The sequence below is a fragment of the Ursus maritimus genome, unplaced genomic scaffold (assembly GCF_017311325.1).
Source record: "Ursus maritimus isolate PB19 unplaced genomic scaffold, ASM1731132v1 scaffold_9, whole genome shotgun sequence".
NCBI classification, from domain to species: domain Eukaryota; kingdom Metazoa; phylum Chordata; class Mammalia; order Carnivora; family Ursidae; genus Ursus; species Ursus maritimus.
The window spans coordinates 64794472-64938650 of NW_024427107.1; the positions used below are offsets into that span (position 1 = coordinate 64794472).

A 144179-nucleotide genomic window follows, 5' to 3' on the forward strand; every position below is an offset into this window, starting at 1 on the left:
AGACATTTTTTCCTTTGCATTGGAGTGAAAAGAATATCCTTGAGTTCACGTGGACCAGTCTGACAACTGGAAATTCCAAGCGTTGCAGGCTCGCACCCTGGTGGTTTCTCCGCCAGGGAGGAAAGCGCTCCCTGCTAAGCCCACCTCATCCTGCCCCTTCTCACCAGGCCCCCTCCCTTCTGGTAAGTATCGGGTCCATTTCTAGCCTGTATAGACAAGTCCACACAATAGTCTAACCCAACAGCACTTCACAGACCAACAAAGTCACAGACGAATGGAGCTGGAAGAGTCCCCATGGGCCCACCAGACATAGCAGAGGAACAGCGGCTTACTAGTTAAGTGTGTTAGCCCCGGGAGCTGGGTGCTCACATTCAGATCCTAGCTTTGCCACCTTTTACCCTTGTGACCTTGAGTAAACTGTGCAGCTTCTCTGTTTCAGTTTCCTCTTAGGAACAATAGGGATGATAAAAACACTTCCCTCGTAGAGCTGGTGTGAGGATAACACAGTCCCTGGCTACACCTGTGACGGCAGGAGAAAGCTCATCATAAACCGAACGACGCAATGTACATGCGCGGCGTGATGCGATGACCTTTATTGCTCTTCCTGGCACCTCCGTGTTTAGTTAACCCTTACTTGTGTGGATTTTAGGAGACACCACTGTTAGACTGCTCAGCTCGGTGCGGCTCAGCATCTGCACTGTGCTGGGTCAGAGGGTCAGAGGGGGCTCACCTGCCTGGGGGCGAGGAGCTGAAGCCCCCAAGTCACTGTGCTGCTGGAGGTAAGCTGTCCCAGAAGCAGCCAGCATCAGAGAAGGGCTCTGATTGGAGTGGCAGGCAGTCAGAAACAGTGCAGGGATGGAGACAGGCTCTCTGAGAAAGTTATCGCCACCCCACACAGCAGGAGAGAAGCAACTGCCACCTCATCTTCCAGCCCCGTGTACAGCGGATGATCAGTGACTCATCGCAAAGGGAATGTTTCTTTATGAGGATGCAATACTTCTGCATTAGGCTGATTACAGATTGTTCCTTGTCAGCCTAACAAGTGTGATCGTAGAGAGTCTGGCGTGCAAATGCACAAAGGACTTTGGAGTCTGACCCACCTGCGCCCCAACCCAGGCTCTGCCAGTGACCAGCTCTGTGACCTTGGGAAAGCTGCTTGGCTTCTCTGGTTCTGTTACCTTGCCTACAAAATGGGGATAATAAATTTAACTCCACCGGGTTACTGCTGAGAGTCAGAAGACTTGGCATACGTGGAATGCTGTGCGCCTACGGCACCAGGCTCAGAAGAAGCAAACAAGACAATGACCATGTCTCCCTCTTCCTTCCTAAGAGAATCACTATGTCTAGGTGCACACAGGTAGACCATTCAATTGCTCATCAACCTATCCACCCCACTGCGTCTCAGGTGTATCAGAGTTCCCAGAATGGAACTGTAGTTGCTCAGAACATAAAATAAATAAAACTCCGGGGTGTCTTGTTCTATAACATTAACAGTTCTATTGCTTTCATCACCAAAGCTCTAACACTTTGAATTTACCGACTTAGTCATGAAAAGGATGTTCATTACTTAAAAACAAAACAAAACAAAAAAACCCAACACAGACCTAGGTATGCTGTCACAAGGTAGCAAGAGATACTTTACCTGGAGCTATTTCAATAATTTCCTAAATTTAGAAATCCGCACAAACTTCTTTGGCCCAAGTTATCACATTTTGTATTTATTTTCATGTCGATGTTCCCTACTCAGCTGGGACTATGGACCACTGATCTTTGTACAGTCACTGCTTAATTTAGTATTTAGCACATAGGCAGAGCTAAGAAAATCTTCTTTTAAGTGAGCTCTGAATTGAGCTGTTCTTCCCACTTAAACTTTTTTTTTTTTTTAGGTCAAATTCAATACTACTCTCTCTATGATGGTTTACTATGACTCAGGATAAACAGTGTCATGCCCTTTACGTACCAAAAATAAAGTATCTGTTCACATGAACAACTCGTTAATAAAAGATGCTCATCAGAGATGTCAAAAGACCTCAGATTTTTCTGAAGTCTCTTCCTTCCATCTCTCTTACATGTTTCAATATAACCTTTCATGGAATCTTACCGTCTAATAATTAAAAACAGAACTAACAACAAAAGAGCTGTTGCCGTTTATTGAATGCTTACCATGTGCCTGTGTGAAGTGCTTTACATGGATTATCTGAATTCTTGCCGTAGCTTCATTACAGGGTCAAGGAGAAGGCAAACTGGATGCACTGGCCAGTCACCCAAGGTCACCCAGCTAGCAAGCCAACTTTCAGACCCAGGACTTTGTGCCACTGCACCTATGTGCCTCCAGGCACGGCATTTGGGCTTCCTGGGATCTATTCCACAGACTTCGCTTCCCACCTCAGTTTTTCCCTTCTGTGCACCTTCTGCTTCAGCTGGAGGCACTCCTGTTAACATACCCACTCTGCATTTGCCCAGCTCCGCCTCGGCTTAGGAGAGCCTGCTTCCTGGAATGCCTTTCCCACCTTCTCTGCACAGCCTATCCCGTTACCCTTTAAGACCCAGGCCAACCCCTGTCTCTTCCAGAAAACTTTCCCTGATACCCTCTGCCCACCATCAGCACACACCCCCAGCAGTTATCTTCTCTCCCTTCTCTGAACTGCCAGAGCATTTTATTGGCACTTCCCGTGGGCGCCCCACACCTTATCCCTGGTGTTTTGGCTTTGTGTGCAGAGGTCCCAACTCTCTCTCCTGGACACTGCTCACTTTGGAGGCAGAATCCACGCTGGATCCAGGTCAGGTGACTGTGGTGGAAGCCCCTCCCCTTGCAGCCCCAGGACTGGGGAGCTTTGTGTGAGGAGCTAAGGCACACAGATTCCCTTCCTGGCTTCTCTCACGGCCCCCTCCCCCCGACTTAATTGATTTAATGGGACTTTGTGGGATTCATCGATGAAGCATGAAATGGACCCACATGCTGCCGGAGCCACCCAATTAATCGAAGAACTAGCGAAAAATGAAAATGCTGGATAAGATCAAAATAAATAATTGCCAAATTAGTCACCATCTGTGTCTTGTTGTCAACAAACAGAGACTAGTCCTCCTCTCACTCCTCCCTGCTCAGATTGTACAGTGAGGTCTCAGCTGAAAGGCATGAGTAAGGAACTGAGGGTGTTCTGGAGATAGGATGTGCCCCTGAACTTACTTTGGGGAAATTCCATCAACCCAGTTGGTGTTTATTAGGCACCTACTACATACGTGACACTCTGCTGAGCACTGGAGATATAATGGTGACAAAGACTTTTCTGTCTGTGAGCTGAACAGGTGAGTAGGCTCATAAACAGATGGGAAGAACAAAGACTGGCAGCTTCATCTTGGTCATGTGGCCCCGGGGAGATCCTGTCACTGTTTTCAGCCTCAGTGTCTTCACCTGTGAGATGGGCTGATGCCAGGCTGGAGAGGGGGAAGTGAGATGACATTGATGCAAAGAACTGGCTCACGCTGTGTGCTTCGTGATCGGTCACTCCCTTCCACCTCTCTCTCGGGAGCTGAGCCAGGGGTGTAATCCCTCCCTCAACACAATGAATGGAGGATTACATACACAGTTGAGGGAAACAAGTCCATGATGGAGACCTCACATAATTGCCTTCCGGAAGAAACACAGAGCTAAATGAGTTTTATTTTCTTCACAAATTTCCTGGTGAAATGCATCATTTCCCATGAGCCTCAGATGGCACCCCCTCCAAACTAAGATATCTTCGAAAGTACCTAAGATCCACATCTTCGTTTCTCCATCTCTATAGCAGAAGACATAATATTCACCTCCCAGGGTCCTTGTGAGAAAAAATGAGATAACTCATATATCTGTGCAATAAATGTTTACTGAGTGCCCGGGACGTGCCAGCACTGTTCACGCTTCTGGGGTCACAGCAGTGAACAGAACAGATTTTTAACAAAATCCCCGTCCCTCTAGTGGGCAAGACAAGGGAACAAATATCGACATAAATTATACAGTATGTCAGGTGCTGAGATGCATGCCAAGCATTTGGTACAAAGCATGACTTATAACAAGTGCTCAGGTTTATGGGGATGGAAAGAAGAGTAATTTACCAAAACAAGTCGGCTTCTTCAAGGTCAGGCTAAAAGATGTTGTGGTGAGCAGTAGAGGAGGATCTTAGCCCCCACAATTACTTAACCCTATGTCATCCTTTCGAAGAAAACATCCCTGGGCTTCTCAGTGCTTGGAAGAGTCAATGACATTTTTCCTGTATACTTGAGAACAGCAATGGAAATGATTTTCTCCCTCAGTCATCCCTGTTTCCAATTTACTTCCGTATTTGACTCAGTGGTCCAAAGTATCTCCAAGACTTTCCTGTATGAAAAATGAAATTATGTTGGCAAAATGGATATATTCCGTGGCATTTTGTTTCCTGAGGCAGAAAGAAATGATTCAACTTAGATGTTGGTCACTGTCCTTGGGACGAGATTCAGTGTAAACGCTCAGAGGCAGCTGACTGAAACCAGAACATCTACCCCTGGAACAAGGTAACAGACTTTAATTCTGCATCTGAAAAAGCCAAGAGTTGGCACACACATTTCCAATGAAAAAGTCTCACCGAGGGACATAAGGCTGCTTGACCACAAGCTCGAGTCATCAGATGAAAAGCATGAAGTGGACATGCTTTCCACCTCTACTCCCAATGATGAGCATCCCAGAAACAGTGGTGGGGTGACTTTGAGCAATAATGCAGCAAATCTCTGGGTTCCTGAGGGCTGAGACCACATTTTAATGCCCTTTGGAGCCCTAACAACTTCCAGAGTGTCAGGTTCATTATAGGCGTGCTGGTGACCACTCATTTGCCTCTCCTGATCGGTCCTACACCCTGCTCCACCCTGCTCCGCCCAGCTCTGGGCCCCGAGAGACTGACTTTCATGTTCTTAGTCAAAGTGCTCTCTTGCCATCTGACTTCTGGTTGAGTTTGATCAGTAGCGATATTAGGGTGTTTATTCCCTAATGCTCTCCTTGAGGGGTGGCTGGGGGTTTATGGTGTCCATTAGGGGCCATTTCTCCTGTCAGGGCACCTTATCCACATCTCTCTCTCTCTTTGGGTTCCAGTAACAGCTTCTTCGCCTTGCATTTCAGGCTTAGGAACAGTAAGAGCTCCCTACGGGTACTCAGCCCAAGCCGCTTGCACTATCCCTCCATCAATTTTCTTAAACACTATTCTAAATTTCAAAATCAACTCATTTATTAAAGGCTCCTTAAAATATCCAGTGGGAACTTGCCATTAGTTCCCTTCCAGGAGCCCAGCTGATAGAGAATGTGAATAATAAATGTTTGCAAAATGAATTAATTGGTTAATGGACTCAAATAGTATTATCCTGTTCACATATCCATATAGCATTATAATCCAGACCAAAGAACCAAAACCCATCTGATGATTAAAATTATCTGGAGAACTTTTAAAATAAATATTCTCAGGCTTATCTCAGAGAAATCTAGAGATTGAGTCTTGGAAATGTCTGTGTGTAGCTTTAGGGATCTCCAGGGGAATCTGATGATCAGATGGCATAAGAACCTCTGATCTAGATGGCTCCCTCAGAATCCCTGACCATCCTAGAACCAGACTCTCTTAAAGACTCTCACCACCTACACCGACACTGCTCATGGCTGGTTCCTAGAATAACTGGGTCCAGGAGAAAAAAGAACTTGTAATCCCTTATGATACTTCTCTCTTCGGTCAGGAGAGGGGAAGGGGGTGGAGAAGAGATAGGGAAGAATTTTCACCATGAGTAGTGACTGGTTATCCAAATAAATGCTGAAAGAAAAGGATTACTTTAGCTATTAGTTGAACAGTTCTTCTACCTAGAGAACCCCATTTCAAAGAATCACTAATAATAATCACTAAGAACATGATATTAGGAATCTGCTTATTTGAGTCCTGGCTCTACTGCACAACAACTATTTGTGGGCCAAACACACAGCCTTTCTGAGCCCCACTGTCCACATCTCTAATACTTATCTATCCATTCATTCATCTTCCAACCCATCACCCCACCCATCTACTTACTCATCCATCACCTAACCCACCCACTCATCCATTCATCCATCTACCTACCTTTCCAACAAACCATCCCTTCATCTATCCATTCACCCATCCAACCAAATCATCCAGCCATGGTCTACAATGTTTAATGGCATCGTTTGAACAGATTATCTTTATGAACCTTTACAACCTAGGAGTCTGTAATTCCATAAAAATCAATAGGCAAAGGATGATTATATACGAAATGAACTATAGCCTCAGCAAGCCCTCAAAAAACTCACATCTAGTAGAGGAGATCAAAAGATAAACATACACACAACTAGAGCAGAAGGCAGAAGATGAAAAGAGCCTCAGGGTGGTGTGAGCGGCAGCATAAAGGATGGGGCTGGTTGAAGGTAGAATGGTCTGATCCACACAGAGGAAGGTAGCCCTACCTGTTTCTGAAATATGTTGCATCAGTATTGTGGATTTGAGGGGCACCAAAAACCAGAATCTACCCCCTGCAATAGCCAGTGTCATGCTTCAAATTGCTACCCTCTTTTGCACAAGCGTATCTGCTTCTGAGTGGTCCCCATTAAAGGCACATATTGCCTGGGAAATACATCCATCAGTACCTATCTACAGGACTAGCAATCCCATCATCTGTAATTCCAGGATCTTTTTTCATAAACCTGAAATCTGGGCATGTGACAAGCACACATGGAGACAAATAAAATGTCTATTTGGAATCCGAGCTGCCTTGGAAAAGCTGCCTCGTATAGATGCTCTGGCCATAGATTGGCTGAGCCTGAGAGATCAGGAATTTGGTTTGGGGGAGCCTGAGGAATTTGGTTTTCACCTCCATCCTGAAGAACTGCTGGGCAAAGAGCATTCAGTAGAAAGCAAGGGGCACCGAAACAGTAGTAAGGAACAAAATCAAATGAGAACAGGAAGAGAGAAGAGGGAACTTGGGGAATAGTAGGCAATCCTGAGAAGTCCCCTTATCTCCACCCACAATGAACTTGAGTTCCTTCCCAATTTTTTTCCCACCTGGCTTTCAGTAAGGGAATCTGCCAGACCAGCGTGCACCTGAGGCAGGAGTTTGGGGGCCTGGGAGAAGGCTGGGACCCCTCAGTGCTTCCCGTTCTTACCCCTCGCTCTCCTTCTTCAGAGGAGCAGAGCTCCTGCCCAGGCAGTGGAGATTCCACACTCCTGGCAGGACCTCTGGGAAGTGGTTTCTCATTGGGGGGGATGTGGCCATTAGAGAGCATTTCCTGAGATGCAGCTATGCAAGGAGGGAAACTCTTGTTTCTGTGAGTTTCACTATTTTAGATACTTCTTATTAACTAAAGCCCATCTCTTGAGTCATTCTCCATTCTTACAAGTCAAATGCTGCTATTCACCCTTCTAGGGATCCTACAACACTTGAGTTTTACCTCTTACTTGGCGTTTAATTAACTTTCCATATGTTATTTTCTTATGTATATGAATCTCTCCCTCCCCCTCCAACCTTATTGCAAACAGAAAAGTAGGACCTCATCTATATGGTGTAGCTTTCATTGTTAAGACATCAGGCTTTACCTGGGACTGTATTAGATTATCATTAACATGTAGGTAATATAGAAAGCTATGCTGTTTTAAAGTTCTTCAAGATTCATAGGTCTATCTTATGGATATAAGACATAAGACCGAGTGGATCAGAAATACCTTAGTAAAAGGTAAATTTTGTTATTCTCCTCTTAAAGTCAAACTGCTGAAGTAAATAAACTAAATTAAACTAAAAGGGCCTCAGAAGTCATCCAGTTTAGTGCCCCCATTTTACAGACAAGATAATATCGTTTCAAATTCGTCACCCCTCCAGTTACCAAGCTGCAAATATAGTGATAGTTCTGGGCCCTTCTCTCCTAACCCTTGCCCTGACAAGATTCAGTCAATGGAGCCCAGGGCATACTCAGGGCATGACAGAACACCAGGTTCTCATCAAACCCAGGAGATGGTGGCAACTCTTCCATTCCCCTTGGCCCCTCCAGGGAGAAGACCCTCAACTCCTACAGACTTGCATTTTTTCCTCTTCTGCGTCCAAATCAGTCATTTTAAGAAAAGGGGAAAGGAAACCACTTGTCATTTCTGGGATTAGTCATACACACCAGTTCAGTGTCAAAGCAAATCACAAGCCCCCAGCTTAAGACTTCCTTTTTTGCAAGATGGATGGGAAGGGAGAGTTGATGAGTGTCCATCCTAGAAGAACTTAGCAGGAAAGTTATCAGGGAGAGAGAAGGGCTACCTACCCAAGATGTCATCTTGAAGCCCAGGGTGGCTGCTCTGAAAGGTTAAAACCAATGGCAGACACTTTGGGTGGGGCTGGCACAGGGGAGACTTGGGGAGATCAGGAATAATACTGCAGTAAATATGGCCAGAGTCCCATATGAAAGTCCAGTCCAGCCATGGGTGCTGAGATACACTAGCCTCAGTTCTAGAAGCAAATATTTTCAATTATGGCATTGTCACTGAGGAGTGAAAAGTGTCACACTTCTATTCTGTTCATAGAATGAAATCCAGGATGTATAATGAGAAAGACTCGACTTGCACAGTGTTTGCTCAACCTCCATTGTCTTATTAGGCTCTCATGACTGGGACTTAAGACAGGGATTATGATGCCCATTTAAGAGTGAGGACATTGAAGCACAGAAGGGTGTAGTGCCTTTCCCACTTTAAGCAGGTGGTTGGGGCAGATCAGGGACTCAGACCCAGGCCTTCTGTCTCCCTGGTTTAGGAATCTTTCTCTATACTGAGAAACAAGATATCACAAAGCCAGTGGGTCCTTCAGAGGACCAGAGGGGCCTCCATCTGACAGCACAGTACCCCAGCACAGCAACAGAAGCCCTGCAAACATACCCACACACATACACAATCTCAGCTGAGAAGAGGGGCTGTGGGGCTCTCTCCTGGTGGATGTCTCCCCTTGATGCCCCCTGGGGGTTACCTTTCTCCTATTCAGCTTCTTGTGACCACCCCAATATTATCCCCCTTTGCCTTAAAACTCAGGCCCAAGGTGACGAACAACTCTTTTCTTCTTTCCCCAAAGCGCAGCTGAGACAGCCAGACATTTCTGCATTGGGTGGTTATAAATAGTGACCAGAGAATTGTGACCCACAGTGAAAACAGTATCACAATTGCCACATTTCCAAAGGAGAAGTTTGGGACAGAGAGAGCTACAGACTCACCCCCACAAGTCCAAAGCCTCCTCCGAGGCACCTGATTTCCAGAAGCTTGTCTCCAGGTCGGTCAACAGTGCCCAACTGCTGATGTAATCAGTATCTGCACCTGTGAAGTGAGACCACCAACCCTGACCACTCTCCCTGTGAAAATCAAGGAAACGCTACCAGATGGGACACAACTGAGACATCTTCAAGTCTGATCAAATCTAGGGCTGTTTCTTTTTGTTGGTTTATGTTTATTTTTCTCCTTAATCATTGCTCTTGGACACAGTTCATCATATGGGTCAGGAGAGACATGTCCAGAACCTCAGAAGGGATCTTCCAGAAGAAAGAGAGCTTGATGGTTTCAAGGAGAGGCTGGCAGGGAGCAGGACTTCCTTCTCCTGCACTTGTAGCTCTCCTACCAAGGCAAATCATTTGATGTACTCCAAATTCAAGTTTAGGAAAGAAAAGGCCCACATCCACCTGTCAGGTTTGCCTGCCAGCAACAGATGGCAGCCTCAAGCCTCCTTCCCCTTCACTTGGGGGTGTGGGGTGAGTGGCAGGGGGTGCCCTGGCTGAGGAGGTCTTTCAAAGACCTCCAGAAGGTCTGCCCTTCAATGGGTTTACCTAAAAAGGGTCTTATCCCCTCTCTAGGTACATGCCTGCTAGAACCATGCTCTCCCTCCCTCATTGGCCCTCATCAACTCCAGATCCAGGTATGTGAGTCTCTGCAATGGGGACTCTCCCCCTGTGAACCCTCCTAGCACTTGGACCTCGAAAGGAACCCAGAATAGACAGAGTATGAGAGCTCAGTAAACATTTATTTGTTGGTTCTTTGAATGCATGAATGTGAGTCTAAAATCTTGTCGGGTCCTGATTTTACTGCCATGTATTTAACAGGTACTAGGAAAGAGTCAGTTGGGCAAGGTTTTCATTAAATCGTGGTAGCTACATGCTTAAAAATATCTATTGTGTACCAAGTGCTTTACAGACATTACTTCTGGAGACAATCATGAAAGGTAGATGCTCACATCCCCATTTCACAGACAATGAAAGTGGAACATGGGAGATTAAGTATCTCAATACTCAGTTACTGATTGATTGCAACTTTACCTCTGGCTCAATCTGGAAGACCAGCCCCCTTCTTTCTGGCCAACTGCCTGCCCACTAATGTGGCTCGCAGCCATTTTACTTCTGTATCCCACCCCACCTGTCATCACCATTCCAGAAAAAGCGTTTGAGGCACCTCAATGAGCAACAGGTCCTACAGATCTTTCTCTATCTAGGATTCTCTGTTTAACAAGATCATCTGCCTGGGGGTGAAAACCTATCACCACTATTTGCTCAACCAACAAGCAGCAATTCAACTTCACAATGTGCCAAGCACAGGTACTACGGAGAGATATTTACAAGACACCTTGGGCAGTTACTCTACAAAGGGCCTAGTTAAAGAGACAAAAATAACACACTTAACAAAAACTGATCTCATAAAAAGACAGCATTTAATTATTTGCCACATCACAAATTCTGTGGTACCTTCAATGCCTAGCCCACATCCTTGCACGTCCTCACTGCTGACAAAACATTCACTGACTATAGATTTGAGTATCAGAAATTGCTAGACGTTATCCACAGCCAAATCGGGGGAATAAAGACATCAAAGAAATGGGGTAAGTCCATTCTTTGACCAAAGAGCAAGGAAGTGATGAAAACAATCCTTGGAGGGTTTTTTTTTTTTTAATTAATATAGTTCTGAGGCAATTCTGAAAGAAGACTTCCCACTGAGTCTCGAGCACTTGATACATCACTAAAACAGGGGCTTCCATTCCCAGATTTATTTGAGAAGGAAATATTACCTAGATTCATAAACTTGGGGGTTCTTGTTTAAAATAATAAAATCATGCTATTTTATTACTGAATCAGGGTAATTTTTTTATTTTTTTTTTATTTTTTATTTATTTATTTTTTTTTTTTAAAGATTTTATTTATTTATTCGACAGAGATAAAGACAGCCAGCGAGAGAGGGAACACAAGCAGGGGGAGTGGGAGAGGAAGAAGCAGGCTCATAGCGGAGGAGCCTGATGTGGGGCCCGATCCCATAACACCGGAATCACGCCCTGAGCCAAAGGCAGCCGATTAACTGCTGTGCCACCCAGGCGCCCCCAGGGTAATTTTTTTAAAGATTTTTATTTATTTGAGAGAGAGAGAAAAATCACAGAAGGAGAGGGAGAAGCAGACTCCCTGCTGAGCAGAGAGCCTGATGCGGGGCTCAATCCCAGGACCCTGAGATCATGACCTGAGCAGATGCCTAACTGACTGAGCCACCCAGCTGTCCCCTGAATCAGGGTAATTTTTCACCTTTATACAGAAGAATCTGTGTAGAAAACAGGCTACATGTATTCAGAATGTATTCTTTCCGGGGCAGCTGGCTGACTCTTGATCTCGGGGTCGTGAGTTCAAGCCCCATGTTGGACGCGGAGTTTACTTAAAAAAAAAATGACAAATAGGTAAATAAATGAATGTTTTATATCTGTATCTGGGGGGAAATAAGACTGTTGATACCCAATAAGACAGACACGTGTAAGACACTGGTCACAGTGTGCTCCTCCAAGTTTGGAAATATTTTTTGAATGCGGCAAAGATTATTCTCTCCCCTCTCACTTGTAGAAATGACTGCTTCCATGTTAGTGGAGAGCTTTGGGGGGCTCGATGAGGCTTATTTGTGTGTGTGTGTGTGTGTTTGTTTAAAGAAGACTGCGTTCTGAAAGGTCTAAAAACCAAGGCCAGAATTGCCCATGCCCAGGCGCCTAACTGTCTCCGGAACCCCGCTCAAGTCCACGTCAGAACTCCCCCACTTAGGCCACTACTGGCATCATCTCAAGCACTTGCGGAGCTCCCGGTGCCCAACCCACAGCCCAGTGCAATTACATCAGAGTCTCTAGGGAGGGACCCAGGCACAGGCATGTTTTCAGGCTCCCCGGGCAACTGCCATGTGCATCCCAGGCTGAGACGCCCGCGGCGTCAGTTGTCCCCCTGACACCCAGGGTTGTGGCAGGGTGCTGGGCCATCAAGATTCAACAGCGGCCAGCATCACACCATCACCTGGTAGCGGGGGGGGGGGGGCAGGGGGTAGCATCCCAGGCTCTGCAGACGCCCCCCCTGCCCCGCATGTGAATCCCACCTCCGTTACAATTCTAGTTATGGGACCAAAGGCAGGAGCAGAATGATGACTATTTCTGTGCCTCCATTTCCTCCTCTGTAAAATGGGGATTAAACCTTCTTGGGGGTCACTGTGAGCATTAAACAAGGTGATGTGTATAAGGCACATGGTGAGCACTCGGTATCATGATTTTTGAGATCTCAGTGTTCCATCCCCGAGTTAAGGGGGGAGGAGGTCATGAAGTGAAGAGTGTCTGCTGACGAGGGAGGAATGAGCTCTTACTTCTCTTTCTTTTCTCTTCTCTCCAATAACCTGCACCTGAGCATTTGGGTTGGGGCACAGAAAAGCTTATATACCTTGTCCCAGCTGCAAACTGGTCTTTAAAGAATGCCTCAAGGGGCAGAGGGCAGAGGGCAGAGTCTCTAGGTGGTGGAGAAGGAGAAAGCCGCCCCTGGGAGATGTGCCCCGCGCCCTGGACTTCTAAGGAGCTTTTGTCATTCTCGAGGGGAGCTGGGGGCATCTGACGCTGGACCCTGAAGGGGGGAAGGCAGGGAGGGCATCTCTGACTTCGTGCCCTTTTATGTGCAGAAAGTCCCCATGAGCAGAGTTCAGGAACAGGAAGGACAGATTCTCATGACTCCAGCTTCCTTCTTTCTGAGAACCATAGATTCTGAATCACAGTAAAAGCTCTATGATTCAGATTTTATACTGAGATAAGAAAGGTCCCACTAACACAGTAATCTTTAAGCTTAAGCAGAAGTCCCTTATATTTGAACACACTTTAATTCCAGCTACTAGCCAACAAATCACAGGCCACTCCTCATTGGAAGAGGATCAGTCTGGTAAGCCCGATGCTTGGTGTGCTTTACTTCACAGCATGTCCGACTGAGGCTCATGGAAGAGAAGCAACCTGCCAGGGTCACTCAGCTTGCAAATGCTGGATTGCAAAGACTGGGGTTTCCCAGGGACTCCCAAACCTGAGCACGCATCAGGATTGACCAGCGGGCTTGTTAAACAGATTGCTCGACCCCATCTGCAGACTTTCTGACTCAAGAAGTTTGGCATAGGGCTCAGGAATGTGCATTTGTAACAAGTTCCCAGGGGGTGATGATGCTACGGATACTGATGCCAATGCTACTGGTCCGGGGAACCAGAGCTTGAGAACACCTGCTTTATGGCAACTGTGTCAGTTACTTAAACCTCAGCTATGAAGAAAAGGGAAGAGTCCTTAGGAAGAACTCTTTAAAAGGTTGTTAGGTTTCCCTACTCATCCACATACAGCCTTGTCAACACCATTGTTTATCAAGCAGATGTATTCTTCAGACACAGATTTCTGCTTGGTCCAAATCTAATCACACCCTCCAGGCAGCTAAGGGTGGAAGACCTAGGCCTCACTAACACCCTCCCCCCATACCCAGTGTGGGCGGCTTGGTTCCCTGAGGCCCTTCCTTGGGCCAGGTAAGGAAAAATCCAGGAAAAGGAGAATAAACCAGCTCACATTACAATTAGGGCACTCTCAACCTCTGCAAGAGAGCTTGGCAACCACTGAAGCTTGATTACAATTTGTGGCCATTAACACAAGCTGGGCCCCAGGTGAACTCAGAAAGCCCTTTCGCTGATGTTTGTCTGGTTTCCTAGCAACCCAAACGTGGAGGAACAGACGTAAAAACAAAAGGTTCTAGGAGGTCATCCCCCGCTGCCTGCCCCCACCAGATATTGGAAGAGATTTCTGCAGAATTCAAAGAGTTTTGCCTGCCAGCATGAGTAAGGTCTGTGATCCCAATCCACAGGCTGAACATAAAAGCAGAGACTAATTACCGCAGTGCCCATCACAATTAAAGCCAGACAAAGCACAGCTCTCAGTGTTGCAGCATAACTGTGAGCTGCTGGCAGAAAGACAGTGTGCAATAGTCAGAAATAAAAGCAGCATTTGAAAGTGTAAGGCTCTGAGAAATATATGTCATGGCATTTCTTAGAAGTGATTGCCACCTACCCAATAGTATGAACAGAGCTAAATGGCGAGAAATGCTCTCTATCCCAGGGAGATTTCTAGTCCATCAGATGACATTGGAAAGTGTGATGTTCGGAGAGAAAGAGTGTGGGCCTTGGAGTCAGTCCTGAGTTCAAGTCCCAGATTGGCCACTTATCAGCAGAATGGCCTGGGATATGTCACCTATCAGCAAGTTCCTTTGGCTCTACCACCAAAAAATGTCCCAAATCTGTTTCTCTCCTCTCCACTGCTGCCCACCACACACAAGCCACCCTCACCTCTAGTCTGGCTGACCGCACTTACCTACTAACCAGCCTCCCTGCTTCCACAGTCGCCTACGAACGGTTCATTCTCCACTCAACAGCTAAAATAATCTTTGAAATGTAATTGTAATAAAACATGCATAAGTTTTCCATCTTAACCATTTTTAAGTTGTGTTAAGAATATTTACATTGTTGTGCAACCAGTCTCTAGACTTTCATCTTGCAAAACTATAACCTCGTATCTGTGAAACAATTCCCCACTTGCCACTCCCCTAGTCCCTGGCAACCACCATTTTGCTTTCTTTCTCTATGGTTTGACTACTGTAGAAGCCTCATGTGAACGGTATCCTTAGTCTTTGTCTTTTTGTGATTGGCCTCTTATACTTAGTATAATGTAATCAAGGTCCATCCATGCGTAGCATGTGTCAGAATATTCTTCCCTTTTAAGGCTGAATAACATTCCATTGTATGCGTACACCACATTTTGTTTATTCTTTCATCTTTCAATGGAAATTCGCATTTCTTCTACCTCTTAGCTATTGTGAATAATGCTACTATGAACAGGGTATATAGATATCTCAAGATCCTGCTTTCAATTCTTTTGGGTACTTACCCAAAAGTGGCATTGCTGGATCATGTGATTTTTTAAAAAAGATTTTATTTATTTACTGAAAGAGAAAGAGAGAGCACACATGTATGTGCATGAGCAGGGTGAGGGACAGAGGGAGAGAGAGAGAATCCCAGGCAGACTCCTTGTGGAATACAGAGCCCGATGTAGGGCTGGATCCCAAAACCCTAAGACCATGACCTGGGCTGAAATCAAGAGTTGGATGCTTAACTGACTGAGCCACCCAGGCACCCTGATCACATGGTAACTCTATTTTTAATTTTTTAAGGAACTACCATACTGTTTTCCACAGTGGTTGCAGCATTTTATATTCACACCAACAGCATAGAATGATCTTTTAAGACCTCAGCACAATTGACATTTTAGTCCGGATATCTATTTGTTGTGTGTATATGTGAGGAGAAGGCTGCTTTTTGCCATGCAAAACCCTTAGCTGTATCTCTGGTCTCTACTCACTAGATGCCAGTTGCACCTGCTCTCCCAATTGTGACAACCAAAAATGTCTCCAGACATTGCCAAATGTTTCCTATGGACAAAATCACCCCTGGTTGAGGACCACTGAATTAGATCATGGCTCTCCCTAGCTTAAGCCCCTTTAAAGTCTTCCCATCACACTTAGGCTAAAATCTAAGTCCTCCCACGGCCAACAAAGTCCTCAAGACCTGCCCTGCCCACTTCTATAAGCTCATCTCCTCCCATCTCCCAGCTCAATGGGCCTCACCATGGTGACCATCCTTGGTCCCTTGAACACAACAGGTTTATTCTTGCCTCAGGGCCTTTGCACTTACTGTTCCCATAGCCTGTTGTTTCCAGGTCTCTATTGTTCACATCTCAACTCAAATGTCACCTCCTCAGGAAAGTGTTCTTCGACCATCCAGTCCAAGCAGCCACTCTCTGGAAAACCTCAACCACAGGATTTTGAGCCTTAAGACCCTGAGAAATATATGTCTGTAAGTCACGGCATTTTTTTTTTTACAAGACAATGCTGTAGTTGTTTTCTTCATTGCCTTTATCACCATCTAAAACCATTTTGTTCATTTTTTTTGTTTATAATCTGTAGGATAAAAATATAATCTATCAACCAAATTTGGACATTTTGAGAGTTAAAGGGCAAGCTAAAAATAATGAACAGGTGTTATGATCCCAGACTAAGCAGGGAGTTACGGTAGCCCTAATTACCCATCTTCTAGACTAGGACGTGATCTCCATGGGAACAGTTCTGTGAGAAATTCTGTTTTGTTCACAATTTGTGCCAAGCACCTACCACACACGGTAGGTGATTGGTAAATACTGCCGAATGAATGTCAAAACCTTCTGATCTCAATTACTTCAACTATGACAATGGGTGTGATAACTATGACAGCCTCAAGACTGGGGTGAGGAGTAAACGATATCACAAATGTGTCATCAGATTCTCAATAAAACGCTTACTTCCTTCTCTGCTATTTTCATAGAAAAGTAAGGCTTTAGAACTGAAGAGAACTTAGTCCCTGGAAGTCGAATTCCAGAACTGGAGGTGACAATCTCATCCAGTGTTTCTCAATCCTGTGGCTGAACATGAAAATGACCTAGTGTGTGTCTGAACACCAAAGCCCAAGCTCCACTTCAAGCCAAAAGAAATGAAAGCTCTGGAGGTTTGGCTCAGGCAGGTGGTGGTTTTTAAAGTTTCTTGGGGAATTCTGATGCACAGTGAGGGCTGAGGTCCCGGGTCAGGTCAACCCCACTAATTTCACAGATGAGGAATCAGGCTCTGGACAGAGACCTGCCCAAGGTTATACACTCTCCGTGGCAGGTCTCCTGGCTCCTAGTCAGTCCTCTGTCCACCCTGTCAAATGGCTTCCTACCAGACCCTTAGTTTTCCAGACCTGGAAAGATCCTGAAGATGTTCTATGGGAGGACCTACACTTGCTAATGAGCCCCAGTCATCTGCAGGATCGAAGAGCTGAGTTCAAGGCCAGTTAAGGTCCTCATCAGATAATCATGCCTACCTCAAAGCAATCAGCATGGGCACCAAGGTGGTCAGTCCCCATTTGCCTCTCCAGACACTCTTTGCCCTCGACACCTCCCCAGTGTCCAGGGACGCTGACCTTCAAGCACTGAGTTACCCTGGCTCCTGTGGCTTCTAATTCGACTCAGCCAATGGGTGGCACCAGCAGGAGATCAGCTGACCAGAGGAGAGCCTGAAAATGAAGCTAACCTCACTGGACTCCATGAGGATGACCTGAGCAGATGAATCCAGTGCCCCTAGATGACTACACTATGGTCACATGGTCAGAACATAATAAATATCCTTCCCTTCTGACACACAACAAGACATGGGTAAAATCTGTCTAGTGCTTAGAGGAAGAAACAGAGATTAGCCTATATTTAGAGCAAAGATTCATTTAGTTAAACAGAACAGCAAAAAACAAAAGTAAAAAGTCAGCATTGTTCTCCTTTCCCTGTGTTTGTTGTTCTTGTTAATTATACCTTCCTTCTCCAGTGCAGGGCCAACTTTGTTTTTCTTTTCCTAATCTGATTACTTTATAAACAACATTCAGAACTTTTTACAATCTCTTGTGGGGCTTTCAAAACTGTTCCTGTACTTAGAGAAACACTTTTTCCACTGTTCAGAATGTGATTTTCCTGGGCTAATGAACTGGAGCTGGACTCCAAGGAAAAGGAAGTGATGTGTTCCCAGCTTCCCAAACTTGACCACCAGCCTGGGGTAGCCATCAAAAGTGTGGTGGCCTCTTCTCAGAAGTGCCTGGAGCTATCTCAGACAATCCTGTTGGGATTTTCTGACCTGCAGTCTGCTCTGTGGGTCATACCCAAATCATGCTCCTTGGATACCCAGCAGGCCCCTGGTTTGACCTGAGCAGACAGATTTGACAAGGCCATAGCAGTAAGTGGAGTAGGAAGTAAACAGACTGGCCTGCTCTGGGGTCGACTCACTACTACTGTGCGTTGCTGGACATGTCACTGAAGTTCCTCATGCCTCAGTTTACTCATGTATACAGTTGGAATAGTAATCATGTTTACTGCAAGGATGAGTGGTAGATAGTAAACTCTGATTTGGGTTTCTGGCCCTGTGAGGAAGGAAGGGGATTTGTGGGGATTGGAAATAATGAATGTCAAGTTCTTGGCACATAGTAGGTGATCGATAAATAATTGTTATTACTTCATAGGGTTTTGTAGGTGTTCAGTATCATAATGTGTAAAAATAACCAGTTGATGACACATAGTAGGGGTTCAATAAATGGTACAATGTATTTGAAAGCAGGTCTAAGAATCTCTATAAAGAAAGCTCAAAAGTAACTCACTGTTTTGAGAATGAGTGGGATTATTCTAATACCTTTTTTACTCCTGGACAACATCCTCTGGGGCCAACTTCTCCTCATCAAAAAGATAAGCTGGGCCCCTGACAGATACAGTTAAGAGTGATGGCAATAACCCCTGTCATGAAAGTTAAATTTTTTCCTAGCTATAGAAAATGTGGAACTCCACTTTTCAAACCTTATTTTAAATGCCATTAGTTGAAAGTTGGAGTGCAAAGCTGGAAGCAAAGCTCTGTAGCCTTGATTTGCAGACTGTTGTAGTCTTTATATTTTTCCTTGTATTGATGTTACTTTCTGGAGCACAGCACTAAGAGGCAAGAGGTTGGGGGCTTAGGGCCCTACCATTAGCCAATCGTGTGACGTTGGGGCCCTGGTCTCTCATCTGTCAAGCAGGAGGGTTGGGTTAGATTGTAAATGTGTGGTTTCCATTTTCCCAAAAACGTTGATATGGTTGGATGTCAACCAATGGTTATATTACTGATAATGACATCCTTGAGTAAGTGAGGTGGGAGGGATGGAGGCTAAGTCTCCCCACAGAGCAAGGAAAGAGACTCCTTTCCCCTTGGTTGGCTGATAGTGTGTAGGGTATGGGGGAGGATTGGGGTTGTGGTGGCAGCAAATGGCTTTGAGGGAGTGATCACCTGGGGCAAATGCTGAAGACAGAGGTCAAATAAGATGAGCACAGATTGGCAATGGATTTAGTGATGTGGTGTCACTGGTGACCTTGACAAGAACCTTTCTGGTGAAGGGGTGGAGATAAAAGCCTACTGAAAGGGGACTGGAATGAGAGGAATTAAAGATGGTTAAACACCCTTTGGAGGAGTTTTGCTGTCAACCTAGAAAACGATTGCTCACAGTAAAATAGAGGAGCTACGTAAACACTTCGGAGAGTGCCTGTCGTGATGGAATGCTGAAATATGTTAGCCAGGATTGTGGTTCTCTGTTTTCTCATCTGACCCTCACCACATACCTGAGAGGTCCAGAGGTCAAGCTTTATCTAAGTTTGACATGAGAAAACTGAGGCAGATAAGTAGGGGAACTTAGTCAAGGTCTCACATTCAGTTCCTTGTTTTATCCACCCATGTCACACATGTCAGTTGAGTGCCTGGTGTATACTGGGAGGACACAGGTCACTAAAAAGTGGACCTAGGAGCCAGGTCTCCCAGTTAACAGATCTGTACTCTTTCCAGGATATTAGGGAAAGTTCTTAAAATGTTTAAACTTATTTTTACTACTAAATGTGTGAGTCACAAATCATCCAGGCAACTCAATACCTTGACCTCTCAAAGAACTACCACACAATTTAGTAATTCCACCTCTAGATACTTGCCCAAGGAAAATGAAAACACTAATTTGAAAAGATATGTGTACCTCTATATTAATTGCAGCATTATTTAGAATAGCCAAGATATGGAAGCAACCTCTGTCCACTGATAGATAGTTGGATAAAGAAGAGGTGATATATAAACTTACAATGGAATATTATTCAGGCATAAAAATGGATGACATCTTGCCATTTATGACAAAATAGATGGACCTAGAGGTTATTATGCTAAGTGAAATAAGTCAGACAGAGGAAGACAAATACTGTATGATTTCACTTAATAAATGGAATCTGAAAAAAAAAAACCCAGAAGAATAAACAAAACAAAACAGAAACAGACTCACTGATACAGAGGACAAACTGATGGTTGCCAGAGAAGAGAGAGGTAGGGAGATGGATAAAATAGATAAAATTAAGAGGTACAATCTTCCAGTTATAAATAAGACACAGGGATGTAATGTACACCATAAGGAATATAGTCAACAATATTGTAACAACTTTGTATGGTGACAGATGGTAACTAGATATCCTGGTGACCATTTCATAATGTACATAAATATTGAATCACTATATTGTACACCTGAAACTAATATAATATTGTATGTCAATTATTCTTCAATAAAAAAATAATAAAACTTAAAAAATAAAATGAAAAAAAAAAAGAGACTGACCACCTTTTTCATGGGAAGCCACCACAACCATGTCCATACTATGCTTTTTGGGCGCTAGAAACCCATCAAAATTGGCCTCTTGACAGAGACTCCAAAGAAAGAGGTTAATTAGTGATTATTTGCGGGGTTTTGTTTAGATACAAGAAAAGTTATCCCTTGGAAATGGAGCTAAAATTCTTAGGGCCTCAGCCATCTATCACTGTCAAACAGGCAGGATTTAAATCAATTGCTTAGCGCCGAGAAGTTTAAAGATCCGAGTGTAATCCATCTCTTTGCGCTTTATTACCAATGTTCCTTTTCTCAACCTCTTGAGTAATCTAATTTCTCCAACCAAGGAAATTGAATGTAGAATCAGAGAAGGGACACCAATTACTCCTCCTGCCTACTGCCACTGTCACCATGACACTGTCTGCAAGAAGAGGGAAACTGTTTCAAATGCAATCCTTGCTTACTGAGTCCAGGAAGCCTTAAAGCTTTCTTTACCGCCCATCCCCACCAAGGTCCCTTTTCTGACATGGAAGAGAACAGCCAGAGATGAGGATGGCCTGCCTGGCTACTGGCAAAACAGGCCCAGGCCCTGCCTTCCAGAACTTTCCACAGTAGCCCATAGCCCAGTGGTTAACTCTGTGGCTATGGAATGGGCCAAGCTACACGCTAAATCCCAGAGCTGACATCTACTTTTGGTTTGACTGTGGGTCCTGGGTCTCAATTAAAACCCACCTCAACAGGTTGTACAGATTCAAGGTAATATGTGGTGTATAAACCCTTAGCATAGTTCCAGCGTTCAATAATTCATGTAATAATTATTAATATTCTTGCTTTTACACAGATCACAAAAAAGGAGGACTAATCCAACAAACACCGTTTAATTATCTATCACTGGTTAAATATATATCACCTCAGTTTAACTTCCCACACTAGCCAGGGTAGGCAGGGTAGCCGGATGGTGCTGTCTTGGATGGGCAGCCCTCTGGGGCCAGCGGCCCTGTGAATTCAATATGGGCTCTCTAGTTCAGTGATACAGTCTGTCCCTCTGCCCTCTTCCATTTGTTTGCCTTGGTCTGATGGTCACAAGGTGCAGATGCCTTGCTACAGTATTTGTAAAGTCCTCAGACTCTGTCCCATCACATTCCTCCAGACGGGTCTGACTTAGATTCAAGGGCCCAGCCTGGAGGCCAAGGTATTATATTTCCTGGTGAGCCACTGCTGTGACTCTGGTTAGATTTCTGTCTGGCATACTTCAGTCCACCTTCTGGCAAACATTCACTCCTCCCTACAATGCTTCAGGTGCTCTATGGGGGAAACTGTGTCCCCCTAAAATGAGTATGTTGAAACGCTAAACCCCAGTACTTCAAAATGTGACTATATTTGGAGATAGGGTCTTGAAAGAGGTGATTCAGTTAAAATGAAGCTATTAGGGTGGGCCCTCATCCAATTCCGACTGGTGTCGGTATAAGAAGAGGAAATTTGGACACAGAAGGACCCCAGGGATGTAAGTGCACAGAGGAAAAGCCATGTGGGGCCCTGTGAGAAGGCTGTCGGCAAGCCAAGGAGAGAGGCTGCAGAAGAAATCAACCCTGTAGGTACCTTGAGCTCAGACTTCCAGCCTCTAGAACTGTGAGAAAATTAATTCCTGTTGCTTAAGCCGCTCTCCCCCGCAGTCTGTGGTACTTTGTTATAGCAGCTGGAACTGACTAATACACACCATTTGTATTTCTCAACAGGCAGATGCTTCTGCATCATATCACAAGTTAAAATAAACCCTGTGTACTCATTTTTATGGCGGCTTTGGGAAATTGTCTCCAACCAATGATATTCAAGCTGTCACTTGACAATGCAAAAGAGGGAAGAGCCACAGCACTTGAGAGCATACTTTTCTTACAGTCTATCATTCTTCCTGAAGAGACCCCCTGGCTCCCAAAGGTGAGGCTGGAGCAGACAGTTACTTCTTGTTCACATTTCAGCTTCTTCCCATGCTAGGATTCTTCCATACATTCAGTTTTAGGCACATCACTGGAATGTTCCTCTCATGAATATGCACTAAAGCACTCATAAAAGGAATTCACAGTTTCTAGTCCCAGTTCCTACACTGAGCAAAATGTTTCACATCTGAGGCACTTCCGTGGGGAGTTCCACAATATAGCTGTCACCTCCAAATACAAACTATATTTTAAGCTCCCTAGATGTGCCAGAGCCCCCCTATGCCACATATTGCATTGAACAACCTGGGGAGAGGGGACAATTGCATAGACTCTAATGCTAATAGCACATTCTACAGTTGTGCAGTGCACAGCCTATACAGCTGTATAAAGTGGCCCTGGAAGAAACTATGTCTCATAAAATTCATCTCCCTTCCAGCCTCATGCTGTGTGACTAAAATGCCCTTTATAAATATTATCAATTTGCTGACATTTCTAAGTGAAGTATTCTCCTCCAAAAAGAAAAAAGTCACCAAGGTAAGAAAAAGGCTCTGGTGAATATTAGATAAATACCACAGCTCCTTGGATCACACTGTGTCTTCTCTGGACAATGGGAATTACCCAACAGAGATAAAATGACCTGATACACAGTTATCTCTGGGAAGAGAAGAGACTTGGTGCTGCGTGAGGTTCTGATGTTCCTCCTTCAGTCCACATGTTTGAGCATTACCCTAAAATCACCTTCAGCCTTTCATTGTTTACACTTAATAATGACTTTGTTCTGGGGCGCCTGGGTGGCTCAGTCGGTTAAGCGTCTGCCTTAGGCTCAGGTCATGATCCAGGGATCCTGGGATTGAGCTCTGCATTAGACTTCTTGCTCAGTGGAGAGCCTGCTTCTCCCTCTCCCTCTCCTGCTCCCCCTGCTTGTGCTCTCTCACTCTGTCAAATAAATAAATAAAATCTTTAAAAACAAATAATGACTTTGTTCTCCTCTTATTTCTATTTTCATTAGGAACCTCTAAGTACATCCACACTTATTTATTGGTTGACTAATGGTTGCCTTGTTCCTTAGAGCCTGGCTCTTACCAGATGAGCTGGTAAGAATGCATTGACAGGGCTGTGAGCAGGTGAGGTCTCAGAGGGAAGCACACACCTCAGGCTTACCGGGCATGCACCACTTGGAGATTGAGACACAAGTAAGAATGTCTGCTTGTTGGTTAAGATGGCATGCACCTGCCAACTAAGCCCAGGTACCCACTTCGGCACGTCTCAACTGTCTTTCCCTACCCACCAAATACATGGACATCAAAACTGCAATCAGAGGTTTGCTAGATCAGTGGGGATGCCGAGTTGTGTAGACTGATCCGTGAGATAATACATCTACCCAGAAACAGGAATGGTGATGCCTCTGGGGCAGCAGACACTCTCCACCGGACAGTGTTTGAAAAGCACAGCGACTCCTGGCTCTTTGAGGATTTTCTTTGTTCTATTCTTCAGCCTTACTCTCCCCCTTGGTTCCCACAATTTTTCACCAAACCATAAATTACAAGTGAATGGGTATCTGCTATGTGGGTTCCAAAGACTCCTGCTTGGTCTCCTTAGGATCAGGTCACCTGATTACGGTTTCTTACTGTTCCAGACTCCTGGGTTTCTCATCAGTGGATACTTGCTTGGTTTACACCATGATTGGGTTTTCCTGATTTAACTCCCAAACAGAAACTTGTCACCTGTGTTCGCAGGGAAACATCAAACTCACTGGCCCTTTCAGGTCTCCTTCCTTCTTTTAAAGGACTGCTGAGAGGACGAGACGACCCACGACATCCTCCTCAGCACGAGGAGCACTCAGCAAGCATTGGATCCTTTCCCCGGGGGAGCGAAGCGTGTATCAGAGCTCTGCACACCCAATCACGCCATCATAGGGGAAGGGGGAGATGTGGATGCCCCCGAGAGAACTTCTGTTGAGTGATTGTGGGGATCCAAATTCTAACCCAATCCCGACCCCCAAATGGGATCCAAATGTGGGAACACCTTGAGGGAGACTGTGGGAGTGGCAGCCCTGCCATGGATGCGGATCTTCGGGGGTGGGGGGGGGGGAAGGCGGCACTTTGTGCCCTGACCAGTGTCCAACCAGATAGGGACAGTGACTGACTCTCCCAGCTGACAGTGAAGCTCTGGCCAGTTTCCTCTCTACGAGAACCTCTATGAGGAGAATTACAAGATACTTCCCTCAAGGGACATTTCACCCGTGTGTGTCTGGGGTCCAATATGGAGCCCCATCCTGCATCCTCAAATCTGCAATCACTTACCACAGACAAATGGGACAGCTGGAGAGACTGACTGATGCCCGTGGTTCTACATTTTCCATCCGCAGCCTGTAAGCTTGAAACATGGTCTTCATGGAGAAAGCGATGCCCCTCGCCTTTAGGAATGAAGATAGAGAGCTGGGGTCCAAGGGCCTTCCCAGCGACTATGTTGGCAAACACAGTTCTGTGTGGAGCACCTATTGCATACCGGGAACTAGGTGTGGTGTTATGTCTGTGTGATCTCAGGTCCCTACAACACCAGGGGGCAGGTGGGGGTAAGGAGCTGATCTGCTTAAGGATGACAGGTGGTAAGTGGCTAGACCAGAATTTGAACCCAGATCTGACAACCACTTTCGCTTGGCCAATCTGCCAAGCACCTGTAGGGAAAGACAGTAGCAGCACAAATGGTGTAAGATTTCCTAAACTTTGTAAACTGTGCTTGTTACTGGGCTCTGTCTGCTGTGTCTGTCCCCACTGTGATTAGTTAAGGAAAAAAACAAAACAAAATAAAAAACCTTCAAACAAGAGAAGCCCATCTGCTTGTCTTTAGCGTCAAGGAGAAGAGAAATCTCTCAGGATCAGTGGGGCCAGAAGTGGGGAAAGGCAACGTCTAAGGGGTGGGATTCTAGAACCTTTGGAAGACAAAATGGGAGAGTCTGGGCATCAGGCCAGAAGAAGCTGCACCCGAGGGGCTCAGTGGTAGAAAGACTCAGGCTGGCTCACACCTTCTCCCAAAAACAGAGAAATCCTGATGTGGAGAAAAGAGGGTCGAGGGCACTGATACTTGAGGGCCCTGTGGCCAATTCGTGGACTTTAGCATGACACACATGCAGGGTCATTGTCCTTTTTCAGAAAAAGTGATACTCTTTCAATTTTGACAATATTATTTATTTTTTAAAAGTCCCTTTGGTTGTTTTTATCCTGGAAACACCCGATCTGAGGCTGGGCCAAGGGAAACCACATTCAGGTGACCACTGGTCCTTTGGGTCACTTTAAGTTCTATTAGCCCAGAGCGTTTGGGGAGACAGGTCTGGCTCCTTATAATATATTGATCTCATAGGATAATTAGCTGTAACTGCCCCCCTTGGGTTAATCTTGGTGCCCTTGGTGTATGGACAACCTGACGCTATCAATGAGTCTGCTTCAATGGGATGGGTTCACAGCAGGGAAGAGCCCCTCTCTATGATGCCTCCAAATGGGGCCCATTAGTTAGGGGCAGCCAGCACCTGAACTCCAAGAAGGCACCACTTTCAAGATGCAGGGCCTCTCCTGCAAGTGCAGGAAGCCTTCCCTGATGGTTACCACCCATAATGGCCCCACCTTTCCACCCCCTGCCTTCCTCTCTCTCAGTCAGTATCTAACAGTTAAGGTGTAAGTGTGTCTGACTGTTCCAGAGGTATCTGCTTGACTTCTACTATAAATACTTCAAACTTCGGGAGGTGGATGAAAGTAGGGGGCTGTCTTGTGGTTGTCTCTATGCCCCACAGGCCAACCCCAGGATCCAGCTCACATTCACCAAATCTTAGCCAATTCTCTCAATTTCTGTGTGTCCTCAAAATGGCTTTCTGAAGACTCCTAGATGTAGGCCTGCTCCTGACATTCTTTTTCATGACTCCTGGTTTTCACTTATAGTATATGAACTCATAAAAATGAAGAGAGAGAAAGACAAAGACGAAGGAACAGTAACTACGGTAGGAGAATTAATCCTGGAATTAAAACTGGTTCCTTGGGAGCACTCCTCTCCTGCACATAATAATCTCATTTTGATTAACATTGCCCCATTAGGGAACAGGTACAGTTTGAGTGCAGTAATGGAGAGATCAAATTTGGAACAGTCACTAAGCTGTCAATGCTCTTTGAAATATGTTTTCGACTTTCATTTCTGTCTGAGCCTCCACTGTTCTTCCAGCTCCCTCTGTGCTCTGAGCCAAGCCTGTGTCTCTCCATAGGAGAGATAGCCTGTGGGATGGGAAGACAATGGGCTTTAGGGTTTGATGGAAATGCATCTGAATCCTACCTCCATGTCCTAGGAATTAAGACTTTCCTTGCAGCGCTTCTGCCACGATTAAGGGAGTTAATAAATGTACATGTGCCAGTGCACACAGCAGTTGCTCAATACGTGGAAATGGTTTGTTTCGATTCATATCATTGTAAACCCTGAACATACCTTGTCGTCACAGCTGCTTCTGCCCTGCATGCACACCTCTGCTGCTTGACATCCTACCCGTCATTTCAGTCCTAGGTTAACTGATACCTCTTCCAGGAAGTGGTCCCTGATTTCCAAATCAAATAAGATATCACACATGAAAATATGACCATGTTGTTCGTCTAGTCAAAAACCACAGGGTGATTCTCCATCGCCTGTGGGACAAAATCCAGCCATCTCTAATGAGAACAACAAGGCCCTATATGATTTAACCCTTGCTTCCAGTCCTTCCCCAAACTCCACCCTTGTTTCACATTCCAATCATGCACACCTGCTATGGCTTCCTGAATACAGCCAATCCCTCCTATTCCCCTACTGCTGGGGGCTGCACCATCAAACTCAGGTGGCTGAATCAACTTGCACTTGGATTTCTGGGACACAAGGCATGCAAGATGCAGGGTCCAGTCATAAAAGGACTCTGGGAAAGGTTCTTTCCTTTGGAGCACATGAAGAATCATGGCCAAGGTCCTTGAGGGTCTTTGCTTCTGCGTCTTGCAAATATAGCACTCTTGAGTTCATCTGAAGTCACCCTCATGATGACCGTGGAAGACGTGCTTGGGTCTCCATCTCCCAAACCAATCCATCTAGCCTGTCTGTCTGTCAGCAGCCTGGGGTCAAGGGAAAAGGCATCCCTCCCACAGGTAGATCAGAAATCCAGGGCTCTGTCATTGCTAGAGTACCGGGCAAGAGTGTGGCCCCCAGCAGAACCACATCTGGCTCAGACCAGACTTGTCATTTTCCAGTTCTGGGACGCTGGCTATGTCTCTGAACCCCCACTTCTTCATCTGGAGGAGGGGAATGGTCATAACATTCCAAACTGTTATGGGGAGGAGTGCCTGGCCTACAGCAGGTGTTCAATAAAATGTTTACTACAATTAGAATTTCTGAAAATAGTGGGCAACGTTTCCTCTGACATGGCCCTGGACCATAACAAGCATTTTGGGACTGGGTTTTATGCACTGCCTGAAGAGAATGATCCAACCACCTTGGATATATCTTTAGTTCAAACATTAAAAGGTCAAAGTTATGTCCTCCACTCTCATCCTTTCCCTCCAGAAGCCTCCCTGTGGAATATACTTTACCAAGTCTGTTAGGAGAGCCCCTGGAAGGAAGAATCTCTGTGTTCCAAGGAACATGTTCAAGAAGTCAACCTCTACAATTTTGATTCTTCAGAACTTTTTATATGATGTGTAGGTTATGGTATGGGAAGATCCAAGAACCTGGAGACAGAGGACCTGAGTTCTGTTCTAGGCCTGGCCCAGCTGTTAGCAGTTGAGCTGTGTGATTTTGGCTAAGTCACTTAGCCTCTCTGAGCTTCAGATTCCTCATCTGTACTACAAGAGTGTATACCTCACAAATAAGATAACGAGAGGGAAAGTGTTTTACAAACTACAAAGTATGTTCACGTGTAAGTTTCTTGGATTTATCTCTTTTCCTCTTGGCCTATTTTACTAGAGGTCAAAAATGTCTTATCTACAATTCCAAAATGCAAAAACATCTGAAAAACGATACCTTTTGTAACTCATTTGGCTGCAATACTTGACCTCAACTGATGTGAGTTATTTATAGACCTTATTTATCCTAGTCATGGTGAATATTCATATGTTTTACCATGGAAATAATGTATTTGAAAGTGCCATTCCAGTTACCCCTATGTGCGACAAGAATGCATGAGATATTCTGAAACACATCTGGACCCAAGAAGTTTGCTTAAAGAATTATGGATTTATATCCTAGGAATAGATCCTAAGCTGTCGTCATTCATGTACCATTTTCGTGACTTTTATCATATTCTTTTACCACCCGTATTATTATTTGCTTTATATATTTTAATGGACTCATTTTTTACTCATTTTTTTCAAATGAATCTTTTTTAAAAACACACAGTAAAACAAATACCTCATTATACATTAAAAATATTTTTCTATGCAATACCTCGATTCACCCTGCACATCACAGTGAACACACCCCACACTTCAGGCAACAGTGACCTCCAACCGGGACAACTATGTTAGCTCTTAAATAGAACACGAGTGATAAGGGCAACATCGCCAAGTTCAGACTCATCTTTGAGGCTCTCAATTATCATAAATATTCAGCAGTTCAATTCCATAGCTGCAGTCATGCTGTGAGCAGTGCTCTCAGTCACATCAGCTGTGAAGGTCTGTTGAGAAAAACCATGAACTAGCCAGTAGAAACAGATGACAGGTGAATCTCCTAACAGCTGAGGTGTGGGAAGTTCTCTCACAGATACTCTCATCGATTCTCATCTACACCAACAGCATCATTTAAAATAAAAACCGGGCTCACACGGGTTGAGAGCTTCCTCCAAGATCTCAGAGCCACAGGAAGAGCTGAGAATAAATTGAGGGGCCCGCTGCCAACCTAGGGTTTTCTGTGCCATATCGTAAGGTCTCTTGCCCACACCAAGTCAGTCCCAGCTGCTCATGGTGCTGCTCATGCCATTTTCTACGTCTGGGTAATATTCACAAAAGCTGCTGGGCTTTCATAAAACCAGCCTGCTCTCAGCCTCAAATAGTGCCCTCATGGCTTAGTTGTTATCCTTTGCCAGTTCATGAAAAGGCTCTGCAATGGTTGAATGGGTCTCACCAGGCTTTTAGGGGTTTTGAGAATCTTTAGAATGGACCAAGAAATATGTGACTGTCAGCGTTTTCTACAAAACTGGGGGAATAGAAGTTGGTGGAACTGGGGCAGTGCCCAGATAATCTGTTCCAAGGCCACATAAAACAGCATGATTAAGCCTTTTGGCAAGTGTGTTCCAGAAACCACAATTTCTAGAAGAATCAAGAATTTCCCAGATTAGCTAAACAAGTAAAGGAAAGTCAGAGGTGATTCTCTTTTATTCATTTCACCAGAATTAATTACTAATAGTTCCAACTTTCCTCTTTTTTCCCATGTGTAAGATCATGAAAAGAGAATTACACTGGGTGTCCGGAGCCTGGGTCCTAAGTTGTGCCTGTGCCCCAGGACCTGTCTACCATCCATAGACCACAGAAGTGGCCTGCAGTGTAATCTGGAAATCAAGGTGCTGTGGTCAAACAGACATATGTTTTCATCCTAGCTCTGCCCCTTTGGTCAAGTTCTTTAAATTTCTCTGAGTCCCTTCTTTCCTCATCTATGAAACTGACCTCAAAGATGTTAACGAGGATTAAGGATTAAATTGGATGTAAAACACTGAGCACAGCCCTGGTACAAAGTGAAAGGTAAATAAATGGTAGCTGTTGTTGCTGGTGTCAATTGGGATAATCTGGGCCTTCGAACTGAACTATATGAACAGGTATAATGAAAGGCTCTAGTTTTCAATGATTATAGATTTATTGCTCAGAACAGAATGACTGAGGAAGCATCATGCAGTTGACAGATAAGCTCATCACAATTCAATTTGCAAATGCATGAATTCTTCCAGCTTTGAGGAGCTATTCATAGTGCCTTGAAAGAAACAAAAAATCAACCAGCACAGCTTTAAATACGGCCAGTCATGGACTGTCAGTGGAAAAGGAAGTCAGGGCAAATGGGGATAAACATCATCAACAAATAATTATTATATTAGTCTGTGCCTTTGACTTTCAGGACAGAACATTTTACCCAGGTGTGTCCCTGATTTGAGTTTCACCAAGTTACTGTCCCTGGCTCTCCTTTCCTGGACGGAAACAGCCTAGAGTTAAGGAGCAAGAGGCCAGAGGAGACATGAGAAAACCATGCTAGTATTTTGTGAAATGGACTCAGCTGAACACCTGCATCAGGGTGACCTAGGTGTTAAAATGCACATCCCCCAGCCCCAAATGAATGAGACTCTCTGGGGTTGGGTGGGGGTAGAAAATACACATTTTTAACAAGCACTGTTGATGCAACCAAAACTTTGGGAACTACTGATTGTAGGCCATGTTACAATCATGCGACAAATGCCACACATTATTCATGTGCCGTCTCAGTAGGCAGAAACCCATGGCCCAGAAGCAGCAAAAAAACAAGCAAACAAACCATCCCAGGAATTGTATAGCCAAACAAACAGAGGTGAAAACAAAGTATAACAGTGGCCCAGGGCATGTGGGGTCAGCCTGCTTGGGGAGACACAGGGACAGGTGTCAAGAAGGTCTTCCCAAGTGCAAGCTCCACCTGCATATTTTTAGACAAAGTGCGTGCAGTATAGAGGTTACTGGGTAGACGCAGACAGGACGCACAAGCAGAACGAGTAACGTGGCGAAGCAGAGAGATGTGAGAGAGCCTCTGGCACATGTGAGGAGCCACAGTGATTCTTTCTGTGGCTGCAAGGCAGGGAATGAGATTTCGAGGGATAGCGGAAACTCTTCTTCTCAACTGTGCAACATTACAGATATGCTTGCCTTCCGCAGAGAAGAAAAGCCATTTGAAGTTTCTGGCATTAAAAAGCATAAACAAATCTCTAGGCTCTACTCTGACTTGATTTTTTTTCCCTTTTCCTAATTTTAAAGCACACTGGCATCCTACCCCAAATTTCAAGGATATGCTAAATATAGTCGGCTCTACCATAAGTTTCTTTCTTTGTCTTAAAGTCTCCGCTGTAACTAGCTTGGCCTCCTTGTGTGCTGCCATTTGGCTGTAAGCTCCTTAAGAGAAAAGATACCATGTCTTACTGTGTTTGGGATCCTCACTGCAATAGCCCTCCATCTTCACTGTCCTTTGGGGCTCTAAGTCCCTCTCCTAATTTAGCCCCAACCCACTGGATCACTCTCCTTGTTTGATCCCACATCCACTCCAAACCTAAATTCTTTCATTCCTTAGTCTGCAGAAAAAGGGGATCCTTTCTTTCCTGGGCCCCGAATTCACCCACACCCCACTCTAGTTTCAGGTCCAAATATGTGATGTGCATTCAGTTTGCACAGTGGCTGACTCAGGTCACCAGGCATGTGGTATTAGGCGCTTTGCTCAGTCTGTCACCACATCTTGATTGTCCTCTCCGTTGCTGGTTTTTCCTGGTTTGGAGAGTCACTGAATTTTAGGGCTGGAAAGAAACTCAAGTCTGTGGGCTCCAAACTGAATGCTATTTCCATTCTTCAACACTCCCAGATTTAGGACATCTGCCTTGTACGGACTCTGCAGCCCCGTCCACTGGATCCATTTACCTGTCCTCTCTCTTATCCTGATGTCTCCAAAAGGCCCTCAGCTTTCACTCTTTACAGCTCTACTCTCTACCATCATTTACCTCCGATTTGATTCAATCTAGAAGTTTCCTCTCCTCCCAAAGTTACACTCAAAAACATTAACATGGAAAATTGCAACCATGATCTTGCTCTGGAAGGTCCTACGTGCTGTCTTTATTAAAATGGTAAAAATTTTCAAGATGCCACATTCACATTTTATATTGTGTACCTATGCCCTCATCCCTAACAAAACTATTTTGAACCACCCATAAATTACTTTCGGAAGAGGAGAATTCTTTACTGCGAGGACCTAGATGTCATTATTGTCTTTCCTTGAGAGTACAATAGGACAGCTTCTGGTCCAGTGGGTGGGTGTGAAACTAAAATTAATTCCTTTGCGTCAAGGTGCTTTGTGAACTGCATCAGACTCAATACCTGTCAGGCACCACCATGGTCATAATTCCACTTGGTCCCTGATAGTACCAGGAGTGCTGAAAGTAGCCTGACCGCCCTGCACACCCAGAACTTCCCCTGGGTCTGAGGAGCAGGAGCTGCCATCTAGATTTCATTTCTACTTGCAATCTTCCAATGGGCAGAGCCACAATATTAAGGGAGTGCATGCATACTTCTTTTTTTTCTAACTCCTCCTTCTTTCCTGATGTTTCCATCCTTCCCCTCTATCATCCAATCTTCCTTTTGGGCTCTAACTACAAAATTTCCATTCCTCCAGCTCCATCCCAACCTAGTATTCTTTCATCTTTCACTGGCCGTACCATTTCTGCAGCATCCGGATGCTACCAATTTCAATATCTATTCTTTTTTCTTCAGCTTTGGTGTAATTTTGAGAAATAAACTCTTGAGAGCTGAGAGAGATGGGCTATTTTTATTTGAAGCAAAATCCATCACTGGAACTGCTATCTGAGGTAAAGAAAAAGACTTTGGAAAACAAGGCATTCAATTATTCCCATAGCAACAAGGGAATCATGCATTGCTGTATGGCCCAATAGATGTTTATGGAAATGCCAACACCTACAAAAGGATTATAAAGCAACAAGCATAGGAATTAGAGGCCAAGGATCTAGACAACAGAGAACCACCTCTGTCATTCACCGTATATGACCCTGAAGTTCTCAGAATTCAACTCCTTGCCTGTGAAATGGGGTAAGGAATACCTGTGTGTTCAACGTTGTTGTCTTAGCCAAATGGGATAATCTGTATGAAATTTCTTTGTCAACTAGAGAGCTCTAGATATATTACGATCACTCCATTTGGGCAGATAATGCTGAGGTTTTGAGGTGACAGCAACCAAAGATGGATGATCAAGTAAGGCGCACACACACCAGGCTTTCTGGACCATGCTCGAGGTGGGGGAAATTCAGACAAAAGCCATAGCAGGTGTGTGAACCTGCTTCCCACTGCATTTGAACAGCATTCAAGGACCCAGCACGGCCAAACTTCAGGCACTGGAAGAGAAACCTCAGTCTTTAGGCTGTGGGGCTTTTAAGTTGCATGGCAGAGAGAATACAGACCCCTCACATGGTGTGCTCAACAGCTAGAGTCCAAACCTGTGGTCCCAGCTACGGTGTGGCAGAACCTTGGCACTATCCTTATGTCATTACTTCAGCACTCATCAGTTGAAGAATCAGGCTGGGTTCTACCATAAGTTCGTTTGCTTGTCTTAAACTTTCAGCTGTAACTGGTTTCTATGGAGTTTTTCAGAGGCCAGCCTGTGAGGAATCAGTCCGGGATAAGGTAACCCTTACTTTTCAGTAGATTAATAAAAAAATACTCCTTTTTTCCCCCAATATGAGTTCTAAACCTTTTGAGTTTAGATAAAACTTTTTGAGTTGAAGATAAAAATAGCAGGCTTACTGGGGATAAAGGGTAGGGTGGAAATATGGGTGAGGTATACAGCAGCAACAATGAGCTTGCTAGTTCTTCACCCCAGAATTAGGCAGACCAGCTATCAAGTCACAAGCATCTTTTATAAACCATGGGCCTTTCTGGGCAGGAGCAAAATGTTTTTTTAATAAAATTACCAAGTGATCCATTTCTCTGCAGAGAAGCAGATCCCAAAGGAAACCCAGTAAGTAATGACAAATTCCCCCCAATCCAACCATCGTGAGTAAAATATGGTAGATACACACAGCCCAGGGGAGGGGAGGAGTCAAGCTAGTAATTGAGAAAGGCTAAAACTATTAAAATAGATAGCTCATAAAGAAATAAATGCCATGAGATGAAATATCTCCTCTTAATCAATTTTGAAGAATCCAGTGAACTGCAGTCAATCCTATTTCACAAGAGAAAGGAGGTGTGTCTGAAGTTTTCCACTAAATGGAAGTCCCATTTCCCCCCCATGGATGTTTAGTATAACTTAAGACAATAGCTATCCAAATGACAATGCCATTTTCATGCAAAGTCTCATTCCATCTTAAAATAAGTCTGTGAGGAATAATAATAGTGTCTAGTACTCAATTTGCAGATGAGCTAAATGACCAGGATCAAACAACTAGTGAACAGAAGACGTGGGACTTAGATTTAAACATTATTTCAGTGAAACTATAGGCATTTCGTAGGACCTCATCAGCTTTAAAGAACATGCAAGAAAACTATTGGGAGGCTCTAAATCATTGTACTTCAGCGCAGTTATTTTAAGGGTAGTAGTGCTGCAAATAACCTCAAAGCCATGTGTTTGATCTGCGTTACCTTTTGGTTGCTTAACTTCATCAAAGGTATGTCTGATGGACTGAGATTTCAATACTTAAAGCCACACAATAAAGGTCCAAAGAGAGAGAAAGTAGAATGTTTTCACTTTCCCATTATTCCTCAGCTCAAATATATTCAACAGATTCCTCTTAAAAAAAAAAATTTAACCACCAAATTGAAGACCGGAGAGACTCCTGAAAACTGCTATCTTCACAACCACCATTTACTGAGCACATTTTATAAGCCAAGCATTTCACAAGGCATTACAAATATATAATTTCAATCCTTACAGCTCCAAAGAGAGATATTATTGTGTCAATTTTATAAATGGGGACACTCTGAGACTTCAGGGAGGCTAGTCGTTGTGTGTGAGCTCCCCCAGCTAGGAACTGATTGGCTTAGAACTGCGGGTTTCTGGGCGACAAATACTAAAATACGGCTTCAGGAAAGTTAAGGACTTTGCAGCCGTGAAAGTAGATCTTCCGCTATGACCACTGCCAGGTCTATCAGCGGCACCCACTCCCCTGGAGGCTCAGAGGCTGAAGGCTTAAAAAGCACACTGCAAATGGGTGAGTAGTTTAAATCCACCCATGTCTTTTTAATGAGTTTACAACTCCCTTACCAAGCCTTCAGAGGTTCAAAATTAATACAGAGCTAATAAAAAACCCGGGCAGAAAGAGGGAAAACGCGTAATATGGAATCATGATAAATACCAAGGACCCAACGACACATTAGATACACAGCCTTTGCCTCAATGTTGAGGCATGACACAATAGATGTGAAACAATGTGCTAATGGTATTCACAGGGAGCCATGGAATCGTGAAAGATTTAACTCATTGATTTAAACCGAATTAATGTCTTGCCCTTTAAGATTGTTATAGCTCATTTATATTTTTCCTGAATTGGAAGGATGCAATATTTTTATTTAAAAGGTTACTGACATGAAGTCTTACTGCAGAGTAAAGATGAACCAATATGATGTGTCAAGCTTTGTTCCCCAATGTTGAATTATATAAAAACAAAAAACTATAATAAAATGCATTACGAGAACCTAACAGCATCACTGTGATCCATGTACGTCACTCGCTTAGATTTACAGAATTCTAGAGCAGAGTACCCAAAGGTCGTCCATCTTCCTGACGGCAGAAGATCCTCAAAAAAAGGACTTGGATTTCATGATTCTCTTGACCCACTTCCCTCATGATCTGGTTCATTACTGGGCACCAAACACATAATGGTAGAAGTGAGTGTAGAAAATATTTTTTTCTGAATTGCATTTTGAATTTCTAAATTTTGCAGAGACAAAGAGAAAAGCTGAATCTTAAATTAGTAAGTGAAACTATTTATTAGCCGTCCGAGTGGGAAGAATATTGCAGGAAGATATAATTATAAAACCTGAACGTAGCTGGGATCCAGCTTAGTGTTCAGCCTGTTTATAAAATATGCCAAATATCAGATGGCATGCAAAGGGTAATGTGTTAATAGCAGACAGACAAAACACTGGCTACAATTTCCAGGAAAGATTCAAGAATTTGGACTAAGCTTTTGGCAGAACCACTCAACAAAACACTTTTTCTCTCGAAATCCAACTGCTTAGAAATAGAAAGGACTTGAAGGAAATGAGGAAAGTTTATTTTAAGCACCTTAAGCATTGTTCTTTTTAAATCTTTCATTTTCTACACAGAGAAAAATAAATACAAAAAGGAGGATACCGACCACAGAACGTTTACTTTGTAAATTTAAAGCCCCTAAGTTATCCACCCTCTCTCCAATTGCCTGTAACAATGCAATCCTATAAAATTTGAAGAAAAAGAGCCTAGAATACGGAATCAGAAGAGTTGTATTTAAGTAAAGGTCTAGGGGCACCTGGGTCGCTCAGTCGGTTAAGGGTCTGCCTTCAGCTTCGGTCATGATCCCAGGGTCCTGGGATTGAGTCCCAGGTGTCCAGCTCCCTGCTCAGCGGGGAGTCTGCTTCTCCCTCTCCCTCTGCTTGTGCTGTCTTGCTCCCTCTTCCTCTCAAGTAAATAAATAAAATCTTTCTTAAAAAATTAAATAAATGTCTAGCTGCTTAAAGAGCTTTGCAACTGTTCTCATCTATAAAATTGGGGATCGTATTACCTTTCCTTCTTTGCCAAAAAAAAAAAAATGCTGTGATTATTAAGATATTCTGATGACTCATCAGTGGTTGCTATTTGCTTTTGCCTGCTCTGGAGATTATGGTTTTAAATGCTTTGCAATATATCTTTTCTACCCTACTACTGCAATGATGCCTTTCAACTTAAGCTTTTTTCCACTGACTTTTTATTTCTCTTAGCATCCAGGAAAAAAATCAAAACTTATTACACAGTGTGCAAAGGTCTGCGTTAGATGCAAAGAAAAACATGAAGATAAATAAGATCTGATTCCTACCTTCAAGGAACTTATAACAGAAAGGATACAGGTACGAAAAACATGCCTGCGTTAATAAGGCATTATCTGGAAGACTAGATCATTGCAATAATGGTCTCTAATGAATAATGCCTTCCTGTGTCCATGTCCCTTTACGGTATGACATGGCCATTTCCCACACTAAAAGGATAGAGTCAACTTCTCAATTCCCTTGAATTTGGGCTGGTTTTGTAACTTGTCTTGACCAAGGGAGGGTGGCAGGAGTTGCATGGCATAAAATCTGGAGTGTAGGCATTAGGAGACCTCATGGTTTCTACTCTTACTCTCTTGGAACCCAACTGTCATGTAAGGAAGATTTGGTTAGACTAAGAATTTGTAAGAAAACATGTGGTGAGAGAGATCCTAGTCTTCCATCCGTCTGTGCCCAAACCATCTTAAACCCTCCAGGTTCTGCCAACTCACCAGCTGACTGCAGCCATACAACTGAACCTAGGCAAGACCAGCAGTGAAATTGCCCAGACAGCACACAGAAATGTGAGAAATAGTAAATTATTGGTTTTACCTGTAAGTTTTAGAATAATGGATAACTGAGATATCTGATAAGTACTATAATGGACATGAAAAGTGATTTGGGAACAAAGAAGAGTTAGAAATTATTTCCTGCTCAGAGGATGTGGGGTGACAGTTAAAGACAACTTTATAACAACGAGTTTTAATGTTTTTCCTTTTTTTCTTTTTGTGGGCGGCTATTTTTAATACAACTTTATTGCAAATATTTATAAATTTGATGAGTCTTGGCATGTGTCATCACCATAATCAAGATAAAGAATGCATCCATCACCCACAAGTTTCCTAAGTGGTTGTACCATTTTACATCCCTACCAGCAGTGTTATTATGTACCAGCTGTCCCACAGCCTCATCAACCCTTGATATAGTATTTTTTTCAATTTTAGCCATTCTAGTGAGTGTGGTTTTAATTTGTATTTTCATGACTAATGACATTGAGCATCTTTTCATGTGCTAATATGCCATCTGTATATCAGGTATGGGTGTTTTACTAGATTTTGTCAATTTATTTTTTCATCTATTGAGATGACCATATAGAGAAGATATGTCCTTAAATATTCATAATTTTCTTTCTTCCTCCCATTCTCTACCTCCCCTCTTTCTGAGATTCCACCTACACATTTTTAAAGGCATTTCATTGTGCCCACATGCCTCCAAAGGTTGTTCCATTACTTTCTTCTTCCTATGCTTCAGTGTGTATTGTTTCCTATCGACCTATCTTGCAGGTCACTAATTCTGTCTTTTGTGTGCAAATCCACTGTTATATCTGTCTAATGTGTTGTTAATTCCAGATATTGTATGCAGTTATAGAATGTCCATTTTTTATTAATTTTATAGAATAACTTTATGATGAAAGCCTCTACCATTTTCCCCCCGTAACTTTCCTCAAACAAAAATAACATAGTTATCACTATATTGTACACCTGAAACTAATATAAACATCACATGTTAACTATACTGAAATTAAAATTAAAAAAAAAAAGAGGGGCCCCTGGGTGGTGCAGTTAAGCATCTGACTCTTGGTTTCAGCTCAGGTCATGATTTCGGTGTCTTGAGATCAAGCCTCACATAGGGCTCTGAGCTCAGCGAGGAGTCTGCTAAAGTTTCTCTCTCCCTCTCCCTCTGTCCTTCCCTGCGCTCTCTCTCTAAAATAAATAAATATTTTGTTTTAATTTTTAAAAAAGAAAGAAAAATAACGTATTTTAGAGTTCTTGTCAGCTAGCTCCATTATCTGGATTATCTGTGGGTCTGTTTCTTGTATCTCTTTTTTGCTTAGTTTTTGGTCATGTGGTCCTATCTTTTGGCATGTCTCAGAATCTTCAATTAATTTTCAGGTGTTATACATAAAAGTTTTACAGGCTTCTGGTGATATCTTCCTCCAGAGAGGTTCATCCTTCCTTTTGCTTGGACAATACAGTGCTCACCCTAATTCAGCTAGAAATCATGATAAATCAAGGCAGAGTTGCAAACCTTGGTGTAAGGTTTCTTCTACCTTTGCCCTGGCCTTCAGAATTTTCAAATGATAACCCAGGCTGTTCCCCATATCCCCTTCTTCTAGCACCTTCTGAATTTAATCTTTGTTTCATAAGGCTCTCTGCTTAATTTTGTCTTCTGTCCTAAATAGCTCTACAATTTTGCAAATTTTCTGAGAGGGAATTACATATGCTTGAGGCTTCTGTATATCTCTACCAAAAGCTCCCTTGGTTTCTGTCCCCTAGAAGCAAGACTTAAAATACACAAACCAAAATTATCAGCCTCCTGACTGCAAACAGAATGGACAAAAGCCCCTAAGCTAAAAGCAGCTTTAGAAGTCAACTCACTTCTAAAATGTTCACTCCTCTCTGGAGTCCCGGCTAGGAAGGTTTCCACTGCCTTCAAATAGATGAGCTGAGAGATGGTGGTGGTGGACTTAATAATTTCTAGCAACTAGTGATGGTTGATGGTTGTATTGCTTATTCTTTCCCTTTCTGAAGAGAAGTGGGTATTGCATCCTTGGTGTGTAGGGGCAGATACTTTTTTCATTTATAGGGTATCTGATACCAGTGATCCAGTTTAAAACTTTACACATACAGTATATTCCTGGAGTTGAATGCAGTCATTGTATGGAAACTCGAGCCCACTCCCCTATGGATGGGTGTTTTCCATACAGAGAAAAAGGTAGTAGCTAAAATGGTAGATTGTGATACACAGCTAGGCTTTCCCCAAAATGTCCTTCCCTTCTTTCAACTTTTGGCTATATATTCAGCCATACAGATGGGGAGATTTACAAGCATCTCTTTCAGGTCAGTGTTCACATGATGGAGGTCTGATACATAAGTAGATGTGTCATGTGGCAACGTAAAAGTTTGTTCAAGCCCTTTCCTTCCTAGTTCCTTCTTCCTGGACAGACTGCAGATGTGATAGCTGGAGCTGAAGCAGCCATTTAAGATCATGAAGTGACTACTGAAAACAAAAACTAATTACATGAATGAAGCAGAAGGATGGAAATCTGGGCTTTGCTACTTTGTGGAACATAACCCTTATACTAGCCCTGGACAACATACCACAACAATTTTATATGAGAGAGAAATAAATGTCCATCTTGTTTCAGCTACTGTTATTTTGGGGTTTTGTTACTTACAGCTAAACCTAAACTAATTAGGAAAGTTCAGGATGGCAGTTCTCGAAGTATGAAAGTGTGGTCTGCAGATTCCTAGGGAGTATGTGAGGTTAAAACTATTTTCATAATATACTAAAACCTTATTTACCTTTTTCACAGTGGTGATATGTTCACTGCTGGTGCAAAAGCCATGATGAGTAAAAGCACCAACATTAGAATGAATAAAGACATTAGTAATCACTGTATTATTCAATGCCATGCACTTGCAGCTGGGGGAGAGGGAGAAGAAAAGCTTCACTCAGTGTCCTTCAAAAAGCAGTAAAAATTATTTTAAATATTGACTGTTGAGTGTCTTTTTAATATTCTGTATGAAATGGCAAATGTGCACAAAGTACTTCTGGGGATACCAAAATATGACGGTTGTCTTGGAGAAAAGCAATTATGAGATTGTTTAGTGAGATAAACTTGGTTATTCAGATGTGCATATTTGGCAGATATTTCCTCAAACATGAATGAAGTGAACTGTCAGTTCAAGGAAAATTAATGGTATGTGTTCCCAATGATAAAATTTAAGCTTTCACGTGAAAACCACCATTTTGGGAAACATGTATCTGCCATCTGAATTTGAAAGCTTCCCAATACTTAAAAGGTGCTTTTTAAAATGATATCACTGGTCATATTATACATGATTTTTAAATTTTATGTGGGAAATGTATTAACATTGGGAAGATCTGCATAATTTGGTGAACCAATAATTTCCAAATGCTGAATGCATGGTGTTATAAAATCACGCAGTGACAAATGTTCAAAGTGTAAGGTAGAGCAACAGGTTTTTATGTAACCCAGTGCAAAATTTCACTAATATGGTTTTGAATTCTACAGTGCAATGAACCATGTAGAAATTATCCCTTGTACGGTGTTAGTGTCCAAGAATAAATCTACAGTCATATAAAAAGGTTATTAAAATATTCTTCCTTTTTCCAACTATATATTTGTGTGAGGCAAAATCTTCTTCATATACTTCAAACAAACAAATATCAAACAGATTGAATGAAGAAACAGATATGAGAATCCAGCTGTCTTCTCGCAAGCCAGGCTTTGAAGAGATCTGTCAAAAATGTAAAACAATGCTACTCTTCTCACTAAATTATACTTTTAGAAAATAATCTTCATAAAATGTGTTATCATTTATGTTAACATGAAATTGGTTTATTGTTATTTTTAAATAAATTGTAAATAGTTTTGTAATTTGTCAGTTTTAATTTCTAATGCAATAAATATGTTTATAACCTTCATAAACAAGCTCTTTGAGGACCTTAATATTTTTTTTCAGAGCTTTACAGCAGTCTTGAGACCAAAAAGTTTTAAAATCTTTGGTTTGTGATACTGAGAGAATTTGAGATACAATTACAAAGCTGTCCTCTGTGAAATAATGAGATCAGGAAAAGCACCAGCAAGCTCAGAGTTGGGTAAATAATGCCCTACTCAGAAAAAAGAGGAGTGCAGATAGGTTCTAGGAATTGTAGACTAATATACTTGATATTAATCCTCAGGGGAAAAATTAGAACAGATTAAACAGAAAGTAAAGTGGTCGCCACTGGCTCCCAACACAAGTTCACTAAGAATAAATCATGCCAAACCAAAAAATGTTTGTTTCCTTGATAACCAGTAGAACAGGAGATATATACATACCATATTTCCAATTAAGCATTTGACTATCTGTTACAAAACAATGGACGGGAGAACTGCCAGTAGAAGATGGACCATGAACGAATCTACCTGAAGCAAAATGTGGAAAGTTCAAAAATGATACAGAACATGACCCAGGGAAGTGTTTAGTACTGATACAGAATGGGCTGGGAGTCAAGTCAGAATTCAAGTTCCTGGAGAGAAGTGCACAGCGACGTGGGTGGCAAGGATTGACCCATTAAACAAATACCTACTGTACGCCCACCATGTTTCAGGCACTGTACAAAGCATTACAGATAGAAAACTGAACAAGCTGGATGAAACCTGTCCTTTGTGGCACTGACATTTGAAGTACAGTCAGATCTTTTCCTTCTTATGAAACGGGGGTATGAATTAGTATGGAAGAAAGAACAGTTAAAACTGTTAACCATAAAATGAACTAAAAATTAATTTAGATTTTTTTCTCCTCCCAGCTGGGGGTAAGGGAGAAAAAATGTTTGACCTATATACTTTAAAAACAGCAGCACAGGACATAATATACATTATAAAAACTGCATTTCCATTAGTCTGAGGTTGGGGAAAACAAGAGAAAATAAGGAAGAAAACAAATGCACTTGAGACAAAAGGTAAAGAGATGCAGAATAACCACTATTGTGCAGGAATGGTGATGGTAGGGTTGACAAGCAGGAGAGAAAAATTGTAATTCTAATTAAAGTACCCCCAGTTTTTTTTTTTTTCAACTAACTCTCTTGAACTCCATGTATATCTATCATCTGCATAACTATTTTATAATGGTAAAGCAGTACACAAATGTATAGCTTTCATATTAGCAAATACCAAATCTTTACTGAATTTCACAATTCTCACAGAAAATTCCTTTATCAAACGGTTTTTGAAGGTTCACCCCATCTCCCCTCAAAAGTAGTTTCTTTGACTTTAACTCTTCAGTCACCATTCTCACATTCTATTCCTGTAAACAAAAAGTTTGACTTGGACTTGTAGTTGTGGGGAAATCATGCAATCTCTCAGGTGCCTACTCTTTTTAATGGGTGTCAATAAAAAAATTGTTCAAATTTCTTTCATTCATAAACCTGTCAATGGCATTAACATATTTGATGTCATAAATTTTAATATAAAAACCAATACACAACACCCTGTGTCATACTGCTGTCAACGCAAGATCGGTAGACACTAAAAGTCCTGAAGCTTCAAAATTAAAATGTATGTCCTTGCTTTAAGTAGCACTCCATTTCTAAGTTAAAGAAGAAAAACTAATTTCAGTGTTCCAACTCATATACCAATAGCATTTATTGCTTTGGTAAAAACAAGTGATCTGTTAGATTTCATTATGAGCACAGAACAAACCCTAAATAATTTGCGGATGGGTTATCCACAGACTTTATGAATTCCCAGGTAGCTTCCCCAGGCTTCTGGGCCATTTCCCTCTACTGCTGTCAGTAAATATGCAGGGAGCATGAATTTTTCGTTTAATGCGAAACAAACGAAAAAAATCTTACAATACATTCGAAAGTGAAATATATCTCACATGTCTGAGATTTTCTTAACACGTATTGTTAACGTTCTCACTTCTTTCGGGTCTTCCCTGACCACTCTATAAAAATAAACCTTCACATATGACCACCAGTACTCTCCATGCCCCTTACTTTGTTTCATTTATCTCTAGAACTTATCACTGTCTGCAATAAAAAATATTTAAGCGCATATTTGCCCCACCGACACCCCCCACCCCAGAATAAACTTCATGAGAATGAGGATGTTCTGGCTGTTCCCTCAGTTCCTTGAGCAGTTCTTAGCACACGGTATGCACAGAATTTCTTAAATGAACCTGAGATTATAAGCACAATTCCCTTAGGTTATCGGTAAGAAAACAGCTCCACAAATCTGAAGGTAAAAGGGAACCTAAGCAGAGAAGAGACATTACAAAGTCCATACAACTGATGCCTATTACATAGTAACTAAGAGCACAGGCTTTAAACTTGGACAAAGTTGGATTCCAGTCCACTTATTAGTAGTGACCTCACAGGTCTAGTACTAACTCTCCATATAAAATTTATCCAGTATAAAATAGGGATAATAATAGCACCAACTTAATGTTGTTATTTAAAGTGGTTAAATGGGACAAAGTATGTAAAATACTTACACAGCAGCAAGTAAGTGCTTAATAAAAGGGAGCTAATATTATTATCATCATTATCACCATCATCATCTCACTCAGGTTCCACAGCCTAATATTTCCCAAAAAATTCCTGGTAAGACTGGCTATCTAGTTGCTCAGTCTACACAGCTGAGAAGTGGCAAATTAGACAGAGAATAGAGTTGCCAAAAGCGAGAGCAGTAAAAAGTTGGGAGGAAAATGGAAGTTTTCCTGAGGCACTACATTACAGCACAATAATAATGTCCATGGAGATGGTATTTAGCCACTAAGAAAAAGATGACATTATATTTAATACATTCTTTAAGATGGGAAGAAAATATAATTCTAAAATTAGGAAGATTTACTTCAAAATGGTTTACACAAAATTTTTGTGTGAAAGATAAACTTCCATTACCTTCAAAATTCACCTCCTACAGAAAAGGAGTAAATGAGGCGTTATTCTACAGAAGGCTTGGATATCTCTGCTGTAAAGACCCATCATTGTGATTTATGCCAATCTCTCTAGTGTTATTTTTGACATCCTATTAAAGATCAAACTGTCTCAAAATAGGATCATTCTTCTCTCATAATCTGTAATGGATCTCCAGTGTGGATTTCAGGGAGGTACTAAATAGCTCCATTTAACTGTCTCAGTGACATTGCTACAACCCTGTAAAAAATCTGCATTTATTTATTCTATTTCCTTTAGTGACAGAATAACCAGAGCCCTCTCTTAGAGATTAGGAAGAAAATAAAATTTCAAGATCAAAACCACATTCCAAATTTCTTAAAAGATATTTTTTTGTTCAATTCCTTTGTAAAAACATTGGTCACCGTTTAACATACAGTGGCAACAAAATGCACCCAATTCACATGCATCAACAAGTCAATAAATCATAATACATAGACAACATGAATTTCAAACAAACAGTACTAAAGTAGCTCATGTTGTATTTAACTATAGTTATGGTGCTTCCAATAAAGAAATTACTAATATGAGAAATAAGATTCCAGTTTCAATCTGAAATAAGGTTATCTGTGACAAGTACCATGAAGCAATGATTTTATGAAGTCATTATCTTAAAGGGAACCACTTTTCAGAAATCACTTTGTGCAAAGCACCAATACTCATGTAGAATAAGATGTTGAAAAGATGTGTACCTTAGGTTAAGGACGAAAGGGCTCCATTTTTTGAAAGTTAATTATTTGAATGATTCAAATATTTATTATGCCCCCAAATTAAAACATCTTTCAACATGTAGGTTATATATGCTATGTTTTGACCTTAAATAATTGTGCACATGTTCAGCTAAACTGAAAGGTTCTGAGGACTGGATTATTTTCAAGAGCAAAAAGTGAAAACCAAACATCAAAGCCCTTTCTAAACTCACAGGAAAGGATTCTGGATATGGGGTTTAATTAATAAGAAGAAAATTTAAGCACCACAATAAAATAGTTTTTAGAAAACAGAAAGGACTGGCAATATACAAGTTAGGAACAAATGCACTTAGACATCTAAAAAAAATTGTTTAAATAAGCACTCCAATCCTATTAGCTAAAATAATTTAAAAAATTCTTTTTGGTGTGTATGTAGTACTACGTGGAAGATAAAAACCACAATTCTGTTTGAGAAGTTCTATAATTCTAATTTGATCAAATGAGACTATTGTATTATTTGTACATAATAAGAATGTCATATATTTATTTTTATATTATATGATTTATTTTCTTCTTTTCTCTCAAAAATCTATGATTAAAGGATAGCTCTAAATTATTTTGAAGTGCACAGAGGGTAATTTATGACAAATTGCCTTGTGGGAAAAAAGAGCCCCTCTGAAAATAAGAGGTCAAAGTAAATATGTGCAAATGAAATTTTAAACTAAGGTAACTATAAATACAGCCATCTTAGAAGTTTCCCTTCTTTTGCATCTATTTAGCAACAAAAACAATTTCAGTGGCCCAAACAGTTATTTTAATTTCGGTTTTTTCTCCTCCATGATGTGCTTACTCTTACAACTAAGAGTAATTTTTTAGCATATACAACAGACCACATGCTAACAAACTTTAAGGGCTCATAAAATTAGACTTCATGACTCATATATAGTTGTACTATATATATCAGATGTGCAAGGCTGAAAATAAGCAATTTCAACCTAGAATATTATTTAAACATCACAAAAGAAGAAAAAAAGACCAAAAAAAAAATTTCTCCTCACGTAACTTCTGACTACTAGACTATTCATAGCAAAAAAGCAAAATATAAAATATTTAGTCTTCACCTCAAAGTAAGTTATCCAGAAATAAAACTCACTAAACAAGATAAGACATCAGGATTATGAGTATGGAGTACTCAGATTCATCAATTCAGATGAGAAGATGCTTTGGGGAAAAAGAAATCCATCCCAAACAATAGAATTTGTATCTCCTTAACCTTCCAAACCAGACTTCAACTTCATCACTTATACCATAAGCGTTCTCAGCAGTTCCTATTTTCTTTTTCTCTAAAAAAATTTTTTAGCCTCTTAATTTCCAAGTGTCATGTCAGACCCCTTATTTTACCCTAATTCTACAGTCCCCATTTATAAAAGACCCTAAAACAATCATTTTCTTCCCCTTTGGAGCAGAAGCTACCATGTAACGATTCAAAATTGAGAAATTAAAGATTAAAAAAATCAACTGAAAATAACACACTGATTAACATATACGGTTTTATGTAGTAGGGACACCACATTAATTACTCATTCTGATTAACCTCTGGCTCTTGAGACAGTGAGGTCAGAAAATTAAAATGAGTCAAAGATACTTAAAATACTTAAAGTGTGTGTCTATCTTGAATTGAGTAAGAGTTTAAAAAATGACAAAAATGATATGATTGTAAATGTTCAACGTAAAACAGTACAAAATTGATGTTGCCAAATAGAGTTAAAAAAAAACCTTTAACTTATATTAAACATTTTAAGTAATGTGGCAAAAATCTCAAGGCTGAGTTGTAACTAGAGAACAACAGCGACGACAGAAGATCCTTTCATGCATGCACACACATGAAGTAACAAATACGCAAACCCCAACTCAGTACAGTACGTCAATGACTGATACTTAAATGATATTTTGATATAGAAAGAAAGAGAAAAAGGTAAAATGTTGACTGCCATTGATGAAAAAGCATTTCAACAATTTACACAAAATGGATACTAAACATTTTTTAAAAAGATGTCCTAAGAAAACCAAGCCACAATAAGTTAGTGTTTTCCATAATACATGCTGAATTATTTGATCCCATATCTATACACTGTTATTGTCTTAATTCCTAAATGTTGTGACAGCATATTTAGTAATTGAGGTACATTAGTTTACATCTTTTTATAGATATTCTAAGAGGGTTAATTTTTCTTTTCCAGTTTTTCATCTTCTTCACCTCCTCCAAAGAAAAGCAAAGGAAACATTCCTAGAATGCAGCCAATAGTCACCCCAACAGCTTTGCCCTAAGGAAACAAAAGAAAACATTTTTTGAAAGTTATTTTATCCCTGAAAGAAGAATCCTTGCCTAAGTATCTACAATAAACAATTATTATGTATTATAAAATTCAATTGTAATTGCATTTCTTTTGATCACAGTAACTTAAATATAAAAATAAGCCACATAGGACAAAGGAGGCAAGAATATGCAATGGAGAAAAGATAGTCTCATAAACGGTGTTGGGAAAACTGAACAGCTACAGACAAAAGAATGAAACTGGACCACTTTCTTACACCATACACAATAATAAACTCAAAACGGATTAAAGATCTAAATATAAGACCTGAAACCATAAAAATCCTAAAAGAAAACATAGTAATCTCTTGGACATCAGCCTTAGCAACATTTTTCTGGATCTGTCTCCTCAGGCAAGAAAAAAAAAAAGCAAAAACACACAACTGAGACTACTTCAAACTGAAAAGCTTGAGCAAAGGAAACCATCAACAAATGACAAAGCAACCTACTAAATGGGAGAAAGTATCTATAAATGATATAACCAATAAGGGGTTAATATCTAAAATATATAATGAACTCATACAACTTAACACCAAAAAACAATCTGATCAAAAAATGGGCAGAGGACCTGAACAGACATTTCTCCAAAGAAGACATACAGACGGCCAATACATGAAAAGCTGCTCAACACTACTAATCATCAGGGAAATGCAAATCAAAACCACAATGAGGTATCACCTCACACCTGTCAGAATGACTAAAATCAAAAACACAAGAAACAAGAAGTGGAGAAAAAGGAACCCTCATGCACAGTTGGTAGGAATACAAACTGGTGCAGCAACGGTGGAAAATAGTATGGAGGTTCCTCAAAAGATTAAAAATAGAACTACCATATGATCCAGTAATCACACTACTGGGTATTTACCCGAAGAATACAAAAACACTAATTTGAAAGGATATAGGCACACTTATGTTTACTGCAGCATTATGTACAATAGCCAAACTATGGAAACAGCCCAAATGTTCACTGATAGACTGATGAATGGATAAAGACGTCGTGTGCGTGTGCACGTGCACACACACACACACACACACACACACAGGAATATTATTCAGCCATAAAAAAGAATGTAACAATATGAGGGATCTAGAGGGCACCAGGCTAAGTGAAATAAGTCAGAGGAAGACAAATACCGTAGGATTTAAATCATATGTGGAATTTAAGAAAAAACAAACAAAGGGGAAAAAAAAGAGAAACAAACCAAAAACAGACTCTCAACTACAGAGAACAAATAGATGGTTATCAGAAGGGAGATGAGCAGAATAGGTGAAGGGGATTAAGAGTACACTTATTTTCATGAGCACTGTGTAATATATAGAATTGTTCCATCGCTGTATTGCACACCTGAAACTAATTTAACACCGTACGTTAACCAGACTGAAATTAAAAAAAAAAAAGAAGAAGAAATAAGAAATGTTGGGGAGGATATGGAGAAAAGGGAACCCTTGTGCACTGCTGGTTGGAATGTAAATTGGTGTAGCCATTATGGAAAACAGAACGAAGGTTCCTTAAAAAATTAAAAATAAAAATACTATACGACCCAGTAATTCCACTTCTGGGTATCTACTCAAAGAAAATAAAACCACTAATTTGAAAAGATATATAAATAACCCAGTATTTAGTGCAGCGTTATTTACAATGGCCAGGATATGGAAGCAACCTAAAGGTCCATCAATAGATGAATAAAGAAGATGTAGTATATGTGTATGCGTGCACACACATACATATACACGTATGCAGGTATATATGTGTATGTATGTGTACCTATATGTATATGTGTGCACATGCATGTATACTACATATATACATTTGTATACTTGCATGTGTATATGTATACACATGTGTATGCGTGCGTACACACACACACACACACACACACACACACACACAGACAATGGAGTATTACTCAGCCATAAAAAGAGAATGAAATCTTGCCATCTGTGACAATGTAGATGGACCTAGAGGGTATTATGGTAAAAGAGATAAGTCAGACAGAAAAAGACAAATAACATATGATTTCACTTACATGTGGAATCTAAAAAACAAAACAAACAAAGTGGTGATATGGAAAACAAAGTGGTGCTTGCCAGAGAGGAGGAGATGGAGGGGATGGGTGAAATAGGTGAAGGGCAATAAGAGCACAAATTTCCAATTATAAATAAGTCATGAGAAAGAAAACTACAGCATAGGAAATATAGTCAAAAATGTTGTAATAACTTTGTATACTGAAGGATGGTGACTATACTTATTGTGATATTTTGTAATATATACAATTGTTAAATCACTATGTTGTACACCTGAAACTAATACAATATTGTATGTCAACTACACTGCAATTAAAAAAAAATAATAAGCTACAAAAAGGCTTTAGAACAAGTAATAAAGTTCAATGCAACTAGAAAAGTTTTTTTTCAAATTGCCATGAAATAACACCAAAGAAATATTCAAGTAGAAAAATACCTTCTAGAAATTGTACATACATTTTAACATCTGAAGATAGGGAAAAAAAACCTCACCAAATACTCTCAATATATTTGGATTTGCTCCCTTTTGTATATATTCCTTTTCAACATTTATCCCCATGTATACCTAATTATATGTAGGTCTAGTCATTATGTAAACATAGCTTTGTTTTCTGCCTCTATTCTCCCCCTACAGCCACACACGTTATAAAAGCTCTTTTTTCAAACTTTCATAAACTTAATAGAAAACTTCTAAATTCCACTGAATTGATGGCCTATAATCTGTATAAAGCTCTCTTTATTCCATTAAAAGTCACTGCTACTTTTTCACCAGTATATGTGATATTACAATAAACATTTCCGTGTATAGTTTTTCCCAATTTATTTAAAAATCAAATAATATGAATATTTGCGCATATTCATAGGGCAATGAATGCCATGCTGTCTATTCTAGACAAAAATGACTGCAAATACACACATATCAATTGAAAGACAGTAGACCTTTGAACAACACAGGTTTGAACTGCGTGGATCCACTTATATGTGGGTTTTTACAGTGCAGTATTATAAATGTATTTTCGTTTCCTCATGATTTTCTTAGCAACATCTTCTTTTCTCTAGTTTACTTTCTTGTAAGAATACTGTATATATTATGTATAACATACAAAATATGTGTTAATCGACTATGTATGTTATTGGTAAAGCTTCCAGTTAACAGTAAGCTATTAGTAGTTAAGTGTTTGGGAAGTCAAAAGTTGTATGTGGATTTTCAACTCATGGCGGGGATGGTGCCCCTACTCCCAGGTTGTTCAAGGGTCAACTGTATATGTACACGTATATGTATATGTATATACACATACCAATTTTAGTACAACCATACCTACACTATGAACACTTTTAAATTTTTAGTTTTGTAAATAATTTTTTAAATTTGCATTTCTAAGATGACCATCAAGGTTAAACCTTTTCAAGTAAGCTTTATTTCTTCACACAAACATTTATTGAGAAATCTGTGTGCCAAACTCTGTGCTAGACACCAGAGAGACAATGACTAATTAGATGCAGTCTCTCTCTTCCAGGAACTTCCAGTTAGTTATATAGAGAAAAGCAAATAAATAAAAAAGTTCCATCAAACATTACAGATGCTATGATAGTTAGCTACATAATCAACAGTCTTGGATAAAATGGTTTTTCCTATACATTGTCCATATATCTAATAAATTTCAAGATTAAACATTAGTGTTTCGACAACAGCTTGCATAAAAATTTTCCACTCTGTTATTTTTGGGGTTTTGGTCGTGGTGGTAGTGATGGTGGTGGTGGCATATCCATACTTTATATTAATAGTCAGATTTGTCATTTTCATCATGTCAAACTTCAAAAAGTACCACTCCTACAGAGTTTTAATAAGCAGAAATTTTCTTCATTCCAGATGCTGAAAAAGTTTATCCTACATCCTTATCTTGACCTTAAAGTTTGTATTCATTTATATTTATTTATATACACAGAGCGAGACTATTTTATTTTAGATTCCTGACTTTCCCGTATACATGAAATGTCCATTGCCACTTCTACTTCTTGGCCATTCTGTTAGAATGCTTGTTACTACTGTCCATGGAAACCAAGGCTTCCCTCCCCATTCATTTTAGGATCACCAGTTAATGAATCCCAACCCAATTATCTCAATGGGGCATAAAGTCAATATGGCAGAGAGGGAGGAAAGAAGCGGGATATCCTGATTCAGAACCTGAAACATCTTTCCATTGAAAAATCAGTTACTTAAATATTACCATCAGGTCTTATGACAGTCTAGGCCTTATAATTAACTACACTGGGGCTAACCTAAGAACTTGAGCACATCCATAATATGGTTCTGCAAGAAAATATTTTCTGAGTTTCAAACAGCTAAATTATAAACAAGCTTTTAAAATACAACCTATGTCAACAGGAACCGGCATGTGCATTTGCATATATTCCATTATAGGTAAATTTCAGAGTTAGCTTATGTCATGACTAGATTGTTAATCACTAACTTAAATTACTTCAGACTATTCGTTAATTGAATGTTATGGTACAGAGTAGATTTGATCCTAACATAAAAGAAGCAGAATCAACAACTAAGAAGTAGAATCACTTCATATGCTTGTGGAAGATTCATCAAAACACACACACACACACACACACACACACACACACACACTATATATAAATACTACCTTAGTAATTGAAGTACTTTTATAATAGGAGAGGGGAATGGACCTGCTTATAATACAGAAAGAAAACAGAATTATCAATTACATGAGAAGAAAGCCCAGGAAAATAATCTTCTCTTGATCCTGACTGTAGTGCTAAAATGTTAAGCCAAATTGCTAGAATGTTAGAATATCCTGATTCTTCAACAACTCTGGCAGATATTAGCCAGCTAATCTCACTTCAATTTACCTACAAATTGCAGGATATGGACACATATATACGATTTTTTACAAAGAAATAGATAAGTCTAAGGTGGAGCCTGAGATTTGCATTTCTAACAAGTTTCCAGGTACTGTTGGTCCTGCTGGCCCTGGCATTAAACTTTGAGAAGCACTGTCCTGTATAATCTCACTTTCTCCCATGGTTTTATCTATCACCTTTTTCAGTGAGGCCTGCAGACCCCCCTATTTAATCCTACAAGCTGTTTCCATCCCAGCATTCTCAACCTCTTTTACCCTGCTCTGCTTTTTTTCTTTAATTCCTATAACATTTGTGAACTTCTAGTACATTACAGCATTTTATTTATCAGATTTTTTATTGTCTTCTTTCCACTGCTAGAATGTAAGATCCACCAGAAAAAAAAGATCTTGTTTTATTAACCAATATATTCAAAATTCCTACATATGTACTGTGCATATAGTAGGTAAACAATGAATATTTGTTGAACGAATGATTGGTAATACTCATCATCTCTAATTCAGACCTCTTTAACTCTTGACTTTTAATCCAAATGCCTACTAGGTATCACCACTTCAATGTCCTATATGCATCTCAAATTCAACTTATTGAATTGAAAACAGAACTCATAACCTTCCCTTACTAACTTGTCCTTCCTCCTTTTCTTCTTGACTTTTTTGGTGGCATTGTGATCCATCCAGTTTCCTTCCTATTCAAAATTCTTCACTAGCACTCCATCACCTAGGTATGAGGTTCAAACTCATTGGTATAGCTTATACAATGTCTTTTCTGTCTGATCCATTCTTATTTCTCCAATGCCGTTTCCTACTGCTGCTTCAATCTTCAACTACTACATATTATAGTCCAGCGATACCTAATTTCTTGTATTTCTCTGAATATACCCTGTTTATCATGTCTTTCTACTTGTTAGTCAATATATTCAGAATTCTCTTGTTCACCTAGTAAACATCTCAATAACACAAAAATCAGCTTAGATCCAATACTCACCAAGAAATCATCCCACCAAAGAAATTTCTCCCCACAAAGTATTAATTCTCTTACTTGTGCTATTGCTATATTTAGTGCATAATTCTATAACTGCATATGTCACACTAAATTATAATTTGTTTACAGGTCTGGTTCTTCACCTAAACAATTCTTAAAAATAACTAATTTATATTCATTTTATGTCCTTCAGTCTCTAGACATGACAGATATTCCTTAACATTAACTGAATCATATAAAGAATATTCTAAAAATCAAGTACACCTACAAAAAACAGACAATAAAAAAATATTATTCTTCTGAAAACTGCCAAAGCTTAGACAATTTTTGTTAAAAACTCCACTAAATCAATTTAGTCTCAAATTTCTCAAAGGACTTGAACTCTACAGTATCTTGCTCTGGCTACCTCAATTCATTATCATAAACCATATAAAGTACTTACAAAATGTGTACTAACACGTGTTTGCCACATGTCCACTTGTTTTGGTGTAAGATCAGGAATTGACAGGCCTAATCTGGAAGCCAAAGCTTCAACGTAGCCTGCAAGTCTTTAAAAAAACACAAGGACAGAATATAAGTTTTTAAAGAGACACATGAATGTCCTCAGATAATACACTAACTGCTACAAAAAGAAACAAGATAATTTTACACCTGTAATTGGCACTCCAGAAATGGTGTAAATGTTTTTTACAATTTTCATTATTATGCATAAATATATACAGTTTAAAATATTTTAATATTAATATAGTCATACATAAACTAATTGACAATTACTTTCTTATTTTATTTTATTTATTTATTTTTATTTATTTTTTTGAGAGCAAGTGAGCGGGGGGTGGGGGGGTGGGAGAGGGGCCAAGGGAAAGGGAGAGACAATCTCAAGCAGGCTCCACACCCAGTGCAGAGCCCGACACATGGCTCAATCTCACAACCCTGAGATCATGACCTGAGCCGAAATCAAGAGTTACATGTTTGGGGCGCCTGGGTGGCTCAGTGGGTTAAGCGTTTGCCTTAGGCTGGGGTCATGATCCCAGGGTGCTGGGGTCATGATCCCAGGGTCCTGGGCTCCAGCTCCGCATTGGGCTTCCTGCTCGGTGGGGAGTATGCTTCTCTCACTCCCTCTGCTGCTCCCCCACCTTGTGCGTGCACTCTCTCTGTGTCAAATAAATACATAAAATCTTCAAAAAAAAAAAAAAAAAGTCAGATGCTTAACTGACTGAGCCATCCAGGCACCCCCTCTCTTATTTTAAGAGATAATTTCAAGGTATATAAAAAATTTTTGCAATAAAATTACAGTCATGCACTTACTCCAAATTCAAAGCAAAGCACGTTAACATATGATACTAGATTAGGGTGCCTGGGTGGCTCAGTTGGTTAAGCATCTGCCTTTGGTTCGGGTCATAATCCCAGGGTCCTGGGATTGAGCCCCGCGTCAGGCACTCTGCTCAGTGGGGAGTATGCTTCTCCCTTTCCCTCTGCCCCTTCTCCCGCTTGTGCTGTCTCTCTCTCACCCACTCTCTGTCAAATAAATAAGTAAAATCTTAAAAAAAAATGATATTAGATTGATATACTAAGAAAAACAGCCTAGAATTTTCAGGGCAATCTCAAGTGTTTATCAAGTCTAACTTCCCATCATTTATTGGATACAAACTCACTTTGTGAACTGTAAGAAAGTAAAGAAATTTGCCAGTTAAACTACGCATACATCAATTATAAGATGGATCCCAATATCAGATATATTGAGTTCTAAAAAAAACTGTGTACCTAAGAATCAATAAAATGTATTTGTTATTTAATGATATTTTTTAAAGGCAAAGTAGAAATAGTTTTTAAATATAAAGACTCCCAACAAAATCTTTGTCTTTAACCAAAAATAACTAATTAATGATGCAATCTAAAATTAAATGGCTTTAAAATCTATTAGATCACTTAGTTCTATTAAATATAAAAAGCTATCACATAGCTGTAATATTACCATTATTAACCTTAATGTTGGAAATGGAGAAATAAAATGTATAAGGGGTGATATCATTATAGATTTGTGTCAGGAATCTGAGAAATATAAAATTTCTGCACTGGCCCAGAAGCAAAGAAATTTTGCATTTTAACAGTAGCTTTGGCCCCAAACTCCAGTACAGACGTCTAATACGCAGGGTCAGATCACTTATGAAGCTGCCTTTTCTTAGGTTATAAGGCTAAATAAACTTCTGCTAGGCCCAAATCCAAATCTCAAAAATTACCACTCTCATGAACAATGGAAGGAAAAAACCGAGCCAAAGACTGGGCAAAAGAGAATATGTTTACCACAATAATTAATGCCAACTTAGTCTAACTTATACTTCCCAGGCTTCCTCAAGCTCAGGAGGCAGCGCAGGCCATGTGCTGCTTGGAAAAGAGAATGTAAAGTGAGAAAGAGAGAAAGGTGGCCTTTTCTAAGTAGACATCCTTGATTTGCTTCATCATTCCAGCCACATGGAATAAAGAGAGCAAAAACCGGCCAAACCCACGTATGCTCTGGCCATTATTCCTTTTGAAAGTTCCTCTCTCCAGAAAACATGCCCAGTCAGTATCCTCACATTTAAGCCATATCTCCTTCTTTGAGCTTAGTGGGAGAAGAGTGGGGTGAAATAATGATGGGGTTCTTGGTTTATTCCCGTCTCAACTTGGAAATGTCTATAAAATATATACGAATATTTCAGTAAATGGAAATTAAACTGCTTACATTACAGTCATTTTAGAAAAACTTTTTGCATGTATCAATCTCTTGAGAAGATTTTAAACACAAATTCTAGGTCCCTAAACCCAGAGACACAGTTCTGAGGTATAACCCAGGCACTTTTATTGATACACACCAAAGATTTAGTATTACTGATTAAGAAATATTAAATTTAAAACTTTAGTTTGAAAACACACACAATAAATGTCCCGTATTTCTTATCTTTCTCAATTAAAGAATGGAGAAGAGAAAGAGAGCAAGGTCAGTACACACATGCACAAATGAATAAATGAATGGACCTACCCAAGTCCAGCTAAATCTGACACAAGATTTCCCAAAGCAGCAGCTAAAAAATTGAGAAGTGAATAAGTGAATTGTTACATGGAAGTCAGAAAAATCATTACACTACATCGCTATATCATCAATAAAGCACTGATCTGGAAGACTAATCACAGTTTCTGAAACTACAACATCTATATCCAAAGTAACTCATTACATGGCTCTGAATCTCAAGATTTCAAAATAGAACACAAGTCTCTTGGAATTATACTGTTCTCCTTCCATCAGGTAGTAGGTTTTTTTCTGTTGTGGCAGCCAGTTTCCATTTTGGTTTCAATACCTATACAGTATTTTGTAGCTTTATCTTTCATTATATTTAAGGAAATTTGGATATTTAGAAGTTAAAGTAAAGCTTTATGCATAGTTCTGAAATTGAAGAAAATCACAGAGAAAAATGTCTCTTTCATGAACTCATCTACTTCATGCTTTCTACACAATAAACAAACACTGAACCATTCCTAAATTTCACCATCATGAAAAACAGAGTGGTAACTAGGGGAAAGAAGGTAACAGAACCAAATTAGATTTTCAATCTTATATTTCCTTGTTTGATTTTTCTACTCAACTTGAAAATAAATTAGTAGAAACAGGAGTAAAAAGGTAACATTGAATTAAGAGAAAAACTTATTTTAACATAGTCAGTACAGCAATGTTACTCATTAACTAACATAAAGTACCTAAAATTTCTCAGGAAAAAAGTGCTACATATACAAAATTAAGAATTTGAAGAACAGGATTAAGGAGACAAACTAACAGACATCTCAATGAGTAAACTTTTTAAAATAAATCATCCTCTTCTAAGTCTAACCTGCTAAAATGTTTTATAAATATATGGACAATGGAATAATATGACTTATTAAATACCTGCCATAGTTGAAATTCCCAAAATAATTCCAATAGACATCTCAATATGGGTTCCCTAAAAAATGATTACAAAGAAATTAATCCTAAAAATTAATGCTGAAGTAACTATAAAAAAACAGCAAAGTATTAATAAAAACAGATAAACTGGTTAAATCCACAGGTTATTACAGCAAAATTATAAAATAGGCAGAAATATTCATATAATGCAGTGAGGTACTTAGCTATTAAATATACACATTCATGCAGAAACATCAATATCATTTGATTCATTAAAATTAGGCTTTTGTAAAAAATAAAAATAGCAGCAAATGCAATTATAATACAAATAGCAATATAACCCATCATTAAAAATCTAGAATTTGTATTTTCCACAAAGACAGATTCTTTAAACCTCTTGGAACAAAAGACCAATTCACCTCACTTTTTAATTCTGAACAATACATCTATATTATTGTTATTTACTCTATCAAAAGAGTAAAAAAAAAAAAATGGACTAAACTAATTTCTAGGGACCCAAGAGATCAACGACTTCAAAAATTATAACACTGAGTTCGTTAACCATTAAGTAGTGAGACTATATGATTCATTTATGAGCAACAACAGCATTTTGCACAATAGATAGAGCCTCAGTAAAAAACAAGGTACTGAATTTACTGAGAGTTTCAGACTTTCCACATCCATCCCATTCCCCTGTAAACAAGAGGGACTCATATTCTACTTCCACTGTAAAGAGAAGGAACTGGAATGAAGAAGATTAAACATTTCTAATGGGTCATTAAACAGAATAAAGAAGAAATCCTATGATCTATTGTGCTAATTGAGTTCTAAAGCTAGGGCAATGCTGCCATAAGTAGACTTAATTTTCCTCCTAAATACTGATGCTTGAAAATTTCTAAATAAATTTTAAAATCTCAATGATACTTATGGAGGAAAAAAAAAAAGAACGTCCTATCTGGTATGCAGAAATATTGCATTACTCAATTATTTATAAAACTGAAGAGACACTGAGTTAAGTTTCCTCATTTTTCTCTCCCCTAGGCCTTTTGGTTCCATCCCTTTAAAATACAATTCTTGGGGCGCCTGGGTGGCTCAGTCAGGTAAGCGCCTGACTTCGGATCAGGTCGTGATCCCAGGGTCCTGGGATCGAGCCCCACATTGGGCTCTCTGCTCAGCAGGAAGCCTGGTTCTCCCTCTCCCTCTGCCTGCTGCTCTACCTGCTTGTGCGTGCTCTCTCTCTTCCTCTCTTTTTCAAAATAAATAAATTAAATTAAAAAAAATACAATTCTTGTTGGATATGGAGAGAACAGCCTGATGCATAAAAGTCTCCCAGGTATTTAAAAACACAAGGAAGGTTGTGAAAGAATCCCCAAAAAACAGATTTCAGAAGAAAAAAAGAACAGAACATGCATAAGGAATAAAGATGTGTGTCTTTACATATGGATGGGAAAAAAACACACACACAAAAAACCCCCACAGAAAACTGGAACACTTATATAGAACAAAGGACCTAACAGGTACAGTATATAAAAAATAAATATATCATCTTTAGCAGCAATGAATCATTAGGAATGCCCCAGGAAAAATCTATTTGCAATACATGTATAAAAAGTATTCAAGTGCTTAATCATTTAGTTGAATTTAAGAAACCTGAAGGACCTTCTAATAACATAAAACCTCCAAATAAAGTCAAAGACAGTTTGAGGACAACGGACTATCAGTCTTTCCTTTTTCCCATAGTCACATCAATTTTTATGTTGTACATCTAATACTAGTTATCTTCAATCTACATCTGGTTCATCACCTGAATACAATTAAACTACTCTAGAATTCTAACAAATTCTATTCTAATTAAATTGTAAGAAACGTAATCCAAAGAAACGTAAAAAAAAGTAATACAAAAAAGTAATACAAAAATAAAATAAAAAACTATGAAACCAAAGGCTGAGTATGAACAGCAGCCAACAATAAAGGTCAATCTATTACAGGAAGTTACATAGGAATTTGTTTTGATGACTACAACTAGGATAGCAACCAAGAGAGTACAACAGGAAACAGGAAAACATCAAATGTCTATGGCATGATAGAAAAGAAGAATCAACCATTTCCTTAACTTACTATCTTAAAACAGTCATAGCTGTCCCACAATGTTAGGAGGCAATCAGTGTTTTTAAAAAATTACAAGGTGAAAAACGTTCTTAAGATAATGATGACTACTTATTTTTCTATTCATAGACTTTAGAATTATATTATTTATGTATTTTAGTTTCAGCAGTCTATTTATTATAAAACCTCTTTGGGAAATTTCACTGTCCCTGAAGTATTTTGCAATTACCACTGAATAACAATTTTGCCACACATACACTGATCTTACTCAGGTACTGAAGCCAGTGGTTTAAACATTTATTTCAGTATCATGTACGTAAAAACTGGTATATGTCCTTGAAACTGGATTTCAACGTAAACTTCAAGAACAAGTATTACTAACTTGGGGTCAACCATCTCAGACCTGGAAAAACAGTTCGCTCTCAGTTATACTAACAGTGAGACACAGGCCCGAGTAACAGAAAACAGTAAAACAACATTACAATAATTTGGCTCTAGAGTGTTTGTGTTTCACTTTGTTGGTAGCTGTATTTAGATGCAGATTATCTGTTACTTTAGATATTTATTTCAAATAAATAATAACACCCTGTGAAATTCAGGATCTATGAAGCTACCCAGTTCCCCTATTCCGATCTCTCTTCAAAATCTCTATTTACCCTTCTTTATGCAAAATATATCATCTCAATACTTCCTTGCAGCAAGGACAGTCTTTTAGGATTTGACTATCTAAGGTCTGCCCTATTTAGGTGGAAAAAACAAATGAATATGAAGGTGGTAGTATGGATACCAGCTGTCAATTAAGACAAACTGAAATACTGAGTTGTGTAAAACCGAAAGAAATATTTGTCACAGAGAAACTTCAATTCAGACAGTTTACTTAAGAACACATCAAGTCTTATCTATAGCTTATAAATTCATCATAATGGGGTTTTCATTATAATTAGATATGATTTATTATTTAATAACTATTTAAATAATCTAACCAACTCAAATTTTAGTAATTTCACTAAAAGCAGTGTGGTTCTAAGTTGCTGAATATTCACAGATATATTCTCATATTCACAGATATATAAATTGGCCAATTTAATTCTTATACACATCTTAGGAAAATGTCATAAGCAGTCAAAGAACTAGCATACTGAAATTGTATTTCAGAGGCTCCTGCCAGGCTGCTTGGCTGAAGAACTACACCATGGGTGCTTCCACATTCAAGCTGTGCACGTGTCACCTGCTGTGACTACTTAGGCAGCAGGATACCTTCCTGCTATGTGCACACAGGTCAGGAGCCAGACTTTCTGGAGAGCTGAGCACCATTAACCTGCACATAAGATGAGACTATAAAATAGCAAAAAAAAATTCTTTTTAGATATTCTTTAAGCAAATTTTATAATGTACACAATGTAAATTATACTTTTACTCCCTGTTTTGAAACCAAATACTCTATTTATGTTCATCTGTAGTACATGTGACCTCCAAAACACCAAAAAACAACACAACAACAAAAAACCCTTGCTCTCATCTGACTTTTCTCACATTTAATAATCTTAAAATCATTTTTTTTTGAGCAGTCTCCTACACAACAGCTACCATTTACATCATTTTTTTCAAGTTAGAGTCAGTGAAGAGAAGTGGATAGAGCACTGGGCAGTTTTAGAAGACTTGCATTAAAATCCATGGACTCATCTCTGACTTTAGAAATTGGACCAATATTGGCATTCATTAACAAAAGGTGTCACTCAATGGTAGGAAAGGTAAAGAAGCCTTCTCAGAGACTAAACTTTTAAGGAACACACTCACATTAAAAAGACCACAGCAAAGGGGAACTTTTTTTAAACACTACAATGGAACTTTTTTTTAACACTACAATGGAACACTACAATGGAACAAAAAAGGAGATACACTCAGTATTCTCAACTAAAATTTAAAATACCTTTGGGTCAAATGGATAGACTACATCAAAACACCCTTTAAAACATTTCTGCATGAAAAAACTAAACAAGGAACTAACCAAATAACATATACGTGATATGAACTGTCAATAAAATTAAAGAACATCAGAAAATTTTATATACTTTTTCCTTTAATAAGAATGTTGAAACTAGAACAGAATAATATAGACCTAATAAATGTGTTTATTATTGTCAATACTTTACCAAAAGTCTTAATGATTAATACATATAAATGCCTTAAAACTGAATGATAGTCTAATTAACATGAAATATAGTAAAAAGTAGCCTTGTTCATTATGATGTTAATTAAAGTTTTATAGCTAGGATATGTAAATTATTAGGAAAATTTAGACCACATTAATTTCTTTATTAAGTCAAAATAGAAGGGGTGAAAGAAAGAACTTACTGCAACAATCATAATTGCATTATCCAAAAAGCCAAACCCTATGAAAGGTATCGCATTGTGGATGAATACTGAAAAACATCAAAAACAGAAAATATATTTTAGGATTTCTATAACTTTAAATGAGAAAACAGACCATATGATAAAAGTCTCCTAAACAGATTTGACAATCTTTGAAATTTGCTTTTCATTCCCCATAGCCAAAAGATTCTGCCCCTGCTATAAGTTTAACTACTTCCTAGAAGCTACACTGGGGAAACAAAACAAAATAAACATGTAACATGTAAAAATAACTGTGTTAGACCTCTGGGTTGTTTTCTTACTAGCTACACATACAAAGTACAAACAGTTAACGGCAGAACAAATAAGTAAATACATATTACGAGTACCATGTTTTACCTGTTTAATTGCTATTGATATCAATCCGTTTCTTATACCTAAAGACTGATATCATAAAATTAATATCCATATTAGAAATAATAAAAAATACCCTGAATCAAATTTCAGGGAAGCTACATATAGCGACCATAGTCACTTTTACTCACTAAACAATTTTTGGACAAATGTGAGAAAAATGTCATTATCTCATCTATGTTAGCCATCTATATGCAGTCTTCCCCCCCCAATATTGGTACCCCTGAAAGCTTTCACAAACTATTTTATTTAAATCTAAATGTAACTTGGCCTCCTCCTAACAAAGGCACGCCTTACCTTATCTATCTAATATAGAACCTGAATGACCTGACATAATAGAAGTGCAACTAGGAAGAACTAATACCTATATATTTTTTATACATTCAGCCTCATTTTTTTCATATTTGCATCTTCAGCACACTGCAGAATGCAAAGTGCATAGCAGATACTCAATGAACATTAGTTAATTAAGTTGAGGACCACTAACCTGGAAAGGAAGAGAATTCCATATTAAGAGAATTGAAGGCAGACTGTGAAACAGATTAAAAGCTGGGATAGTTAAAAGACTTTATTCTGATTCATCTATAAAATTGCCAAGATATAGCCAACATCAATTCAACCGATGACTTTTTAAATGGACATCAAACTTGTGAGTTCTATAAATATCCAAAAAATAGTTCCTTAAGCAAATTGGTTGTATGTGCTCAGTAACTTTAGAGCGCTTTTCCTTTTAATGCAGTTAAGTCCACAGAAAGCATAATTAAAATATAATCCAGAAGTTATGAAAGTTTGACATTACTATAGTGAGTTCTGCACCAACCCAGGAAAGGCTAATAAGTAGTAAACAAAACAACAAAACGCTCTATCCAAAACCACTGTTGAAGACTGAGATCATAGGAAAAGCGTGTATATATCCTAGATTGTTTCGGATTTCTTCTTGCTATCAAGTAAGGATGTTCAAGGTATAAAGTAACATCTTTTTAATTATAAAGAATATTATTTTTAAAAAGGTATTATTTTAAAAGCTATTAAAATGGTAAAAATCAAATAGCACATTAATGAAATGGGATTTTTCAATTAAAGAGTCTAGCCTTAGTTCTTTGATTTTGTCTAGTTGCTTAACCACTAGACATTCAAAATTTTATAATAAGCAATTCTGAAGTATAAAATATATGTTTTCATGCTTAGACCTAAATAAATGCATCCTATAAGTAAAAATTTATTGTCAACACCAAGGAAAAAATACAATTTTCAAATTGTTAAATAAACATGTACTGGACACTCCACGGGGCATGAGATACAAAGATAAGTAAGACTTGGTTACCAACCCTCAAGAAGTTTGGGTATGATAACATACCACACCAACAGTTAATTTCAATATAACCAAAAAACTGATGATAGTATTATACAGTGCTATGGACATGAATTTGCATGAACCTAGGCTAGGAGAATCAGGAAAAGTTACCAGGGGAAGAAAAGTCTTAAAGAATTCTTAAATGTTTTGGTATTTGGGAAAAGTAACTTATTTCTATATAACCTATATTCTACCTCTGAAAGAAAAAAGAACTGGCTAGTTAATAAGTTTTAAAAAATCATGTAAGTTTGCTCTCCAGTATGTAATGATCTCCTATTAATTTGTGATTTCTTCAATTTCCTTTGGGAAATACTACTCTATAACAGCAAATCACATCTAGTATTCAGCTTTTGCTTACAACCTACTCAAATTAACTGTACAGTTAAAACATTCTCTTCTTTTATTGTCTTTATAATAAGATCCCAAACTGTTTTACATTATGCCAGTGTTAGCCTTGACTATTTATTCCCATCTTAACAGACTAAAGAAAGCACACCAGCACCATTATAAGCTTCTTCTTCCTGGTGGTCTTAAATGAACTTAACTTTCTTCATCACCACAAACAGCAAGCTATAAGTATTTTCTCCACCAGAGAACAGTTCTACCTAGCCCAGACTTTCAACTTCTGAAATTACCCAATTTAAATCCAAACTAAAGTAAACATATCCTTTTTTCTGGGAATTAAGAAAACCTTACCATAAGTATAATTTTATTTCTAGATGGTAACACTGTTTAACAATGTTAGATACTGTTAACGATATTAGAAATTCCATACTATTGTAATATGTTGTAAACCAAGTTTATAAACTTTTTGTTTCAGCATGATAAATAAGATTACCCACTCTATCTGGAAAAATTAAATTTACTGACTCTTATATACCAACAGTAAATGATACAGTTATTTTATGTCTAAAAGACAGATGCACAGATATTTGACAATTATAGAACCATTACCATATCTCAGCTGTCCTGGGGTGGGTGGTGGAGCTTCCAACTTTTCTAAAGGGGAAAAAAAGGGTTTAGGTCAAGAATTAGTTACTATAGCATGCTTTCTTTTTTATTACAATAAAGAAAATACCAGCAGATTTACAAAGTGTGAGAATATCAAAGTTTATTCATAAATTTTTGTAGGTTGATGGACCAAAGTTATCCATACAGAAAATAATACTTGGTATGGATTAAATTACAAGGCTAGAAAACAAAACTGAACTTTAGTTACAAGTCTACCATGGAACCTATGACTCTGAGTAATCATTAGTCTTTTATTTTTGTGTTTTTTAAGTCCTTGCATCTATATGATGAGCCTGTTTACACTAACTACAGGAAAAAAAAAAAACCCTTTGAAATATAGCTACCCTTCTTTAATATGCAGTGATAGATGACTTAAGAATTATATATACACTGATAGCAGAAAAGAGAATATTCAAATAGACCTAGGTATCCTTTAAAAAACAGAAAATACCATTTTTAAAGCAATGTATTACAACAAAGACTTCACTGGATTGTGTTCTGTTCCTTAATCTCCCTTGATAATACACTGAATATTCTTAGTTTTAAAACCTATATACTATTGGATAATACAGAATATTCTGCACAATAAAATGACCAAAAAAGTAGGGTGCTATTCAAAATCATAAGTAACAATAAACTATTTATAATATATAGCATAATAAACACACAAAGTTTTCCCAAGTATAAATCAAAGTATCTTTAAGTGTCATCATTAAATCTAAAAATTAACAATTATTATAAAGAAGCAATGTATCTAATCTCATAACAATAACCATCTCACCATTAGCATAAATACAAGAGTAAGCTATGGTAAAATGGCAGAGAACATACTTTCTTTACCCTCATCCAGTCCAAAAGAATTAACTGACAGTCTATGGAGGAGAACCCATACCATGGACACACTGTTCTAAAGACTTAGTATAACCAGACTGTCCAAGGAAATACATTACAAACTGGATATATATTTTCTAAAATATTTATTTATAATCTAAAACAACATAAGAACTAAAGAATTTAGTTTTAGAAAAGTAAAAAGCAAATAAATCTCCACTGATAAGCTGGATATATAAAAAAGCAATATCGCCCATATTTGTGAATGGTATTTTACTAAAAACACATATAGTACCAAAATGGTTTTGCAGTAAGAAGTACACTAAAATGTTGAGTTTAATCTATTAACATATTATTCAGAAAGTTCTAAAAATGCAAGTTTGTTTTGTTTTCCCCTTTTTAAAGAAGAGTTATGAAATGAAGATATACTAATCTTTGCAGAATTTCACATCTGATTAAAATATGTTCTCTATTGACTAACACCATTACCTCAAAATCTATTTTGAAAGCACGCAAATGGTTTTCCAAATGTTAAGGAATATAGGATACCACTGTACTCCACAGAGTTTTCTGGTGAAGTAAACATGCAAAAGTGGTTACATACCAGAACTATTTGCTAGTTGCATTACTCTCATCATCACTACAGTTCTGACACTGTGAGGAGAAGTCCTTGTCAGTTGACTGGAACATCTTGAAATACCTAAAAATTCAACAAGCAGGACCTTCCCAATAGAATGAGAATATACAGAGTCCTTGCTTTTACTTCTTCAAATTCCCTACATATTCATATTGAGCAAAATATTTAAAATATTGTACAACTCCTAAGAAGAAAGGATAAGAGGTAGGCAAATGTATAAGGTGCAGCAAAGAGAAAACAACCAAGTGATATAACCAATATTCCTAATTTTCCTTTCCTATTACCCATAAGGACTAAAAAATTAAAAGTAATGAAAAAAACTTTTTTAAAGACTGAGAAAGAGAAAGATAAAGGAGACAGAGCAGGGAGGAAAACCATTGGCACAGAGATTAAAGTAAAATCAAAGCAGAGATTCTACCTCCTGCTTCACAAAGAGCTTATTGAGTAGCAAGAGGAAACATGAAAGGAACATTTCCTAGAAAGTGGAAATTACGCTGGAAATTATCCATCAAAAATTTTTTAAATCATAAATTGATCTTTCTGAGGACTCTAACACTGTAAATTACCTTCTTTACTATGTTAACTGAATCAAAACTATATATATCAGAAGTAAAAAATATTGGATGTACAATATACAACAGAACTCAATCTTGGAAATAAGCCCACACAATCTATATGGATTTTAGAAATCGATACAAAATTTTCTTTTGACTTATGTAAACTATCTGTATTTACACTGAAAATGTATTCTAACCTAATGCTTCATTAAGAAGACTTTGGAGTTAGAAAAACTAGTTCTTTCAGTTTGTGTGTGTGTGTGTGTGATATCACGCTTTCTTCTTTTTCTGAATATCTTTAAAAAATAAGAAAGTCATTAAGATTGTACTTCACCATACCATATTTTCCAATGATTTTAGCTTTAAAAAATCTGTTTCTATTTCTACTATTGGCTTAGTAACCTCCTACAACACCAATTCTCCATAGAATAACTATATACTATACACAAACATATAATAAATAAATAGTTACCTAAATGCACTAAACAATGACCAAAAACAGGTTGATTCTGGAAGGAATCAACACTTAGAAAAAGGAACTGCACTAAGTGAGTTACCTGCTTATTGCAGCTTTTGGCATGAGGGCAGACCTCAACCCACAATATATTTGGCAACTAAAACTCAAACAAAAAATCTTCAGTCTTTCGCCTGAAGAAGCAGTGGACAGGGTGCAAGGTAACCAAAGCCACTGGAAAGTGGAAGGGGAGTCCTGGAAAGGATAGAGTCAGAAAGGAGGAGTCCTAAATTCTGTATATACAGTCAGTTCAAAATATGGCTGACCTGTGAACCACACATTTGCAGTTAAAAAAAAAAAAAAGCTAGCTAGGGGTAAAATAACTGAAGATGTGATCTATACACCCAGAGACAGAGTTTGCAAGTATGAGCCTAACCATCAACTGCTTGCTAAAACAAGTAAAGAAAAATTGATACTTTTTAGAAGAATAAAACACAACCCAGAGTTGCTACAACATGGTAATTGCAGCACTAAGATATAATCCAAAATTATTTCACAAACAAAGAAACAGGAAAACATGACCCATTTTCAGGAGAAAAAAACAATAGACGGAGATCAATTCTGAAGTGACTCAAATGTTACAAGTAGCAGACAAGGACTTTAAAGTAGCAATTAAAATTATATTAAAAAATATAAATGAAAACATAACCAAACAGAAACTATAAAAAAGAATCAAACTCAAGTCCTAGAGCTGAAAAATAGATTATCTGAAATTTCTAAATTAATTGGGTAGGCTTAAAAGCTAAATGGAGGTTATAAACAAAGAGTGAACATGATGACAGATAAAAAAAAAACCCAATCTGAAGAACAGAAAATAAAAGGATTGAGAAATAATGAATGAGTCTCAGAAACCTGTGGCTAAATATCAATAAGTCAATACATGTATAACTGAAGTTCCAAAAAGACAGAAGAAAGAAAAGGTCCAAAAAATATTTAAATAAATAATGGCTAATAATTTCCCAAATTTGGTGGAAGACAAAATTTCAAAAGATTCAAGAAAGTTCAGTGACCCCCTGGTAGAATAAGCATGAAGAAAATCAATGATAAAGAAAAAGGAATCTTGAAAGCAGTTACAAAAAAATGACACATTAAATAAAGGAAAACAATGATTTATATATACTTCAAGAAGAAAAAAAAGCTGTCAACCCAGTATTCTATATCCAGAAAGATTATATCCTTCAAGAATGAAGGCAAACTGTATCTTAGATAAACTAAAACTATGAGAATATGTTGTCAGCCAACCTGCAACATAAGAAATGTGAAAGCAAATTCTTTAGACTGACGGGAAATACCAGTTGGGAAGAAGGATCTTCAGGAAAGAATGAAGAGTATCAGAAATGGTAAATATTAGGTAAATATGAAAAACTACTTTTTCCCTAGTAATTTAATTTAGGTAGACCTGACTGTCGAAAAGAAAAAATATATATAACTCTGTCTTTTGGAGTTTATAATATATGTAGATGTAACTCATATAACATCAAAGCATAAAGGATGAAGAAGGTTACAAATGGACCAATTTGGTAATTTGGTTGTAATATTTTTATAATGTCTATTATGTGATACAATATTAGCTCTAAGCAGTCTATTAAGAAGTAAGAATGCATATTTGTAATGCCTGGAGCAATCACACATACAGACAAAATGCAATGAGGATACAGATAAAAAGCCAATAAATAATGTGAAGGGAATTTAAAAAAAATATTAAATTAAGGTAAAACAATGCAGGAAATGAGAACAGAGGGACAAACAGGAAATAGTAAAATAGCAAACCTATATCCTACCACATCAGTAATTACATTCAATGTTAATGGACTAAACACTCCAAATTATAGTCAGAGATTGTCAAAACAGATAAAAAAGCAAGACCCAACTATAAGATATCCACAAGAATTACAATTTAGTAGGTTGAAAGTAAATGGATGGTAAAAGATATACTATACAAACACTAAGCTTATAAAGGCTGGAGCAGCTATATTATCAAATAAAGTAGACTTAAAGAATATTACCAGAACCAGGGACATTTCACAGTGATAAAAGAGTTAATTCATCAAAAGGCATAATAACAATTTGATTAGGCCTAATAACACAGCTTCAAAATGCACGATGCAAAATCTGACAGAATTAAAGGGCAAAATGAACAATTCTACAATCATACTTAGAAATGTAAAAGCCTTTTTCTCAGCAATTGACAGAACACTAGGAAAATATCAGTAAGATATAGATTATTTGAACAAGACCAATCATCCTGATCCAATTAATATTTAAATGACACTCAACAACTAGAGAATACATATTCTTTTCAAGTGGAGATGGGACATTCATCAAGATAGACCATAAGCTGATCCACAAAACATGTCAATAAATTTATTATTAAAATAATAAAGAATATGTTCTCTGACCAAAATGGAATCAATAACAATAAGATATCTAGAAAAAAATTGAAAATAAAATAACATCTTCTAAATACATGGGCCAATCAAAAAGAACAATTTCACAAAATTTGCTGCAACATGGACGGGACTGGAGGAGATAATGCTAAGTGAAATAAGTCAAGCAGAGAAAGACAATTATCATATGGTTTCACTCATTTATGGAACATAAGAAGTAGGAAGATCGGTAGGAGAAGAAAGGGAAGAAGGAAGGGGGGGTAAAAAGAAGGGGGAATGAAGCATGAGAGACTATGGACCCTGGGAAACAAACTGAGGGCTTTAGGGGGAGGGGGGTGGGGGATCAGGATAGGCTGGTGATGGGTATTAAGGAGGACACGTATTGCGTGGTGCACTGGGTGTTACACACAAGTAATGAATCATGGAACTTTACATCAAAAACTTGGGATGTACTGTATGGTGACTAACATAACATAATAAAAAATTATTATAAAAATAAATAAATAAATAAATAAATGGGCCAAAGAAGAAATCAAAAGGGAAATAAGAAAATACTTCAAACTGAATATGAGCAAAAATAAAACATATCAAAATTTATGGTATGCAGCTAAATGAATGCTTGAAGGGAAGTTTGAAGTACTTACATTAAACAGAAGAAAGGTCTAAGATAAATGGCCTATGGTTTTATAGTAAGAAGCTTTGAAAAAAAGAGCAAGTTAAATCAAGAGTAAGTAAATAAAAAGAAGGAAATAACAAAAGAGTTAAAATTAATTAATAGAAAACAATAAAGGAAATAGACAAAGGCAAAAGTTGTTTTTTTGAAAACAATAAACAAAATTAATAAACGCCTAGGTACACTGATCAAGAAAGAGAGAGAAAACACAAATTACTAATATCAGGAATGAAAGAGGGGACATCACTACAGATCCTACAGGAATTAAAAAGAGTATTATGAGTAACTTTATGCCAACAAATTCAACAACTTTGATGAAATGGACAAACTGTATGAAAAATACAATTTACCAAAACTGACATAAAATAAAACAAAAAATCTGAATAGCTCTATTAATAAAATTGAATTTGTCATCAAACACTTTTGCATAACACAAACACATAAAAATCCTCCAGGCCCAGATGGTTTCATTGCTGAATTTTATCAAATTCATAAAGAAAAAAAACCCACCAATCTTACACAAACTCACAAATTCTTTCAAAAAATAGAAGGAAATACTTCCCAACTTGTTTTATGAGGCCAGAATAATCCTAAAAATAAAACCTAATCAAGAAATGACAAAAAAAGAAAAAATTGCACACCAATATCCCTCATGAACACAGACACAAAAATCCTTAACTGAATGACAACTGTTCTGTTTTTCCGAAGTATAAGTGTATATCTGTAAGAGTGGCAAAAAATAACACCCAGACTTCCTTACATTTTTCTCTTTCTTAAATATTTCTCATTGTTTGAGGGAGAAGTTGCTCTTAGTAGAGTCCCATGTTTAGAAATATACGGGTTAGGGGGCGCCTGGGTGGCTCAGTCAAACATCTGACACTTTATTTCAGCTCAAGTCATGATCTCAGGGTCCTGAGATCAAGCCCTGCATTTGGGGCTTGAGATCGTCTCTCTCCCTCTCCCTCTGCTCCTCGCCTCCCTTAAAAAAAAAAGAAAAAGAAAAGAAACACACGGGTTAGGAAAATTACCAGCAAGCATTTATGAGATAATATTTACTTATAGGATTTTTTTCCTTTTGATTTCACATTTAAAAGTGTACTTGAGGGAGGATAAATAAGATAGTTGTTGCAAACCGCTAATTTAAAAAATGAAAATTATTTGAAGTGGAACTATCTCTTCCTCCATCCATCCTTGAGAATTTAAATATTCAATTATAATACGTAAACAAATCTCCTAATATAAAAATATCCTAGATATTCATTACAAATCTTAAAAATATAAGAAAAACATCTTGCATGTTTAAATATAAGATTTTTCAACACTTTCAACATTTTTTAAAAAAAATATTTCATTTATTTATTTGACGGAGAGAGAGACAGCCAACGAGAGGGAACACAAGCCGGGGGAGTGGGAGCGTTAGAAGCAGGCTCCCAGCAGAGGAGCCTGATGCGCAGCTCTATCCCAGTATGCTGGGATCACGCCCTGAGCCGAAGGCAGATGCTTAACAACTAAGCCACCAGGCGCCCCAGCACTTTCAACATTTTGTTTTGCTTCAGTAACCCAGGAAGATTCCAGAAAACAATTTAAAACATATAAAGCAATTTTACTTTTTTTAAATTAAATGAAACTCTTAACTTTTTAGACTGTACAAAGCATGAGGTATTTAGTTTTCTAATTAACTGAAGCAACCAGAGACCTGCTGTAGCCTGTAAAATACTGTTACTACCTAAGCAGTATTAAAATTTTTTAAAAAGGAATATTTCTTTGATGAATTAGAACTAAAATGCATCACAATCATCATTTTAATGCTCATTATTATCTATTTAGGAAATATAAAAATGAGGGCACTGTCACATAAAAAAGAAATCAGAAGAGAGTCAAAAGAAAACACAATTAAGGACTTTTTTCCTCCTATTTCAGGACTAAAGAAGTATTTAATCTAGCTGCTTTTTATATTTTGTTACATAAATATAAATATTTAAGTTGTATTCACTGTATTTACTTAAAGAAAGAGGAATGTTAGATTAGGAAGAGAACCGCAAAGGAAGAAATGAAAGATTTCAAATGCAGAGATATTTTTAAAAAGAGAGGGAGGGAGAGAGATTATTTTAAAGGGCTCCTCAGAGAAGGACACACAAGAAAGAGACTCCCTAGATCTGGGCGAATGAGTTGCTAGGACATGGGTTTTTTCAGTCCCTCTACTGTGATTCTTTGTTGATCAGCCATCTAGCTCAGACTCCGTTGAGCACAAAGATACTCCTAATGCACAGCACAGAGCTAAGCACTATGGGAAAAACAGATGAATAGAAAGCATCTCAGCTGTGCTAGAGGTTCTCAGGTTTGCTGTAGGACACAGGTCTAAAGGTTTCTGTATCCTGCCTAGGCCATGTTCTCAAGATTTGTTTCAAAATAAATTCCTGACAAATCATTTATCATTGTCTTTTTTTTTTTAACTTAAAATGGCATCTAGTAGATAAAATCGGCTAATTGCAGACTCTAATAAACTAATTTCCAGTTAACTTTTTTTTTCTTTTTCCTGTATTGGAAAGTAACCAATAATTTCTTACCGGTAAGATTCAGAAGAAGCTTTCCTAGGACATATATTTGGGACAGTAATCCTACAATCAAGCCTATATTACTGCAATGACGACCTCTAACCATAGGAGAACTACTATTACCATTTTAAAGCTCACGCTTGCTTTAATCCTGCAAAATTCTTACTAGGTTTTATCAAAACATCTTAGAATACTTCTTAACTAAAATGTAACTTATGCATTCAAATATTTTTATCAGTGCCACAAGTATACCAAAATTTACCCTTTATATTACTACTTAGAATAAAGTAGAAAATTCTTTTAAATTGAACATGTAAGTTTTAGAATAGAACCTCTGGAAATAGAACAGCGGTCTGCAACCTAGCCATACAATGCCTTGTGCCTCTGATTCTGCTTTTCAGTCAAAATCGATTGCTTTAATAGGAATTTACTGTAAACCTCTTAAACAAGCCATATTTATATATACACATAGATGCCTTATGTAATACATATACATAATTTACACATAAATATTTATTTATTCATATTTACATATATTAAAAAGATGAGGATATTGAGTTTGGTTTTCTTAACTTAAGAATTTTTAAGCAAAATTAGAAAATAGCATTTAAAATACTAAATTCCTCTGGCTTATCTAAAGGAAGAAGTTGTACTTTTCAACTATGAAGACCAGACATGTTTATTGTGGAAAGTTAGATTCAGAAGAACAAAAAAAGAGAATTCAACTACTTATAACTTACCAGAAGTAAACATTTTGATGTATTATCCTTCAATCTCTTTTCTATAGAGATGTATATATAAAATGGTATTCTGCCATTTTCATAAGGCAACTATCTGGTGAATATTTTCCCTCATCTTCAAATTTTTTAAGGTAATGATTTTATTGGCATTTTTTCATCATATGATGTACAACAGTTTAACTAATCCCCTATTACTAGATAGATAGATACTTATTCTTTATTCTTTTTCACTTTTACAAAGAAAATAAATATAAACTTGTACCTAAATCTTTTTATATTCCTCTGAAAGTTCCTTAGGGTAGATTCCTAAGTGGCAATACTAGGTCAAAAGGAAGGAAGGAAAGAAGGAAGGAATGGACATAAGGATTTTTAAAATTTTGCAAAATTTCTCTCAGAAAGAATATGCCAAATTAGTTTCCCATCTTGCTGCATTTTTATTTTTTCAATGTTATACTCTACTAAAACTATTTTCGTGTTTTCAGAATGTAGGTTAAATGTCATTAAAACAAATCCTTGGAAGAAATTTCTAAGCCCTAATCAGTTGTCAAATTATTTTAACTGGTAAAATATTCTAATAAAACAATTAGGTAGGACAGGTCTGAGAAGCTTATTTTATGATTTAACAAGTATTAATATTAATTAATTAATTAATTAATATTAATAAGCATTTCTAGAACACTCTTTAGTATAAGGTATGCCTGGTGTACTTCTTTTTTATTTATTTTAAAGATCTTTGAATTTATTTTAGAGAGAGAGAGAGAAAGAGCAAGAAGGAGAGGGAGAGAAAGAATCCTCAAGCAGACTCCCTGCTGAGCATGGAGCCCAACATGGTACTTGGTCCCAGGACCCTAAGATCATGCACTGAGTGGAAACCAAAAGTCAGCCACCTAACTGACAGAGCCACCCAGGAGCCCTGTATTTCCTTTTTAAGTAAGTCACTCTATTTAGAGATATATCTTAAATTGAAAATCAAAACATTTTGGTTGAAGAAATGTAAGTAGAACACATATAGTATCTAGATTTTAGTCTCTATTATAAAATTATAACACATGTTCGTAGTGGCGATGCTGGAAAACAAAACTAGGCTGGCCCCTTGACATACAGAATGAGTTCCATTATATTATTTAATAGAAACCATAATTCGTCATGTTCACAAACATTCCATCATTAAACTTAACCATATTTTACAAAGTATAAATACAAACTTGAAAAAAAAGGGAAAATCTGAAAACCAAAAAGAGGAGTCTTGTTTTCTATTACACTTTAAAGGCAATGATAATTCTAAATGTGGTAACTTATTTTAGTCTGTTACCATGGACATAAACATCAATATAAGATCACAAATCAAGGGAACAATTTAAAATCATTTATAATGTACTTAATAAGAAAAGTACCAAAGTGACTATACTCTGGGATGACATAAAAGGAACCGTTTAATGCACACATTATTCCTTTAATTATAAATAATAGTATAAGTGTCCAATTATCCAGTTTCTGATCTTTTGACACCTGTTATTTGCTCCAGACCCCACCCAGCATTTTCTCTAAGGAAGTACAGAAAGTAGACTTGGCAACACAAATCACACTTTGGCCTAATAAAGATTTATGATAAGAAAAGAGATGAAACTACTGTGTTTAAGCAACCACTTGGAGACTGCAGGTCTTAGTTACCCAATTCATGAACATTATGAATAACGGTTTAGACTTTTAATAAAATCAAAAGTTCTAAAGCGTAAGGTGAAATTTACAATAAATATATATAACACATTAAAGAATACAAACTCAAAATGCAAACAATGCCTTATACAAAATAATTTAAACAAGTCATGTTAAATAATCAAACATGCACCAAACAGGAAAAAGCTTATAAAAGGTTTAAAAAAAAAAAGCTACAAAGCAATATTTTTAAAAGAAACAAATTAGTATGACTAGTAATACACTTATAAAAACTCAAATTTGAAAAGTGAAAACACTCTATAGAAATAGCAAGGAACTTAACAACTTAGTAAGTTTAGTAAGTTTCAGTTAAGTCTTTTAGAATAAAAACTGTAATTGTAAAAGTCCTTTCTAGTAATTTTTAGAAATAAATGCCTTAAAAAAATGCATGCCTTAACTACGTAGTGCGCCCCCCCCCGCAAAAAAAAAAAAAAAGCATTTGAGTGTGATTTTTAATTTTATTTAGCATTTAGAAGTGTACTGCAACATGCACATTATGTAGAAAAGAAACTTCTACCTGGATCATATAATCCTATTACCTCATTAACCTCTGGGGAACATAACATGGGACCTGGGTCATCATTGCAACCTAGACTAGTATCTAGTTAACTTCAGGGCAACTAACCCATTCCTGGGTTCAGGCAGGCCAGTAACATAACAGCTGAGGACAGGAGTCGGCCAGCAGCAATGATGAGGAAGGTAATAGTACCCAGTCAATTTTCACATTTACTAACCTAATTAATGTAGTAACATGTTAATTGTTTAACTCTGGCTTAAAAAATAGTAAATACAGAAATACAATTATTTATTTCTCTTTTATCTGTCATTTCATAGAAGTTTTTTTTTTAATTTTTTATTTTTTATTTAAATTGAATTAGCCAAGGCACCTGGGTGGCTCAGTTGGTTAAGCGACTGCCTTCAGCTCAGGTCATGATCCTGGGACTCCAGGATCCAGTCCCGCACTGGGCTCTCTAGTCTGCTTCTTCCTCTGACCCTCCCCCCTCTTGTGCTCTCTCTCTCTTGCTCTCATTCTCTCTCTCTCAAATAAATAAAATCTTAAAAAATTAAAAATATATATATTGAATTAGTCAACATATAGTACATCATTAGTTTCAGACATAGTGTTCAATTATTTATCATTTGTGTATAACACCCAGTGCTCATCACATCACATGCTTTCCTTAATGTCCATCACCCAGTTACCCCATCCCTCCCACCTCCCCTCCAGCAACCCTAAGTTTGTTGCCTATAGTTAAAAACCACTCACAGGTTTTCTCCCTCTCTGATGACTTCCCATTCAGTTTTCCCTTCCTTACCCTATGATCCTCTGCACTATTTCCTATATTTGACATATGAGTGAAACCGTATGATAATTGTCTTTCTCTGTTTGACTTATTTCACTCAGCATAATACCCTCCAGTTCCATCCATGTCAATGTAAATGGTAAGTATTCATCCTTTCTGATGGCTGAGTAATATTCCATTGTGTATATGTGTGTGTGTGTGTGTGTGTGTGTGTGTGTGTGTGTGTATATATATACCATGTCTTCTTTATCCATTCATCTGTGGATGAACATCTCAGCTTTCCAGTTTGGCTATTGTGGACATTGCTGCTATGAACACTGGGGTGCATGTGCCCTTTAGGATCACTACATTTGTATCTTTGGGCTAAACGCCGAGTAGTGCAATTGCTGGGTTGTAGGGTAGCTCTATTTTTAGCTTCTTGAGGAACCTCCATGCTGTCTTCTAGAGTGGCTGTACCAGCTTGCATTCCCACCAACAGTGTAAGAGGGTTCCCCTTTCTCTGCATCCTTGCTGACATTTGGTGTTTCCTGTCTTGTTAATTTTAGCCATTCTAACTGGTGTGGGTGGTATCTCATTGTGGTTTTGATTTGTATTTCCCTGATGCCAAGTGATGTTCAGCATTTTTTCTTGTGTCTGTTGGCCATCTGTATGTCTTATCTGGAGAAATGTCTGTTTATGTCTTCTGCCCATTTATTGACTGGATTATTTGGGTTTTGGGTGTTGAGTTTGATAAATTCTTTATAGATCTTGGACACTAGCCCTTTATCTGATATGTCATTTGCAAATACCTTCTCCCACTCCATACATTGTCTTTTAGTTTTGTTGACTGTTTCCTTTGCTGTTTCCTTCTTGGCCAAGTCCCAATAGTTCATTTTTGCTTTTGTTTCCCTTGCTTTGGAGACATGTCTAACAAGAAGTTGCTGCAGCTGAGGTCAAAGAGGTTGCTGCCTGTGTTCTCCTCTAGGATTTTGATGGATTCTTTTTTTTTTTTTTTTAAGATTTTACTTATTTATTTGAGAGAGAGAGAGTGAGAAAGAGCCTGAGAGGGAAGAGGGTCAGAGGGAGAAGCAGACTCCCTGCTGAGCTGGGAGCCCAATGCGGGGCTCGATCCTGGGACTCCAGGATCATGACCTGAGCTGAAGGCAGGTGCTTAACCAACTGAGCCACCCAGGTGCCCCAATTTGATGGATTCTTATCTCACACTTAGGTCTTTCATTCATTTTAGTGTGTGGTGTAAGAAAATGGTCCAGTTACAGTCCTCTACATGTGGATGCCCAATTTTCCCAGCACTATTTATTGAAGAAACTGTCTTGTTTCCATTGGATATTCTTTTCTGCTTTGTCAAAGATTAGTTGACCATAGAGTTGAGGGTCCATTTCTGGATTCTCTATTCAGTTCCATTGCTCTGTGTGTCTGCTTTTGTGCCAGTACCATACTCTCTTGATGATTACAGCTTTGTAATACAGCTTGAAGTCCAGAATTATGATGCCACCAGCTTTGGTTTTCTTTTTCAACACATCTCTGGCTATTTGGGGTGTTTTCTGGTTCCATACAAATTTTAGGATTGTTTGTTTCTGCTCTGTGAAAAAAGTTGATGGCATTTTGATACAGATTGCTCTGAACGTATAGATTGCTCTGGGTAGCATAAACAGTTGAATAATATTTGTTCTTCCAATCCATGAACATGAAATGTTTTACCATTTCTTTGTGTCTTCCTCAATTTCTTTCATAAGTGTTCTGTAGTTTTTAGGGTACAGTCCTCTACCTCTTTGGTTAGGTTTAATCCTAGGTATCTTATGGGTTTTGGGTGCAATTGTAAATAGGATCGATTCCTTAATTTCTCTTTCTTTTGTCTCATTGTTAGTGTATAGAAGTGCAACTGATTTCTGTGCATTGATTTTATATCCTGCCATGTTGCTGAATTGCTGTATGAGTTCTAGCATTTCTGGGGTGGAGTCTTTTGGGTTTTCCATATAAAGTATCATGTCATCTGTGAAGAGTGACAGTTTGAATTCTTCTTTGCTAATCTGAATGCTTTTTATTTCTTTTTGTTGTCTGATTGCTGAGGCTCGGACTTCTAGTACTATGTTGAACAACAGTGCTGAGAGTGGGCATCCCTGTGGTGTTCCTGACCTTAGGGGAAAAGCTCTCAGTTTTTTCCCATTGAGAATGATATTTGCTGTGGGCTTCTCATAGATGGCTTTTATGATATTAAAGTATGTTCCCTCTATCCCTACACTGTGGAGAGTTTTAACAAGAAAGGATGCTGTAGTTTGTCAAATGCTTTTCTGCATCTATTGAAAGGATTGTATGGTTCTTGTTCTTTCTTTTATTAATGTGATATATCACGTTGATTGATTTGCGGATGTTGAACCATCCTCGCAGGCCAGGAATAAATCCCACTTGGTCGTAGTGAATCCTTTTAATGTACTGTTGGGTCCAGTGGCTAGTATCTTGGTGAGTATTTTGGCATCCATGTTCATGAAGGATATTGGTCTGTAATTCTCCTTTCTGATGGGGTCTTCGTCTGGGTTTGGGATTAAGGTACTGCTGGCCTTATTTAATGAGTTTGGAAGTTTTCCTTCCATTTCTATTTTTTAAAACAGCTTCAGGAGAATAGGTATTATTTCTTCTTTAAATGTTTGGTAGAATTCCCCTGGGAAGCCATCTGGACCTAAACTCTTGTTTTGGGGGAGGTTTTTGATTACCGTTTCAATTTCCTTGATGGCTATGGGTCTGTTCAGATTTTCTATTTCTTCTTGTTTGTTTTGGTAGTTTATAAATTTCCAGAAATACATCCATTTCTTCCAGATTGCCTAATTTGTTGGCATATAGCTGCTCATAATGTGTTCTTAAAATTGTTTGTATTTCCTTGGTGTTGGTCATGATCTCTCCTCTCTCATTCATGATTTTATTAATTTGGGTCCTTTCTCTTTTCTTTTTGATAAGTCTGGTTAGGGGTTTATCAACCTTATTAATTCTTTCAAAAAACCACCTTCTGATTTCATTGATCTGTTCTACTGTTCTTCTGGTTTCTATTTCATTGATTTCTGCTGTTGCCCTGTTGTGTGCACACAGGCTCGGCCCCTCCCAGGGGAGGCTCCCTCCCCCTGCTGTTAATCTTCTGATCTCTCCCCTTAGATTCACTTCTCTGCACCTCCTACCTTGCAAAAAGTGTTCACTTTTCTACTTGTATACAGAGTTCCAGAAATTCTTTCTTACATCTCAGGTTGAATTCATGGGTGTCCAGAATGATTTGATAGTTATCTAGCTAAATTCAAGGGACCAGATGATGAAACAAGGTCCTCTACTCTTCTACCATCTTGCCTCTTCCATTTCATAGAGTTTTTAAAGATAATCAAACATTCTATTTGTGGTTGCTTTTACATGCCTAACTTGTGTTCTTGAAAATTATATATACCACTTAATGCAAAGACTATATTCCCTCCTTTCCTTCATGCCAAAGGAAGACAGAAAAAGGAAATAATTACTATATATAACGATATTCCTTTTTGAAAAAGGCTAAGATAAAAACAATAGTACAAATTTTTTTAAAAAAGACTTCATTTATTTGACAGAGATAGAGATGGCATGAGCACAAGCAGGGGGAGCGGCAGAGGGAGAGGGAGAAGCAGGCTCCCCACTGAGCAGGGAACCCAAAATGGGGCTCAATCCCAGGACCCCAAGGTCATGACCTGAGCCAAAGGCAGATGCTTAACCAATGGAGCCACCCAGGTGCCCCAACAGTACAGCTTTTTAAAAATAATCAGATCATCTTACTTTTACTTATTACATAGAGATAATACTATGTAACTTTAAGAAACTTTAGAAAAATCATATAACTAGGTATATGATACATATGTATTATAGAGGGAAAGCTTAAAGAGAGCTAGAAAAATACAATAATTCATTTTGGAACACAATGAATGGTAGATATATCTGTGGGTATAGTTATATAGATCCTCAGACAACATTCATTTTAAAATAAAATTGCTTAATACTAGGAAGAAGAGAGATTTTTCAGTCAATGCATTATCTTTTTCCTTTCCAGTCATTCCTCAAATAAGAATTCTTTCACAGAATGTTAGAGCTGAAAGGATCCTTAGAAACCATCTTCCAGTAGCTTTCAACATGTAGTGTACCTCAACCCTTGCCCAGAAATGCAGGGTCGCTTTTGGATATGATAGTGACTGAAATGCTACTGGCTTTAGGGATGCTAAATACCTGTAATGCACAAGAGAGTCCTTCATAATAAAGAATTATCCAGCCCAAATGCCAGTAGTATACCCACTAAGAAATACTGACTTAATTCTCCACTTTGAAGATGCAGCCACTTAAGCCCAGAGATGTTAAGTAACTTACTCAAGGCTACACAGCTGGATGAAGAACCCAGGTTCTGATTCTCTTGTTCTACTCCTCTTTCAATGAATAAAATGTCAGTAGAAAAACACAGAAAACCAAGAATCAATTATATGTTAATACATAAAACATTGTCAAAACATTGGTCATACATTAATATCTGAAATTGAAGTAAAACTGCAATTAACTAAAATATTAATACCCTTTTCAAATTGCTTTTTCCAAAGAAATAATTTCAGATAAATCATTTTTTCAAAAATCCATCACAGTTAAAAGAAAGAGGAGGAGATCAACCGACTTATGGTTACCAAATAAAACATTTTTTGAATGGGAAATTACATGGTTTCTGATGGTTTCAGAACTTAATACCCTATAGTCTAGCACTAATCTCTTAATAACCCTGAAGAAATTTATCATAGCAAAAAGAGCACTGAACTAAAATCCAAAGGACTCGACAATAATCGTCACTCTGATGTATATGTAACTAGTTGACAAATCTTGAACATGTATGTCACAAACCTCTAGATCTATTCCATGTTACATAAAATGAGTTTAGGTCCTGTGATCCTTTCTAGATCTAAGATTCTTATTCTATATTTTTTCCTTATTGCATAACAAGTAGGGTTTAAAAAAAATACAGGGCTATCAACTAAATATTCACAAAAAAGCACCCTACAGTGAGCAGGGATAAAACTAAAGATTGAGTCTCAAAAGGTGGTCACTGACAGGTTGAGTTCTAATATTAATTTATTGTTCAGTACCTTACCTCCTACTGATATCTGTCATCATCTGTAGAATCATTATCATTCCTTTTCCCCTACATTGTCCTAAAAATGAAGATTAAGTAAACAATCTTCAGAATAATTCAAAACTTAAAACTTTATTCTTAAAAAGACATTTGCTTTGGGGTGCCTAGGAGGCTCAGTCGGTTAAACATCTGACTCTTGATTTCAGCTTAGGTCATGATCTCAGGATCGTGAGACTGAGTCCTTCATCGGATTCCACGCTAGGCACAGAGCCTGCTTAAGAGTCTCCCTCTCCCTTTCCCTCTGCCCCTCCCACCCCCACACTCTCTCTTGCTCTCTCTCCAACAACAAAAAAGACATTAGCATTAAACATTTCACATACACAGAGAAGAAAAGTTTTTAATTTTAAAATTACATCAGAACTGGTCAAATAGAATTTACTGTGGGATTTTTTACAGAAAATGTACTAATCTGTTAATGTGTGTATGTATGTATACACACTATGCCTCTACATTTCTCTTAAGTTCTTACAGACTGGTCTTTGCTCTTAACAGTATATATACATACTAAGAAAACTGAGTTGCATTTAACCTTTATTCTTACAAAATTTCAATTGTTCCGTAAAATATTTTTGATACCTTTTCATACATGTGTTATACTTCTTAGGCAATATATCTCTATTAAATAGCAATCAAAATAAATAAAATAGGGACAGATAGTTATTTTTCTCTTTCCTTCCCTTTATCTTTGTCTCTCTCTCATATACACACACATGCACATGCACATAACATAATTCCTCCAACTAGCACATGCAACACAAATTAGATATCAAGCTGTATGGAAACTAAATCTAAAAAAAAAATTCATGAATGACCTTAAAATACAATAAGGCTTTTAAAATATTCAAGAATATATTTTAAAAATGTATTTCCCTGAAGTTTAGTTACTTAAATACAGTTTCTCCTTGGAATATTCTGAAGATTTTCCTGTGTGTGGTCCTTTGCATCCTAAAGAAATGCATAATTTTTGTTGCTTCTTATGTCTCACTTCCTTGATTATTTCAACACATTTTTTTCTGAGAGAGACTGAGCACGTGGGGGTGAGGGGAGAGGCGCAGAAGATGAAGGAGAGAGAGAATCTTAAGAAGGCTCCACAACCAGCAGGGAGTCCAGCACAGGGCTTGATCTCATGACCCTGAGATCATGACCTGAACCAAAATCAAGAGTCAGATCCTTAACTGACTGAGCCATCCAGGTGCCCCATTTCAATAATTTCTAAAATATGTTATTTAAATATAATTAAATATAAGTGGTTTTGTGTCTTGTTAAGGTTATAAATTTAATCCTTCAGTTAATTAAACATGCAATTATTATTCCATCCACAAAGTCCAGGATTAGATAATAAAAATAAATACCCTGTAGACAGTCTAAAACACTGGTGCAAAAAACAAAGGTTATCATTATAACCAAACAGGCAAGAAGTTCTGTCAAATAGATGCTTTGCTCTTTGCAATAACATCTGACAATCAATCAATACTGTTAAGATTGTACTATACCAAATATACCAATAACATCTGACAATCAATCAATACTGTTAAGATTGTACTATACCAAAACTATCAGGGGTCTCTGCTGATGATACCTTCTTCGCTTGCTCCACAATGGCAATCTCAGGTTTGGGATATCTGCATGCTAAAAATATTGTAAAATCAAAATGTATTCAAGTGATGAAGTAAATAAAATATGTATAAATAAAAAATGTATGTGAAATTTTGAAGTGAAGCACTTTGCACAGTAGTGTGGAGTCATGAAAATGACAATGCAAGATGAAACCATAAAGTCTTAATACCAATGGGGTGAATTACAATCATTCTGTGACCTTTAAAATTTTTTTCAAAACAATAAAAATTCTCTTGCCAATAGTTATGAACATCAAGGGAAATTTAAAATAGTAAAACTAATGTATGATCACTTTTCATTTCTTTACTGCACTTTCATCTTTTTGTTCAATTCTCTTTTGATTACCCATTTTTTAAAAACATCTCATGGTTTATCACTATGAGACAAGAAGGCAATGCAAGCTACACATTTTGCTATCTATGTGTGAACTGACTGAACAACAGATTAAGTAGTGACCAATGACTGAGAGACTGAAACAGTGTAATGATTGGTCATGATCATGATGCATTTCTGTTACATACTGCTTTGTAGACGGCAAAGTTTGTATTTTATACAATTACTCACAGTTAATATACTGTAATAAATAAAATTTGAACTGTGTTGTTGGGAACTGCTGTTATGTAACTAATACATAGTCACTGAAATTGGTGTATTTGGGAACCATGCAAAGCAAGGAATGCCTATAATAATTAAAAAATGGATTATTTAATGAAATAGGCATAAATCCAGGGAAAAAATAGGTCATTAGAATTTCATATATATTATTTTTCTACATATATAAATTAATGGAAAATAAAAGAGAACAAGATTCTCTTCCTTAGAAGTTAAATGTTTTCCACTTAAATCACTTAATTTACTATCATTCAAATATCAGTGAAAGAATAGCTAATGTATAATGAAGCAAGATTCAGTAATTGAATCTTATGTCTAAAAGTAAAATAATTTTATCACAAATCATCTGGTAAAGCTTTTTAAAATGTGCATTCATTGCTGAAAAAAAGGTCCTCAAAGGTTACTAAAAACAAACAAAAACAACAAAAAACAAACAGAAAATAGTCCCTAATTTCAAGGATATACAAACATACAGAGATGATTAGAGAAGAAAAAAATACATATAAGTTCCAAAAGGGAAGAACTGTAGCCTTGAGAAGTGGGAGACAGCCTCCAGGAAGAGGTTTTGAGTCTGGCCTTAAAGTACTGCAAGGATTTAAATAAGTGAGGGGAAGAAGGTTTCCCTTTTCCTTCCCATACAATTCAGTCTCAAAGTCATAAGGTGGGAATCAGTGAGGTAGGCATCTGTGTGGGAGGCAGAACAGGGTCTCAGAGCTCAAGGGGGAGGGAGGAAGTATTCACATGGGGGGTCAGTCTGGCACAGCCTGTCAGAACCCAAATAGGGTGAGAAAGTCTTCCTCATGGTAGAAGAGAGGGGATGTGTTCAGGGTGTTAGTGCTAGAGGTAGGGGGAGAAGGGCATCTATATAGGAGTACATTGGCAATGGTGGTGATGGGATATCGGTGACATGTAGGAAGAGTGATCTAAATAATAAATATATTAAAGGTAATGAGAGTCAGGTATTTTTTCATCATAGAATAGAGTTAGAAATACAGGCACAGAGAAAACTAGAATGTACACTGTGGTGCTAGATCAGAATTGAAGAAATTGCTATGAACTCTCATAATATAGACAGAGCAACAAATATAAATGATATTTATTATGTATATAAATACATATATTCATATATTCACTAGCCCTGTCCACAGTGGGGGTGGAAATAGCAACATCCCAATAGCTAGAGCACATCTAATGCCCAGATCTTGGCTTCTAAATACCATTCTACCTATACTAGAGAAACCAGGGCTCCTTGTAACAATGGCTGATTCCAGAGCTAGGGCAGAAAAAGTCCAAGAGGAATCTGGAACATCTTAATGGTGCCAGAAAATAAGTAAAAAGGAAATGTTCAAAGAGTAATGGGAATATGTCAAAAAGACAAAGAAGTTAGCTTGAAGGGGTTCCCATTAATGAAATATGGAACAATTAGAGGATTAACAATGATTGTAATTAATTATAAACCATTAAATAGAAAAAGACTCCATAGGGGCGCCTGGGTGGTAGAGCGGTTAGGCGTCTGCCTTCGGCTCAGGGCGTGATCCCAGCGTTCTGGGATTGAGCCCCACATCAGGCTCCTCTGCTATGAGCCTGCTTCTTCCTCTCCCACTCCCCCTGCTTGTGTTCCCTCTCTCGCTGGCTGTCTCTATCTCTGTCGAATGAATAAATAAATAAAAACCTTTAAAAAAAAAAAAAAGAAAAAGACTCCATAAGTATATACTGATATAAATTAGTAATTGAACTGATAAGGGAATGGAATATTTTACAGACTGAAAAGTACCTCCCCACAAAATATTTATTAATTACCAAAAGGAAAATAACTTTATAGTAGGTAAGTCAGACAGATACTACCTTTGTCAAATGTTCAGAGAAAATGGTTACCCTGGAAATGGTTAACACGACCAGGGACAAATCAAAATCACGGGCAACTGATAGAATGAAAAAGAACATAACACCACTTCTATGATATTCCTGCCGAAGATGCAAAACTGGAATCTATTCATGAGGAAAGAGACAAAACAACATTGAAGTACATGCTACAAAATAACTGATGTGTAATCTCAAAAGTGCCAAGGTCATAAAATCCAAGTCTAAAACTGAGGAACTCTTCCAGATGGAAGGAAATTAAAGATATGTAACAACTAAATGCAACATGTGACTTTGGACTGGATCTTTTTGTTGTAAAGGAACATTATTTGGAGAACTGATGAAAATGAACTACTTCAAAATATTTAGATGGTAGTACATATTACATTGTGGCTATATAAGGCAATGTTCTCATTTGTAGGAAACACAAGCCGAAGTATTCCAGCTGTAGTGGACACTGCAATGCATAGTCAGTCCTTAACTGCTGGAAGTCCTGCCAAGAGACAGCTCTCAGTGGTCAGTCATCATAGGAGACAGCCTCAGCCAAAGAATGTTGCCTCACCCAAGGCTCTGCACCCTGTCCACGTCCAATAGCTCATTTTTACAGAGGTAGAGGCAGCTCACCTCTCACCCAGCTCAGAACAAAACTGAAGGGTCATCCCATCTGTAGAACTCTCTACAAGGTAAACTGAGGCTTCCACTGTGACTGCATCATTTTACTTGTACCTATGCCCAAACCTACTTCCTCCCCTTCCCTTTCAAAGGTGAGGATTTCAACAGCACTCCCCAATAAACTTCGTGCATGCTAATCTTCGTTTCAGAGACTGCTTCCCACAGAACTCAACCTATGACAGAGATGATATGGCATAACGTCAGCAACTTATTCTCAAATGACTCAGGGGAAAGAAAAAAAAAGCTCATTGTACTATACTTGAAACTGTGAGATTTGTTACATAAATATATGGAAAGAGATAAATCTGAGATTGTTTCAAATTTTATTTTTATTTTTTTTGAAGATTTATTTCTTTGAGAGAGAGAGAGTGCACGAGCAGGGGAGGGGCAGAGGAAGAGGGAGAGAAGCAGACTTCCACTGTGCGTGGAGCCCAATGTGGGGCTTGATCTCATGACCCTGAGAGATCATGACCTGACCAGAAATCAAGAGTTGGATGCTCAAATGACTGAGCCACTCAGGCACCCCATGTTTCAAAACTGTAAAAGCAATACAAAATTAAGTAGGGAAAACAGAGGAAGAACAACAGAATGAAGAAAAGCAAAAGAAAAAAAATAACACTAGGGGCACAGTACACTGAAGAAATGAGACTAACCAATGGACAGTATCTTAAAGGTATTCATGGAAAATGAAATAGATGAACAAAAAAGAATAGATCTATTACAGTATTTATAACACAAAAGTGATCATTGTAGAACTATAAAATCAGTGTTAATGATTTACAGTTTTGCTAGTATCTTTAAGAAGCCCCTTTAAGCAGAAAAAAAGCTAGGATAATGTTTTTAAACCATAAGATCTTTGTCACAAACAAATACAAAATTCTGCCAGCTCACAAAATGTGCCACATCTTACATTATTACTCTCACATGTTTGCCTGTTTTCTTTCATAATTCAAACATCCACATGACTTCAACTCTTTCCAACCTTAAAAACAAAAACACCTTCTATAACCTTGCTACTCAATGGACCTATAGCATTGAAATCACTGCAAACTTGTTAGAAATGCAGAATTTTAGGTCCCACTTCAAACCTATGGAAACAGAATCTGCATTTCAATAAGAGTTCCAGGTGACTTTACATATACATTAAGCTTTGTGAAGCAGGGCTCTAGTTTCCATTGTGGGATGTAGAAAGCTACAAAGAGCTTTGTTCTCACCATTAGGGTGAAACAAAGTCACACTAAATTCAAATGCATGACTTATTTTGAACCTATCACAGAACTCAAGTCACAGAGCAAACAAGAGGCAGGCACCTGCAAGGACAGAGGGGACATTAGCACTTGCTTAGTTGGGACAGATGCAACCAGATACCATAAGAAGAATATAGCCAGAACAGTAAGGAACAAGTGATGGAGGAGTAAGGGCTGGAGGGACAGTGTGAAGGTTCAAGGTATGCATAAACTGGAAGAATCCGCACCCTCTTGCAGGTTCTTTGGCCAGAAATCCCACCAGATGCAAAAAATGTGAGAGAGCCCTAATAAAGCGTTCGTTGTGGTGCAGACCTAGAGGAGGGGAAAGAGTCATGCAGAAGGAACATGAAGCTCTACCTAGATCCTTTTTCAATCTGTCCCACGAGTCAAAAGCCTTAAATTGTAAGAAGGGCAAAAATACTATTACCCTTGGGGCAGGTACAGTGACCAACTGTCCAGTTTGCCCAAGACTGTCTCAGTCTTAGCACTGAAATTCCACATCCCAGGAAAAAGTGTTCCCCCTATCTCTTAGGCATTTTAATTTGAAAAATAGTTTTCATCTTTTTGATTTCTATGGAAATTTTAATGGAACTGCAGAAAAAATAAAACAAAAGATTGTTGATGACTTGTAAAAATCCGTAACTTGTAAGAATGTAAAGTTCTGAGGAAATAAAATAGCTAAAGTTTTATGTAAAGATAATAAAACACAGAATTTCGGTTAAGATATATTACAACTGAAATGTGTTATAATGGTAAAAGCTGGTATTTTGTAGGTACTGGTTCTAAGAAAATACAGATAATATAAAAATTAAGCAAATCTATAAAAAAAGTTTCCATTAGTAAAGTTTGAAGGCATAACATCCAACACAGTTTTCAAACAATGCTTATTTTTTTTAAAAAAGATTTTATTCATTTATTTGAGAGAGAGAAAGAGAGGGAGAACACAGAGCGAGAGTGAGAGAGAGAAGCAGACTCCCAGCTGAGCACAGAGTGCCACGTGGGACTCAATCCCAGGATCCTGGGATCGTGACCTGAGCCAAAGCAGCCGCTTAACCGACTAAAGCCCCCCCAGGCGCCCTCAACTGCTTATTAATTTAATCTTATCTTGGTATATGTGAGTCATTTTTTTTGGTACCATCTGAAATTGGGCTTTTGTAAATTTGAATTCATATAGCATGAGAATAATGTCCCTGATGGACTAGAAGTCTATAGGACTGTAAGAAATGAGTATACTAGTAACATATATTTAAATTAAGTTCAGACTTCTGACCTATAAGAGATAATCTCAGATAAACTTAAGCTACTACACAACATGTCCTGCCCTCCATATCCAAAGTTCCCTTTAAGAGTTAAATCCTTCTTGGGGCACCTGCGTGACGCAGTCAGTTAGTTAAAAGTGTCCGACTCTTGGTTTCAACTCAGGTCTGATCTCAGGATCGTGGGATCAGCACGCATGGGGCTCTGCACTCAGTGTGGAGTCTGCTTGAGTTTCTCTCTCCCTCTCTCTCTGCATCCCCCTCTTCCCTCCCTCTCTCAAATAAATAAATCTTAAAAAAAAAAAAAAAGGAGTTGAATCCTTCCTTATTGATACTCCTTCTTCGGCCAACTAAAATCTGGCTTCTCCCCACAGAGTTCTTATAAGACCACTTCTGATAAAGACCTCAGTCTCTTTTATGTTTTTAAATCCAACAGACCTCCTCTTTTTCCCCACAGTCTTCCTCTTACTTGACCTATCTAAAGTATCATATTATTCCCTCTTTCTTGAAATACTCTCTTCTTCACTTTTCTTCTGGGATACACTATTCTTGATATTTTTCCTGTCTTTGTGAACATTCCTTCTTCGTCTACTCCTACTTCTGGTTCTTCTTCCTCTTCCCCTCCATTAAACTTTGGTGTTTTTCATAGTTCTCTCCTGGATCATCTTCTCTTTTCACTCTACTTAATCTTCCTCGCTAACTGTATGCGTAGGATTCCCAAATTTGCATCTTACCCTGGAGCTCCAGGGTTCATACAGCCAGTTAACTATTGGATATCTTTATATATGGTTATCTCACAAATACCCAATACCAAAGAAGCTAAAAATGAATGCACCTTCTCCATTCCAAAATCCGCTTGAGACCTTGCATGGTCCCTTCCATTGTAAAGAATATCACTATCTTGTCAATGGCTCAAACCAGAAATAGAGGATCATCTTTGGTTCACCTTTTTATTTCATATCCTGTCAGCAAATACATATTCTACTGTTCAGTTAAATGCTTTATTATTTAACTCCTAAATAAACTCTCTTGAATATGTCTACCTCCTTCCAACCTTATTTCTACTAGCCTCGTTCAGGTCTCTATCATCTTTCTTTGATTTCTGCAAAATTCTTCTAATTAATTTCCTTGCTTCTGCCTCTAGTCTAATACCCCTACTATCCTTTCTTTGTGCTATACACAGAGTGATCCTTCTAAACTGCAAATATGATGGCATTATTCATGATAGTTTACCTCCACAGCCCTGCGCACACACCCCTGATCCACCCACCTCCTACTGAGTTCTAGATTTTAACTTGAATGCTACTTTCTGTAAGGTAACATCATCCCCTCTGCATTTCCCAGCTCCCCAGTTACCCCTCCAATGCACTTCAATGGATTCTAACCCTATCACAGCACTTAACAAACTACATTATAATTTCAAGCTAGCCTATCTCTATCCTCTCTAAAACATAAACTTCATAATTTTAAGAATCCTATCAAGTGCCTCAATAATGTTGAGCAAGTACACAGTAGGACCTCAAATTATTAAACAAAAAAACTTTAATAAAATGTCAAGCACTAAAATGGCAAAAATTGGCATGAATTTCTCTAAAATTTTACCTGGAGGTTTTGTAATTAGTACTAGTTACCCAATCAAAAATAACATAAATGATTGCGAAGTTGTATAATTAGGTCCCACAGGGAATTACAAACCAAGTGGAAGACCTCTCTCTAGCATTTAAGGGAGTTATACTCGTTTCACGGGATTTTTTAAAAGAGGAGACTTAGAATATATTTTAAAATACACTACAGAGCTGGTAGAGATATTAGAGATCATATAGTTAAACCCATGTTATAGTTATGAGAGAAAAAGCCTAAAAAATAAGTGACTTATAAGCCCAAGGTGTTCCTTCCATTATGGATAATGGACTAGTAGAATTGAGATATATATAAAATACAGTGTAGTGGAGCAAAAATTTCCTGTCCTCTTCTAGGTCCTTTTAGCTAGACTAAGAATCAAATTGACATGAGGCATATTAACAGAAGAAAATAAAATTTAACTTTATTATGTATAGGGAATCCACACAGATGGGGTGGTTCAGTTGATTAAGCGTCTGCCTTTGGCTCAGGTCATGATCCCAGGGTCCTGGGATGGAGCCCTATGGGCGGGCTCCCTGCTTAGCGGGGAGCCTGCTTTTCCCTCTCCCTCTGCCTGCCACTCCTCCTGCTTGTGCTCTTTCTCTCTCTCTGTCAAATAAATAAATAAAATCTTCAAAATTAAAAAAAAAGAAAAGAAATTTTGAAAACAGGCAAAATGATGTATACATGTCATTCCGAACTAAGAAAAAAGGGTAGGGATCTGGTACTTCAAAGAGAATGAATGCAATTTACAAAAAGATAAAAAAGAGTAAATGTTTGGTAAACAAACATTTGCTGGGCCACTCGGAAACAATGGGACACCTAGAGCAAACAAGCCTTGCCAGGTTCCTCCCTGTCTACCATACCTAGCTTATATCATAGCGAAGTTCTCTACGGTGATAGCTTTCTTCCTGGAGCAGGTCATCTATCTAAATTTTTAAGGCAGTTGTGGGGGAGGTAAAGAGCCTTACCTGAATCTGCTGGGTTTTAATTGCTTTTAACTCAAAAATAATCTTCATGCCAAAGTGGCCCATCATGGGGCAGCCTGCCCTTTGCTCCTATAACAAACACACACACACACACACACACACACACACACACACACACACACACACTAATTTCATGTTATTAAAACAATTCCTTTCCTTTATACTACATACTATAATTAATGTCCAAAATTTTCAATAAGTTACAAGTAAGTGTAGCGGTCAGCAAACTATGTATGGCCTATAGGTCAAAACCAGCCAGTTTTTTATATAGCCAGTGAACTAAAAATTATTTTACATTTTTAAATAGTTGGAAGAACAGCTCTCAACCATTCTTATCAAACACTGAATGGCTATGGAAATTAGCTGTGGCCATGATATTTCTTAAGGAATTCAACCCAAAACAGCATTTATATGCAAAATGTTAAACAGCGTCACTGGCAGACAACCAATGTTTTCTGAATCACAAGTAATGTTAAGCTGCTTTACATACTTCCCTTACTGTTAAAAGTTGAAACGAGAGGCAAGATCTTCACTTCCACACAAATATGTAGCAGTTTCATTTTCCTAGCTCAAACCACAATTCCAGCAGCATTCTTGAAACCTCAATGCAAGATCTGTATTTCAAAATCCATTTAACAGTGCAATTGAGGAGTTTCTACCTACCACAAATTGGAAAGGATTAATCTACAATGTAATATGTGAAAAGACAAATATCAGGAGAAGAATCTAACAGAATTCCATAAATGTTTTCTAAGCAATCAATACGTTCATTTAAAATCATAGGCTTACAGACTGATGCCAATATTTGGAGGTACCTAACCATGTGAAAAAGACATTTTCAAAGATGAAATATATAAAATCTCATTATAGACTGGCATTAACACATAATATCTGCAATCAAGTTTGACAATAAGGAACACTAATATTGAACCCCAATTAAGCTAAATGTTATCCTCCAAGAATTCCACCTTCCCCATTAGAAGACTTGTATTAAAAAATTGTACTAAGTACTTTATTATATTTTTTATTTTGCCAATTAAAAAAAAACTGTGGAAATTGTTTTCTCTCTTATATAAATACTATATAATACCCTCAATTTTGCTTTTGGTCTACAGTGCTTAAAATATTTACAATCAGGCCCTTTAAAAAAAGTTTGCCAACATCTGTTCTGTAAAGAAGGTAAATGTTTCTTTAATTTCTAAAAGACTAATACTGAAATGAAGACTAAGCAATGTTTTTAGTAATTCTCTATTCAACCTATTCAAGTATGTCCCTCCACCAAAGAGATGCTTCCAAGGTCACCGGTAACCTCCTCGTAAACAAATTCTCTTACTAGCCCTCTCAGCAACATACATCATAGCAGATCATTTCTCCATTCTTCGCTTCAAAACTCTTTTGCTTTTCCTATTTCACTGGATGCTACCCCTCACAGCTCCTACTCTTCTGACTTTGAAATTCTGGAGCTTCACAGTCTCAATCATGGGCTTTTTCCTCTTTTATATCTAAAGGTCAGCAAACAGTTTCTGTAAAGAGACAAGATTCTAAATATTTTAGGCTTTTAGGGCCATTATGGTCTCTATCACAACTATTGAACACTGCCATTCTAGCACAAAAGCAGCCATAGATAACATATAAATGGATGAGGGTGGTTCTACTGCAATGAACTTTATTTCCTAGCAGAAGTGGCAAGCTAGATTTGCCTGTGGCCCATAGTTTTCCCACCCCTGATTTAGACTCTCACCTTGGGTGCCCTCCTCTCCCCCATGACTAAGTAGCATCTACATACAACTGCTGACACCCACGCTTCCATCTGCAGCCTCAATTTCCCCTATGAATTCCAGATTTATGTGAACGTGCGCGTGTGCGCGCATGCGCGCGCGCACGCACACACACACACACACACACACACACACACACACATCCCTAATCTATTTTTCTCCAGTGCTCTCCCTGGCAGTTAATAGCACCACCTTTCACTCAATTATTATACTCAGAAACTTGAGTCATCACTTACTATTTCCTTTCCTTTAATTTCCTGTCCCTTTCTAACTCATCAGCAGTCCTATCAGTTCACTCTCAAATATACATCTTGAATCCATCTCCTTCTCTTCTTCTCCATGGCCGCCTAGTCTAAGCCCTCAACATCCCTAGCCTAAACTATGGCACAGTTTCCTAAGCAGTCTCCTAGCTTATGCATTTGTACCCTCCAGTTTGTTCTCTAAAACCAGCTGAGTGCACTTTAAATTCCATTTCTTCACTCTTGTGTTTCAAACCAGGAATGGCCTTCATACAGTTTACCTACAAAGGCCCTGTCTAATCTTGCTTTTTGCCTACCTGCCTATCTCAGCTCATTCATGCTCCCCTTTGTTCTTTAAGTTGCACTCATGTTTGCCTTCTGTCAATTCCGACTCTGTGCCAAGTCTCTTCCTATCTCAGGGTCTTGGTATTTGCTTTCCCTTCTTCTAAGAATGCTCTTCTTCCAATTCTCTGAATGACTGGCTTCTCCTCAATCCTCTATTTTCAGCTTAAATATCACCTACAAAAAGGCCTTCCCGGATCACCTTATCTAAAGAAAGTGTCATTCTGTTTATTCAATCTAATAGCACATACTACCAACAATTATCTTGCTTATTTACTTTATTGTTCATATTTTTCCTTTCTCAAAATTGTAAACTTTATGAGAGTACTTTGCCAAATTAATTCTCTGATATACCCCCAACACCTAGCACAACGTCTATTATAGGATAGGTACCATAACAAATATTTGCTAAATAAATAAATTTTCAAAGCTGGAAAGCTTTCCTATGAGTAGTGTGTTACATATTTAAAAATAAAAATCCAACAACTCACTCAAAAAATTTAAGGAAAATTAAAATTAAAATTAAAATTAGAAATTTGCGGGGGGTGGTGCCTGGGTGGCTCAGTTGGTCGAGCATCTGCCTCCGGCTCAGGTCATGATCCCAGGGTCCTGGGACTGAGTCCCACTTGTCGGGCTCCCTGCTCAGCGGGTAGCCTGCTTCTCCCTCTCCCTCTGCTGCTCCCCCTTTTTGTGCTCTCTCGCTCTCTGTCAAATAAATAAATTTTTTTTAAAAATAGAAATTTATGTAAGAGGTCCCAAATACTAGTTTTCTGACTCTTCCAAAATTCTCACATAGAAACTTTATGAGGTTTATAAACTTTTTTTGCATATTGATTTTACTTTGACTTCCCTTATTTTCAAAGTAACAATGCCATATTTGCTTTTCTATTGAATGTTGTATATTGTACAACTATACAGAAGAGAGACTAAGGCATGCTAACCGGCACATGAGACTTTTATTGAGCATCTGAGGTGCTATTTTTTTTTTTCCTCATTGTGTGTTAAAAATCCCAAGTTTGGGGGCGCCTGGGTGGCACAGCGGTTAAGCGTCTGCCTTCGGCTCAGGGCGTGATCCCGGCGTTATGGGATCGAGCCCCACATCGGGCTCCTCTGCTATGAGCCTGCTTCTTCCTCTCCCACTCCCCCTGCTTGTGTTCCCTCTCTCACTGGCTGTCTCTATCTCTGTCAAATAAATAAATAAAATCTTAAAAAAAAAAAAAAAAAAAATCCCAAGTTTGAGTACCCAGAAAGGTGCAATAAAAAATAAATTAAAAACTACTCTGACACACAGGTTGTAGGATCTTGGGCAAGCAACTCTGAGCCTCAGTTCCTTAGTCTATAGAAAAAAAAATTCCTTCTCTCTCTGAGAGAAAATAAACAAAATAATTACCTGAAAATTCACTTAGCTCAGTATGTCTGGCACATAGCAAATACTCCATAATTGCTAACTAGTGGTAGTAAAGATGATGTTAGCAACAGCAATAGTGGTAGTAACAGGATGTCTTCTATAAAATAAGGAATCATTATACAATAGAAATTCAGAAGTTGTGTTACAAAATACTAGACTGTTTTTACAATTTTAAATGTTTCTAATAACACAGTGTACTAAATATTCTACCCTAAAACTCACACAGGAGACAGAAAATGTAAACCAAGTAAGGGCACATTCTAATTTAAATTTCCCTGAAACTTTAAAAACAGTTTATGTCTCAGTTAATTACCTTTTATGTGCTTAAAACAACAATCCTTTGAACAGTCATATCCAAGATGTTAGCAAAAAATATTCACAAGATCTTCAGTATAAGATCTGAGTCAAAGATCAATAACAATGTGATAAATACAACAGGTAAGCAAGAGAGCAGTGGTCTAATGACCTTGAAGTGTCTATCAGGAGTAAACCGTATTGGGAAACACAGGGGGATGAGAAAAAGAAAGAGAGAATGAAAGAGAAAGAAAGAAAGAAAAAACACTATGGAAGAGTGACAAAGAGTAGGCATTAGAAACAATAACAGAGATATCAAGAAGCAGACCTCCTTTACATAGCAGAAAAGAGTTTAACACAACCACAAGGGATGAATGAGAACAGAATTGTCTGAGGGCACCAGGGAGTGGGAGGAGGGGCTTATAAGCCCCACACATTCACTACCACTATGACAGAGTCTAAAAAACATGCCAACTGAAATGGCACAGTGTTCTGGAGGCATTTGGTGTGATGACTAATATGTCTACAAATAGAAGTAACCCCAAAGAAAAGTATTAAAATACAGTATATAAAGACACTGGCATCTGGTTGAAGCTAAATTGTGCTCATTATACTTTTACTAAGGTAGAGAAAAATGCAATATGTTCAAATATGCCACTACCAAAAGCCATCAAAGTAGAGCTCAAGGGAAATGACGTCTTGTTACCTGTAATGTCCTTTGCCTAGAAGAGTCTCTCATTTACCAGATGATTTGGGGTAACTAAGTTATTATATTTTAGCATACAACTACTTGTTCTTATATGGTTGTTTTCATTAACTTAAAACAGATATAAACCTATGAGTCAAAGACAAGGCTAGAGTCCTATAAATCTGCATACTAATTAATTCAGCTGAATTGAGCAAGATGTTAATAAAATCTGCACTCAGGGATTTAGTCCCTATTTGTTCCAGTTAGCTTTACACTACGACATGCCAAAGAAAACCAGACAAGAGTGTGGTTATGCAAACTCATCACTATTTTTAGAAAACCTGAAGCAGGGATGCCTGGGTGGCTCAGTTGGTTAAGTATCTGCCTTCGGCTCAGGTCATGATTCTGGGGTCCTGGGATCGAGTTCTGCATTGGCCTCCTTGCTTGGCGGGGAGCCTGCTTCTCCCCCTGCCTGCCACTCCCCCTACTTGTGTGTTATATCTTTAACAAAAAGAAAACTTGAAACAATCTTCACTAATAATGGTTCAATATCAGTCATCCCAACAACAAGAACACCCATTATCTTTAGTTCTACCTAATTTTCTGGATAAGTCTATAAATTACAGACCTATTATTTCAATTTTCCTATACATGGATTTGTTTATAAAAACCTGCTTCTCATAACTGCTATAAAAAGTAAGCAATAATGGGGCGCCTGGGTGGCTTAGTCGTTAAGCGTCTGTCTTCAGCTCAGGGAGCCCCACATTGGGCTCCCTGCTCCGCTGGAGCCTGCTTCTTCCTCTCCCACTCCCCCTGCTTGTGTTCCCTCTCTTGCTGGTTGTCTCTCTCTGTCAAATAAATAAATAAAATCTTAAAAAAAAAAAAAAGTAAGCAGTAAGTAACTACTGAGGTGGACAACGCCAAATTAATTGCTGGTGAGTTAAACTGAAGCAGTATTAAACTTCTCTGAAGCCACATTTTCTAAGAGTCTAATATTTAGAATCTAGTCAAGAACTTAGAAGTGAAGAAGCAACACAATCAAGGAGAACAGTTATCATAGAACTCATTTATTTGATAGAGAAATGAGGAGTCTGGTATGGAGGTAAGGAGTTACTTCTCTGTCTTTATCCAGAGACAAATAAATGTAAAATAAAGCAATAAGCTTGAAGCACAGAGTATACGCTGATAATAGCAAGTATCAATGGATGAAAGAAGAGAAGGAAAGATAGACATAGCCTTACAGCATTTCAGATAAAGCAATGGCTCTCCACCAGGGCAATTTTGCTATACTCCTCCCCTTACCCCAAACCCAGAGTCTCCTTCAGGGAATATTTGGCAATGTCTAGAGATATGACTGGTTGCACACTGGAGGTGAGGAAGGTGGGAGGGCACTATTGGCATTTGGTGGATAGAGGACAGGGATGTTGCTAAATATTCTATGTGGAGGACTCCCCCTGCAACAAAGAATTATCCAGCCCAAAATGTCAACATTGCCAAGGCTGAGAAATCTTGACACAGAAGAAGGAGTCCTATACATCTCAAATATAAAAGGAATTACTGTACTAGCACTCAGCATGCTAATGGTATGCATTAATAGAGAAAGATAAAAGAGATTCCAACAGAAATTATTAATGTTTTTAACATACTGATATAAAGGAAAAAAACTACAATTATTAGGTATGGTTATCTACATGGAATACTCCTAATTTCCCTTCCTTGAATCTACACTGGTCTTAGTGATTTGCTTAACCAACAGCATGCAGTAGAAATGACATTCTGGGACTTCCAAGACTAGGTCATAACAAGTCTGTGGTAGGCTAAAGAATGGCCCCCAAATATGCCCACATCCTAATCCTCTAACTTGTGAATACCTTATTTTATATGGCAGAAGAGATTCTGCAGGTGTCACTAAATAAAGGATTTTGAAAGAGATTATCCTGGGTTATCCAGGTGTACCCTAAATGTAATCATGTGAGTCCTATAAGGTGGAAGCAAAAAGGTAAATGAAGGAGAGGATGATGTGACAACCAAGGCAGAAATCCGAATGATGTGGCCAGGAACCAAGGACTGCTGCAAGCTGGAACAGATTCTCCCCCAGAGCCTCCAGAAGGACCGAGTCTTGCTGACACTTTATTTTGGCCCCTTAGGTCTCATTTGTCAGTTCTGATCTCTAGACTCTAAGAGAATAAATCTATGTTGTTTTAAGCCATCAAATTTGTGGTAACTTGTTATAGCAGCAACAGAAAACTAATACAAAATCTTACAGCTTCTACGTAGCCCTCTTGAAACTTTTTCTCTGTGAGCCCTGACTACCTAATCATCTAAGTACTAGAGTCATCTCAAGAATGTTGTGCTAGTGAGGTCATGTGCATTTACTCTGGTCAACCGTTCCAGATGAGCCCAGCTTCTAGCCACCTCCACCAAAGTACCAAACATGTGAGTAAAACCATCTTGGACCTTGTGACCCGCACATCTGCCAGCTGAAATTTATGAAGTGACCTCCACAGATACCACATGAAACAGTAAGAATCATCCAGCCAAGCCCTGCCTATATTTCTGATGCACAAAATCACGAAATGTAATAGAACAGTTGCTGTTTTAAGTCACACACGACTCTGAACATCAAGGTATATGTGAGTGATGATTAGAGATTATCAAATAGCACATACCCATTTTATAATGGAAGGAAAAAATCCTATTTGTGTTACTTATTTTCTGCTGGCAGTAATCCCTAGTAATAAGACTACTCCACTATGCCAGTAACTCTAAAATATTCAGAATTAAGTTTGTTGAAATACACTACTATAATTAGGTTCTTTCCATATTGGTAAAATAACTGATCGTAGCAAAGCTTCATTTAACTTATCGGCGCCCATAATACAGAAGCACTCAGCTTAAAAAAAAAAAAAAGGCGCTCAGCTTATTAGAGATCTCTCATTCTTCCTGATTCAATTCTTAGTTCATATCCTCATCCTGGTTCTTCCTCTCTTGCTGGGTCTAGTGTAAGCTACACCTTATTCCTCTTTTACTGTTTCAACCAAGGCCCTGAAATATCTTTATTCACATATCTTAATTTGGAATATGAAATGTTTTTCTTGCTCTCTTTTTATCCTCTTTGAGCAAAAGCCACGATTTTCTCCAATTCATTCCAGAAACCAATAGCTTAACTGAGTTGCTACTTTCTCACATTACCATGGGCTGAGAAAAATGAGGATACTCTTGTTAAAGAGTCTAAGATCCCCACTGAATCAGAACTCCATGAAAAGTCTTGTTTTTAAGTGTTCTAAGTATCCACTTTAATATCAGATTTTTAATCTTCCAGCCTTTCATTTTGCCAAAGGCCTCTTGTTGTATATGGCAAGTTCTCAAAATGAAACATCCTACCTTAAATAATCACAAAAGGCGAGAATTACAAGATCAGGTTTAGAATTATATGGTGTATCTATACAGATGTAGATAAACGGCCAAAAAAACAAAAAAAGCAAACTGAAAACGTACACAATTACCACTTACACAAAGAGAAAAAAATGCAAGCTGATTAAGATCTAACATTAATAGAAAAACTGCTCTGTTCACCTCCATACATTTCTTATCTGCTATATGTAAAAGAAATCTCATTTTAAAAATATCTGGAGTACACACTTAACAAAAATATTCCCTTAGAACCTCCTTTCTTCAAATCATATCCTTCATTGTGCCTCCCTCAAAGCCAGCTATTATCTCTCTGTGTAATCCTCCAATAAACATTAATTTTAACACCTTTAAGTAAGTGTGGAAGGCAGCCTCCAAGATCGCCCCCAATGATTTCTACCGCCTGTTATTTGCACCTGTATGGTACCCTCCCGCTATGTATGAGGACAAAAGAAATGGACTATCTCTTCTAAGATTGAGTTTATGATTGTGGCCTCCGCCTTAGGCTCTCGCTCTCTCCTATCACTCATTTTGGGGGAAATCAGCTACCATGTTGAGAATACTTAGGCAGCCATGTAGAAAGGCCCACATGGCAAGAAACGAGACTTCCAGCCAATAGCCATATGAGTGAGCCTTCTTGAAAATGGACCCTCCATCCCCAGGTAAGACTTCAGCTGATGCAGCCCCAGCTAAAAGCTTGATTCAAACAACTTTGTGAGATACCCTGAGTCAGAAACATCCTACTAAGCCTATACAAGATTCCTGATCCCCAGAAACTGTCAGATAAAACATGTTTGTTTTAAGCCACTATGTTTTACGGTAATTTGTTATGCAGCAATGTGTAACTAATACAATGAGCATTGCCTATTCATCAAAAACCAAACTCATATGTTTTAAAAGTAAAAAAAAAAAAATTAGAAATAGTGACTGCAATAATTGGGAGAAAATTTGTTTTTAAAATCTTGGTTAAAATTGAAGGCAACTGTAATGTCAGTTTGCCAGTCCTACTTATAAAAACAATGAACCAACAAAGCACTATCAGGAAAATATGGACTGTTTCTGGAAGAACAGAGATCAGGTTGAGTGGGAACACAACATCAACTTTTTTAAAATTGGGAATGAAATCATTTTGTAATTTAAAAATCACAATATCCTATTTAACTACGATAAGATATCCCACAAAGCTTGTCTTATCTATTTAGAATCATGTAAAACTTTATCTTGTCACAGATCATATCACATGCCTACTGATAAACACATAAGAAAGATAAGGGCAAATGTACCAAATTTCAACAATAGATTTCCCAAGCATATCAGAGCACGGATGATTTTTTTTCCTGTAATGTTTGCATACCAAATAAAAAACACTTCTTTCGATCATACAAGCACACTTTCCAAGAACACGTAAGATTTCCTATAATAAGAAACAGTCCTTTTAACATAATTTATTTAATTAGCAAATGCATTTAGTGCACATACATTCAGTACACGAGTCATTTATTTTAAAACATCCAAAAAGTAACAATAAAAGAAAAACATGGGAGTTTTTCATTTGTTTGATGGGGGAAAAATGATTTCAGTAATCTCCATAGGAACTGTATGTATTGATATTGAACACAATAAGGAATACAAAGACTGTACTAAAAATTAAAACAGCAGCATCAGTAAGTATCATTTGAATCAACAGGCAATAATTTAGTCATCATTACTGGCAAAAATAGTTGATTTAAACTTTGAAGTTCTTTAGCTTACGAATAGGAGATAAGCATTTGACTACCACATTGTTTCCTACATTTTTGCCAGTTTATCTTGAACAAAGAAGACAAATTACTAACTTCTCTCTCATATAACTTACATACTTATTAAGTTTAATTGATGCCAACTGATCTCCACTGACTGAAGTTTATAGGTCCTTTCCAAAATATTTAAAACCGTGTCCAATTTAAAATTATCTTCATTGGAAAATGGAGCGTCTCTACTGCAATACTACTGCCACGTGCTAAAACAGTAAGGTATGAGGTAAAATTTATCCAACCACAGGATTTGCTTTTCAAGAACTGTCATAAAATTATATTAATAGGGCCCTGCAAATGTGTAACAATGTCAATGCAGAAGAATTTCCAAGAAATTACTTAGACAAAGCCAAATGTATGTTCAAATAGTGTTGTCCATGGAGAAAACATTTCTAAAATTAATATTACGGCATATATGACTGGCTATATTATTTTCCCAGGAGCACATTTTCAGAACTGGGTATTTTTAAACCACACAATGAGTACAAACATACCTTACAAATATGCTAGTATTCGATTATTGCTTCATATAATGGCATGATTGCACACTTAATAACTGAACTGATTGCGATGCTACATTTTTCCCTTAAAAGCTTTGTGCACAGACTATATCTGGAATATCCGGTACTATAAACTGGTCCACAATTTCCTGAATGTAGAAAAAAAAGCAGTTCAAAGGCACAACTAAGAAAAAGTTTCCAAAGAAGCAGTACAGGTAAGTCATGCTTATATGACCTTCCTTCATTCCTGTACACAGGCCAAAGAAACACTTTCAAGTGCCTCTGGCAAATCAAATGCCTTGTTCCAATGAATGTACTCTAAACTTAGGAATCTATGGGATGTTTGTGTACCTATCAACTTTGGGGAGGGAGGTAAACTTTTTTACAAATATCAAACACATCAGAATGTAATATAAAATAGCAATGTATTTTGTCTGTATTATGTATTTTGTCTGTACTACTGTATTTAGACTGCAAAAATATTTTAAGGTGGAATTAATCACTTACTTCTTTCATCCTTTTGATTTTCTGTATTCTTAGCTTTTTCACCTGCACTCAAATTCAGACCTAGGGCATTCTGCACTGGTTTTAAAAATATCCTATTTTAACATGTTAGCTTAAAAATAGCCTTTCACCGTTCCACACTACTTTAAAGCAGAAGTCTGCTTTTCATTGTAGAGCCAGATTCCCAGAAAAATACCTTCTTATTTACTTCATTCTTTCAACCTCTGGGGAAACAACAAAAACTGGAGTTTAACTTGTGCAGCGCCGAACCTACAGGGGCTTGCAAGTTACGTATCTGCAGTTCTCGGTTTGATTCATTCTTTCCATTTCCCAGGAAAATGTTTCCTTTGGCTGCTTAATTTAATACAACTAGATATGTGTGCAAACACACAGCTGAGAGCATCTCTGCCTTAGGAAGCAATTCCCCTTCTTTTGGACACCCATACATCTTGGTTTGATAACCTTTCAAGAAAGTTTCTTCTACCTCTCGTGTTTGCAGCACTTTTCAAGCAGGCACGGCATGCCACCTGCGTAGCTGCACGTTCACAAGAAAGCAGCAAGGGCTTGGGGGGACAGGAGGGCTGGGGAGGGGAGGCACACAACAAATCAAAGCACAATTAAAACAGTATCGGTTGACAATCTGGACTGAAGCTCGGCTTCTGAGGCTGGGGAGGAACCAGCCAGGCGTCGATCCGGGCGGCCTGGCACGATCCGCGCCTGTCCTACCTGCCCTGGGGACACTCAGGAGGCGGAAGGTCTCCCCCCTACCAACCCCCGCCCCCCGTGCCCGGACGTCCCAGGCGCGAAGCCAGGCGGGCGAGGGGAGCCGGCGGCAGGGGTCCCTGGCCGAGGGGCTGGAGGGCTCCCGGGGAGCCGATTTGGACGCCGGGGCCCCAGGCTCGCCCCTCACTCGACCCCTTACCTTGGGCGATGGCAATGGACTCGAATCGGTGCAGCTCCTTGAGCAGGCAGCTCCTCTCGGTGGAGTGCAGGCTGTAGATGAAGTCGCGCGCGCCCTGCGCCGTGTTCAGCGCCTCTATGGGCTCCTTCTTGGGGTGGGTGCCCAGCCCTCGGAAGCCGCCGGGGGCCGCGAGCGCCAGCAGCCCCCGCCCGCAGCAGCACCAGGACGGCGGGCGGGGCGCGGCGGCAGCGGCGGCGGCCGGGCCCGGCCTCAAGCTGCGCGCGGTCCGGCTCCTCAGCAGCGGCAGCAGCCGGGACATGGCGGGCTGAGGAGCGGGCACCCCCGCGGCAGTCCGGGAGGGCGACTTCTGGCGAGGCAGGGGGGAAAAAGGAGCTAGGCTCAGCCGGACCCCGCCCCGATGTCCTCCTGACTGGCAGCCGAGGCACCGGGCACCATGCACTTCCCCGGGCCCGCGCGGCGATCGCCTCCTTTTCTGCCCCTCTTCCCTTCCGAAAGGCCCGCGACGTCTTCGGTCCCTCGGACGAGAAAAACTTTCTGTGAGGCGGCCGGGCCGGGAGAGGGCGGGTGGGCGGTGCGAGCGGGCGCCTCCCGGCTGAGGAGGGGCGGCGCGGGCGGGCGGGTTTGGCTAGGGTTTGTCTCTGTCAGTTTGATCTTCCAGAGGGATGAGTCAGCCACGCGCCGCCCTCCTTCGGCGCCGCCCTCCGCTCCTGCCGGCTTTCCCACCCTCTCGCCTGCCCTCCTCTGCGTTCCGTAGGGCTCCCGCGCCCTCAAAGCGGCAGCGCTCTCAGGCCGCAGCCGCCGCCGCTACCCCTAGCGGCCGTATAGGGGCTAACAGGGCGGGGCGAAGGGACGGGGCGGGGCCGCGCAAGCGCAGTCCGCGAGCTCCCGGGAGGCGCACCCACGGGAGTTAGGAGCATGCACATGAGTCCCCGCCCCCTCCGGTAAGTGATGGTGGAGGAATGGACTGGGAGCATCGGCAGTGCTGGCGCCACCTTTAAGTATAATGCAGGGAACCGGGAAAAAACAGCTCTGAACGTCTTGCTCGGCGGTAGTGTCGTTGCCACCGCTCCGCGCAAGCGCCAGGCCTAAACCTGGGGCTTGTTCTGAACAGTGCCCCGGCGTGCGGCCCCCGAGCCCCGCACGGGCCTCGCCACCGCTCGGAACCTCGCGGGGGGCAGCGTCCTGCTCAGGCTTTTGGAGATTGAAGCTCCCACCGTGGCCTCGGCCAGGCACTCCGGTCTTTGACGCACCCGCTCTGGGAGCTCCGAAGGGAGGGCGAAGCCAGGGGTTTGAGACTGAGGCCTTGGCACCGAAAATAAGCTTCCTCGTTCTGATGCCAGCAGCTTGTAGACCGTTAATGCTGGAGTGGGAGGCAAGAATGTCACCTTTTCCGGGTTTTTGCAAAGGTTTGTTTTTGTTTTTTGCTTTTCTCTTTGCCAAGGCGAAAAAGAATTTAGTGATTCTACACTGTTTACACGTGTCCAGGTCCTGGACCTCTTTCAGGGCCAAGGTCGAAGGGTCTCCTACTCCCGTCTTTCCTTCATCTCCTCCTCAGGAAGGAGATCTCCACTTTATCTGAACCTAATGACACTTAGGCTTCCTGCCTTAGAGAGTAGATCCACTTAGAGAGTAAATCTGCTCAAGCACAATCAAGATCTAAATCTTACCCTTATCTTATCCGCTGACGCACCGCCCAAGACCTTGTAAATGTGCTCTAATCCTAAATGCAATGTATAAATGTTAGTCGGGGGAGGAATGTTACCACTAAATCATTCTATTGCACTAACTCAGCGGTTCTCAAAGTGTGGTTCCTGGACAGCAGAGCTTGTTAAGCGTGCAAATTGGCGTACTTTGCTCTAGACCCCTTGAATCAGAAACTGGGGTTTAGGCCCAGTCATCTGTGTTTTAACAAGCCCTCCAGTTAATATTGATGCACACAAAAGTTTGAGAACTACTGCTCTAACTTAACCATGAAAAGCATTTTTTTTTTAAATTTCAAGGCAGCCTCTCTAGTGTAATAATGGCAGTTAAGAATGTGCTCTGTGAGGGGTACCTGCTGGCTCAGTTAGAAGAGCACGTGACTCCTGATCTTGGGGTGGTGAGTTGGAGCCCCAGCTTGGGTGTAGAGATTACTTGGGGGGGGGGGAGAATGTACTCTGTGGAAAATGAAGTTGGGCGTAAAGACTTGTGTCTTTCTTGGTTTTGAACCCTCTACATCCCCAGTGCCTGTTGGAATCCTCTACAGTTATTTCAGTCTCAAATGCTTGGGATTACCACTACCTTCTGTCCTATATCTCTTACCCATAAGGGATTCTGACTCATTGGGCTTGGAGCAGGGAAGTGAGGTTTGGAAAAGCTACTCACTAAGAACCCATTCCTCACAGTCTTTAGGACACCAGTTTTGTGGGTGGGCTCCAGAAACAGATGGCCGAAAGTTTGACAACTGGCTCAATCATTTTCTAAGTGTGTTGGTGGTAGATTATTAGAATAGTCCCAATGAATCCTGGCTTATGGTATCCATTCCTTTGTGTAGACCTGTCCCACATTGTCTCTGGGCTTAGCCGTATGACTTGCTTTAGCCGATAAGTGGGACATCACAAACCTGATCTAAGTGCTTGCTCGTTGGGACTTGTAATGTGTTTGCATGGTGATTTATGATTATTCAAGTCTGCTATAGGAAATAAGAATCTAAAACGTAGACACAATTTGGTTATGAGACATTACACTTAGGATAAATGGATAAATAGATCTGTGTTGATCATAGATAAAAAGGATGGAACAAATAAAAGGGCTCCTTTAGATAGAAAGAAAGAGATAGACCAAGTGTACTTTAAATATTAATAAGGTAGCGATTATACTACCTCTAGACTAATAACTATGTCATCCCTAAATTGGCCACCTACTAGTGACACCCATTATAGTCCCATATAGTCTCGTGTAGTCTGTACCAGAAAAGCAGATAAACCCCTAGCTACTCAGCCATCTAATGGCCAGCTACAGTTATGACCAGACATACTTCCTCATTCATCTCTCTGACAGAACAGATACAGGTTGGTTCCAGGGCCCCCCTCTCTTACTTTCCTCTGTGGTCCTTAAAACCAGACCACCTGCAGAGAAGACTGGCACAGCAGGGGGGTTAGGACATACGAACATTGTGTAAAATAAAATTCAGGTAGTGAGGTCTTCCGCCTTGCTATCCTAAGCTTGTTTATCTATCCATCTCTTGTTTATCTATCCTCTTGCTAGGCAGCTCTTTGTTAGAGTCTCTTATAAGATGTCAGTCAGATGTCAACTAACTGCAGCTGCTGGCTGGATACCCAAGATGGCACATTCATGTGGCTGAGGACTGATGCTGGCTATTGGCTGGCTGCATGCTCAGCTGGGACCGTGAACCAGTGTACCTTCATTCAGCCCCTCCAGCAAGGCAGAACTTCTCACATGGTAGCTGGCTTCCCTCAAAGCAGGTGTCTGAAAAGAACCAGGCTCATGGCCTTTTCTGACATATCCTAAGAAGTCATACAGAGGGGCACCTGGGTAGGTCAGTCAGTTCAGCATCCAACTCTAGGTTTCAGCTCAGGTCTGATCTCAGGGTGGTAAGCTCAAGCCCTGAGTCAGGCTCCACACTCGGTGGGGAGTCTGCTTGAAGATTCTCTCTCCCTCTGACTCTCCCCCCACTCTCTCTCTCTCAAATAAATAAATCTAAAAAGAAAAAAAAAAAAAAAGTCATGCAGCATCACTTCTACTATGCTCTACTAGCTGCCAGCAAGCTACTAAGGCCAGCCAAGATTCAAGAGTATTCAATGGGAGTGATGCCAAAGAATTTGGGAACATGTTCTAAAGCTACCACGTAAACATTGTGATTCAGGTGTCTTCATTTGGTTTATAAACCCATCTGTCCCGTGACCTATGGTACAATCTGTGTATGTGGAGGTTGCCATTGCATCAAAGTAATTCTCCACATAACATTTGCCCTTTGGAATTCAGCTGCCATACATAGAATTCTGGAGTATCCTGCTGGAAAGGCCACATGGAGGAGGAGGCAATAGCCAGTAACCCCAGCTAACTACCAGGTACATGTATGGGGCCATCTTGGACCATCCAGCCCCGATCAAGATCCAGATGACAGCATTGTAAAGAGGTTAAGATCATTACCTCTGGAGCCAGACTTCCTGGGTTTGGGTCCTCGCTCCTCCATTTACTAGCTCTATAACCTTGAGCTAATAACTCAGCCTTTCATGGCCACTCATTTGATGGGCTAAAGGCATGTTATTAAATTTGTTCATCTATTAAATAGAGATAAGGCATCTGCTTTATAGGGCTATAGTGAAACTAAATGAGTTAATACATGTAAAGCATTTCAAAAAATACCTGGAACATGGTGAGTGCTCAGTAAATATTAACTCTCATTATCCAAATTCCCGTGAACCTCTCAGATCTCTAGGATTATGTCTTTGGACCCTAATTTGAGAAATATCTACCTAGCTATCTGCCATTTAATACACATTTAATGTGTACTAATTGGATGCCCTATCCATTCCCTTTCTCTGGACGTCTGAATATACCAAATCTGAGTAAATGGTGGAGATGGAGAGAGTGGAGGGCTTGGTGTCTGTGTATAGAGCTATCAAGAAATATAGGATAAGGCAGGTGCATGTGTGTGGCAAGAGGATGGTCCTGGGGAAATTGTGAGGGTGCCGAAGAGATAGTGCCAGCAGGTTGGAGAAGGTTACAGAAGAGGGAGAACAGCAGGGCTTGGATTCACTCTGCCCTGCTCTTCACTTTTAAAGATGATAGACATCATGCCTCAGTTAACAATCACAGTCTCCTTCTCATGAAAAGTTGCTGCTGAATCAGCAGTCCACAGTGGATTTCATCATGTAAATACCTTCCAGAGTTCCTGGCATCTCTGTTGCTGGCAGGGCACAAGGCTGTTTGCTGTGTACGTGTTCTGATACGTTATACACCCAGCTATTACTGTCCATTTTTAAATTCGTGAATTGTTGCTTTACTCAGTGGGACCTTTAATTGTTTATTCTGCCCACATTTTTGTAGTTCCCTTTTGGCACTTCTCATCCCTCAGGTTCTGGCCTTAGGATTCTGACCCCTGAAACTCCCCAGCGCCATCAGAGTTATGGTACATGGATTGCTGCTTCACAATGAAAAGCACGAAAGCTGATTAGAAAAATTAAGGAAGACTTAAATAAACGGAGAGAAATACCAATTAAAGTTTGGAAAACGCGAAGTATACGATGTCTGTTCTCTCTGAATTAATCTATAAATTCAGCGCAATGTCAGTCAAAATCCCAGCTGGGGTTGTGTCTCTGTATGTGTGTGTACGAAATTGTCAAACTGATAGTAAAATTTACATTGAAATGCAAATGGAGGCCATATAGCATGCAGAAGTGGCATGAGTCCCCCGGAGTTCAAATCCTAAAGCTAGCACCTACTAACTGTATCAGTTGGACAAGTTGTTTATCTTTCTAAGTCTTGGTTTTGAGTTTCTTGTTATTTCTTAAAATCTACCCTAAGAATCATGAGGATAAAATGAGATAATATATATACCTAACATGTAGTAGGTGCTCACCAAATGATAGGTATTTTAAAAGGCAGTAAGATTATAAAGTAGGGTTAACAGTAAACAGCATATCTAGAAGTATCAGAAGCCCATGTAGCTTTCGAGCTAAAAGAAAGAGAATCCAACTAGATCTCTATTTTCTCAATACGTTTGTGTCAGTGTTTCCCAGCATTCGAACTCCTTGCAATCTAGCTGTCCAGTTTCCAAAGGACAAAGCTGGAGATACAAATGTGGGAACCATCAGCATCCAGGTATCATTTAAAGCTGTAGAACTGGCCAGGTTCCCATTGGGGTAAAGACAGAGTTGAGGAGGATGCCTGGGTGGCTCAGTCCTAAGCGTCTGCCCTCAGCTTGGATCATGATCCTAGGGTCCTGTGATCAAGCCCAGCATTGGGCTCCTTGCTCAGTGGGGAGTCTGCTTCTTCCTCTCCCTCTGCCTGCTTGTGTTCCCTTTCTCTCTGTCAATAAATAAAATCTTAAAAAACAAAACAAAACAATAAAAGACGGAGATGAGGAGAGGGTCTGGGGCTTACCTGGGACTCTTCATTTCCAAGAGACTGAAAGAGGCAGAGGAGCTAGCAAGGTAGAAGGAAAACCAGAAGATGGTGGTGTTTATTGTTCTTCTTTCTGTTCAGATTATTAGATGCCTGGAACAATGTTCACATGGTGTAATACTAGTCATTATTATTCTTGGGATATTGGATGATTTTTTTTTTTTACTCTCTCCTTTGCACTTGTATCTGTTACTTGAATTGTTCATGGTAAATGTATATAATTTGTTTTTAAAAACAAAGCTTTTATTAAAGAAAGGAACTACAGAACACCTGAGAAATGCAAAATAAACCCTGAAGGGACAATCTCTCTTTTGGATCCTTTGCATTCCTCCACCCCAGTCATTTAATACTACCTCTCATCATCTAATGATTTCACCTACATATTGGAAAGTGCCCATCACAGGTCAAGAAACAGTATCTCATGGAAGCAAGATAGAAAATATAAGAGAGGGGCTATCAGTTGGAGGACAAAACTCCTGTGCTCAATTTCATCCTCCATGAAGCCCATATTTACGTCCTTAAGCATACCTATCGGCAACAACTGACTGTCCCAGACCCACCATAAAAAGTGCACCTTCACACCAAATACACACACATACATGCATGCACACACCTACCTGACTCTTTCGGGGCAATATCTTATATTTTTTTTCCTTTCCAGGTTTCCCATCATATTTAAGGTTGGGGAGGAATATTAATCAAAGCAAATATAAACAGTATGGCTATGAAATGACTTCTTTGCAAGCTTAAAACTCGAATTCTTAGGCTTCAAATATTTAGATGCTGCAAGAACTATTTTTGAAAAAAATGACTCTATCTGTGAGCCCAGCAGGGAGGTCAGTGGAAGGATTGTGAATGTTCCTGTTTGTTTTGGAAAGAAAATAAGGCATCGATTCAGACTTTTCTTGAACATGTTTTCAAAGAGACTTATCAAATCATCCCCAGACTCAATCTGAATTCAACATATATTGACAACTTCTCTGTACCAGCCACCAAGTGAGGTACTGGAAGTATGAAAATAAGAAGGTACTTTGTTTAAGGCCAGATTTTCTATTTACAATTTAATATTTTCAGTGCTATAAATTACTACTTTTCAACAGTATCCAGGTCTCAGGGCCAGAGAGGACTATTCTTTCCTATGCCCTTGAAGCTAGGGGTAACTGTGTGACTTGCTTTGACCAGTGAATGGAAACCTGACATATTTCACCTCCAAATAAAGGTACTTAATTGCCTGTGCTCAACTAGGCAGTTCTCCTCTCCTAATGCAGTGAGGTTCACATGTGCTGAAATGGAAGTTCTACGAAATTGATGATGCTGGCAGTAGTGAGCCAATATAGGAGAGCAGCTGCCCTGGAGAGTTGCCCCAATCCATAGCAGATTTTGCATGACAGAAATAGAAACTTTTTTGTACTAAGTCAGTGTGATCGAGGGATTCCTTCTCATTGCAGCAAAAGCTCCGGTATCATGACTAATACAGCTCTGCTTTGGCTCTTTCTTTTACCTTTATAAAGTTGAATGCCTTGCTTCACTCCTGCTATTTTTCTAAAGGGGGACCTGTTTTGGCTCCGGTGTGTTTGTTTTTCCTGAGTAGGATATAGGGAGACAGGGTCCTCTTTTCCTCTTGTTTCTGAGTTTTATGTGCATCTGGCACCACAGACAGATTTGGGAGTTAATAACATTAAGGAAGTGTGATGTCATCACCCTTTGTTGTCGTCAGATCACTAGGGACCAAAAAAAAGATGTTAAAAGTTTCCAGCAGCAAAGTCAAGGGATGTCAAGGGAAGTTCAGTAAAAACGGTCCCATTTCAAATATAGTTTATATTGTAATAACGTTGTGTGGTGACAGATGGTGGCTACACTTGTGGTCCACGCAGCATAACGTATAGAATCACTATGTTGTACACCTAAAACTAATGTAACATTGTGTGTCTATATTTACAATGACTATATAACTCATTTGTATATACAACTCTACTAAGTTTTTTAAAAAAGGATCCCATTTCAGAACTGTTTCAGATATCTCAATGCTAATGTTGGAAGCCAGAAGACAAATGGAACATAATAGTTTTGAAGTTCTGATCAAAATTATTTCCAATCTAGAATTCTATATCCAGCAATCCAATGTGAAGGTAGATTAAAACCTTTTTAAACATTGAAGTCTCGAAATATGTATATCCCATACATCATATCAGGAAGAAACTGGAAGATGTGCTCCCCTCTCACTCTTGAGAGCTTTTTCTGTGTCTTCACTTAATGAACTTCTATCGCTTTACTCAAAAACAACAACAACCCAGAAGAGCTGCTCCATCACATGGAATAAAGCAGGAGATCGAGGAGATGGGAATTTGCAGGACCGCAGGTCTAGAGAACCAGTCGACAAGGGAGCAAGGCAATGGAAGGCTTTGGGAGGTATGCCTCTAACAAAGAGAGGGAATTTATGGATTTTTCTGATGTATCTGAAATATTGAAAGAATTGCACTTCTGGTGGACAGTTTGGGGATGGATTAGTGAGAGGTGCCTAGAAAATTAACCAAACAAAAACTAAGACAATTAACTCTAGTAAATAATTTTTTATTATTTGATTTTATTCCAGTATAGTTAACTGGAAGTTTTATATTAGTTTCCGGTGTATAGCATAGTGATTCAACAATTCCATATATTACCTAGTCCTCATCTTGACAAATGCCCTCTTTAATCCCCGTCACCTATTTCGACCTCCCCCCATGTAACCATCAGTTTGTTCTCTATAGTTAAGAGTCTGTTTCTTGGCTTCTCTCTCCCTCTTCCTTACTTTGCTCATTTATCTTGTTTCTTAAATTCCATATGAGTGAGATCATGTGGTATTTGTCTTTCTCTGACTTATTTCACGTAACCTTATACTCTCTAGCTCCATCCATGTTACTGCAAATGGCAAGATTTCACTCTTTTTATGGCTGACCTAATAAATAAAAATTATATTAGGGAGAAATTGTAATGAATTAGAAGATCACAGATAAATAGTATTCACAGGATTATAATAATACAGAATATTGATTTAACCAAAAATTACGATACATCTAAACAAGGCAGATGTGGGGGAGGGGAAATGTCTTAGCTCAGAATGCCATAACAAAATACCGCGGACTGCATGGCTTAATCAACAGGAGAGTATTCTCACAGTTCTGGAGGCTAGAAGCCCAAGATGAAGATGTTAGCAGATAATTTTCATTCTGTAGCCTCTTGTCTTGGCCTATACGCAGCTGCCTTCTCACTGTGTGCTCATATATCTGCTTTGTGCAAGTGTGGAGAGAGAAGGGAAGCAAACTCTGGTGTCTCTTCTTACAGGGCCATAATACGATCATGAGGGCCCATCCTCATGACCTCATCTGACTGTAACTCCTTCCCCAAACCCCTTCCCCAGATACCAACACGCTGGGGGTTAAAGCTTCAAGACAGTGAGGGGACACAAACAAGAAGAGCATCTGTTGGGGGGGGGTATGTATAGTGTAGTAGGGCAAGAAAGTTGGGAGTAAGAAAGCTAAATCTTTATCTTGCATAGTAAGCATACTAGTCAGGGTCACAACAGTTCATAGATAGCAGTGCATTCTAAATGGGATAATTCGAGGAATGTTTATTTACAAAGCTGTGAGTGTGGGGGGGGGGTGGCGAGAGATAGTGTAATAACCCAGGACTTAGTAGCAATTGCAGTGTTAGCAACCCTAGGCCTAAAGGGCTAAGTGGAGTACATGGGGACCACAATCTAGAATGAGAACCAAGCAGAGTAGCCCTCCTTGAGAGAAGCAGTAACCTCCAGTTGACATAGCCAGCTAGAGTGGATGGTCAAGGAGGGAGCCAGGGGGATAAATATTCTCATCTCACTGTCTTTTATCACGTGCTGTCTCTTCCTCTTCTCCGAAGTGGAGAAAAACTTCAGCTGGAAAACAGAGGGTCTATTCATAAACCCACTGCCGTGGTCCATACCAGTGCGTTTCTCTGAACAGAGAACAAGTAGAAGAGTAGAGCAGATTCAAGACACAAATGGAAGATATCCAACACAATAAAAAAAGAATAACAAAATAAACAAATAATAGACATATAATTCTATTATGTACTCAGAAGAAACCTAAAACGTTTGGAAATAGTTGTCTATTGGAAATGAAAATTGGAAATAGGAAGCCACTGGGTTGGGAACTGCTTTTTTTTTGTATACGTTCTAGAACTATTTGACTTTTATAACTATATAGAACTTTGATAAAAATAATTTTTAAGTGCTCTTTGTATTTCAATGGGAAAATCACTGATGACCTTTTGCCCTGCAATTTCAGTTAAGTGACAAGAACTGAGGTCAGATTATAGTGGGTTGAGAAGAGAAGCTGAGATGATTGGGAAATGAGTCAAATTGTGTTAATCAGCCCTTCAGTGAATGTCTGTAATAGCTAGTCGGTTAGTTTAAATAGACGGAAGGTGTGTTGCATATGATTTGTGTTTTAATGAGCTTTGCATCCAATACTTTGGACCCACATGTATAAACCATATGTCCTGTTTGTTTATGCACAGTTTTAGGATTCAAAACATCCTTTTTTGCTTTTAATTATTAAAATGGTTTCTAACTATTATTTCATAACCTGTCCCCAGAATTTCTTGCCTTTGATACCCATTCCTTCTGCTGTATTTCCTTTGTATACCTTCGAAACTCAAAGTTTGAACCATCTTTGACCTCCTCTTTCACTTCAAAAATGTCTTTGCCAAATACCACACATTCTATCCATTAAATGTGGCTTTTTGTTAGATTTTTATTTTATTTTTATTTTTTCAAGTAATCTTTGTGCCCAATGTAGGGCTCAAACTCATGACCTTGAGATCAAGAGTCACATGCTCTACCAACTAAGCAGGCCAGGTGCCCCTATCCATTAAATGTTTTTAATTTTTATTCCCATTTTTCCATCCTGGCTGGTTCTGACAGAGTTTAGCTATCGGTATTTGTTGACTGTCTTTATGCACTGTCTTTATGCCTCTAAACTATATCTCCAATATCGCCCCTTATTCACTTATGGACTTTGTGGTCTTATTAGAAACTGCTTTTCTAGCCACATCTCTTACTACTTCCCCTTTCTTGAGCCAAACAGGACTCCCTTAGTACTCTCTAAGATTTCCCGTCTTCATGCTGGTATTCACATTCTCACCTGTTTACAGCACCTTACACTCAATATCTCTCCATGTCCAGTCTTTCCCGTTCTTCAGGGTCCAGCTCAAATGCCTTCTCATTCCTGGGGTAGCTCTTGAAGATGCTTTCATAAAAGATATGACCTCTCTTTCTGAACCCCCTCATCACTGTCTCTGAACATTCTTGTGTTCCAGTGCATGGCAGGGGTAGGGGCTAGTTGGTGGTTTAGGCCTCACTTATAAACAACTTGAAGGAAGCTTCCCTGTCTAATTCATTTTTGTTTTCCCTTGGCTGCTAGCAGAGTATCCTATATACATATGCATTCAGTATATTTGTTGAATTTTTAAACTAGCCAACCAATATTTTTTACTGCTTTATTGAGGTACAATTGGCTACAAAAAACTGCATATAATTCATGTATATCATTTGGTAAGTTTGGACATATGTATATATACTTGTTATACCATCACCGAAGTCAAGGTAATAAACATATCCATCACTTTCAAAAGTTTCCTTGTATCTCTTTGTTTTCGGTTTGATTTGGTTTAGGTTTTTTTGGTAAGAATACAACAAGACATATACCTTCTTAACAAATTTTAAGCACATAATTCCTTATTGATAACTGTAGGCACTGTGTAATAGAGCAGATCTCTGGAGTTTACTCATCTTGTATAACTGTAACTTTATACACTGAACAACTCCTCTTTCCTCTCCCCTCCCCCCAGTAACTACCATTCTGCCAATCAGTATTTGATTTTATGATATACTGCCATTCGAATAGCAAAAAAGAGCAGTAATCTTAGGGAATTATCATTATAATAAGACTAAGTTACCTTGCCCCAAGTCCCAGCAACATAAGAAAACACTGTATGATTGTTAAGGAAAAGATAGAGGGTGCATGGACTAAAAAGTCCTATTAAAATTGAGAAGCTGTAACCCAATATTGTATCCACTGTATAAATAGAACAGAGGTATTAGAGTCAGATTAACCTGGACTAATATTTTGCCCTAGCCCCTCACCAGCTGCATATCCTTGGACCAGTTAACCTCTTTGATCCTCAGTGTTCTTCTTGGCAACATTTGGACAATAATAGTACTTACCTCCCAAAGCTGTTTGTGTAATTAAATAAGATAATCTACGTGAAAAGTTTTACAGAACGCTTGGAATACATCATATACACTCAGTAAATGATACCTTCTTTTTTATTATCAGTGGTGAGAGCTGTGTTAATCGGTTGCCAAGAGCACTAGATTTGGAACCAGAGAGAGCTGGAGGTTCTTATTATTAAAAAATGGTGGGAAAACACTTCCAAACTCATTTTATTAGGCCAACATTAAACTCATACCAAAGCAAGGTAGGGTCAATACAAGAAAAGAAAATTACAGGCCAATATCCTTCTTGAATGTAGATGCAAAAATTCTCAACAGACACTAGCAAGCCATATTCAATAGCACTTTAAAAGGATCAGACACCATAATCAAGTGAGATTTATCCTTGGGATGTAAGGATGGTTCGATATACGCAAATCAATAAACATGAAAACCACATTAACAAAGTGGAGGATTAAAAACCATATATAATAATCTGAATAGATACAGTAAAGACACTTGACAAAAGTAAATATCCTTTAATGATACAGACTCAACAAATAAGGTATAGAAGGAATGTACCTCAACATAATAAAGGCCATATATGACAAGCCCACAGCTAACAAACTCAACAGTGAAAAGCTGAAAGCTTTTGGTTTAAGATACAGAAAAGACAAGAATGCCCACCCTCACCACTCCTAGTCAACATAGTACTGGAGTCTTAGAGCAATTAGGCAAGGGAAAGATAAAGGCATGCAATTTGGAAAGGAAGAAGTTAAATTGTTTGCAGAAGATATGATTTTATATATAGAAAATCCTAAAGACATCACCAAAAAACTGTTGGAAATAATAAACAAATTCAATAAAGTTACAGGAAACAAAATCAATGTACAAAAATTAGTTGTGTTTCTATACACTAAGAATGAACTATCTGAAAAAGAAATTAAGAAAACAATCCCAATTACAATAGTATTGAAAAAACAAAATATTTAGGGATAAATTTAAACAAGGAGATGAAGGATCTATATAATAAAAACTACAAGATGTTAATGAAGAAACTGAAGAAGACACAAATAAATGAAAGATATCCCATGTTCATGGGTCAGAGAATTAATATTGTTAAAATATCTGTAATACCGAAAGCTATTTATAGATTCAATGTAATGGCTATCAAAATTCCAATGGCATTTTTCACAAAATTAGAAAAAAAATCCTAAAATTCATATGGAACCACAAGAGATTCTGAATATCATGAAAAATATTATTTCATAATATTCTCTCATACGCCTCTATTTCTGTGGTGTTGGTTATTATTTCTTCTCTTTTATTTCTGATGTTGTTTATTTGAGTGCTCTCCTCACAACCCGTTCTTTTGATGAGTCTGGCTTAAAGGTTTATCAATTTTGTTGATCTTTTCAAAAACCCAGCTCCTGGTTTCGTTGAGCTCTTCTATTGTTTTTTAGTTTCTATTTTGTTTCTGCTCTAATCTTTATTATTTACTTCCTTCTACTGGTTTTAGGTTTTGTTTGTTCTTCTTTTTCTTGCTCCTTTAGGTGTAAGTTTAGGTTGTTTATTTGAGGGGTTTTTTTGCTTCTTGAGGTAGACCTATATTGCTATAAACTTCCCGCTTAAAACAGCTTTTGCTGCATCCCAAAATTTTGGACCATTATGTTTTCATTTTCATTAGTCTCCATGTACTTTTGGATTTTCTCTTGGGGATTTTTTTTTTTTTTTTAGATTTTATTTATTTATTTGACAGAGACAGCCAGCGAGAGAGGGAACACAAGCAGGGGGAGTGGGAGAGGAAGAAGCAGGCTCCTAGCGGAGGAGCCTGATGTGGGGCTCGATCCCAGAATGCTGGGATCACGCCCTGAGCCGAAGGCAGACGCTTAATGACTGCGTCACCCAGGCGCCCCTCTCTTTGGGATTTCTTGATTGAGCAATTCATTGTTTAGTAGCAAACCTCCATGTTTGGGGCTCTTTCCAGACTTTTTCTTGGGGTTGATTTCTAGTTGCATAGTGTTAACCCATACTAGGTTCAGGAGAGGGATAACTCTACATTCTACCTCCATCACTCCCCAGGTACTATAAAATTAGATTAGGTCTGCTGATCAATTTCATTGTAATAGCTCATCACTTCATAGTATCACTACATGGAAGGCACTGTGCTAAGTACTTTACATATTTCATCTCATTTAATCCTCTAGGCTTTGCAAAGTAGCTTTTTAAAAAAATCTCCAGCTTAAAGATCGTAATAACAATGAAGATTATAGCTCATCATTATTGAGGGCTTATTGTGTGCCAGGTACTGATCTGAACCTTTAGTATAGAGTACCTCTCTTTATCTTCATTAATAAACCTATCAGGTAGGAAATATTTTTAGTCCTCATTTTTTAGATGTGAAACTAGAGGTAAAGACAAGTTAAGTAACTTGTTCAAGGTCACACAGCTAATAAATAATGGGATTAAAACCTATGATCTCTGTGAATCCAGAGTTCAAGCTTTTTCCCCCCTTGAAGACCCAGCCAAGTTCAGACACAAACATGTTGACCTTAGACCCAAGGGATACTGAGGCACCACAGCCTTCTCTTTGCATGAGTTTCAAGGTGTTTCAAAATTGTAAGTCTGTTCTTCCTCTTGATAGCTCCACTGGCAACTTCTCTTAGTAAATTATCTGTTGCCTGACTAGCTTCATATCTAATGACTTTATTAATCTCCAGTTTGAGTTTCCCTTTATCATTACCCTTTTAGCCATCCCAAATGATTTTTTCATGTAATGTCCCTGAGGCAGTGGAAAATACCTCATTTGAGGAAAAATTATATAAGATAATACGCTCAAAAAAAGATAATACACTAAACACAGGGTCCAGTAACACAAACCAAAACACTATAAATGTTGGAAGATTCATGTATTTTGGTCTTCTTCCCTTGCAACTGTTTATCGGCAACCTTCTCTCTATGCAGCACTGTACTGGGCTCCCTGAGCTCTCCAGTGATCCTTTGCTTGCCCTCTTTTCAGCCACTTACTCCTGTGGTTATACCTGGCCTGGTCACCACAAATAATATCGAAACCCTAAAATTCAACTATAGCACTTCCCCCTCTGATCATCACTGTCTACCTTTCAGATCACTACAGCGGTCTGATCCTATCACAACCTCTAACCATTGACTCCAGCGCTTTTTCATTATCCCTCAATCCTCTCATGTCCTTTCCCTTTGAACCCAGCTTAAATCCCTTGGCATTATAATCATTCCTTTTGAAACACTGTTAACTTGCTTGCCCCCTGTCTCTCCATCCTTCTTGTTTGGCATAATAACTCTGGCTAAACTCAAATATTGGCCAGATACTCACACTAGCTCTTGGGCAGTGGCATGTGGTTGGAAAACATCACAGCCTTCTTCATCTGTCCCCACCACTGGGGCTTCTCTCCCTTTACAACAGATGGAGGATTCCTGCTCTTTCTTTTTCTTTTTTTAAATTTAAGTATAGTTGACACACAGTATTACATTAGTTTCAGGTGTACAACATAGTGATTCAACAACTCTATACATTATGCTGTGCTCACCACAAGTGTAGCCACCATCTGTCACCATGCAACACTATTACACTACCCTTGCTCTATTCCCTATGCTGTACCTTCTTATTCCTGTAACTTATTCATTCCATATCGGGAAGCCTTTATCTCCCACTGCCCTTCACATATTTTGCCCATCCACCATCTGGCAACCATCAGTTCTTTGAATTCATAGGTCTGATTTTGCTGTTTGTTTATTCATTTGTTTTTTAGATTCCACATATAAGTGAAATAAATGGAATTTGTCTTTCTCTGATGTATTTCACTTAGCATTATACACTCTAGGCACATCCATGTTGCAAATAGCAAAATCTCATCCTTTTTTATGGAGGCATGATATTTCATTGTGTGTGTGTGAATAAATAAATAAATATATAGTTATATCTATGTAAACATACATACACACATGCATGTATACCGCATCTTTATCCCTTCATCTACTGATGGATACTTGGGGTGCTCCCATATCTTGGCTATTGTAAATAGTGCTGCAGTAGTTTCCTTCTCTTACGAGGCATATTTTGTGGGTATTGCCTGCTCAGGAAGACCATTCCTAGAATTAACATCTTTAATTAACTAAATTTTTCTTGCATCCTTAAGTTCTTTCCCTGGATACTTCCTCCAAGCACAAAATCATCTTCTGTTATGTTCCACCTTTAAAACAAAGCAAATCCTTGAACACATTCATCTAAAGCTACAGCCCGTTTTTCTGTCTCACTTCAGGGCAGAACTTCTGGGAGAGGTATTCATGGTCATCATCTCCACATCCTCATTTCCCATTTACTCTTCAATGCACTCAGTTAGTCCTTCACCCCCAGCCCCACTCCACTGAAATTGCTTTTATCTGACAAATAATAGGATCTATGTTGCTAAACCCAGTGTTTATTTTTCTATTCTGATTTTCTTCTAAATCTCAAAGGTATGTGAAATAGCAAACTACTCCCTCATTCTAGAAATGCCGTCTTTTTGAAAATCTTGGAAAACACTGAATTTGCTATTTTTCCTACTCTCTTATTGGCTCCCTTCTTTTGAGTCTTCCCTAAAGGTTCCTCTGCATTACCTCACTGTGTTCCAGGCACTGCTCCTCATCCTTCCTCTTTCACCTTTCACTCCAGGCGATCTCAGTCAGTCCCATGGCTATAAATGCCATGGGTATACCTCTGAATCTCAGATCTCCATATCCAGACTGACAGTCCAAACTCATGCATCTAGCTGCTCACCTGACATTTCCACTTGGATATGCAATACACATCTCAAAGGTGACATAGGTGAAGGACGTATGATTCTACACCGTTTATTCCTGATGTGGCCCTAGGTAAGCAGCACCACCATCCACCCAAATTCTTGGGTCAAGATCCTAGAAGTGAAGTGTGTATCACAGGTAAGTCTGTAGAAGCAGAAAATAGATTAGTAGTGATTATCCAGGTGTCCTGGGTTGAGTGATGACCTCTAAAAAGATATGGTCCTAACCCCAGGAGTCTATGAATGTGACATTATTTGGGAAGAGGGTGTTTGCCGTTGTAATTAAGTTAAGCATCTTGAGATGAGAGCATCCCCAATTTCCCAGGTAGACCCTAAATCCCATCACAAGTGTCCTTATGACAGACAGGAAGAGAGGACACAGAAGAGAGTAGATGGCATGTGAGGACAGAGGCCGAGATTGGAGCAAGGCAGCCACAAGCCAAGGAACACCTAAACACCTAGAGCTGCTGGAAGTCAAAAGAGGCAAAGTATTTTCCTCTGGAGCCTTTGGAGCTCGAGCAGTCCTGCTGATTTTGACTTGATTTTGGACTTCTGACTCCAAAACTGAGAAGCAATAAATTTCTGTTGTTTCAAACTACCAAGCACTTGGTGATTTGTTCCATGAGCCTAGAAAACTAATTCGGTGGGGCTGGGGCAAGAAGGGAAGCGAGGAGTGACTGCTAATGGGTGTGGAGGTTTCTTCTTGGAGTGATGAAAATGTTCTAAAATTATATTGTGGTGATGGTTGCACAGCTCTGTAAATACACTAAAAACCATTGAACTGAAGGCTTTACATGGATGGACTTTTATTGGCATATGGCTTATATCTAAATAAGATGAAAAATAAAACCCCTTAGAGTTATCTTTTAATCTTCTCTTTTTTTATTCTCACATCTAAATCCACCAGCAAATCTTTGGGCTCTCTCCCAAAATGTTTCTCAAGTCCAACCACTTCTCATCATCTCCATGGCCACCATCTTAGTACATGCCCATCACCTCTGGTCTGTACAACCACAATAGCGTAAATAATTTTCCTGCTTCTACTTGAGCCTCATCCAAATCCATACTCCTTAAAGCAAACAAAATGGTTATCTTAGAACACAAATCACACCATGTCACTCTCTTGCTTAACCCCTTTCCTGCCTGCTCCTGTGGCTTTCCTTCCAATTAGAATAGAATCCAAACTCCTCACCAAATCCTACTGGTCGTTATATGACCTATCTGGCCTGCATTTACATCTGAAACCTCACCTCCTTACATGCTGCCCTTTGCTCTATACTTCAGCCACACAAACATCCCTTCTGATGCTGGGACAGACCAGTCTTGTCCCTGTTTCAAGACTTTTGCCCCTGCTGTTCCTTCTGCAAGTGCAACTTCCCATGACTGTCTTCTTCCTGTCAAAACCTACCTGTCACAAAAACTAAGGATGTACCGTATGGTGACTAACGTAACATAATAAAAAATTATTATTAAAAAAAAACAAACCTTCCTGTCAAAACATTCATATATATATATACTTATATATATATATATATGAATGTTTTGAGTTGCCTTTCTCTTATTTTCTCTCAATCATGTCACTTTATTGTTTAGCAATTTTTGTTTTCTGAAATAACCTGGTTCATTTAGTTGTGTATTTATTTACAGTGTATTTGACCCTAGTAAAGGTAAGCTCTGTGGCAATAGGAACCTTATTAATCTTGCTCACTGCTTTATCCCCCCTCCTATCACAGTGCCTGACAAAAGACATGTCGGAAATATTCAAAATAGCAAACTACTCCCTCATTCTAGAAATGCTGTCTTTTTTGAAATCTTGGAAAACACTGGATTTCTGTTTTTCCTACCCTCTCATTGGCTCTAATATTCAAAATAGAATAGTCTTTACTGAGAACAAATCTGAAACTCCTGGGTAATACGTCTTCCCCAAGCCCACACTGGTTGGGCAGCTGGAATGACTGAAGGGATAGTGAGGCCCTTGAGTGATACAGGTGCTCATGACCTTTGATAACCTTTGATGACCTCTTCTAGAATGAAAAAACATGTTCAGAGAGCTGTGGCTTCTTTGGGCAGCATCCCCGGACCAATTCCCGTCTCTTCACATTACATCTTCCTTCTTGTTCTTTTTGGCTTCCAGATTCCAGTCTCTGACTGAAAGTTTAGTGCATGCCTATGGCCCAACAGTCTTGGCCTTCATAGCATGTTGAAACATTCCTCTGACTTGACCCAATGCTCCACGCAATCCTCAGGGCGCTCTGAATCTCAGAGTAAGAAATTTCCTCCCCCAGCTCTGGTTCTCCCAGATGCCCCACCTTTCTCTGAAATCTCCCTTCTCCACCACAGGGGAATTCAGATAATTGACATCAAGATTAACCAAGACATAGGACAGCAGAAAAAAGCACGGGATTGGTGTCAATCATAGCCCTACCACTTTTTGTGTGACCTTGAGCAAGTTAATATTTCTGAGGTTTGCTTTCCTCCCTTTTAAAACCTCCAAAGCAATATCTACCTTACAGGGTAGTTGAGATGATAAATAAAGGGCGTCTTTTTATTTATTTATTTTTTTTTTGTCCAGAGTGTTAAATCACTATATTGTACACTTGAAACTAATATTACACTCTATGTTAACTGGAATTTAAATTAAAACTTTTAAAAAATTTAAAATTTTTTAAAAAAAAGAAAGGGCATCTTTTGACCTCTTTCTCTCTTCCTCTTTCAGTGTTTTCTGACTCACTGAATAGCATTATTATCACTGACCCAGCTGCTCAAGCCAGCAACCTGGACGATCTTGTTTACAATTTCTCCAGATCTGCTTCCTGCTGTCCCAAAGCCAAGCAACTCTCATTTGGACCCGCTTCTGTCCGTTTCACTGGCATTGCTCTGGTCTAGACAGTCATCTCCTACCCGGCATACAACTGTCTCCTAACCAGTCTCCTAACACCAGATTTGTTCTGCAGCCACAGCCCTTCATAAAACGCAAACTTAAGTATCTCATTTACTTCCTTAAAACTCGTCGTTGGCTTCCCATTGCTATCAGGATAAGGTACTAAATTAATGAGAAATAAGAGTAAGTCTTAAGTGTATATTATAAACTATAAGTGAACTATAAAAATAGCAAATTTTACTTTCTAATTGCAGCCACGTAGTTAGAACATTAGGGATCTGTTTTGAGCTCATAGCAGCCATCCTGGCGGCTTACATCTTTGGCGTGTTTGGGTTCCTGGCTATTTGATGCTAATTCAAATGGTTATGCAAATACTTACATTCCCCTTATCTTTATCCTATAGGTTTCTTTAACTGATAAACTCAGTGAAATGCACAGGCTCCTCTATGGCAAGGACATTCTCTGTTTCCTTCACCCTATATCCTTTGGGCTTAGGCTGTAGACACATCCTGCATGCTCATTTTCCTAGTGAACAAATCAGCCACGTTTAATAACAGCTCAAGCAAAGCACTCCTACTACCACCAACAAATACGTGAGCATCTCCAAGCAGATTTGCAATATTAACGATATTTAAGTAAATAGATGGTCTTTTATAAAAAAAGAAGACACCACTGTGAGAGTCATCAGGGAGGAACAAATGCAAGTAAATCAATTACCTTGTTGTTAAAAAGATTGGGCTAAGTGAACCAAAAGGGCCCTTTCATTATAAAATCCCAATTCTGGGTGCTACGTGGCTCAGTTGGTTAAGCGTCCCAACCCTTGATTTCAGCTCAGGTTGTGATCTCAGGGTCATGAGATGGAGCCCCAGGTGGGGCTCTGTGCTGGGCATGGAACCTGCTTAAGATTTTCGCTTTCCCTCTTCCTTTGCCCTCCCCACTACTTGCAGGCACTCGTGCGCGTGTTCTCTCTCTCTCTCTCAAAAAAAAAATAAAATTCCAAGATTATATGTTAGGTATTTGAAGTAGCAGGTGTGTGAGCTTACTGAGAAGTAATTGTGGTAGACATAATAATGGTCCCCCAAAGAGGTCCACATGTGAATCCCCAGGATCTGAAAATATTACCTCACATGGCAAAATGAACTCAGCCAGTGTGATTGAGTCAAGGATCTATGCATGGTTAGATTAACCGAGATTGTCCAGATAGGCCCAGTCTAATCACAAAGATCCCTCAAAGGGAAAAAGGGAGTCAGAGCAAAGCAGAAGTGACTATAGAATGAGTGATGTGCTTGCTGGCTGTGTCACAAGCCCATCACTGTGGACAGCATCCAGAAGCTGCGAAATACAAGGAAACGGATTATCCCCTAGAGCCTCCGGAAGGAATGCAGCCCTGTCAACACCTTGATTTTAGTGCCATGAGACCCATTTTGGATTTCTGACCTCCAGGCCTGTAAAATAATAAATTTGTGTTGTTGTAAGCTGCTGTTTATTGTAATTTGTTACAGGAGCAATAGGAAACTAATGCAACATTTTACTATCAATTATCATAACTGGTTTCCTTGGTAATTTTCTCTGAAGATTATTTTATGCATTAAAAAAAAATTTTCTGTTCTGCCACTTACGAGCTATTGTGACCTACAGCAAATTATTTCCACTCTACTTCTTCATCTATAAATTGAGAATAAAAAATCCACACTCCAGGGTTTTTGTGAGAATTAAATAAGATAATTTATGTAAGGATCGCAGAGCACCAAGCTCATAGTAGGAACATTTTTTGAAATGTTCTTTCCATTGCCCGTCTCCCCAAACTCATGATTATGGATTTCCTAATGAGTTTCAAGTTAATAATCAGTGAGTGACATCATGACATTTTCCAAACCTGACCAGTGGTGTTAAATCTTAATTGTAGCTACTGCTAAAAATACCTAACACCAGTTGCTTAATCTGACTTTGACCTTGAAATATTTAAGTACTGACTGTGTTTGGAAGCCTAGTTCCAGTTTTGTCTAGTATTTTCTGAATAGCTTTGGCTAAATAATTTATTGTTTTTATTTGCAAAATTGCTCCCTTTCTTTTGAGTAACCTTCATTCAGGTACATAAGTTCAAATATGATTTATAATTGAGATGGTGATTAGACAAAAATAAAGTGATAAGGTATTTTTCCAGAAAGGATGCACAATAAATGTTATCGTCTTAATGCTTAAATTGTGCTTACTGAAATCATTACTGTGAAATCATTACCCTTTGGGTGTCTATTTGGTATCAGGGAAGTGTGACATATTAAGTAATTATGTTATCCAGTTGCCAAAGGTCAGTGCATTATAAATCAATAAGTACTTATCAAATTCCTACTTTTCTATCAAATCCTTGAGGGCAGGGATCATCTATTTTTCATTCCTCCCATTTGTGGATCACAAATTATCTGGAATATATTAAGTTCTGTGACATGTCACCAAAACTTTAAAAGTAGAATAAGAAACCCCCAGATTACAAACAGGTTATATTACAAAGGTTTCCCTTTTCTTAACCTAGTTTTCTATAGAAATGTGTATGTGTTTCTTTAGAAATAACTATGTCAACGGAAATGTAATAGAAATACACTAACAATCATAACATATTACAATGTATACTTATAGTAGCTATCATGTTACATGTATGTAAAGTTTCCAAGCTGGCCCATAAACTTCAACTGAGCCCATAATAAATAGAGTAGCCAGACTGCTACTTTATTTTAAATATCATTAGATATATTTTAATATATGTTGAGACTCTTAAGGATTGTCACTAGGCCAGGTTTCCCTCCAAAGCAAAACTCTGATTCACAGCCACTGTCTAATTCCCCAAGCAAGATGCTGAGGCTAAACTGGGGCATAGGAGAGAGACAGAAGGCAAAAGGCATTCTTATGAGTAGTACTCTGATGGCAGGAAAGGGGACTAAGAGACTTTAGTTTGCATTGATCTGGCTCCCAGGAAATAATACTAATAACAGCCTCTGCCAAAGTTAGTCTTTCTGATTTATAATGCAATTTCATGTGCAGTAGGCCTTTATAACCTGGGGTCTGTGGGATGTTTAGTGGATCTGTGGATGGAGTTCTGAAGTTCAGGAGTGAGTAAGTCTAGACTGTCTGCACATTTTTTGTAAAGAGGGTCATTCTCAAACAAGTTAATAGCCCAAGAGACATGGTCTCACTTGCCTCCCATAACCACTTGGTGGGGGAAATAGGCATTATTATTTCAGGGTCCTCCTCCAATCAGAAGCCATCGGTAACAGGTTGTGGCCCCCCAAAGTCCACCAGCCAGCTGCCCAGGTGAGCGGGGGTCAAAGTGCACAGGAGTGTGAGCAGGACAGGTGGCTGGTGAGGGAAGGACTGGAAGGAATAAGTTAGGTAGAGGGAATTCCCACAGGGTAATCTTCTGAGAAAGTGGAAAGAAGAAAGGGGAGTGGAGTGAAAGTCTGAAAAATAGTAAGGCTATATTTTTATCTAAGGGACACAAAAAAGTACCTGTAAAAGGCACAGTCACTCCCTCAAGGAACTCATACCCTTGATGGGGCATGGGGAAGTTGGGATACACACATATGACTATAAGTGGACTAAAAGTAAGTACTGTTTTATGGATCCCACAGTAATTATCTCAGTGTACATAATAGGGGCTCAGTAAACATTTTGTTTATATATCATGTTGACAGTAGACACCATGAGGATAAAAATAGAATTAGTGATCAGTGTGTGGTACTGTTCACTGCCATGCATGGTTAGATAAAGCATGGAATAACAGTGGGAAAGCCAGAGAGCCAAGACCACTTTGGCTGTACCAGAAAAGATGGGTAATATTTTTATGAAACAAAGATCCCTCGACTGAGGGAATGTTTAGACAAATATTGGGGAGTATAGTGATATTTGTCTGATTAAAACTCAGAGAGTGAAAGCAGGAAGGGAGCCCTTTGAATCCAGATTCTTCATGTGACGGGGGAGGTGATATGCCCATGACATAGGAAGTTCAGGGCTATAATCAGCTCTCTTGACTCCTGGACTTAGAATTTCTCCACTACTCCATGCTGCTATGTTGGAAAGTAGTGAGAAGTAAGGCTAGGTAGATAAGGTGCGGCCTGATTAAAAGGGCATCATATGTGGGAATAGAGGTTTGGGCATTGAAAATCCAAGGTATGAATAGAGGAGCATCATAGAGGAGGCATTAGCCAAAGGATGAAAACTAATCCTGGGTTTTACACAATGAAGAAAGAATTAGTTCCATTCTACAATCAGTAGACATCTGATTGTTTGGCAAGTACCTAGCATCAGAATGAGAAATTTGGCATCTGGGGAGTTAACGTAAACGCTAAAGATAACCAGGGCACACAGCAGTGGGGCCCAGACCTTGGACAGCAGCCACCTGCTGCTAGAGCCTAAGGATGATGGGTGTCAGCCCAACATTCTTGAGTATCAAAGACACATCCCAGCCACAGCACAGAAAGTGCTGATAGACTCGATGTCCCTGGATGCACAGAGCAATTGCACATGCTTGGTGCATAAGTGGAGAAATGACCCCTTAAAGAAAGTCTTATTAATCATTATCTTTAAATGTGCGACTCATAATTTTTTCCCCAAGCCCTGTAAGATGCCTTATGGCTGAGATACTAGCTTCACAATATAGCCTTCCACAGTCGCAGACAACATGCTGCCCACATCTAAGATTCACGTGGTGGCAAATCCATCACTTCAACCATTTTTAACCGTTCCTCAACATTGTTTAGAATGGCTGCAAGCTTTTCCCTGACAATGGTCACAGTGACTGGATCGCAGACTTCCATAACACATCTCCATTGACAGAAAAGGCAGGAGATCATTAGGTCATCCCTATATTTTTGTTTTAAAGGCAGAGTCGTCAGGATTCAAGGTGTTCTTCAGGAATGATTTACATATAGTGAACCGCACTGTATCTCAGTATAAGTTCAGTGAGATTTCGTGAAGGTATGCCACCCAGCTTACCCATGCCCCTGTAAACTACAGAGCATTTCAGTCACCCCACACCCTCCTAATCAAATTCTGCCCCACGCCAGGCAATTGGTGTCCAGACTTCCAGCAGCATAAATCAGGTCTGCCTGTTCTAGAACTTCATATAAGCAGAATCATGAATGGATACTATTATCTTGTCTGGCTTTTTCACTCAGCAAATACTGCTCTTCAGTACTCGTCCAGGTTGCTGTGTGTGTGTCAGTAGTTTGTTCTTTGTTTTTCAGCAGGATGTCATTGTATAAATATGCCATAGTTTGTTTATCCATTCTCCTGTCGATGGACACTTGGACGGTTTCCAGATTTGGGAAATTATAAATAAAGCGGCTATGAACCATCTTGTACTAGGTTTTTGTGGATATATGACTTCATGTCTCTTCAATAAACACATAAAAGTGGTTGTGTTGGGTTTAAGATAGCTACCTGTTTAACTTGATAAGAAACTGCCAGTTTTCCAGAGAGATTATACCATTTTACATTTGCACCAGCAACCTATGAGGATTTTAATTGTTCAGTATCCTTGCGAACATTTGGTGTTGTCAGTGTTTTCCATTTTAGCCATTCTAGTAGTTGTGTATTGGTGTCTCATTATGATTTCAATTTGCATTTGCATGATGAAAGTTGTATTGAGCACTTTTATATGGGTTTATTGCCCATTTATACATCTTTGTGTGTGTGTGATATGTCTATTTATGTGTGCGCTAATTTTTTGGGTGGTAAGGTATTTTGTCTTTTTGTTTTTGATTTGCCAGAGAACTTTATATGGCACTGTGACTATTTTCTCCCAATATATTTTTTGATAAGCAGAAATTTTTTATTTTCACGTCTAACTTACCAGGTTTTTTCTTCTATGGTTAGTGCTTTTTGTGTTCCAAGGAACATTTGTCTATGTCAAGTTACAAAGATAATCTGCTATGCTTTCTTCTAGAAGCTTCATAGTTTTAGCTTTTATATTTAAGTTGATGGTCCATTTTAAGTAATTTTTTTCTGTATTATGTGAGGTAGAGGTCAGGGTTCGCTTTTTTCCGTATGAATGTCCAGCTGTTGAAGAATTACTTATTGAAAAGTCTTTCCTCTGCCCGTTGAACAGCCTTGGTGCCTTTATCAAGAAAATCACTTAGCTTTATAGGTTCCTGTGCATTGCTGGACTCTTAATTCAGTCTCATAGTGCTTTTTTCCATCCTTTTACTAATTTCAAACTGTCTTTATTCTGGAGCATTGTAGTAAGTGTCCAACCATGTCCAATATTGCTTTGGCTGTTCTAAGTACTTCGCATTTACATGTGCATTTTAGGACCAATCTGTCAATTTCTACCAAAGAGCCCACTGGGATTTTGACTGGGATTGCATAGAATCTAAAGAAAAATTTGGGAAGAACTGGCAGCTTAGCAAAATTGCACCTTATAATTCATGAACATCTCCCAGTGTATCTAGGTCTTTCATTTCTCTCAGCACTGTCTTGTAGTTTCAGTGTACAGTTCTTAAATATTTTCCATTAGATGGATGCCCTAGGTATTTTGTTTCTGATGCAATTAGAAATTATTTCTAATTCATATTCCATTTAGGTCCCTTTGCCTTCCCCTCTTTTTAATATAGCTGTCTTAAGTATTTCCTCTACGTACATTGAGCCCTATGTATCAGATGGCGCATAAATTTTGTTTAAGCCATTAAGTGCGGTTGAAGAAACTCAGGAAGAAAAGAACAGCTTATGAGAAGGAAGTGAGAAATCCAGTAGGTCGATCATCTAAGGAAGCACATGAAAGTGGCAGACAGCACCGTGGCCTTTTGACTTTCTCCCTTTCTTCTTCCTGCAACGGGACCCAGTGCCCACAGATGGAGCCAACATTTTAAAAACATGAGAATGAAGAAAAACGAGAAAGCTGGAAGGCTCTGTGGTCTCTGAAGGCAACATGAAGTTGCCGTACTACCCTACTCTACCTACCTCCAGATTTCTTGCTATGAGAAAAATAAAAGCTATCTAGTTGAACTAGTATGGGGGAGAGGTGCCCTCCTGAGTAAGGTTTCTGATTTCACAGTTTGGGGTAGGGCCCAGGAGCCTGCATCTTTAAGATGAGCCTCAAGTTGTTCTCATGCTAGTAATCCAAGGATCATCCTGAAGAAACTCTTCTTTGGCGTGTGTAAATAGGAAATTTCATGGTAACTGGGATGGAGGGGTAGCAATTCAAGTAACAAACTACCAGTGGCATATAGAAGCTTACAAATGACAGGGCGCCTGGGTGGTTCAGTTGGTTGAGCTCCTGACTCTTGATTTTGGCTCAGGGCATGATCTGAGGATCGTGAGATTGAGCCCTGCCTTGTCTGCTTGTCAGTTTCCCTCTGCCCCTCCCCCCACTCCCACGCGCGCTCTCTCTCAAATAAATAAGTAAATAAATAAACTCTTTTTAAAAAAAAGTTTACAAATGATGCTTAGGCTTTACATTAGGATCCATTAACATGATCCTTAAATTTTCTCACTTACGAGACATGACAGAGAAAAGAAAACTGATTTAAAACTCGAAATTGCTTTTAGCAGATTCAGTCACTTCAATTCTCATTTAGCTTTATTATGAAACCCTAGCATGCAGCTGAAATGAGAGCATTTTCTTGCAGAGAATCATTGCTTTATAAAATATTAACTTGGGTGACCTATACCAGAAATATAAGATCTATTCAATTTTCCTAAGTGCAGTTCAAGCAGTTCCCTTTCCAAGAGGCAACACTAAATGTAATAAGTGGATGGTACCCCTGTTTAAATAAATACATGGTTTTAATTGTCAATATCAGTGCAAAAAATTGTAATATTTTCTTTCTGAGAGCATCTTCTTTGCAGACGTTAGCCCTAGTTCTAATTTTTAACTCTGACAGATCCAGTGGTAAAACAAATCCAATACACAGTAGTCTGTTCTTCCACAAAAGATAGACATGTGTTATTGTTTCTTTTCTTTGTCAAATAGCAAGCTCCCCAATGCATTTAAAAATTATTAAAATTAATAAAAATTATTAAGACACAGCTTTAGATTTCTTACACTAACATTTTTGTGAAGTGTATATAACAAATATAAAATAATTCCAGTGGAGTTTTATGCGGGAGCCAGGCACTTGAGTGTGCTCATAACAATTAGGTGTTGACATAAATTAACTCTGGAAATTTCCAAAACTAACTTCGGTAGTGCAACACCGAAGCAGTTATCCCTAGTCTTCAATGACATGAATGTTTAAATACAGAATCCATTCTTTCATACTTTCAGAGCTAAAAGGGAGGAGTTGAGAAGAACTGACAAGAGCAGGTTGTGGTGGTCCATATTTGTCTGGGGGACGGGATTCATTCAGAGGAGAGGAAGGAGATTGTGGCCCTCCAGTGTTCAGTCTGGTGGGGAAGACAGACCAGCAAATAAATCCTTATAGCGAGGTAAGTGCTGTAGGGGAGTTCTGGTCAACCTGGGTCATGGGCCCATATCGGAGCAAATTCTGAACTTCGCTTGAGCTGGTACTGAGATGGAGAAGGGAAGACAAACCAGGGCAGACATCCGAGGGAGGTGCTGGCATTGCAGCCACATTTTAGAGGGCGGCATGAACATGGCCGTGTGCTGCCCTTGGAAGCAGGGAAGAGGGTGATGTCGTTCGTTTCCCAAGGCTGGAGCACAGTGCACTTCGGGAGAGGGCCCACATATCCTGGAGAAACACATAGGGCCCATGGCAAAGAAAGGCTCGGACACAATGCCAAGGAATTCTAACTATTCTAAAAACAATGGGCAGTCAGTCATTAAAGGATACTAAGCAGGAAAATGAACTAACTAGTCATGTTGGAAAGTTTACTCCGATTGATCAAATTTGATGTTTATGATCATTTCTGCAAAGCTCTCAATATTAGAAACTTGATCAGGAACTTCACCCCTACTATGAATACTTTAAGTTATTTATATTTCCCCTGAAATTGGCACCCCAAGATAAAGATGACTTCCCAGACAACTCTATGTATTTTTCTTTTTTTTTTTTTTAATTTTTTTTAGATTGTCCAATTTATGTATTTTTCCAACTTTCTTTCCTTGAGCCATTGTGACAGTTGGAACGTTCTCTTTGAATGTGAGAAATCAATGTAAAAATAATTTAATAGAAACTATCTATCCACTTCTTGGGGTACCTGGGTGGCTCAGTTAGTTAAGTGTCTGCCTTCGGCTCAGGTCATGATCCCAGGGTCCTAGGATCAAGCCCTGCATCAGGCTCCTTGCTCAGCGGGGAGCCTGCTTCTCTCTCTGCCTGCTACTCCCCCTCCTTGTGCGCGCTCTCTCTCTGACATATAAATAAAATCTTAAAAAAGAAACTATTCGGTTCTTTTCATTAATCTTTTCATTGGATCCTCAGCGTGCATTCTAAATGCAAAAGATGACTAATGATGTCCTAGAATCAAGCCCTGCATCAGGCTCCTTGCTCAGCGGGGAGCCTGCTTCTCTCTCTGCCTGCTACTCCCCCTCCTTGTGCGCTCTCTCTCTCTGACATATAAATAAAATCTTAAAAAAGAAACTATTCGGTTCTTTTCATTAATCTTTTCATTGGATCCTCAGCGTGCATTCTAAATGCAAAAGATGACTAATGATGAAAACAATGAAAAATGAGCCCAAATCCCTAGTCATTGGATCAATACTTCCATTATATGACAGTGATTTTATTAGTCTATGCAGAGGGAATTTAGAATCGAAGCCAGTTGTAAAGGAACCAGTTTGAAGGATAGGAGTCATTAATAATTATTCCATCTACTCAGAGACTATACAGAACTATAACCCGTGTATCCATATTTGTGAATCATATAAATATGTGTGTGTGTTTACTGAGTATAATGCCACAAATAGATCATCTCTACTCTGGACACACTTTGGAATACAATCCAAAATTCAAGTAGGAGCTTGCACCATCATGTGTTTTTCTGTTAATTGGCTATGCGGTGTAGTGCATTGGTCAAGGGCAAAAGCTACGGGGTGCGGTCCAACCCCACCTCACTCCAGCTGTGTGAGCTTGGGTACATCCTTCAACTTTCTTGAGCCTTCATTTCCTCATCTGTAGAAAGGGGATGGTGGTAATAAAATTTACCATTAACAATTACCTTTACAGGGTTGTTGTGAGGGTTAAATTAGTCAGTAGGTGCAGAGTACTTAGAACAGTGCCTTTCTTATAATAAACATTGTAAATGTATTTATTCTTGTTGTTAGTTCTATCTTTCACTTCTGATCTGGACAGCCAGCACTGCCTACTTTTTTCAAAAGCCTAAAATTTGGGGCGCCTGGGTGGCTCAGTCGTTAAGCGTCTGACTTTGGCTCAGGGCGTGATCCCGGCGTTCTGGGATCGAGCCCCACATCAGGCTTCTCTGCTAGGAGCCTGCTTCTTCCTCTCCCACTCCCCCTGCTTGTGTTCCCTCTCTTGCTGGCTGTCCCTCTGTCAAATAAATAAATAAAATCTTTAAAAAAAAAAAAGCCTAAAACCTATTTTTAAATTACAGAAAAATTATCTGTGCATCTATTTGTATAATTATTTTCCTTAAAATCAAACAAGGCAAGGCACTTGGATGTAAATGTAATAGATTTTTCCAGGATACATCCCAGAAAAAACTAGTAGTTGGCCCCCTTCAGTGACCTCTGATGAAATGAGTTTGGAATCAACAATATTTCAAACTAACTACCACATCCTAGGGTGTAAATTGAAGCAGATTTTTAATGGAAATAGATTCCTGGGGACCTACGCTGGTGGGCAATGACAGCGTCATAAGATTATAGGTCCGGCACGTGCCCTACAGTCTGATAGCCAAGTGAACACCCAAGAATACAGAAGTTTCTTTTTTTGAACTTTTATTTTTCTAAGCTATATTAAGGCAACCACCAAATAGGTAGAAAATATTGCCACTTGCTTAACTACAATATTGTTTCTCTTTTTTGGTGATTATCAAGTATATGTATATATAGTCACATACATATAAAATTATATTAATTATAACTCATTTATATAATTATATTAAGAACATTACTAATTATCTTAATTTATATTATATCTAGACCTCTGTTCCCCTTATTTTTTAATTTGCACACATTTTTTAATATGCATACATTTATCATTAAGATTAAAAAGACCTCAATTTTTTATGTTCACTTATTTTTAAACTGTATACATTTACACACAGTATTGAACTTTGAGCTACTATATTTATGTACATGATAAATGTACAAAGACGGAACTTTAAAAAGAGTGAGTTCAAATATTTATTAAAGATCTGTATTAGTTCCCTATAACACATTACCAAAAACTTAGCAGTCATTAAGATTAAAAAGACCTCAATTTTTTATGTTCACTTATTTTTAAACTGTATACATTTACACACAGTATTGAACTTTGAGCTACTATATTTATGTACATGATAAATGTACAAAGACGGAACTTTAAAAAGAGTGAGTTCAAATATTTATTAAAGATCTGTATTAGTTCCCTATAACACATTACCAAAAACTTAGCAGCTTAAAGCAACAAAGATATGTTCTGTTACAGTTCTGGAGATCATAAGTCTAAAATCAAGATATCAGGGGCACCTGGGTGGCCCGGTCAGTTGAGCGTCCAACTCTTGATTTCGGCTTAGGTCAAGATCTCAGGGTCATGAGATCCAGCTCCGCACTTAGGAGGGAGTCTGCTTAGGCTTCTATCTCTTCCCCGCCCCCCCCACTCTCCCTCCAAGAAAATCAAGATACGGCCATCCAGTTTTGGAATGAGTAATCACGGGAACAAAAGCGCATAGGAATACAGCCAGTGATATTGTAGTGGTGATGTAATGAGACAGGTGGCAGCTACACGCAGCCTCACGTGAGTTGAACATCACATAACATATAAACTTGTACACCTGAAACTAATGTAACATTGTATATCAACTATACTCAAAAAAATAAAGATTTAAAAATTTTTTAAAAAGGTGATGGTAGGGCTGGGTTTCCTCTAGAGGCCCCAAAAAAGAATCTATTTCTTTGCCTTTTCCAACTTCTAAAAGCCACCTGCTGCCGTGGTTTATGGCTCCTTCCTTGAATCACTCCAGCCTCTTCCTTCTGTTGTCACACCTCTCACTAGTCCCTCTGATCCACTTGCGTCCCTCTTACAAGGATCCTTGTGATTACATGGGGCCCACCCAGATAATCCAGAATAATTCCCTAATCTCAAAATCTGGTGTCCTTCTAAGAAGACTAGATAGGGCATTGGAAGCCATCCAGCTGGGCATCACTGATTTTCTTGTGAGGAAACTGGGGTGCAGAGAATTTAGCTCCACATTGTTAATTTACTGGTGTAGAAATTGAAGGCCAGATAATTTAAGGGAAACACGTCCCGGCCGCACAATTATTAACTGGTCGAGCTGCTGCGTCCACAGGCCCAGCTCCGTCTCTCCATGACACCTCCCACACTCTGTCTGTCCCTGACAGATCTGCCCGGGATTCCGCAGCGACGCCCCCGCGCCTGCCCTCGGGATGTGGTGCACGTGGGGATGGCTTCGCCTGGGCTCACACCACACACGGCTTGCGTCGTCTTGCACAGGTTAGTGAGTCTCTCTGGGACGCAGCTTCGTCACCAGTACAGCAGACAGAAGACATGACTCAGGTCCGTCGTGCAGGTCACGTGAACTGGTATGTAAGCTTTTCACAGGACAAGGCCTGACAGACATACTCAGAATAAATAATTCAGAACAAATAGATGCCTTACACCATATCCTAGGATCAAGCCCAACAGCATTGGCATCTTGCTCTGAGCTCAGCGGGGAGTCTGCTTGAAAATTCTCTCCCTCTGCCCCTCTCCCCACTCCCAGTCGCTCTCTCTCTAAAAGAAATAAATAAATCTTGAAGAAAAAAAAAAAAAAGAAAAAAAGAAACCCAAGAACTTTACTCAGACGCTGCAACTACTTTGGTGCTGATCGTTGCTGCCATCTAGTGGCAACAACTTGGAACTAAAACGCTCGCTTGGGCCATAAACTGTTTTTCCTGTACATCTTTCTTCTTCCATCATCCGTTCATTCATTCATTCACTCACTCATTCATGTGTTCACTCTACAAATATTTTATGAGAATGTGCTATATGTGGCAGGTCCTCATAAATGCAATAAGGAAATACTGTAATGGGGGGAAATCCAGCCCCTTACCCCCATGAAAGTTACACACTTGTGGGAAGACAGCCATTAAATCAAATTAAAGAATGAAATAAATATGACTGGAAAGGGTTCTAAGAGAAGAACATGGCGCTATGAGAGTCACTCGTAGGGATTTTCCTTACTGGGGAGATGGATAGGAGGTTAGAGAAGGCTTTCCTGAGGATGTTCTGATTGGTCTTAAGAAGGGAATTATCTGGGCGGTAGAGACCAGTCAGGAAAGTGAGCAGCAGCAAAGGGAGGGCGTGTGTTGAGGACATGGGAATAAGAGAGGACATGTGTTTAGATTAGTACTTAATACTAGGCATTCTAGTTTTTGAATTGAGACTATGGTTGTTAGTTATAATGACCATAAACTTATTTTACCTGATAAGCTAAAAAGATACAGGCTAGCAGACAACTACAGAACACTCCACACCAACAGCAGAACACACATTCTTCTCAAGTGCACATGAACGTTCTCCAGGATAGACTATATGCGAGGTCATAAAATAAAGTGTCGATAAATCTAAAAGGATTGGAAGTATATATAGTATGTTCTCTGGCCATGATGGAATGAAATTACTGATGGATTTTAAAGTGAGAACTTTTTATATAAAAATTTTATTAAATCTTCTTATTTTTGACTTTTTATAAGCTTACATATTACAAAGTCTCAAGCTCTATCATAATATGAATTATTCAAAGCCCATGTACAATAATGGAACATTCAATTATGGCATAATATACTTTGTAATGTGACGATGTAGCTCTTTATATAATAAAACAAAGCTTATGAAAAAATTCTTCACCATCTTGGTTTTTACTTCAAATACTCTGACATAAAATAAAGGGAGCCAAATAAGGGTATGTTATCGGTGAAGTAAACAGAGGTGGGCAATCCATTCAGGAAACTGTGAGACACGGTCTAGAGCACTGTCACTGGTGCAGAGAGAAGGGGATTCTCCGGGGAACTATGCAGCAGGTAAAGTCCATTCAAAATGGAGGTGGTTTTGTTTGAGCACTGAGGACAAGGGAGGGGCATAAGTAAAAGAAAAGTCCCAGGTTTGTGACATGAGCAAGGAGGAGACTGGCAGGGGCATTTCATGAGCTAAAGAGCAGTGGGGAGAACACAAGCTGAGTTCAATCTGGGAAGTGTTGAGTGTGAAGTGTCTGGGAAACATCAAATGTGGCGGGGGTGGGGCTGGGGGGGAGGTAGACAAGTACACCATAAGAAGCATCATTCAGGGAGGTAGGAGGAAAAGTAACAGAATGTGTTCTTCAAAATGCAAGAGAGATGGCTTAATCTCTCCTCCGTGCCCACAAAGCACTTGAAATTGCAACTCCAGTCACACTTCACTCATGGCATCAGAAGTATTCTCACGAGTGTACCTACCACTCAGAAGAGAGTTCCGTGAAGGGAAGTTAGCAAACAGTTACTTGAAAAACACAGCAGTGATGCTAAAATGAATGAACAAATGAAGAGGCACCTCCGGGAAGGGAACGGAATTCCAGGTGCAGCAAGTGGAGGGGAAAACGAAGAGAAAACGAAGAAAGTGAAAGCAATTATTCCTCTTTATTTCTAAGCTCCAGGATCTTTCAACCCATGGAGGCAAGCTCTTGTGTGTACAGCCAGCCCAACACTGTTCAGAACCTCCTTCCTAACATGAAATCTGACGGCCCTTAAAGAATTGAATGCCGCCTCTCACAAGAGAGGTGGGTGGACGGTCCCTTGGTCTTCACTGTGTTGGCATTTCCCCAAGAAGAGGTGAAAACAAACTCATCTCCAGCTGGGGGCTCTCTCACTAAAATTCATATGGAATTAAATAATTCTGGCTACGTCAGGAGAGGCAGTTTGTGATCACGTTAGCCCACCCTCCCCTTTCCTCTGCAGTTAATTTCCATGACCTACTTCTCCTTTACTAAGTAATCATCCTCTTCCGCATTTGAACTCATGGGTTGTCTACAAGCTTGTTTATTATTGTCGTTGTTGGTTGCTCTTGCTTTGTTGTCATTTTAATGAGTTCACATGATGGAAATGGTGGGGAAAGTGAGATCACGTGCTTGAGGGATGGTGGATCAAGGTGACCATGTGCAAGTGGAGATCATTTGTAAATCTGAGATTTTTAGAGGATCATTTCCAACCCTCAAATATTAAGTCAGCTTTCAAATCATATCCCCCAATATGATGTTCAGCTCAGAATAACAATAGGACATGTCTGGGTCGAAGCCCTTGCTACATTATTTTAATTATTGTTGTTAAGTGTCAGACTGACTTTGGAACAGAAGGAAACCTAGAGAAAAAACACTTTTTAAGATATGACTTTTCTCACCTCCCACTACAAATAAAATGAAAAGAAGCTTCCATTTGTATGGGACCCAGAAAACAATTTTTTGCTGCCTCGTGGATTTTCTAAAGATTTTTCTCAGGTATAAGGATAACATTTGCTCATCACATGCAATTTGTAACTGGAGAAAAATGTACAAAAGAAAATGGAATCACTTGTAATTGCATCACATATATGGAGTCACTATGAATCACTGTTCACATTTTAGAGCTTGCCCTCATAAACTTGTTTAAATAAATGTCATCTAAGGCATAATTGTATATTTTGCAACTTAACACCATATAAGGAGTAAATTCCTGTGTCATTAGTATTCCTTATAAATCATAACAACTGTTTAATATTTCCATCTAAATGATGTACCATAATTCATTTAACGTTTCATCTGTAGGTTTAAGTAAAGCAGTAAGGAGTATTTTAGTTTATTGATATTTGTTTGAATTTCTAATCATTCTACATTCATGGAATGGATTACTGCTCAAATGGGTACAAACATGTTCAAGTCTCTTAGTGATCGTGCTGTCATTCTCTTAATTACTATAGTATTTTCCAAGCAATGACTTGTGACCAGGAACTATACAAGATGCTGGGAAGATAGCAGTAAACAGAAAAAGAACATTCCTTGCCTATGAGAAAATTATTTGCTACTAGGGAAGACCGACATTTAAGAGTAAATAAATAGCAACCAAGTGCTAAAGGAGAAATTAACAGTATTTTTTTTAAAAGATTTATGTATTTGTTTTGAAAGACAGAGGAAGCACGAGTGGGGGAGGGGCAGAGGGAGAGGGACAGGGAAGAGCATCTCCAGCAGACTCCCTGATGAACAGGGAGACTGAGGCACGGCTTGATCCCACAACCCTGGGATCATGACCCTGAGATCATGACCCTAAAATCATGACCAGAAACCAAGTCAGAGGCTTAACAGACTGAGCCACAGAAGCACCCCAAAATTAACAGTATTAACAGTGGAGGGAAAAGAGAGTGTTGAATTGAATGAAGACCCCACCAGAAGATGACCTTCAGACAAATCTCCAGCCATTCCATCATCTGAGAGAAGGGCATTTCAGACAAAGGGAATAGTGAGTAAAAAGGTAAAAGCATGAGAAAAGGCTTGGCCTGTTTCAGGAAGCGAAGGGAGACTGGTGTCCCTGTTGTGCGTTTAGCTTGGGGAAGAGGTCCATCTCAGGCTGAGTTTTAGGAACCAGATCATGCATAGTCTGGTGGGCCAGGAGCTTACTCTTTGAACAATGGGTAGGCAGGAACTGTTTAAGTAGGGAGAGATAAGATCAGAATATTTTGAAAAAATTCTCATCCTGGTTGGTATGTGGAGAACAAAAAAAGAAGGTAAGAATCCTAAAGGAGAAACCAGTGAGAAGGCAGGTGTAGTAATCTATGTCCCAGAAGGTGTCTAGGGAGATCAAAAGAGGTAGACTAATTTGGTATATACTTTAGAGTATAAAAGTATGTGGAGTATATAGAGTATGTAAGCACTTGGCAGTTAATTATCAAATACCTACAGGAAGTTGAGGAAAAGGTGGGGGGCAGGGGGTGATTACAGATAGTTTCTAAACTGTGAACTTGAAAATATCAGTAGAAGTGAAGAATCAAGAGAGGTTGCTAAAGATGGCAAGTGGCAGTGTGTTTATATACTGATGGGAATAATCCAGGAGAAAGAGAACTAGAGAAATTGAATGTGTACAGCCTAGAGAGGATTATTGAAAAACTGAAGTCCTAAGAAAACGCTGGGAGACAGCATATAGAACTTACCTTAGAAGTATTTCAACTAAGGTGTGTGGAAGCTGGGAAATTTATTCACCAACTTCCATCAGTTGGTAGTTTTGGAATGCTCTCAAGAGTGGGGACTGGGTGGGCAGTAATTCCCCAGCATTTCTGGCCTGCCCTGGACATATGTTAAGCCAATCTGGTGGGCAGAGAAAGCCATCAGGCAGACTCCTAAGTGCTTTCAGTTAGAAGCCATTGGATGGTGAGGAATGGTGAGTCCCAAGAGTATATGGGGCACCAAAAGGGTCTTCTACTCTGTCTCACTTGATATTTTCTCCATGGAATTTGAATTTTAAACATAGAGACGAAACTGACAACAACAACAACAACTCTGATCGATACTCAATAGGTGTCAAGAAACAGAAACTGTTTTAGCCATAATCTTGTGCCTCCCATACACAGAGACCTGAATTGGGGAACCTAATGAATATTAACCTCTCTGGGTCTCAATATCCTAATGTGTAGAATGGTGGGAGGTAAGTAGAAAGAATAGGGCTTCTTTCCAATTCTTCTTTTCCATTATTTGAATTTAGGTGTAGGGGAATTTCTCTTTGTCCTCATTAGCTATGTCAAAGCATTTCAACAGGTGTTTAATATCTACTATCTAACCACTTCAACTTACTACATTATATCTCTTTTGAGTATCTACTCTTTGCTAGTCACTGTTCAAAGCGTTTCATATATAATATCTTTAATCATAGCAGTCATCTGAGAAAGTTAACATAAGGCTTATTTGACAGGTGTCAATTCTGGTTCTGAGAGGTGATATGATTTACTCAGATCCTTCTGACTTCCAACCATTTGTGGGTTTTTTTGTCTTTGGTTTTTTGTTTTGTTTTGTTTTGTTTTGTTTTGTTTTGTTTTGTTTGATACTGCAGGACAGTGAGATGGTGACGACTATCTTAACAAGGAAAGGGAATGAGGAAGCTATAGTTGACTCTTCACTCTCAGCAAATGCTGTGGCCAACGACACTGACCTGAGAGCAGCATGAGACTATGGGAAGCCTTTCTCCAAATTCAGCCCATCATTCTAAGTGCACTTCTCTCTTTGGATTCGTGAGCAGAACTGAAGAGAGGGCACGAGGGTTCTGGAGGATACCGACTAATTGGACGTCTTTAAGCCCACTGAACTCCTTGTTATTATTAATCTTCTGTGAGGCTGCAACAAATGAACAGTCAACCACAACAAAGATGGCGAGAGCGGCTTCATCACGGCAACGGCGACGCTACACGGCAACGAGCGCCTCAATATTTAGTTCCGGCCTGTCCGTTTAACGTCACTTCCGACACCGGCCCCGCGGCGTGCGCGCCGCTCCACCTGCAGCCGCGGTGGGTACGCAGAGCTGGGTGAGTGGAGTCTGAGAGAGTCTCGCGGAGGGAAACCGAGAGAATGTGGGGCCAGCAACATGGAAAGGGAAGGTGGGAAGCCCGCGGCTGTTGTCGCGGTTGTGACTGAGCCTCGGTTTACCCAGCGATACAGGGAATATCTCGAGAAGCAGAAACTCCTGGACAGACAGCACCGTGTAGAAAAGATGCCGGATGGCACGGTGGCGCTGCCCGTAGTGGGAGGGGCTCTCCCTGAGCAGTACCTGCAGGAGCTGAGGGATCGTGTGGCTCCAGGCAGCACCTGTAAAGTAACGCAGCTCCTGGATCCTGTTCCCTCAAAGAAGGCCCAGGGTTGTTCACCCGCCCAAAGGCTGTGTCTTGAAGTGAGTCGCTGGGTAGAGGGCCGGGGAGTGACGTGGTCAGCCGAGTTGGAGGCTGACTTGCCCCGATCTTGGCAACGACATGGTGACCTCTTGTTGCTGAGCGAGGACTGTTTCCAAGCCAAGCAATGGAAAAATCTGGAACCAGAACTCTGGGAGGCTGTTGCGTCGGCACTTGGCGTCCATCGTGTGGCTAAACGAGGGCGAGTATTACCAGATGGCACTCGAACACCAGCAGTGACTCTGCTGCTGGGCGCCCATGGCTGGGTAGAGCATGTGGATAATGGGATCCGATATAAGTTTGACGTAACCCGGTGCATGTTCTCCTTCGGAAACATCACTGAGAAGCTTCGAGTGGCATCGCTGCCCTGTGCTGGAGAAGTGCTGGTGGATCTCTATGCAGGGATTGGTTATTTTACGTTGCCCTTCCTAGTCCATGCTGGTGCTGCCTTCGTCCATGCCTGTGAGTGGAACCCCCATGCTGTAGTTGCTCTGAGAAAGAACCTTGATATCAATGGAGTAGCAGATCGGTGCCAAATACACTTTGGGGATAACAGAAAACTGAAGCTCTCAAACACTGCAGACAGGGTGAACCTGGGACTAATTCCTAGCTCTGAAGAAGGCTGGCCCATTGCCTGCCAAGTGCTAAGACGGGATGCTGGGGGCATTTTGCATATCCACCAAAATGTGGAATCTTACCCAGGCAAGAATCTCCAGCCTCCTGAAGGCAGTGAAATGGGGAAAAAGCACTGGCCTTATCCTCACCAAATCATCACCAACGAGTGTACAAACGGAGCAACCAGGGATTCTAGGAGAAAAACGCTATCAGCTGCCCCCAAACCAGAGTGGCAGAGGTGGGCGGAATCTGCAGAAATTCGTATTGCCACCCTTCTTCAGCAGGTGCATGGGACACAGTGGAAGACACAAATCCTGCACATCCAACCAGTGAAATCCTATGCTCCCCACGTGGATCACATAGTGTTGGATTTGGAATGCCGCCCCGTCCTCTAGTTGGGTAGAGAAGGTGGATCCTGAGACACAAGGATCTACATGTGAGTGACCCTTGATACGTAAGTTTGGGCTGGGTTCTCACCCCTCTTTTCTCCTGGCAACCTGTTTTAATATTTTGTGTCCCTGAAAGCAGGCTCTAGATCAGTTCAAGTCCTCTTGTTTCTCTTCCGTTAACACAGTGAGAATGAACTACATATCTGGGAGAAGCAGTATGGCTCATTGAAGTGAGGCCTGTACAGTGAATTCTGACCTCAGTCCTGTCTTACCTTGGGTACGTGGTTCCAGTATTCTTTTGGCCTTGGATTTCCTTGTAAAATGAGGGTTTCTTTGAACGGTCTCATATGGCTGTTGTCTAATAAGCAGTTGTACGCAGGGCATTGGTTACTTTAGAGTGAAAGACACAGTGCTCTTTCCAAAATCACTTCAGCTACCGTGTGGAAAACCGACTGGAGTGGGGCCAGGATAGAAGTAGGGAGA

General features: G+C 39.2%; 2 protein-coding genes across 4 annotated transcripts in view; one reads left to right on the forward strand and one right to left on the reverse strand.

The window, feature by feature from the left end:
- Positions 1-42908: 42908 nt before the first annotated feature.
- Positions 42909-104212, reverse strand: TMEM65 (transmembrane protein 65). The gene is made up of 7 exons (XM_040625775.1): positions 103654-104212; positions 64764-64808; positions 62045-62112; positions 57587-57641; positions 56687-56729; positions 54110-54215; positions 42909-47719 (listed from the first exon to the last, which is right to left on the reverse strand). Exons 1-7 carry the CDS (start codon positions 103949-103951, stop codon positions 47618-47620), a joined length of 717 nt encoding a protein of 238 aa, XP_040481709.1. The 5' UTR covers positions 103952-104212; the 3' UTR covers positions 42909-47617.
- Positions 104213-142338: 38126 nt separating this feature from the next.
- TRMT12 (tRNA methyltransferase 12 homolog) overlaps positions 142339-144179 on the forward strand; it is a 4700-nt gene continuing 2859 nt past the window's right edge. Inside the window, exons 1-2 of one of the 3 annotated variants that reach the window (XM_008689327.1) lie at positions 142339-143761; positions 143882-143973. In XM_008689327.1, coding sequence (XP_008687549.1) covers positions 142392-143702 — 1311 coding nt within the window. In that variant the 5' untranslated portion in view covers positions 142339-142391 and the 3' untranslated portion in view covers positions 143703-143761; positions 143882-143973. The remainder of the gene's footprint in view (positions 143762-143881; positions 143974-144179) is intronic. The other 2 variants (XM_008689326.1, XM_008689328.1) reach the window with 2 other exon arrangements.

What these genes read in the sequence shown, in the direction of transcription:
- TMEM65 (XM_040625775.1), bottom strand. Translation starts at nt 103,951, where the DNA reads ATGTCCCGGCTGCTGCCGCTGCTGAGGAGCCGGACCGCGCGCAGCTTG. An exon ending in ATGCAATTATGATTGTTGCA is followed by an intron (nt 57,642 to 62,044) that starts GTAAGTTCTTTC and finishes ATCATTTTTTAG; the next exon opens with GGAACCCATATTGAGATGTC. An exon ending in GGGAATTTCAACTATGGCAG is followed by an intron (nt 56,730 to 57,586) that starts GTATTTAATAAG and finishes TCAATTTTTTAG; the next exon opens with CTGCTGCTTTGGGAAATCTT.